The sequence below is a fragment of the Phaethon aethereus genome (genome assembly GCF_964289735.1).
Source record: "Phaethon aethereus genome assembly, chromosome: 19".
Classification (NCBI taxonomy): domain Eukaryota; kingdom Metazoa; phylum Chordata; class Aves; order Phaethontiformes; family Phaethontidae; genus Phaethon; species Phaethon aethereus.
In genome coordinates this window covers 4,997,355-5,109,957 of record NC_138595.1, presented here as the reverse complement: position 1 = coordinate 5,109,957, position 112,603 = coordinate 4,997,355, and the positions used below count along the sequence as shown (strand labels likewise).

Genomic DNA, 112,603 nt, shown 5'->3' with positions numbered 1-112,603 from the left:
CCCACTGCTGGGACAGCTGTGTGCACGGGCTGTGGGTCTGCAGAGGTCACAAGTGAAGCACTCTGCTATGAGGAAAACAGCGTGTGAAATTGCCTGCTTCTACTTCAGCAGGATGACGGTGACGTGGTTGCAAGTGATGGGGACCTAGCAGCTTCCAGAACGTCTTCTCACCGCTGTCAGTGTCGCCGCAGGCGCAGGGCACGTCGCTCGTCAGGAACTGGCTCAGCAGAGCCATAAAGTGCATTTCACGAGCAGCAGGAGGAGCCTGGGACACGTCCTCAAGATTTTCTTTGCCTCTAGACACAGTGGCCCAGCTGAGCGGCGCAGAGGTGGGCAGTGAGGGCTGGCTGTACGCAGAGAGCACACGAGCATACAGCACTGTTTATTTGTGGGGCTGTTGCAAACATGGGTCACCTTTGAGTGTTTCTTAATATAACTTTTTCTGTGTTTATTGGTTTACCCTTAAAATTAACAGGGAATCTTTTTCTGTTAAAAAGTATATGTGTACAAAAGTACCTTAAAGAGACAGTACTCAGCCTGTCTTCTAGAAAACTACTGTTTTACAAAATTAGTGTCCAGCCTTTAATTCACTTTTTACCTTCAAACTCAATTTAAGAAATTTTAAGAAATAAATTTAGGTTCTTTCACCATTTCTAGGAAGTTATATGTCCCGTCCTTGTAGCATTCGACTAAATCTTGGCTTATAGTCCAGTACAAAGTTCAATCAAAATGCTCTTCCTAAGAGTAAAGTGATCTTTGTGGTTTGGTATTAAGCTGAGTTGAAATAGAGAGGGAGGCAAAGGAACGGGCTGGGAAATGGCTCATGTGCTCCTGCCAAGACATGAGCCAAAGGCATGAGAGTACGGGGAGGTCTGTGCTCCCTCTGGTCACTGCGTTGCAATGATAATCCAGGAGAAGAAGGAGGTGTTCAGAGTAAGTGAGGATGTAAAGAATGAAAGTATAGAGTTTTGGGGTTTTTTTTAGCCTAGAAATGAGAGTGAGGGAAACGTCTGTCGGATAATACCTGTTCTGTGGTGGGTTTGTCGTGATGCAAGGTGCAGCATCAAGCGGGACCTGGGAAAAATTCTGTCCCAGGTTTGTGGCAGGTCTATGTGAGGGACAGCAAGGTAAGGTCAGGTTCATCTGGTTTACTTTTTTAAATGAAGGTAATGTCAGCGTCCTGTTTTGCAATGTGCTTTGAGTTCTGCTGAAGGAAGAGAGACTAGAAAAGCAAGGTGTTACTTGGCCAGAGGCACTGAAAGGCAGCGTTTTTAAACTGATACGAACTACTTTTGCAATGACTTTTTACACTTCTCTTTTTTACCAGGGTGTAATTATCTTGTGGGTGTCTAATTACCGAGGTCTAGAGTTTTGTGGCTTGCGTTATCCACCTTTCCATTACGTTTAGGAGGGATGTAAACCTCATGTTCCAGAATGTAAAACAGCCACTAATGACCTAGGCTGGGAGGAACCTCTCCAGGGAGGCAGATACTTCATAAGTCTTCAGGGCAAAGGATCCATCCCTCTCATTTGAGGTATTTGGATCAGGCACTGTCAAGGCTGGATTAGACAGACCATGGGCTAGAGCCAGAGTAATCCACCACACCGGTTCCTGCTTGTCATCCTTATGGCAACAGTGGACCAACATACCCAGGATAAGACTGTTGTTAAATATGACTCTGAACAGCCCCAAAGGGAATCAATTAATAAACACCAGTCTATTCCTAGGTGTAATCCAAGCCTTAGAAACCTGAGAAGAGAAGATTTAGAACACGATAGAGATTGGGCAAAGTTTATTTTCTGCTGTGTCTCTTAACCTCCGACTCCAAACTTCACAGCAGTTTGGGTTCCACTTGGTTATCCTCAGTGCCTGCAGTCGTAGGGGACACAACTCGTAATCCCCTGCATTTTCACTGGCAGACAAGAACTGGGTTTGTATTCAGCAGCGTTGTGAGCGCTGAAGGTTGCTTCTGGAGTCTGGGGCATAGCAGGATCTGCACAGATGTGTGGAAGCTGGGGATCATATCTATGGGTTGGTTTGCCAGGCAAACAATGCCTGTAACATGGCTGTAATCCTGCTCCAGAAAACGTGTTTCTGCAACAGAGCCTGAGGCTCTCCTCACAGGCTGCTCCTGTCTTCCTACTCATTGTGGTTCCCCACTCCTAATCCCTTTTTAATATGTGCTGCTACATATTTTGCAACACTTCCATTGTTAGAGAATGACTGTAACACCCAAACCCACTGCCTCCGCTTGCCAGATACCTGGGCTGGAAAGCGAGGCTGTCAGGGAATGCTACTTGAACTTGCTCAGCACTCCTGTTCCCTCCCACAAAGCCTAATCTTCCCCAAGTGTAAAGATTAAGGAGATGTGATGTGCCCTGATTTCTCAGACTCTCAGCCTATACCCCACATATTTTCCACTGTTGAGATGGACAGATATCATGTATTTTTTTCATAATTTTGTTAATAATTCTGTTTTCTGATGGTCCTTCTGTAACAGGTCCCACACTATGCCATTGAGCACAGAAGAATGATAGGTGATTTTTATTCTTGTGAAGGAACAGGAATAGCAAAAAGAGCACTAAACCAGTGAATATTTTGAACTTTTAAAACAAATTGATTAGAGGGTATTAAACATTCCAGTGAAAAGTAGTCATTAATGAAGAAACAGATCCTGAGAGAAATAAAGCATAAGAGAAGCCTTAGAAAGTGAAGCTGCAGCAGAAGTGCTGGAGGCGGATGCCATCTACTGGATACCCACCCACAGGACTGTCCGGGAGGGAGGAAAGTCGTCTTCTGGGAGCCCTGGAAACAGGATGAGATCCCCGTGATCACCATGGCAGAAGCTCAGAGACAGTAAACCCTGTAGAAGGCTAAAGCAATGCCACACATGTCTGCTGAAACCTTTGGGCTCAGAGGAGGAGGAGGATGAATTTCTGAGATGGTAATTCCCCCTGTGTTTTTCATCTGTGCTGTGGGAAGTCCCCTGCAGAGTCTGTGCTCCTGGTGATGCAACAAGGAACCATATCCTGGGCTTTTACTGATATTGCGACACTCATATTGCTCTTTCAGAAGTGTGATAAATTAGGCTTAGAGAAGCCCAGTCATCGCTTTAAACAATTGCTCCTGCATCTTTTAAACTGTCCCGCTTTGAAGTGAGTGCAAGAATTGGAACCACATTACAGGAGGGCAAGTCTAACCTTTAATCAAGATCACTGAGGCACTTGCCAATGTTTCCTGTGCGGTGAAGAAAGTATCCAAGGACTGTAGAAAATCTTAGGACTGTGCATGAAAGCCCCACCAAAATTGCTGCAGTGCAGCATGTACGTCTGTCTGTTACCAGCAGTCAGCACTGGTCCCCCTCTTTCCTAGCCGCTCTGGGTTACATCCAGCACTGGTGGGTGCCTACAGTCACCAATCTTGGCTTAGAAGACTGAAGATAGTACACTAGTGTGGCTGTTGCTATCTTACTCTGAGAAATATGGTCCCAAATAAAAGGAAATGTAAAAAGATCTTGATGTTAAATTAGCACTATAGGTCCCCTGCAGGAGATAAAAGTGAGTTATTTGCATTAAATTCCACTTGAATATTGGCCCTTGTAGTTTCTCCTCTAGGGAGTCCTACTTAGTAGCTTTCAGCTTTCACACCTAGTAGTGCTCAGGGAAATGAATACTATTGGTCTGCTTTGCATCATCCACTCATGAAACTCCATTTTCTACCTGATTGTACCAATTTCCAAGGCGGTCTCCTGCCTCAGTCATGGGCTAAGACTGTATCGTAGCAGAGATCTGCGAGGTTCCCATGACTTTGTTCATTTTCTGGACAGAAAACATGCCTCTGCCACTGATGGGCTGGACTTCAAGGGGCATTTGTTTCCCGAGGATGGTGCTAAGCTGGGTGCCTGTTTCTTGCCTGAATTTAGATGCTCTCTGATGGCCAATATGGGACATTCCCTAGCAGTATTCCCAGATCTGCCTCTCTTTCAAGACTGTATTCTCCTATGGCTGCTCTACAGCCTGAACCTCAGATATTTTTGTCTACCTAGGAACTTTCATCACCAGTGGGATTTCTTGGAAGTGCTCTGCTGGAAAACCAAGTGCTGATTTGATCTTGTGAAGTGCTGCCAAACAATATTAGCAGTTTTAACTTCCCTGCTGTGGTGTCATCCCTCATTTCCTCTTTGAGGAATCTGCAAAGACTGAGCTGCTCCATCTTTCCAGTTCATGGGGAACCATTTGCTGCCAATCTTCAGGAGGAAACCTCACTCCTCTGTGGCTAGAACCACTGCAGAGAGTTTTGTAAGGCAAAAGCCACAGGCCCTGAGTAACGACCTTCTCAGAGCACCAGGGCTCCAGCTCAGCAACCGCGAGCACAGGGCAGAGCTGAGGAGGAGGAATCTTGCAGGTTAGTCCCTCACCTACAGACTTGCTCACCCAGGGATCCGGAAGGCAGAGCTCTCTTAGGTTGGCCCAAGGAAATGAGAAGCTTTTGTTATTACTGGCTGCTGAGAAAATGAGTGGATGACTCATCAGTCTTCTGCCACATGCTGCTTTTACAATTGGTTTGTTGAAATTCCAGACAACTGGGCTTTTATCAGCTAAAAAGGGAAATGAGTTCAGTTACTCTGTGTAAATCCAGAGCAATTTATTTGTAGACTGAGGACTTAAACCTATATAACGGTGATCACTTTTGAGACAGCCAAATTCCCTCGTGACGTTCCTTTTCCCTTTTGGTTTAAGAACATCCTGATGACCAAGGTCTTCCGGCTTTTCCAGTTTAATTAGATCTGGGGCATCTTTCTGATGGATAATCCCTGTTCCCTACTTGTCCCTCTCCTAATGACTGCATGGTACAGACGAGCCCCAAGAAAGAGAAGCCAATTTACGCTCCTTTTCCTCGGGGCCCTTTTGATGCTGTACCACACTTGGCTTATACAAAAGTGTGCATCATCTGATTTCTTATGCAAAGGATCCCAGAATGCAGTGAGGTGAAAGAGTCATACCACTGACGGTTCCCCTGAAAATCAGTTTTATGTGTTAGACGCAGAGCTAGCGTCTCCAACAGGAAATGCCAGAGCTGGGAGGCAGATGTGTACATGAGATACTATGGAAAAGTTAAACAGGAATTGACAAGAATCTGGTGTCGGAGATGGCTACTTTCAATGTTTTATGGACTGCAACGCAATTTTTGCAGAGTAAGCTATTCTGCGTGTTATTCCTTATCATCTCACCTGCCTCAAAAAAGGAATTAGCAGAGATCTGAATGGAGGAAACCCCAAAGTACTATTTATGTATGTTCTTGGGCACACAGTTCTGCTGTAGCAGCAGCGCAATACAGAACATCAAACAGTGTTAAAATGTCTTTAATCCCTTGGAGGTCCGGTCGGAGCTGGCAGTGCACTCAGGGCAGGCCACGTGCGCATCCCTCCAGTGACATAGGCACCGAGAGCGGCACCTTGGCCCCTGTGAAACACAGCTTGTCGCCAAGCCGAGGCAAGAGGCCACCCCGCTCCCTCCACCTCCAGCCACATTTGTGTTTTGTGTTTAGGCTTTATCTTTTGGAAGGGATTCTGCTGCAACAGCATGTCGTGACACTCCTCCAGGGTACGGGGAGCATCGCCATGCGCTGATCATTTCCCCCCCGTATGCAATAACTCGGTTTGTGGATTATTATTCATATCTGCTGCACCGGTGAGAGACGTGGACGGCCCCGTGGGCGCCTGCCCTGCTCCTGCGGGGGCTTTCGGGAGGGGAAATACTGAGCGCGGAAAGCCAAAGGCCGCTTTCTCCCGAGGGAGGAAGAAAAATCAGCACTTCGGGGAGCGCCAGTCGGTTCTCGCCGCCTCCTCCCGCTCCCTGCTCAGCCACCGAGCCGGGCCCTGCGCGGCCCTCCCCGCGGCGGCGGGGCCGGGGCCGGGGCCGGCCCGTGGGCAACGCGCGCCACAGCAGCCGCGGGGCGCGGCCCGCAGGGGGCGCCGCGGTGCTCCCCGATGCCCCACCCCATCGTGACACAGCGCTCCCTACCGCCTCTCATTGGTCCCTCGCCGCCTCGCCCTAGCGGCTCCTCCCCTCCCGGCCGTCGCTCATTTGCGGGCGCCGGAAGGAGCGCCCGCCCACGGGCGGGGCGAGTGCCACCGCCTCCTCCCGCTGCCCGGCGGCTCCGCTGAGCGGCGAGGCCGGGTGTGCGGTGGGGCCATGGCGAGCGCGGCGTGGGGGCTCGGGCGGCGGCTGCTGCCGTTCCTCTGCGCGCTGCTGCTGGGCCTAGCCCGCGCCGTCCACATCAAGAAGGCGGAGGCGGCGGCGGCGGCGCCCGGCGAGGCGCTGCGGTACCTGCACTCGGCCGAGCTGGGCGAGGCACTGCGGGCGCTGGCGGCCGCGGCCCCCCCGGGCCTGGCACGACTCTTCAGCATCGGCGAGTCGGTGGAGGGGCGGCCGCTGTGGGTGCTGCGTCTGACGGCGGGGTTGGGGCCGGAGCGGGCCGGCGAGGAGCCCGGCGGCGCGGCCCTGCCCGGCCGGCCGCAGGTGAAGCTGGTGGGGAACATGCACGGGGACGAGCCGCTGGCGCGGCCGCTGCTGCTCCGCCTGGCCCAGGAGCTGGTGCGGGGCTGGGCCGGTGGCGAGGAACGCATCGGCCGCCTGCTCAACACCACCGACCTCTACCTGCTGCCCAGCCTTAACCCCGACGGCTTCGAGCGCGCCCACGAGGGCGACTGCGGCGGCGGCGGCGCGGGGGGCGCCCGGGAGAACAGCCGCGGCCGCGACCTCAACCGCAGCTTCCCCGACCAGTTCGGGGCCGCCGAGCCCGACCTGGGGCCCGTGCCCGAGGTGCGAGCCCTCATCGACTGGATGCGCCGCAACAAGTGAGTGCGGCCCGACCCCCCCCGCCCCGCCCGGTTCCCCTGGCCCGGCCCCGCGCTCCTGGCACCCCTCTCCAGGGAAAGGGAGACCCTCTGCTCTGCTCCCTGGGAGCTCGCTTTCAGCCTTTCCCAGTGCTTCTTAGCAGGGCTTGGGGGGGAAAACCCGCCATTTCGCACCAGCTTCTCCCCAGCCTGCCTCCCATGCTGGGTTGGCCCGTTTTCGCAGCCAGGGACAGTCCTGCGCCCAGTGACCGGGCTGACCCTCGTGCTGGGCAGCGTGTGCGGGAGAGCGGTTCAGTGGCTGCAGTTTGCTGTGCACCTGCCAAGGAGCCCTGCTGGCCCCATGGGGCACAGCCCATGGCCTGTACGCACCCGGGCACTCCCGGCCTCCGTGGCCATCTGTGTGTCTCCCTTCTCCAGGAGCCCACAGCTGGAAACTTCTCCATGTCCTGTTTGTCTTGAGCTTGTCTGTGGGTCTTGCTCTTGGGGCCGATAATGCTTTCACCATGAGCTGTAGGATGCTTAAAATATTCAGAGTTAAGTGTATAGCTGGTCTGTGTACAAACATGTTAAGAGAGTTGTATTGAACAGGGCTTCTCCCCATCGTCTTGTTTCATGGAAAATTCCCTGGATTTAGCAATAACACTCTGTGCAGCAGTGTTTCCAAATACAGGCCCTGTTCCTGCAGCCCTCTTCCCGGTCTGTCCTCCTGTTGAAGTGTGCAGGGTTGGGCTTTATGCGCCCGTGCTGACCCCTTCCGCTCTCACTTTCCAAGGGGGTTAATGGCAGGAAGCTGCTGTGCCCGGAGTGGGGCAGCCTGGGAGAGGAGACGGTGCCTGTGAAGCCCAGCTCTGGTTTGGGGCACGGGGCAGCCCCAGCAAGTGCAGCGGCCAGGCTGGGCACCGTCTCTTCATTTGCTGTGGGCTCTTCTTTAGAGAGCTATGGAAGGTCCAGTCCCCTAAGGTCAGCGCAACCAGCTGTGTGACGTTGCGCAGAGAAAGCCGGAATGCGAAGTCTGATCAGATACGAGCGAGAGACTGAAACAAACTGCGGCCCGCATATCAAAATGGGGATAGAGAACTGGATGGGGCATGGCTGATGGACGCAGTGTGCTGTAGGGCTCTTGGTTGGATCCAATAAACACACGACAATCGGCATCATATAATGTTTGCTCAGTTTTAGGGAACAAAATTTTCTTGAACAAACTGTATTAAAACTTTGGTGGATGGTGGTGGCCACAGGGCTTATTGCTTTAGAGGAATTTCATGAAGTGCACCAATTACTTGTCCTAAGGATCCTTTAGGACAGCTCGGTTGTAGCAGTTTGCACCAAAATCCCTCCAGACTTGGTTCAACTCAAAATTAGTTACTAGGGAAACTCATGCATGTTTTTAACATAATTTTGAAAATACCTTATGCTTTTTATTTTAATTTTTTGCACGTGTTAGAAGTGGGATTTGCATGTAAGCCAAGGGTGAAACAGAATGCTTTGTGCATCCCTCTGCCTGGCAGCACCAGTTAATGGTGGTACAATTGGTAACGCTGCTGTAATTGTTAGACTAACATAACTGCTGATAGAAAAATGAATGGGTAAACAGAACTGTTTGATTAAAAAGAGAGATAGTGGGTGTAATGCAATTCGTGTGCGCTATTTTAAGCAAGGCAAAGGTATTGGTCATGTTACCTCTTCTCAGAAACTAAATCCCATTTGACCGAATGAGGAGGAGAATGCTTTTTCCCCCTCAATGCTGTATTTAGTGGAAAGAGGAAAACCAGAGACAATTAGCTTTAGGATTCCTTGAAATGTTTATGCAGCCTGTGATCAAATTAAGTGTGATATAAGGCATGCCATGCTATATTTTCTGACTTGGGATTTTAACAGCTCTGTCACACATCTAGATTTTATTTATGCAAGTCAGTTCTGTTTTACATCATCAAGCTTTGAGCAACGCTTGGTAAAGAGCTGTGTACGTCGCTTTATGCACAGGGCTCTGCTTCTCTGTCTCCAAGTTTGAGGACTCTTTCTTAGGCTCAAGCAAGAAACTTTTTTCATCTCCAGTAATGCCAGTTGTCAGTTTGGGGAGTGAATAAACCAGTCCTGACAGTTGGTTTATTGCAAAAACCTGATGACTTCCCCATCATGCTCCCACTTGGATGCTGTTCAGACCCTCTGACAATCCTGCTTGCTGTGTTGGAGGCTGGCATTAACAGGAGGGGATATGTCTCCCAGAGCAGTGTATCTTTTTGTCCAACAGTAGCCGCCTTGGTGTCAGACGAGTGTGTATCCGTTAATGTAGCCTTGGTGTAGCTGCAGCTCCACAGGCGTTCGGCTGATGGAGAGGGTCTGATCGCTTCCTCTTCCAAAGCAGCGTTACTTTGGACGAGCTGGGCAGCTCGTCCACTGGGTGCGTTTTGCCTTGTTGACTCCAAATAGAGTTTGTAGGCTCCTGAGAACATGTTTTGGGTGGGAAGGCAGCAGAATAACTGGTTGGGCAGCTGTAGCCAGCTTCCTGTTGAAATTGTTCCAGTATGACTCCTTCTTCTTTTTCTCCTTCTCCTTCCCAACCCCAGGTTTCTGCTCTCTGGCAATCTTCATGGTGGCTCAGTGGTTGCAAGCTATCCCTATGATGACTCTCCTACACATAAGCCCACAGGAGTCTACAGTAAATCAGCTGATGACGAAGTGTTCAAATATTTGGCAAAAGCTTACGCGTCACATCACCCCATAATGAGAACTGGCAAACCTAATTGCCCCGGCGAGGAGGGAGAGACCTTCCAAGATGGTATCACAAATGGTGCCCAGTGGTATGATGTAGAAGGTAAGCTGTGCTGGTGAATCACTAACTGCTAATTTGGATCACCTAACAGACTGTCTTAGAAATAATTTCTTGCTCCCACTGAGAAGTGACATCCAAACCAGTGGTGTTTATCACAGAGGAAAGGATGGTGGGTGAACTGATATTTTAACTTTGAATGTGTTCTAGCAGCTTGAAATGAAGGGAAGTGGCATCACGGGCACACCAGTAAGTGCTTGATGTATCACAACTTGGGAGATGCTCACAGGGAAGAGATCAAAGCAAACTGGAGGATTCTTCCTGACACTGTTAGATACTGGAGAATTATCCTGCATGTGGGAGGCTTCATTTGCCAAATGAACTGTCATTAGGTCTCCAGATGGTTACTAAATTTTGGTACAGGAAGGAGGAAACTATTGTTAAAGGTATTAAACCAATGCTAATATTCTGTGAGGGTTTTTTAACATCCAAACTTGTAATTTTGTAAATGATTATAGAATAGCCTGCTATAAAACCATGTAAAATGGTTTCAATGCGGGGTCTGAGCTAACCTATCTGCTCTTGCTGGAAGTAGGGTGGGGAGCTTTTCTATGAACTGCTCTGCCGTTAGACCTGTGCAGGTGGCAACAACCAGCACAGCCAGTTCTCATCCACCAGTGCAGTGGGGTCTGAAATTCAGTCTGCTGGGGCTTCTAGGAGAGCTCCTGTTCCCTCCATTAGGCAGATGTTTTAGAGGTGATCTGAATATAAGCAAATTACCTCGTGCTACCACCACTCTGTGTGTGTGGAGGTGGTTGGCCTGGCTCAGACATGCAGTGGGCTGGTCTGTGTGCATTTGTTTTGCTGAAAATGGCATTTAAGCAGCAGTTTTTGTGACAAGATGCTCTTGTGGAAAAGGCTCTGTGGGCTGGCGGGAAGAGAAATCTTGGCCGTGTCATTAGAAGTTACACCATTGCCATGCCCCCTCAGCGGATGTTGTACAACCACGGCCTTGCCAGATGGTGCAGAAACTTCTGTGGTGAGGACTCAACAAAATCTTTGCATAAATGATCTGAAGAAGTTGCATTGCTTTGCTGTGTTCGGACTGCTCTGCTTGCTTTCATGCTGGGGCTGAGCGATGATGGCAGGAGTGCTGAGCAAGCAGTGAAATTGAGTGTTGTTTATCCTTCAGAGCTTACAGCTTAACAAATTCTAGGCTTTCAAGATAGGCCCTATCTTGAAATAGGGCCTATTCAAAACATTGGCTTTCAAGCTGAGCCCTATCCTAACCTGGCATCCACCTTGCTGGGGAAGGAGGGAGAGGAATCCAGTATTGGGCCTGAACACATACCACTTTCTGTGCTAGAAGAGGAAGTCTTGATTTCAGTGGTGGCTGAATCATTCCCCAGGGTTTCACTGGTCAGATAAGATGTGTTCAAATAAGATGTGGTTTTACCTCTTTCTCTAGCAGCTGTCTCCTTCCCTCCACCCTGGCGAGCACGCCAGCCTCGGTGTTTGCTGTCTCAAGGTTCACTCTGCTGCTGTGAAAAGTCCAGCAGGAGGAAGGTTTTTGTAATCTGGCGAATTTGCTTACGAAGGAACAGGATATCCTGGATGATCTATGCTGCCTTGTTCTGGTGACAGTCGTTATCAGTAAACATATCAGTTGGGAGGTTTGTTAGCTGCAGCTCTAAGACTTTCTGCCGTTGTAATGAAGCGGGATGGGTGTGCTCTGAAGGGATGATGGTTCCAGAGCTTTGGGCATGTGTTCCCCTGCCTCCAGTGAGCAGCACTTTTCGCTGCAGCATTAACATCTTCATCCTCCTGCTAGGATGTGAGATGCCTGGCTAGTGCCTGTGGCAGTGGTGCGCAAGCCTTTCAGGCTGCCTTTGCCTTGTCAGCAAGCAGAGCAGAGGTTTCACCTACTTTCCTTTCAGAGGAAATGGCAAGGTGTGAACTGAAGGCTTCAGTGTGAACTGAAGCTCCGTGCTGCCATCACTGTGGTTTATACTCTGTGTAATAGCCTCCGGCTTCCAGCCTCTGCGGAAACAAAGCCTTTCGCTGCGACAAGCCACAATCTCAGGCTCAGCACTGATGGCTGTAGGCGATTCGCAGGCAGAGATTATAGGGAGGGTGCACCAACAGTAACTCAGAATGGAGCATTGCTGAGGTTGGCAGACCTGTGTGGTTTCTCCCCTAAGTGGTAATTTACGTTTCGTTGCTGTTGAAGGTGCACATGTGGAGGGTGATGGCAGCCTTGGAGCCCCTCCCCTGCTGCGGAGTTCACGTACAGGGTAACCCACGGGAGCTGAGGTCCTGTGGAGAGCACAGGGGAACGAACAGATATCGCAGAGGCCAGTGCACATGTATTTCAGGTGTTAATATTTATTTTTAGTGGTGGATGAAGAGCAGGCAAAGGGGAGTCAGTTGTATGCAGTGTGTGACAGAAGCGGCAAAACCACCACAGTGGCTGTATTGAGTCATCTGCCTCGCTCAGCTCTGTGCCAAGGACTGCTGAGGCTCGTACTCAGACCAGGAGGCCTTTCCCAGTGATTACAGAATTTAAATGGTGGTAAATGGTAAAATGAGGCTGGGGAAGTCCCAGTACCCTGCAGGAGCTCCCTGGGCTGGGCTGAGCTCTAGAGATAACCAGAGCATACAGTTCTGTGGACGGTGTGGGGCACGTGCTTGTGGCCTGCAGATCAGGTTGTGCCAGGAGAGACTGCAGGCTCCAAGTGAACTAAAGCCAGGAAAAACAAAGAAATGAGAACATAATGTCTCAACAGGTGGAAATTTTCCTGCCATGTTTTATCATGTGAAATCAAACATGCTGGAAGGCCAACTGCTATGGGATTCATTGTCTCGGAGTTACCAGTTCAAGTTTATGCTGGTGCCAGACCCCATTAACTTTCATTTGAGTTTGCAAACATCCTCTTATGTGTGTCAAACTGAGGTGGCAAGTACAAACCATTGGAGTAATTATTAAGGTCAAGTATGCACAGAGAAAGATGGCTGTCTGCCAGACAGTTGAATTTGGCTTCTGCATTCCAGCTGCTATAGATAAGCACGTCTGTGACTGGGATGCATTTTAGAGGCTATCTTTGTTGAGCATGCTCTTATCCTTCCTTCCTTTTAACCGCTGGGGGTTTTAACTACCAAATGGCTGGTTCAGATCAAGAATGCAAGTCTGGGCTGGTGAATAGTCCAGGTGATGCTTGGAAAGCGGTTAAGAAACGACTTAAGTCTTATCTGTGGGAAGGACATGCTTGCCTTTATTTTGTAAAGAGCCCGGTTCAGAAATTTAATTCAACGGAACATTCAGTAGGATATTTTGTGGGCAGCCTTCCAAGGTCTTGTCGTTATTTGCAGTTCCTTTCTAAAAGTTATTTTCCTGGCTCGTTTGACTCTCTGCTGTCCAAGTGTTTGAGGTGTTTCTGGTGTCTACCGGCAGGCACTTCTCAGGTTGAAAGTGGATTTAGGTTATGTGTGTGTGCTTACTAGGTTGTTTTGACTGTGGTTATTAGCCGCACTGAGCTTCATGAACAGCTTTTAGTGGCATCAAATTCAGAGCAATTAAAATGAGTGTTGAAACAGTGGGTGCTCATGGCATCACTGTGGTGGCCTCTGTTTCTTGGGCATGGCAGAAGGCGGTTGCACAGTGTGAACTCTGGTAGAAGTTTTCAGCCATGTCTTTCTGGGATATGTACAATTAGCTGCCCTTATGTGTTTGTATTTTCACAAAATTCTTATTGCAAAGCTTTTCTTTCTTCCTGAGAAAAGTATCATTTTGATGGTTTGAGGGTCTGCTGCCTCTTTTCACATCTAACGTGAACTGCTGGGCAGTGCCGTGGTGGTGCAGCTCTTGGGAGGACTCTGTTCTCCTCTTTGAGAGCTGCTCTGGGCTGTGTGATGCAGCTGCTGGAGTTGGAGACTCAAACCTCACCTCCTCTGAGTTTTAATGACTGCAGACTAATGGACCAAAACGTTCCTCTGCCTGTTTGGTGCTGCTGCTGGTGCTCACCCGGTTTCATGCTATGAGACAGTCAGTTCTGTATGCAGACTAAGCAACTTGTGCCACGTATTTAAGCACGTTTCTAGCTTGCTTTGTGCCACCTGCTCTCTGAGCAGACAGGACCATTTCTCTGCTTTGACTTAGCTGCAGGTCTGTCATCTCCTAATGTCTGCTCCAGTCAGAGCTTGAATTGGAGAGCTTTCTGCATAGTGCAGTTTGAAAATAGAGTCCTTACTGGCTGGCCTGGAAGGCTTTTCCTCACATGTCGTGTATTTATGGTATCTGGATCCCTGGGCTTGACTCTGGAGAGCTGCATTCTCCTGCTTGCCTGCCTGGTGTGGGGCTTGGCATGAAGCAGAGGCATGCTTATCAGAGTGAACTCTGCAGCGCTTGTGCTGTAAGAGGTCTGGGATCCTTGCCTGAAGTGCAGTCCTGATGCTCAAGGAGTGGGACAGAGCAGGGGAGAGGTTTTTCTGAGCGTTTTTGTGACCAACTGCCAGTCAGGGACTGACTTGCTGTAACTGTAAGCTGCTCACTTTGCTTGCTTTCCTCACTGGTAAAATAGGTATGATGCTTCACTGGGAGGCTGAAGCTTTACGCAGTGTGGACTAGAAGACACCCTGTTATTAAAAAGTGCTGGAATAAACCCAGCAAGTTATCTCAGATATTACCCAAACAGACAGGTAGAGTAGAAGCAGTGTAATCTGACAGTCTACTGCCTTGGGTGTGCTTTTTCTGCTCTGCTCCTTGAGTGCAGTGCTCTGCTAATGGTAGGCTGTGCACAGGTCTCTCTTTACGCCTCCAGGTCTTATGCGTAGCCAGGAGAGGCTTTGTAGGTGGTATATAGAAAAAAATATGTAATTCCATATGCTGTAAAAATAACTGTCCTGCTCTGCAACGGGGCCATGTGAAGGCCAAATATGTGCAGCAGATACAAACCAAGTTTTCAAGCATGCAATGGACTACTTCTTGAAGAGGCAGTTTTACTGAAATTGATGTAGCAAGCTCTAATTTAGTCTGTTGCTGCTCTATTATGGGTGAGCATCTGTCCTAAATTTGTTTGGATGGCAGATGAAGCACTAAATATGCTTCATAATGGCTCTGGTTTATGTATGGATGTTTTCAAGTGCATTAGCATCCTGCTATGAACAGATGGTTATAGACTGGCAAATTGTTTCACTCTGCATGGTGTTTACTGGTGAGAGAGCAGCCGTTGCGGATTACTTTTCTGAGCCTGGTAACAGGAGCTGTATAAAACTTGAGTACGTATCAGATTTGCAGGCCTCGTTCCTCTAACCTCTTGAACTGAGTTTGAGAGTTTTAAAGTCCTCAAACACTTTTTGGCCCCTTGTGTGGGAAGAAAAGTTTCTTTCCTGTTTTGATCTTAGCCCGTGCACAAGCTGCAATGCTCTCCTTCTGGCAGTAAGCGACATTTGATTTGTTACAATAAAAGCTTCGTGTTCCCTTAGCAGCAGGCTCCCAGAAGAATTGAGAGGAACTGGGGCGTCTTCGATCTGGTACCATCCCGCACATCTTCCCAGGGGTCTGTTCTAAATCCTACTTTATGCTGTCAGTCCATCTCTGCGTTACCCGAGTGTGGTGAGCTATTGAATTCAGAGCAGCGGTCCCTGACCTTTTGGAACAGTGAATGCCCACAGCAGTCACATTTATTACAAGACTCCTCTGCTTGGTAAAGTGCTGCTGATAGCTTTTCCTGGCCATGCATTAACGCAGCCTCTGCAAATGCCAGGTAGTGCATTTGCATCGTGGTATTGATCCATTCTGGCAAGTTAATTGGCCAGCACCACGGAGGGTCCCTCGCTCGTGAATGGTTAGGAAACTGCTCAGACATAGCAAGCGAAGTTTATTAGCATAGCACTAATGTAGCACTTTGGTGGGCAAAGCAAAGGATGGGAGTACAAAGCATATGTTTCTTACAGGCTTGCCTGCTGGGGTCCTGCAGGCTGGTGCCATGATGTGCCACAGGCTGTCCTCTTGCTTTCCTTCCTCCTGAAGTTTGCATCTGCCTCCTGCAGGGAAAACGTATAGTTGTTTCATGAGAGGTGGGCTTCTGAGAGCCAGTTTGACGACTTCAACTGATTCGGAAGAGACCCATTGTCTGGGCCCCTGTGTCCAGCTGGCACCCGTGGGACTCGTTCAGCTGGGGTGTGGAGGTCGCTGGGCTGAGTGGTCCCAAGCGCTGCTGTGCAGGTTGGGATGGAGCCGTCTGGGCAGTGGTGGCTAAGGCTGTGGCATGCCAGTCTGTCTGGATTGTAACTAAATAAGGTTGTGTAACCCAGAAGGTATCATCAGTATGCATGAAACTTAGTGTGGTGTGTTTTCCATCCAGACACAACTGCCTGTTCTGCTGCTGTTGGTGGTGGGAACAATCCTCTCATGTGGCTGTGACATCTGGCTACAGTCATGTGGTGGGATTTGTCAGGGTGACTCTGAAACCTGTTTCACAGACTTGTGGTAGTTTTGGAATGTCCTTTTTGCTATTGAAGACTCTCGTGAATGTTTAGAGCGCTGAACGTTTGCAGTCTTCAGCAGCATGCTGAAGTCTGAGCTCCAGATCATGAGTGTTGATACCCGTGGACCTGAAGTCTTGCTGGTACGTGATTCATTCCTGTTTGAGAAAGAGGTTTGCTTGCTGAGGGTTGAATGTAAACTTCAGCAAATGGGGTCAGGACACTTGCTGGAACAAGGTGACCTTGATTTGTAGCAGTGCCTGTGGTTTCTCTGAAGAGCAAGAATAGCAAGATGAGCTTAATACTGGGGAGCAATTCTGTGTATTCGTGCTCATGGAGGCTTGGCTGGTTTAACACTAAGTTAGGAAGCTGTCCCCAGGTGCTGCAACATCCTTAAATTGATTGAGACTGCTACCTTAAGGAGGAATGTGGGAGGAGGCTGGTGACATGGCTGCAGGGCTCAGGGAAAAGAGCGAGCTTCCCAGGTGGACCAGTCTGTGTCCTGTCCTCCTCTTGCAGGACCTGGCCATTGTAGGCTCACAGGAATCCTCAGCAGTGAGGGAGGCATCACTGCCCTCCCAAGTCAAGAAGAGAGTTTCCTGAAGGTGACTTGCTGCAGTTCACTGCCTGCTGTCACCATGTCAGACATTGTCAGACTTTCTGCTAGGGCTGCTCTAAATATCAAATAAATGGAGACCTTCAGATAAGGAGTTGGAGGGAAAGAGCAGCCTGAGGAACTAGAGAAGGGGGAAGCATTGCCCTTGTCTTGACTAGAGTGTTGCTAAGATTTTTTTTTTTTTGAGAACATCTGTGTGGTCCTTGAAACTTTTGAAATGCAAATTTGAGCTGCCACCTCCCAGGTTGATAGTCTGGTATGTTCTTTTGTATCAGAGACCTGAAGCTCATTTTTGGTAGAGTAATGTCTCTTGCAGGAAAGTCTCGCAAATCTAAAGGTGGCTTGGAGCGCATAGGACTCTGCAACGGTAATGTTCAAACTCCGGTGTGCCTGCCCTGGCATCCAGGATTTGTAGTGTCTCGAAAATGTCTTCACAGTGAAATGAACCCATATGAATTTCCACGTGCTGTGCTGCTAAGTTTAGCTGACAGAGCCTTGAGACCGAAGGGACTGTCATCTCTGAACTGTCTGTGGCTGATTTGAATGGCCCAGTGTGCTGGTTGCTGGGAGAAACAGAGCTCAGTCTCCCCCAGCACAGACTTTCACTGTGATCTGATCTGACTTTTCTCCTTAGGTTGTTCACTCCGGATTTAGGGTGGCATCATGGTGAGATGCCGTGGGGGGCTGGAGGACAGGGAAAGCTCTGCATCCTGTGGAGAGATGTCTGTACCTTGCTCTTAGGATGTGTCTCTGCCTCATTTTCTCAGGTGGGATGCAGGATTACAACTATGTGTGGGCCAACTGCTTTGAGATCACGTTGGAGCTGTCCTGCTGCAAATACCCCCCAACCTCTGAGCTTCAGCAGGAGTGGGAGAACAACCGGGACTCTCTCCTTGCTTTCATTGAGAAGGTAGTGCGGGCTGGGATGGGGCATGGGGGCAGCAGCTGTGAAACCCGTGTGTCCGTAGTGGGCCGAGAGCACCATGTTCAGTTGCTTTTGTGGCTTTGTTTGCTGTGTGTGGTAACACAACTGCTTCAGTTGCTGTGCAGAGGTTGGTGGCTACAAAGCTGCTGTGTATCTCTGTGGTTCTGCCACAGTTCCCACATCCTCCATGACAGCAGACCTCTGTTGAGAGGGGGCCTCGTGGGGTGCAGTGTTAGAGGGACTGATCAGTGCAGATCTCACTAAGTAATGCAGAGTACCTGTATGGCCTCAGTGCCTTGGATCTCCAATGATGTTCAAAAGCACCAACACTGCTGAGACTGGCTTGCAGAGTCCTCTGCCGGGCCGTCTCCAGATGCCCATGTATGAGTTGAGTAGGTGACAGTTTAGGCTGGGAAGGGAGGCGGCTGCATTTTGTCCCTCGGTATGGCCTATAACCCTGCTATGTTCGTATGGTTGTGTGCCCATGTCCATGAATTAGAGAATTTGTTAGGGAGGATCAATTCTGAGACCTTGCTGCCTTCCCAGTGCATGCTGGAATTGCTGTCCTTGCTATCTGGCTACACACTGTCTGAATCATGGGCCCTTGGGTGTCTTTGCCTGGCAGCTGTCCTGCTCTGCTGCATTTGGGAAAGGGCAGGCGGATATTGCTGGCTGAGGACGCGGTTCCCCTGGTGTTGCCTGTCTTCAGCCAGGATCTTGCATTGTTTTCCTCAGGTCCATATCGGTGTGAAAGGCTTTGTCAGGGATGCAGTCACTGGAGCTGGCCTGGAGAACGCAACCATTGTTGTTGCTGGTATTGCTCATAACATCACAGCGGGCAAATTCGGCGATTACCATCGACTGCTTGTGCCAGGGACCTACAATGTGACTGCAGTTGTAATGGGGTAATGTCTCTGTGGCAGCCCGTATCCACACTGCCAACTGCTCATGTTCCCTCACTTGATTCTTCCCCCAAAGCACCTTGTTGTGTATTCAAGAGACTTGGCTGGAAGCTGCAGCAGTAAAGGACTCCAGCTTAGAGCTGCAGCTGTGTTTGTTCACCCCATGCCCTGCTGCAGCGGGGTGCTGTTGGGTGCACAATTTCTGTTGCCTTTATTTGATTGCTTGTATCAACCTGCATCTTTTTGGGCAAAGAGGGGAAGTGGAGTAGGATTGCCCCAGTAGGAGTTTGTGTTGTGTCAAGTCTGGGTGTGAACACATAGCTCGCCCCTAGGCTAGCCCTGTGATACACCTGTGGCTCCTTCCTCAGTGAGACTGTAAACAGGAACTCATGCCTGTGTGACACAGCAAGGACAGTAGCGTAGTTGGGTCCGGTGGCAGTGGGACAAGTCCCATCAGCTTGTTCGCTGGTGAATCTCTCACATAGTTGTTAACATCCCAGTGCGTTCAGGCTGGGAGGAGTAGGCTGGTGTGGTGAAGAGGCTGCAGGGGGTTTTGGCCTCTTCTGCAGAGCCTCCTTGCTGAAGCCAGCTGGGTTTTTTTCCACAGTTACACAGCAGTGACCAGAGAGAACATAGAGGTGAAGGAAGGAGTTGCAACAGAAGTGGATTTCTCCTTGCAGCCAACTGTAATGCCACCAGCTCTTAATGTCACGCAGTTCACAGCAACGCCTGCTCCTGTCTCTACCATCACCCCCACACCTGTGCAGGCAGAGGCCCCAAGCCCAACCTCTCTCCATCAACCCATCCAACCTGTGGATTTCCGCCACCATCACTTCTCAGACATGGAGATCTTTCTGCGGCGGTATGCGAACGAGTACCCCAACATAACCCGACTCTACTCCGTGGGCAAGTCGGTGGAGCTGCGGGAGCTCTATGTAATGGAGATCTCGGACAACCCTGGCATCCATGAAGCAGGTAACATAGGAGATCCTTTTTAGCGAGACGGAAATGCAAATGACAGACCCTTTACATCGGGAGATTGTGGGCAGAGCAAAAAGGAGCATAGGGCTGGCACCCGTCTGAAGAGAGACTGAGCTGCTTCTTACAGTATCCTTTTTAGAAAAAAGACCAGGTGCAGTGGGTGGCACTAGTGGGTTAAAGAGCGTTGCTGGGGACATCTACACTGGTCGTGGAGCTCTGGGGACAGAAGGACCAAGGGGCTCCCCTGAAACAGTGTTTGTCCTTTCTGGTGTTATGGGAGCAGAAGGGTAAATTTTAGGTTAAATGCCCTCTAGCCCTCCAAAAAGGCCTGAGAACGCAATGCTCAGGGTGGTGAGATGTCTTCAAGCTTTAATGTAGTTAGTGGCTATAATTGTCTCTTTGTGGCCATGTGTCTGCAGGTGAGCCAGAGTTCAAGTACATCGGTAATATGCATGGGAATGAAGTTGTGGGGCGAGAGCTTCTCCTGAACCTCATCGAGTACCTCTGCAAGAACTTCGGCACAGACCCTGAAGTGACTGACTTGGTCCAGAGCACACGGATCCACATCATGCCATCTATGAACCCTGATGGCTATGAGAAGTCCCAGGAAGGTATTGCTGTCTGTGCTGAAACATCTGTGGGGTTTCTAGCTCTGAGAACAAGCTTTTAGGTTCATGGTAGCTCTCTTGGAAATCTGGAAGCCTTGCTGGAGCAGAAGCGTTCTTCGCACAGGGAGGCTGGGAAGGGACTTGGTGTGTGCTGGGGGATGAGTGGGCAGACCCCGCACTGCAGGATGTGGGTGGTCAACTGATGCTTGAAGCTGTTGGGAAGAGAGAGCTCTTATGCTTCACCAGTGCTATATGCTGCCCCTGTTTGGGTCCCCTTATGGTTTGTGGCTATCCCAAGGCTTATTTTAAAAAAAGACATTGCTTTGACACAGTTCATACTTGCTGTGCTTTAGTCCATGCTCTTAGTAACATGTGATGTGTGAGCCAGGCTGTCTGCAGAGCATTTGTCCAAGGATAATATAGACTTTTATCGTGATGTTGATGTTGGCAAAAACATCCTTCATGGAAGTCCTTAAAACTGCGTGGCTCTTGCAGATTGGTAGAACAAAGTCTGTCCAGAATGATTTTCTGGAAGCAGAGTTCTGCTTGGGTTTAACAAAGAACTTGTCCAGCTGGTTTGAGCAGGGGAGCTCTGAGGTTTCTGCGGTCGTGACATCCGACTGCTGGGATTGTTCATGGTTTGCTGCCTTTCTGCTTGTTGTGATGTGACTGGCACTGAGAACCTGTGCAAGCACCTGCTGAAAGGAGCCTCAGACACCTCTGCACAGAGCAGGCCTGTCACTGGAGCAGAGTATGGGGCTCCCATCACTCTGGGGTTTAGGAAGCCAGCACTGTTGTGCTCTCTGCTGTTTTCCATTAATTGATAGTTGTAAACTCTGTAGTTAAGAGGATGAAGTCTCTGCACTGAAGTGTGAACTTGCATAGGACACAAGCTTGAACATGTGTTTAATTTTCAGGAGACAGAGGAGGTACTGTTGGCAGAAACAACAGCAACAACTACGACCTGAACCGGAACTTCCCAGATCAGTTCTTCCATGTGGCAGACCCCCCACAGCCAGAAACTCTCTCTGTCATGACCTGGTTAAAGACTTACCCATTTGTGCTCTCAGCAAACCTGCATGGAGGTACGTCGGCCAAACCAAGCTCCTTCCTCTGCACTGAGGTTTGAGGGATGGGAGTTTGCAGGGGTGTCTCCACTGTGTTGTAGGCCTGAACTGAGGAGCTGTAGCAGAGAGCTCTCTGCCCTTGGCATTGCTGTGAAATGGCAGGACTGACGGCAGCCAGGTTCCTGTAGCAGGGGTAAGGCCAAAGGGCCTACACAAAAACGAGTAAACCAAACCTTTTGTCTGTGCTGCTGGAACATGGATCGGAAGCTGGAAACGGAGGGTGAAAACTGTATCCCTATTTGTAGGGAATTGAAGAGGCTGCTGGGAAGATCTCAGCCACTTCTCCAAAGGCGAGCATATGCATCAGGGAGTAGCCAGCTCATTGCCTCTTGGGAGATGGGGATGGACTCTTGTCAGCGGCTGCTCAGCAGCTGGATCTGGGAAAGTGACATAGTGCTGTGGCTGTTGGAGGCTTCATAGTGTTTATGAAACGAAGGGAATGAGATGTAATCCTGAGGGTTCTCTGTCTTGAATTGCATGGTGGAACTATAAAATTTGCTGTAATTTAATTATCTTTTTGGAGTGATCTCTAAATTAAGTCTCAGTATTACAGCTTATTCCCTAGACAGTTTGTCTGCTGGCTTGTAGCTGTGGCAACTTGCAGGTGGTTGCTTTGTGCTAGCATGTTTTGTTTTGTAGTGCAGAAGTACCGTGTGTGGGTACGAGGGAGCTGGCAGGTCTGCAGCAGCGGTGGTGTCTGGGGTTCCACGGTGCTATTAGTACAACTTGCTTAGGGAAGGCTTCAGTGAGCCAAAGATGTTATAATCTGACAGTGCTTGCAATAAACTCTGCAAGGCTGAAAAACTACAGCAGTTGGGCCAAGGGCACCATGTGTGTTCTAGGAAATTCCTCCCCTTGCTTTCTCTCCCCTGTGAAAGTGATTATTGTGAGGTTGTGCTGATCCCTTCTGCATGTAAGAGCCAAGCCTTTGATGTGTTGGGTTCACCTTCCCAGCTGGGTGTGGTTTTATCTTGTTGTGCTTTTGTTGTCTCTTATCCACTGGGCTTAATGCTTTGCTTAATGCCAAGTCTTGAGAAACAGGACTTGGCACTCTTTTTGGAGAAAAAGAAAAACTACCCCTATTAATCTGAGGGATCACTTGGAAAGAGTGAAAGTACGAGTCAAAGCTTGTTTCCCCTGCAGGTTCTCTGGTGGTTAATTACCCCTTTGATGATGATGAACAAGGAATAGCCACATACAGTAAATCCCCAGACGATGCTGTGTTTCAGCAGCTGGCGCTTTCCTACTCCAAGGTAAAGCTCTAATGGGAAAACAGGCACACCCTGCTGGGTTAACTCCTGATGCTGTCGGGAACCTCCTGAGTGGCTGGTAGAGGAAGGCGCAGGTACTATGAGTGTCTGGTGTTGCAGGCACAGCAGAAGGGTCCTGCAGGAGGCCCTCGTTCCATGAGGGGATGTCCAGCATGTTCTGTCTGCAGGCACTGTAGGAGGAGCACTCTGTGCAGGCACGGGGGCCATACACACTGAAGGGTGGTAGAAAATGCTGAAAACACAGGCTGGGAGGAGAGCAAGGACGTCCGTGGTTGGGGTTGGGTGTGGGTGCAGTCTGTTTGTGCTGCAGCCGTACAAATGCACACCTGCATGAACCTCTGTGTTTGGTAACGCCAAGTGTGCGACTAATGTTAGAACAAAAGTGCCAGTGGCTGTAGAGTGCAGAGAGTCAGCTTCACGTCTTGCTTTTCAGGAAAATAGAAAGATGTATCAGGGAAGCCCTTGTAAGGATATGTACCCCACTGAGTACTTCCCGCATGGCATCACTAATGGGGCTGAGTGGTACAACGTGCCAGGTAAAGTAGACCTTAAATCTCTTACACTGTCTCTAAGTTAATGTATGTGCAGCTTAAGGAATGTAGTGTGATCGGTCGCAAACTCTGCATTAGTCAGCCCAGATTACTGGGACTCAGGTTTCTTTTATAACGTCTTAAATAATGTACGCAGATAAAGTTATTCCCGGGGGAAGGAATTTATAGTGTAGTTTTTCTGGCTATTAGCAAAATGGTTTCATAAAATTTTACAGGAGTATATTAGCATGAAAGGTATTTACAAGAAGGATGGTTATTTGTCTGCTATTTTGGCACGCCTTTGAAGCTTGAATCTTGCCCTGTGTAAAAGCTTTCTCTCTTCAACTACAAAATGTGAGCTGTAGTTCGTACTTCATCTTTCTCTACTATCTGATTTTTTTTTTTTGAGCTGTGGCACAATTGCCTTCAGGAGACCTTGTCAAAACTTTTTTTACATTCCTGTTTTAGGTGGGATGCAAGACTGGAATTACTTACATACGAATTGCTTTGAAGTGACCATTGAGTTGGGCTGTGTGAAGTATCCAAAAGCTGAGGAGCTGCCAAAGTACTGGGAGCAGAACCGCCGATCTCTCCTCCAGTTCATGAAACAGGTGAGACACTTTGAACCCAAGCGATTGTGTGAGCTGCCTCTGGGGATTACATTAGATGTGCCAGAATGAACAGTGTAATCTGTGGGCTGAAGCAAGCACTGCTTCCTGGCCAGACTGGGTACCTGCTCCACAGAAATCATCCCCATTAGAACATGTCTTGAGGACTCCTCTCCCCTCCTTCTCAACATACCAAAAATCTGTATGGAAAGAGCAACCAGGTGATGCAGGTGTGGGCTTTTTATTTACCACTACTTTCGTTTTTGCTAGGCTGGAGCGGCCCTTATGTGCTGTTCCTGTCTGAGTCAGGGCTGGTGGTAGTGCTGCACACCTGGGGCACGCAAACAAAGGTGTGGAGCAGAGAGTGCTGCAGTAGCACCCTGAGCAAAACAATTGCTCATTGTACTCATCAGGTGATCTTTGTCCGTGCCAGCTGCTGGCGAGTCTAACCTGCAGCCTTTGGGAACATGTTGCTTCCCTGGGAATGCTGAACCTCCTGGGCTGGAAGCTGGTGGGATGTGGGTGTCAGCAATCCCATAGTGATGTGTGGGGTGGGAGGCAGAGCGAGGCCTGACACTCAGCAGGGCTCCGGGTCTGTGCGCAGGTTCACCGCGGCGTCTGTGGGTTTGTGCTGGATGCTATGGATGGAAGGGGCATTCTCAACGCCACCATCAGCATTGCCGACATCAACCACCCAGTGACCACCTACAAGGATGGAGACTACTGGCGCCTCCTTGTCCAGGGGACATACAAAATCACAGCATCTGCCCGAGGGTGAGCGAGCCATGGCACAAGGAGCAAGCAGCTGCATGACTGACTTCCCAGTCAGGAGTAGTGCCATTGCCTCTGTCTACAGCAGATGAGTGTTTCTCCTGCCCTCTGGCCTGTGCAGACTTAGCAATGTGATGCTACCCCGATGTCAAAGACTGCCTGCCTGGCGCAGGTGTACAATCCAAATACTCCCTTGTTTGGAGGTGGTGTAGGGAAGGAGTTGATAACTTAGTGTCTTTAGGGGAAATTCTCTTGCAGGCAGTTGCCCACAGAAATGACTTCATCACTTCAACTGCTGCCAAAACCTTTGCGTTAAAGCAGCCTGACTTGTAGTCCTGCCAGTCTGCCACGTAACCCTGCAACACCTGAGCCAAAAGCAGCTCAGTGCCATGTTGGGCCCTGAGCTGCTCCCTGTCCTCCTGCTATTTCCATGTCCCTTTGAAGTGTTCTTGATCTTCATTTTTATGCTATATATATATCTTCTCACTTTTATATATATATTATATATATAATATATAATATATAATATAATATATTATATTATATATAATATATTATATATATTATATATATTATATATTGTAATATTTTATATATATAATATTTATATATTATATCTTCTCACTTTTGGCTGGGGAGCAGTAGCAATCCCATATGAGTGTCTGGTCAGGAAGGGGGATGGCTTGTTGTGTGATGTCTCAGATGCCTGATGTTTCCTTGTGCCTTCTCTTCCCTGGGTAGGTATGATCCAGTCACTAAGACGGTGGGAGTTGGCAGCAAAGGTGGGGTGCAGGTCAACTTCACTCTTTCACGGACAGACATCAAAGTGGAGGAGGGGAAGGTGCCAGTCTTGAACACCCCAGACACCAGCGACCCGAACGAGAAGGAATTTGAGGCCCTGATCAAAGATCTCTCTGCTGAGAATGGCCTGGAGCGCCTCCTGCTTACCTCCTCGGGGGATGTCTCTCCTTATCGATACCGCCCTTACAAGGACCTCTCTGAGTTCCTCCGAGGCCTCTATCTGAACTACCCGCACATCACAAATCTCACCAGGTGAAAACTCAAAGCAGCAGTGCTCAGCTCCTCCCTGAGCAGCAGCCTGTGGTGGGGAAGTAGTGAAATGATGAGCCATGAACGCAGTGCAGAGATGGGGAACTCATCTCTCCCCTTCCCTGTGATCCCGGAGTTTGAGGGAGCCCCACATGTAAGAGCATAGTGGCAGAGCATTGGCTGCAGGGACTTGCAAATGCATCCATGTGCTTTTTTCTGAGACATCAGACTTAAACCTGAGGTGCTGTCGGTTCCCCAGGGCTGGCTGGGACTAATGATATTCCCAGCATTGATATCCCAGGCTTTGCAAATGTTCTGTTCCATGCTCTCTATTTCCTCCATTTTCCAAATCCTTTCTGACATCCACTCTGCTAAAGAGTCCTCAGCAAAAGTGATCAAATTTGACTTACAAATCTCAAATGGTCTTTTTTGATTGTCTGCCTTCAGTTTTTAATTCAATAGCACGAGACATGTTTGAGTCAGCTTGCCCTGAGCCAAGGTCTCTGCCGTCCTGCAGGAGACCAGCTGCTGCAGTCCTCTGCTTTCCTTTGTGACCTGTAGCGCTTACCCTCTGTCAGCTTTAGAAAGCACAAATCTCTGTCCCAGGACCTCATTTGCTTGTTGTCACCAGGCACAATGTGCTCATGTGCTGTCCCTGCTGGTGCCAAGGCTGCTTTTCTGATCTGTAGCCTCTATTGTCCTTCCAGTTGCATCAGCCCTGGTTGTGTTCTCCGCTTTGCTTGCGTTCAGTTTGCTAACTTAATGGCATGACTGTAGCAACAACTTCTGCATTACTGGAAATAGGCCTGCTTTTGTTCTCTAAACAGGGTGTTTTATGAATTAGTTTGCTGTCCAGCTGTATCCTGCTCTGAAGGAAAATAAAACAACCACAAAAAACAACAAACCAACATTGGAAGTACAGAGGCATTTAGTTATGGTGGTGTTACAGGCTATATAGAGATATATGGAGCATTTGGCATCCTGTACATCTGGACCTGGATACATTCTTACACAGATGCTTGTGTTCAAACTGCTGTTCATAGTGAATTTGGTTCGGTGCTGCTGCAAAACTCTGATGTGGTTGTGTTTAGCATGTCACATGTCTTTGCAGCCTCCCCATGGAGGTAGTGCCCAGTTCCTTTCCACACCAGGATTTCTACATAAGGCCAGGCTCTGTTCCTGAGCTGACACTCTGGTTTCTCATCTTTTGGCAGTTTGGGTCAGAGTGTTGAGTTCCGTCAGATCTGGTGCCTTGAAATCTCCAACAAGCCCAACCAGTCAGAGCCTGAGGAGCCAAAGATCCGCTTTGTTGCTGGTATTCACGGAAATGCTCCTGTTGGTACAGAGCTGCTCCTGGCACTGGCAGAATTTCTTTGCATGAACTACAAGAAAAACGCTGCTGTTACAAAGGTGAGAAGCCAATAGGAGGGATCATCTTGGAGCCCTCCAGTTGGATCTTGAGAAGACAGTGCTCACTGGGAGAGCCTTGTCTTGTTAACAGTGGCTGGTGGGTTGCAGAGATCTGGCACATAGTGGGGAGGTGGTGTGAGATCTGTGGGGCGGTGGGAAACTCTGACTGCTGAAATCAATCTAAGCAGCAGTTCCTAAGATGAGACGAAGTGTACAGCGAATGAACCCTACTAATTGCACCTTATGTACTGTTTCTCCTCCTCTTCTTCAGCTGATTGACCGAACACGGATTGTGATTGTGCCTTCCCTGAATCCAGACGGACGTGAGATAGCACAGGAGAGAGGCTGCACATCGAAGATAGGCCAGACTAATGCCCATGGCAGAGATCTGGACACAGACTTCACAAGTAAAGCAAACTAAAGCAAAGTGATGTGTAGTGTCCCTGTAGAAATGCAGGCTGCTGTAGAAGTCTCCTGCTACCTGCTCTAGGGTTGGGTGTAGTTGTTTGGTTACAGGGTCTACCTGTAAAGAGAACTGCACTCCTGCCCTGGAGTCCTGCCCTGGAGCCCAGGCAGCACAGCTGCTGGGAAGCCTCCAAAGCTTGGATCCCCCTTACAGAAGTAATTTGCAGTCCCTTATTTGCAAGGAAAAGATGAAGCAGAGTTCTTTAGGAATAGTCTAGAGGTCGGGTAACACTGAATGTATTTTTCCTGTTAATTGATTTCTTTCAACCCCCATTTCTGAAAAATGCCCTCTGTTCATGCTCCCTGGAAACAGTCTCCTTTTTTCACGCTTTTCTGGTTTCTGTGTAACTGCCTGCTGTATCCGTAGCAGAGTATTAGTGCTATGCCCACCCTTCCTAGGGACAAAATGTTCTGTTTGGCCAGGTTTGTCTGGGATCATCCCCAAATGCTTTCTTAAGAAATTGTCAGTTCAGTGACATTGAGGAGAGCAAACACACACGAAATAACCCTCTGCATCACAAAAGTAAATAGCTTGGGGAAATAGTGATGGGTCACATTTGTTTAGCTTTGCTTGATCTGTCAGGTGCATCTGCTGAGATCTGACAGTACTTTTTAATACATGCAGCAGACTTAATTTCTGACATAAACAAAGAATGTACTTCTGCTGGCCTTTCAAATAGCAGAGGAAAATGTTGTCAATTCCCTTTCTCCTATTTGCTGTTCTTATTTACAGGCAATTATTCCCGGTACTCGGGGACACGAGAGCCTGAGACCAAAGCCATCATAGAGAACCTGATATTGAAGCAGGATTTCAGCCTCTCTGTTGCGCTAGATGGAGGATCTCTGCTTGTCACTTACCCGTACGATAAGCCAGTGCAGGCAGGTATGATTAACTCCTCCAGGGCCTTGCATGCACAGTTACCCTCGGGCTGTCTCTGCAGGAGTTCATGTGACCTCACGGTGTAAGAGCTTTTTGCACTGGTGGTGTTCTGTAGCCTCTGTTTGTGTTCAGCCCTTTGTATCTGGAGTTGACAGGCTGTTAAGTAAAGCTGTTAAACCTCACAGGGTTCAGCTAAGGATCAGAACACTTATCATTTCTGTTCCTACAACAGTATTTCAACTTTTCCTCTACCATCCCTCAGAGGAAATCTAGAATGCCCCTGAAACAATGTGAGTCACTGATACAGGATCATGGGGTTAGAATGCGAATCTGCTTCCCCCAGCCCCAGTGAATAGGAGTTGCACTCTCAAAGTCAGTCTCACTTTTCTTTTTGTAGTGGAGAACAAAGAAACACTGAAGCATTTGGCATCTCTCTATGCAAACAACCATCCGCTGATGCATTTGGGCCAGCCAGGCTGTCCAAATAAGTCAGGTATGTTTGGCTGAATCCTTTAACCCTGTGTTGGCTTGTGCTGGGCTCTGTTAGGAGCAGATCTGTCTGACAGTTATGTTCTTGCTCTCACAGATGAGAATATTCCTGGGGGTGTGATCCGTGGCTCTGAATGGCACAGTCACTTGGGAAGTATGAAGGTACTTCATCATGGCACAAGCCTTTCCACCTCTGCTAAACACACATTAAAAAACTGTATTTGTTCTGATGTCTGGGCAAAACTTCCCCACCTCCAGCTGTACTTTACAAAGCTTTTGCAATACCACTTCTTTTGTTGTAACTGTGTTTTTGGTTTTTGCAGGATTTCAGCGTTATGTTTGGTCATTGTCCTGAGATCACTGTTTATACCAGCTGCTGTTACTTCCCAAGTGCAGGGCAGCTTCCCAGCCTCTGGGCAGACCACAGGAAATCTCTCCTTAGCATGCTTGTGGAGGTGAGCTGCAGTCTGCGGGAGGAAATTCTGTCAAGGAGTGACTGGGTGGGGAGGGGGAGTGGAAGAGAGCTATATGGAGAGTCTTTGTATTTTTATTGGTGCTATGTAATTACAGAGGGTCAAAATTTAGACTGCATGAGGAATGGATTGAACAGAGACAGCAAGTGACCAGGAAATGTATTGATATGAGAGTTAAACTTCTGTGCTGTTTTGCCTCATGATGGGCCGAGCAGTCCTTGCAGTATTGTGCACTCTTATCTAACATGGGGGTCAGGGATGGAGAACAGGCTGTATTTTGAGATTGTATTTGATTAGATCCTGTTTTAGTTACAAATGTGTCATATGCTTGGATCTGAACATGAAGTGTTTGAAATGCTATATTTCAGGTTCATAAGGGAGTCCATGGATTTGTCCAAGACAAGAGTGGCAAGGCAATTTCTAAAGCTACCATTGTTCTTAATGAAGGTTTGAAGGTCTATACTAAAGAAGGTGGCTATTTCCATGTGCTGTTGGCTCCAGGTTTGCATAACATCAATGCGATAGCTGATGGATACCAGCAGAAGCATGTCAAGGTACGTGAATGTCTATATCAGAGATATTTCTTCTGCTCTTTCTCATATAAAGGCATCCCTATTCCAGGCTCTGCCTCGTTGACTGTGTTTAGCTGCTGATTATATGCCCAGGGTAGCTGTATTCTGCCTTGATAAAACGGATGGAGAAGAATTTCCCAGCACAGCAGTGTTGGTTTTGGCAGTAGCTTTTCCTTCCATTGTATTTGTCTCTGGCATCCACCTGGTCCTGCCCTGGTCAGCCGGTACTGCTCTTGTCTAACAGAGGTGCAAGCTTTGAGACAGCTCTCGTGTCTTTCTGCAGGTCTTTGTACGTCATGATGCACCCAGCTCTGTGTTCATTGTCTTTGACACGGAAAACAGGATATTTGGTCTGCCAAGGGAGCTGGTTGTAACTGTGGCAGGTAAAGTGACACTTTTGATCAAAGCTTTGAGCTTTGCTTTCTGTACCAGTTCATGCTGACAATGACCCTTCTTTTCACTGAACTGGAGAAATAGCCTGTGAACTTAAGCCATCTCTGCTTTTCCTTCTGAACACGTGCTTGTCCTTGCAAACTGGTCCAACAACCCTTGGATCTGATGTGCTGGGCTGGCACATGGGAGGGGGGAAGCAGAGAGTGTTGCAGGGGTCTGAAGGGTCCAGAATGGACTTTGAGATGCCTGGAATGGGGAGAGCGTGTTTGTGCATAGAGCTGGGCTAGGAGATCCTGCTTTTTCCCCCAGGGTTTCTTTGGGTGGTGTGGCACCAGGTAAGCGTAAAGATATTTTTTTTTGTCGAGGTGGCATCTGTTGGGGAGGCTAGAGTTTATACCCAGTAGTCTGCAGAGGAGTTCAGTGATGCCATCTTAGATTACAAACACAGAAAGTAAAGCTAGGGCAGTCCTGCTCTGGAAGCACCTCTCTTGCATGGTATGTCTTCTGTGGCCTGGGAGGAAGGAGCAGGGTCACAGCAAAGTGAAGGAAGTGGCTGTGACTTTAGAAGGGAAGAGAGATGGTGGCAAGCCTAGGAGCCTCTGGGGCAGGGGAACATGGAATTAACTTTAATGTCTTCTGTCTGGCAGGTGCAAGTATGTCTGCTCTGGTCCTCACTGCCTGTATCATCTGGTGTGTCTGCTCGATTAAGTCCAACAGACACAAGGATGGCTTCCACCGCCTCCGACAGCACCACGATGATTATGAGGACGAAATCCGCATGATGTCCACTGGCTCAAAGAAGTCCCTCCTGAGCCATGAATTCCAGGACGAAACAGACACTGAAGAAGAAACACTGTACTCCAGCAAACACTGACACCTCCTGGGCAGGAAAGGAAGTTCCCCATGGACCAGAGCTGGTGGTGGGGGGGCGATCCCTGTGGTTCAGTTTTGAAACATTAGCTTGCAGGATGTGTCCTCCAGAGGTGTGGGTGGCAGCTCCCAACTTCCCTCTACTGTTTGCTCTGTTCCTATGTACGTGCAAATCAGTGGGTGTTAGAGGCTGTGTTTGGGCTAAGGACATGACATGTTACATTTTTGGGTCAAGATCTGGAGGTTCACATGATGATGTTTGAAAGGCAACTTAACAGGGTGGCCAGCAGAGTTCCTAGCACTTCCCCAGCATCTCAACACAGTGAGCAGATGGGGGGGAAGTGCCCCAAGACCTGCATGGGATTGTAGTTACAACACTCCAAAGCAGTTTCTCTACCTGTTTTGATTTCATCTTTTTCACTCTGTACTTGGGGGAAGCCAGATCCTTCACTTGACTCCACATTCTGCAGAGCAGCCCTTGGAAAAAAGACTGTACTTGGTTCTCAGCTGCTCCGTTAGAGCTCTTCCCCACCGTGAGATGCTGTGGCCTGCTATGATCTGCAGTGGTTGTGGAGCACCTCTAACGTATTGCTAGTTCCAGGCAGTGACTTGGCATCCTGAAAGCTGGGGGAGATGACATCCATTCTTGATGTGAGCTGGAGAAAGGAGCAAATGTCAGAGCTTCAGTGAACTCTGACAGAGTTCAGTTGCTTGCCAGCTCTGTGGTGCTGCTGTTTGTGACTTCTGGGGAAGACAGAAATTTTATCCCCATCAGCCTGGGTTGCTTCTTGTTTGTGTAGTAGAGTTGGCCTTAACAGCACCGTGTCTGAGAGAGCAACTGAAGATGGTTCTAAGCAAATGGATAAACTGATTGTGGTGGATACTGTAGAAAAGCAATCATTTACTGACTCCACCTGATCAGTTTTGGTCAAATCCACCACTATTTGGGAAGAAACACTGAAATCTGACCACTGCTTTGTATTTGAGCATTATCAGAGCAGCAGGGAGAGGTCGTGGGAGTATCCATGTCCCAACTTCACTCTTAAATTTTGAAGAAAAGCTGCACCATTTACCATGGTCCACCTAATACCATTTATTGACCAGAGCACTTTGGAAATACCCTTTCATCAAGCTCTGGTGATGGTAGGCATCAAATTAGCCTGCTCGCTTGCCTCTGTTCTGCTACTACAGTGCTCCTGAAGTATGTAGCAAGAGCTCCACCTGCTTGTGTGTCTGCAGTACTGTCTGCTGTGGCAGGGGCCTGCCTGCACCACCTGAGGAAGGGCTGAACGGCTGTGCTGAAAGACAAGGGAAAAACAGCCACATTTGGTTTTGTAGCACTTGGCAGGAAGCTGGAAAGAGGAGGCGCAGAGTGCATCCCCAAGACACAGGAGATTTGTGGGGAATAGAAAGGATGTCCAGAAGGGAAGAATGGCTGATATGTTTGATTTCCAAAGCCTTTGTGCATCTCTGAAGTTCCTGTGCTTTCTGGGCAGAAGGCTGGGGTTAGAATAGGCACTTATTCTTTTGCTGCTCATTTTCTGTTTTTAATTCTTGCCCTGCTGATCCAAGCTCCAGTGTGCAGGAGCCTGGTGCAGCAATGTCTTAGGCATCTCATTTGCCCTGAGCTGATCTGTTCTCCAGGAGCCTGGGGAGGTCCACTAGTGAAACCTCCCCATGGTGGGAGGGGGGGGGAGTTGCACCCAAATGTATGATGGGCTCTGCTCTGCAGGGCTCTGACCTAGTCTCCAACGGGGAACCTACTGCACGGTTCCCTGAGAGAAGGCTGTTGGGCCATGTCACCTGGGCAAGGAGCTGTTCCTCACCTCTGCCTGCAGTAGATGCTGTTCAGAACCATGTGGCTGTGCTGCCATGCTCATCATCTCTGCTGATTTTGTGCAGCTAGCTGGAGAGACAAAGATAACCCTTAGACACCAGCATGCCTTTTTCCCTGTTCCATGGGGAATTACATTGCAAGAAGCATGTGATAAGATCTGACTGGGGAAGAGTGCTGGGAACAGGGACATGAGGCTGAGCCTTCCCTGTGCTCCTGTCCTGTACTGCTCTGGTATTAAAGAGCTGCTCTCATTGCCTCTGTTCTACAGGAGCCATAAACATGGTGGTACCTGCTCCCAGCTCATTGTGCTGACCAGGGGATGGATGGGGTTTGGTCCTGGGCTGCAACCTTTTTCTGTGTGTAATGGGCTACAGCACACCAGCACACAATAGTGTTAAATCCTGCTTCTGAGGGCTTTAACAAGAGACACAGCTAGGGTTTTATATTGAAGTTGGGTTTGCAAATGGCTCGTTGGGCTTTGTTTCCTCTGGCAGCAGGTAACGGACTGAGCTGGCTTTGCTTTGTCCCACTAGCAATAAGTCTCATTGGGAATTGGCCCTTTCCCTCTGAGAGTGCATTGTGCAATTAGCTTGGAGTAGGTAGATACTTCTAAGGTGAGTGGATTTGAGGTGTTTTGCGAACATGTGAGACTTTTCTACACAGCAGGACCAGGTGGGGTGTCTGGCTCTTGCTCCATGCTCAGAGCCACAGCAAGTAAGCGCTAGGGCTGCCTGTTGCCAGTTTTCAGAAGGCAGGAGCAGCCTCCCCTCACCATCAGTCTGTCTGTCCATCCGTCCACCCGCGGGAGTGCCTGTGCTGCTTCTGGTGAGGAGCCAGTCCCTCACAGGTGCTTGTCTGGGGCGTGTGTCGGTCTGTGCACTGTGCCTTCAAATGTACATTTTTAAAAGGGACTTGAATCGCCTTTTCCTGGAAGTGGGACGGGGCGGCACTAGTGTGAGGCAAGGCTTGGCTCTGCCCTCAGCTGGGCCCTCTGTTTTTTACCTGTATACTGAGATCCAATAATCTGTATAAAACTATTTTGATGTCCATTTGCGTTGTCTCGTTCTTCTGACAAGGGGCAGCTGGGGCTTGGGGCCGCAGGGAGGACGCTGGGCGGCCAGAGTGGACCGGGGCCTGGGGCGGAGGTTGAGGGCCGGGACCGCCGCTTCCCGCCCGGTGCTCGGCGCTCTGCAGGGCTTTGGGGAGGCACCGCCCAGCCGCTGGGGGGCGCTGCGGCGAGAGGACCGCTCGTCCCGTCATGCGCCGCGCTTCCAGGAAGACGTTCTGGTCGTCCCTTCTCGGCGGCGCGGTCTCGCCGGGCCGCGGCTGACGTTGGACAACAAAGATGGCGGCGGGGAGCAGCAACTACTGGGAAGGCGAGTGGGGCCTGAGGGCTGCGGGGACCGGGCGGCTGTGCTCCGCGGGGCACTCCCCGGGGCCTGGGCACGGTGGAACTGCCACCGGGTCCCCTCTGCCCGCCTCCGGGGGGAGCGACGCCGCCCGCGCCCGGAGGCTTCGGTAGCCTCGTCGGCCCCTCAGACGTGAGGTGTCGGTGCCCGGCTGAGCCCCGCGGTGGGGAGGCCCCGGGGCCCGCGGTGAGGGGGGCGGCAGCCCGCGCCGGACCCTCCCGGTCGTGTGGGACAGGGCCTGTGTGTGTTTAGCTGTGCCCCTCCCGTTTCAGCGTGGGGTTCTCCCCCTTCTGTGAGGGCGCCCGTTTTCGGTCCCCCCCTTTCTCTGTGGGGTTCCCCTCTCTGGGTCTCCCGAGCGGTCTGCGCCAGCTCTGCTTGAAAACACCTCGTGAAAACGCGTCCCCCAAAGGCGTGGGGTCGCTTGCCGTTTTGTGACTTCTCCCCCACCCTCGGCTGCTCTGTGCAGATCTCAGGAAGCAGGCGAGGCAGCTGGAGAACGAGCTGGACCTGAAGCTGGTCTCCTTCAGCAAACTCTGCACCAGCTACAGCAGCACCCGAGACGGAAGGCGCGACAGGTATAGGTACTAGCCCATTTCTTTATGTTTTAAATCCTGCTTGTGGTGCTTGTTTCATTTTTATAATTTGCTTAATGCTAGTCCTGCCTGTGGCTTTTATGCTTAGCTTTTTAAGAAGCTCATTTCAGCACTTCTTGATGCTGCGATGCTGGTGTTCGTCTTGATGCAATGTTGAGCGATATTGGCATGTGAGTCAGAAAGGTCCATGAGCTGCTGTGGTGCATTGTGAGAGCATATATGTCACTGGGGGAAGCTGAATTTAAACTTCAGTTTGTAACTGTGGGGTTAGTGTGTGAACTAACGATAGGACTTTTTAATGCATGCTACATTGGCTTATTTTCTAGTTTTTCTTGTATTAAACTAAGAGGGGGTTTTCAGGGATTTAAGCATTAGGGGAATTTAGCCTTGCACCTTCCAGGTGGGCCGGTGTAGTATTTGTAATCCCTATTTCAATGATAAGGGAACCGGAGCACTGAGCAGCTGTGACTGGTCCAGGGTTGTGCAGAGGGACAGCCCTCCCTTCAGGAGGGGTAGCTACTTCTTTCTGGCTTTCTCCTAAGATGAGTAGTAATAGAGCTTTATAATTGCGTTTATATATATGAACTAGTTGTATGTACATGCGTATGTATGTATTAGCTTAATTTTTCTTTGCTTTAGGCAGATTGATGTTTGACTGAAGAATTAGTATGACAAAACCTTTCAAGTTTTTCTAGCTTACAGACCAGAGTTGAGGTCATTCCTGCAGTTCCACAGCACTAATTATCAACTTCTCTGCCCCTGTGTGCAACCTTTGAAAACTGCCATTCTTTGCTTATTAGCTGTGGGTCCCAACACTGTGTGTCAGTTGTGAGTGTGACTGCTGTGTGTATGTGTGCTGATATTTCCCCTGGCCCCCCCTTTTTTTTTAAACGTGATGATTGAATCATTTTCTGAACTTTTCTATGAATTTCTGGTTCTGGAAGCCTGAGAGCGCCTCAGGAATGATCACGATACTCTTGAATCAGTGTCCTAGTCTCTCTCTTGTTTCTAGCTCTGTACTCTATTACCTGCTGTGTAATCTAATGGCTTTAGTTTGTCCTGTGCAAAACTCATACTCTAGGTATGGTAGCTTACTAAAGCGAATAGTAGTCTCTGAAAGGTGTTATCTGTCATACTTCTGCAGGTTGGCATACCCTGTGTTTTGCTTCTATTCTGTTGCTTAGGTTTAAGTTTCTCTTAAAAAGCATATAGAGAAGGTGTATGGTATGAAACTGTAATTGTGATAAATTGCGTGGTTTGGCTTGCTTTGTAGAACATTGACTGCTTAATAGGTCAGTGGGTTGTCCTAGCACTGTGTTATTAATGTGTAATTATATAGCTGGTGTAACATGCTACTTATTCAATGCTCCCTCCTGCCACTAAATAAATAAATCAAGCTTAAAAGTTGGGGAGAGAAGGGTATTGGTGCTAGAACTGTGCTGGTAGTAGACATGTGTTTGGTGTGAGGCATATCTTTCAAGGAAAGGTTATATTTTTCCCAAGTGGTATCGTGTCATTAGTTCAGATACGAGTTAAAGGCATGTATGGTAAGAAAATGTAGTTTTTCTGAGCTTAATTAATCCCTCTAAGGAAAACTGGGTAGTGGAGCTTGCCAACACCCAACACTACTGTTTCCATATTTCTTGCATTCATGAAAAGATGATGTAGTTTTCAGTAACTGCTCCTTCCCTTTTTCCTTAGCTCTGACACAACTCCTCTCTTAAATGGATCAAGCCAGGACAGAATGTTTGAGACCATGGCTGTGGAGATTGAACAACTTCTGGGAAAGGTAACTCAAGTTACTGTGATTTTAGTTCAGCATCTAGGAAATACTGCACTACAGTTTTCTGTGATAAACATTAAGAAATATTAGTGTGGGTGATAGAAGTGTTTCTGAAGGTATGTATCTGTCGTTAGATCTAGCTCCTTCAACTTAGACATTGTAACTTTCTTACAAGAATAAGCCATTTCATGTTTTTGTGGTGTTTTTTTTTTTTCTTCCTCTAGCTTACTGGAATAAATGACAAAATGTCAGAATACACAAATAGTGCAGGAGTGCCATCCCTGAATGCTGCACTGATGCATACGTTACAGCGTCATAGAGACATACTGCAGGTAACAAATGCATGTCCTTCTTGCTTTTGTTTGTTTGTTTGCAAGAATTATTAACAGTGCTGATATCACAGCATGCTTGAATGTGTTACCAGAAGCTTTAAATGCCACCGATCCCGTCTCACTTTTCTTCTCTCCAGGCACCCCAGTCAGTGAACTCTGAGTTGAAAAATAGCATTTTTTTTATGTCATATTGGTGACTAACACCTAGCTAAGAAAGAAGAGTAAAGCATGTGATCTTATGTAGGTGTTTTTTATATAGCAAAGGGGGAGAGATACTGTAATGAATTATGTTGTCTGTGTGGTCTGTCACATAGCAACATGAGAGGGAACATCACTTTTAAGATAAGAAAATATGATGATAAAACCAGCTAAACTGCTGAAGGGAGTTGAAGGAAATTGATAGCTAAAGCTACTAATTAGTGTTATAAATCAACCATGTTTCAAACCGATGATGTTTTCATGGCATAGTAATGTTAAAAATGCATGTTTTATTTGGCTGGTCATACACAGTTTGATTTCTGTTTCGTATCTGCGTAATGCACAATGTAGAAAGGTTAATGTTTTGTAAAAGCCATAGCATTTATATGGAAAATAGTGCCAAATGTTTACAATGATTTTTGGTGGACTCCAGTTGCCAGTTAAATTGGTTTTCAAGCAATATCAGCTGCCTGAAATTTTTAAAATATAAAATTGCAACTTGGAAGATTTTAAAAAAAAAAGATAAAAGAAAAAAATGTCATCTGCATCATTCAGAAAAGATTTCTTTTTCATCTGGTGTAACTTAACGAAATAAACTTCTTCACCACACCAAGTAAGAAGGTTTTACTAGTGCTTCAGATTCAACCAGTAATGGGAAATTCCAACACAAAATGATAATTCATCAGAAAGGTGAAGATATATGGAACTGGGAGAAGGAATTAGTGTGTTTCCCTCTATGACATTAGCTGTAGCTATCTGTCCTGGTTTCAGGACAGATCAATCAAAAGTTGGCAACTACTGTAAAAGCAGTAAGTTTTAAAAATACTTTGCATTAACTTCCACGCATTTTTTATGTTAATTTCCTAAGTTGGTCTTGCACTTTGTATTGGAGAAAAGTGAACATTTTAATAGATGGTTGGATCTTCCTGGAGTATGTTGTGGTGTTAAATTGATCTCAGGATTCGAACTTTGAAATAATTGTTTTATTACAGGATTATACACATGAATTCCACAAAACCAAAGCAAACTTTTTGGCAATACGAGAAAGGGAGAATCTGTTGGGATCAGTACGAAAAGATATCGAGTAAGTTGTATTGTGTGTTATAGCAATGGTATGGGACTGTCCTCGAAGGGAGAAGGTGGAAACCCTCCTGCAGGAGAATACTTGGCGTAGCTCATTTGTCTGCACTCTGAATAATGCAAAAAAAGTTACTTGAATTCATAACTCTTATTAAGGTTGTGGTAAGATTCTGTTTTGTTTTTGTTGGGCGCTTGAAAAGGAACTGATGTTTTTAAAATAAAACTACTAAGCTATGCTAAATCTCTTTAAGACTGTCTTAACATGACTGGAACTTTTCTGTTTGGTCACTTCAAAGTAACAAAGCTTGATATCTGTGTAAATCAGTTAGTTGTCTACTGAAAAGCCTCTGGAAAAAATATTTTTCAAATTTTTGTTTTTCAAATTTTTTTAAATACATTTTAGATCATATAAAAGTGGGTCTGGCGTGAATAACAGAAGAACAGAACTATTCCTGAAGGAACACGAACACCTTCGAAAGTAGGTGTTATTTGTTACTTACTTACATTGGAGGTGCCTAACTTTTCTGGTGGATTAAACAGGCTTAATTTCAAGCATGCATGAAAGCTTTGCCCATTTGTAGGTATCTGCGTCCGCAATGAATGCCTTGCACTATGTATTCTGCGACAATGCTGCTACTTATGCAGCTGGATAAACATTTATTTTTATTGCTTATGCTGACTAGTCACGGTAGTTTTCAGTGATTTTGACTTTAGGATCTTGTCAATAGTAAGTGACATCTATTTGTTGTCATCAGTGGGCTTTCACAAGTCACTTGTGACTCAGACTCCATGCTTGGCCTCCTCTCTTGAGGAAATAGATGCCTTTATAGTATAGTAACTGGGATAAGGGTTAAAAACCAGAAAGTCCAAATGATTTCGCTGTTTTTCCCTTTCTTCTTTATTTGTCAGAATAGAACCTTTTTTTCCTTTTGTCGCTACTGAATGTGTACAAAAGATGGAAGTGAATAATTCCAAAATTATCTGTGCAGTTAAATATTTGCAAATTGACTTTAGTTTATTGGCCAAGATAACAACCAAATACAAAGCACTTTCTTTTTATTCTTGTTGTAGAGAGGGCATTAGATTATGAGTAGTTGCTCTGTGTTCCCCATTCAGCAAAAGCAGCACACTCTGAAGAACACTGGAAGGTTCATGTTTTATAGATAGTCAAGAAGCAGCACTGATCTTGATCCTCTGTGTTCCTGACAGTAGTCGTGCTAAACTTCAATCTTACACAAGAGGGCAGACTTTCATTAAAAAAAAAAAAAAATTACCTGTGGCTTTCTTAAATGTGCTTTCTTAAAAATAACTTAAACTTCTAACCAGAACTGCACAAAAAACTTTTACAGGAAATTAAAACCAAATTTTTCAGCTTTGGTTTATCACCACTTCATTTTCAATTTTTTTAATATCTTTAAAACTTAGAAATTAATTGGTTTAAACTTACGACTTTTGTTAGGTTGAATTTATTTTTACACATGCATGATCAGGAAATTTAAGGTTTCCATTTAAAAAAAAAACAGTTTTAATATTGTGGAGGTGAATGATTCTTCAAAGTACAAATTTTCAGGTAACAATGCCAGTTAATCTGAGTAAATCTGATTCTTACTACATGTTGTGTTTGGGTTTTTTTGGTTTGCTTTGTTTTTTTAATTGGAGGAGGAGTAAATACTTGTATACATTTGGCATTTTGTTAAAGCTACAAATAAAATATTTCTGGAGTTGTAAAATATACTTCCAAGAAACTGGTGCTCCTCTGAGTGTACTGTTTTGAAAAGTTTGAAACAATGAAGAGTAGAAAACTTAAAATATTTTGTAAACATTATCTGGCAGATATCTTCAGAATTTGAGCCTAGCATTCACTGAGGCGTCGATACTTTGATCTCTTTAAACATACTAAATTCTCCAGTATGTTTTTAGGATAAAAATGTGTGGAAAAATATGATTAAATAAGGCAGTTTCAGAAAGAGTTCAACCATCTTCTAGATGATGACTTGAAAATGTCAAAACTTAAAAAAACCCCAAAACACAACATTGGGGGGGTGGGGGGAGAGGGAGAAGTGTGAGTTGGAGATCTTTAGGAAAACAATTGCAAGGTGGAGATAACCATAAGGTGTATGAAGAAATCTGATGTAGAAGCATAAGACAACCTTGGCAAGAAATCAAAGCTTGCAAGATGTTCAAAACTTTTGAACTGAGAATCAGTAAGCTCAGAAATAGATACTGACAGAGGAAATTATTACAGAGTTTCAACATATTTGTCTTCAGAGAAAGCAGTTAATGAGCTGCTAATGCCAAAAAGCTGTAAAAGCTAGCAGAAGGTCCCAAGAAGTCACCAGGAGCTGGCAGGTTATACCAAACATTCTCCTAGGAGAAGCTGACAAGCTTTGTGTGAGTCTTGATGCTGAATATTTGCAGTGCAGTAAATCGTGGTGCTAGACTAATTGGTAGAACTACAGGATGAATATATGTACATTGTCACAAAGACACAACAGTAAAAATTCAAATGTGTTTTTAGTAAAGTTGTGAAAGCCATAAAAAGATTGAAGAATAGAAATGGGAACGTAAACCTTGCAAGTGTATTATTGTATGCTGCAAAGTAATGAAATAATACCACAGGAATGATATATTTGTATTGAATATTGGAGTGTTCACTTGGTCTTGACCCTGCTTAATTTATGATATTAAGTACTTTAACCTATTGCATATTTTTCCATGATCTGATAATCGAGAATGTATGAGCTATTACCCTACTGCAGAGTACGAGACTTGTCTGACAGCCTTTTTCTTTATGCACTAACATGTAAGACAGGATAAGCGGAAACTTGAGTTTACTCTTGGCGGCGTTTTCGTGGATGCTCTTTAAAAATCATGCTGGCAGCTCAAGGCAGTGTTGTTTGTGGTGGTATCTCACTTGGGAGTAAGAGGAGGAGACCCAGAAAGCTCTTCTCTGGGAGGGACTTTGGAGAGAAGCTGGACCTCTGCTTTTTGTCTGAATCTGGATTTTGATTTTTCTGTCATACTTTGAACATCATCTCTTCTGAAAGGACTAAGAGTGAAGGAGAATCTGTCTGTCTTAGTTTTATATATGTAAGTAATCGTAAAAAAGGAGGGGAAATAAAAAAAATCTGTGAGTACAAAGTTTTGATGAATAAAAGGATCCAACGTGTATTAAGCAGCAAGGGAATTACAACAGCTGAAGTGCCATGCCAACCCTTGGTGTGCCTGTAATACGTGAAACTGCTGTGCATTAAGCCGTGAGGATCATGCATCCATTCGGATTCACTTTCCCTGGGTGGGGCTGGCTGCTGCGCCAGTGCCGCTGGCACAAGGGTGTTGTGCGCTTTTGCGTTAGGGTCGCGGTGCTGCTGGGGCAGCCCTCGGGCTGAGGGCATGTGGGGCTCTGCACTGCCGCACCCTGGTTCTGGAAGGGTTAGAGAAAACAGAGTGTTCTCTCCTTGACTGAAAGCGTCGCTGCTGGTTCAGTTCATTTTATAAACCAGCTGATGCTGAATTTTACTGGGAAAGGGGATTTGTCTAGAGATTTTATTGACTGTGGATAGGAGGCATAAAGTTTCTAACTCAGTTTTCTGCTTCATTTCTATCCAGATAATTAGAAGATAGTTTTATGTACCTTTGGAAAGAAAAACAATAATGCCTAACCTTTTTAATAAAAATTTTTAATACCTGTTAATTAAAATGAGGCTGGAAGACAGGTCTTGTTGGATATTGATTCCTTGTTAGTATTTTTACCTAATACCTCAGATCTTTTTGCGTGTCAGATGCTTAAGGAAATACCAAATCTAGCGTGGTTATGTTGGCGGTTGATTTTTGAATGCTTGTTTTCTCAGGTCTGTGCCATTCAGTAAAGCTATTTGTCTCATCTTTTCTGTTTGTATGCTTTTTGCCAGGGAGGTAAGCAAGTAATCTTTTTTCTTGTAATACTGGTTTCCACCTAAAGAAAACAATTTTTATGAATAGATCTAGCTTAGCATTTTAAAAAACAGCTCTGAAATGTGCTGCCTCAGAGGAAATAGTCCTGTCAACTTAGTGTTTGCCCTGCGAAATTCTGCAGTTATTGATGAGTTACAGTCTAAGTCAGCAAAGAAGGAACTAATGTGTTTGATTACATTTGCAATATTGCGTGTGTATGCGAGTGAAAATTTCCCTTGTGTTAGTACTTGCATTGTATGTGACTACTATCATACCAGGTGATACTGATGAACTTGTGTAAAAATTGATGAAGGCTTCCAAGATTTAGATAGAAATTACAGATTTTATTATCTATGATGAATTACTTGTAAAACTAGATGAAGACTAGATCACGATTTGCTGTAGTAGATTTGTTCTGTCATTGTAGGACCACTATATGACTATTGCTTTATTGCTCAGCTCCAGTGCTTAAAAATTAGACATTTGTCCTTTTCCAGAAGAAGTGGCTGGTGGTGAAGCAGGTGCCTGTGCTGGTGCAGATACCATGAGCTGTGTTTTTCATTGTTGTCAGATGACTGCATGTTTCTGGTGGGTGTTGCTATACAGGTTCTCAGTCTATCCAGCAAAAAAATTTACAGCTTGGAGTATCAGGTGTAAGTGATACAGGTAAATGGGATGAACCTGCTCAAATTGTTCAGGCTACCTAAGGGCATAAAACACCCCTGTCTGCCTTAAAATGGTTACCACTGGAAACAGAGGGTAGGGATGCCAGAGCAGGTGGGTGAGGAGAAAAGGAGGAATGCAAACGAATCAGAGGGATGTGCTCTGCATGTGAAAGAGAAAAAAGGAATGAGAGAAGTGAGCAGAAGAAGTAACGGGAATCTGCAGCAGTTGCATAATGGTGCTATTAATAATACATACCTGATTCATGGAGCTGATTAGGAAAAATTAATGTTTGTGGAGTACATCATATATGTGAAGTACTCCAAAGTAATAAGTATTGTTATTACTATTGCATTTCATTTTTCAGCAGAACTATTTCAAATTTCCTGTTGTTGTTTGGGCAGAAATGACCACATTCAGTAGAGAATAATCACCAGGAAACTGCTTTCAAACTTTGTTCGTAATACAGTCCAGATCTTAATAGGGGGAGTGACTTGTTGACCATTTTTTCCTCTAAATATTCAAGTTTCTTACAAATTTTCACTTCAGTACTGATTTGCATGGAGAAGTCAGCTTAATGAGATGCGGAGACACCTTACAGGGTTTTTTATTATAGGTATAGTGATCTTTTGGGGAAAAGCTACCAGTTTTCTACTTTAATTTAATTTCCTTTTCTTTCTTTTCCCTGTTCTCTGCCCTGCACGCCCTGATTTCCATTCACTATACTGTTGCTGCTCAGGTTCCTGTGGATTTCAGTGGACCTTCAGTATTGGATTAAAACCAGAGAACTGCTGTTGTCTCCCCTTCCATCCCCTCCCTCCCTTTCCCTCGCCCCCAGTTGCCAGGGGACGCACAGATGCCTGGGCAGTTACTGTTCCAGCTGACACATAGTTCACCACTCCATCTTCTTCATCTTCTCTTGGAAAGAAAGAGACTGTAGGAAAAACAGCTAATTCACCAATTCCTTTTTCCTTCCCAAGGTGGTTGGGGAAGCAGCAGGGAGGGAAGAGTGTGATGAGCCTCTTCCTGGGGTGCCTGATCTGCAGCCTCAGAACTGCTGAGCTCCACTTTAGTCAGGCCCAAAAAGGGTGGGGTTTTTTTAACTGCAAAACTTGCCTCTAAATTAAACTTATTTTTTGTTCATGTCAAAGCAGAATGTGGTGTTCTTGTTGCTCCATTCTCTTAATTTTGATACAGATTTTAACTGAAGCAGCCCTTGATAATGAATAATTTTCTTTGCTTTATAGCAGTTACAAAAAAACAGAACAGATCTGCTATCAAAGGACAATCCATGCTATCCATGGCCTTGGTTTGGACTGTTTGCCAAGAAGCACTGAACACGGTGTAATTTGGCTGCAGACTTGCTGTGCGGTAGTAATGGAAGGCTGCAGCACTTTGTCTATTGAACTGGAAGGAAGATACAGTGCAGGAGAGATTGAGGAATCTGGGTTAAAGTGTTTCTCTGCTGGCCGTTAATTGCAAGAGCTCTGGCAATGGTGTGTCACTGTTTTTCCAAATACCATTGACTTGTTTTCATTGTTTCTAGAATAAGGTAATTACCTTACTGACTGACTTGAATATCCATAATATAGACTTTTTGGGTAGGGCTATATGCTCTGTCTGGGCGGCTGCACAAATAAAATGGTTTTCAAGGAAGGGATTTGAGTAAAGGAGGATTTTCGGTATTGCAAAAGCTTACTTAAAGATGCACAATGACTTGTACTGTAATCCTGTTTCAGAATACGATTCTCCTTTTTTTCTTTTTGCTCTGTCTCCTATTGCTGCAGAGTTTTCTCGACTGCTGTTAACACATCAGTGATTCCTCCCTTTAGCCTTATATCTGCATGGAACTGAATGGGTTTTATTTCCAAGCCTGCTGGCAGAACCTCTGTCTCTTGAAGATTCATGGCAGAATGACACAAGGCCGCTTCATAAGTGGCTGGATTGGCTTCCCCTGTAACAGTCCTAGACTGAACATGAGACTTGGGCATATCATATATTTAACTACAATACCAGACTGAGCACAACTTACCTATTTCCTATTTTAATAGTAAATATTCCTCAATGAGGGATATGGTTCATGTCTTCTGGAAAAATGAAACTTCACTGCTTACTATGTGACTGTAATTATATGGCTGTATGAGCAAGTTATTGAAGTAGTTTAATGAGAATTTGGGGAGGTTCAAAGCTTGCAGGCAATGAAGGAAGATGCTCTCCTGGGTATCGTTATTATTTATAAATAACTGAATAAAAGAACATAAAAATCAGCCAAGCACTTCAGGATTTAAAAGAGGTTTTCCCTCTGAAAAGAGCTTGAGCTTCATTAGAATAAAATCAGCTAGTGCTTTTCATCTTCCTGTGCTGTATTTAGGACTTAAAAATACCCCACAAACCTACCCCAAAACACTAAACCAAAGATTAGATTTGTCTCACAAGGTTTATTTGCATGCTTTCCTTATAGTTGGATTGCTTTATAGAACTACTGTAAACAATAATTTCCCTGATGTGATATTTTTGTACTTCAATGAAGGGGGCAGGCAACCAACAAACCCAGTACAGACATGCACAGAACCCAGTTTGGGGACTTCCTTTGTAACTTCCACTACAGAATTGAATTCTGCAGGTGACAAAGGGTGCAGTCATGCAGGTGTTGGCATTAAGAACCTCAAACTCACTGCTTTTCATCTGTATAAAATGTGAAGGCTTATGCATGCACTTTCATGTGCCCCCAGCAAAGGGGCTACAGAAACTATCCTAGGTCTGTTTGAATGTCTGCAGAAACTAAAGAACAAACCCTCATAACACAGTGTGAAAGATTATCCGAATATATGGTGGGAAAAGGGTGCTTGGGACTAAAACTCTGCTCTGGTTCTCGGTTCTGGGCTTTACCTTAGAAACAACGCTATGCCCTTGATTTGTGGAGAGGGAGGGACATAAAACCACACTTCAAACTTCAGAGCTCTGTTTGCTTCTGAAGTTTCTTGCTCGTTTCAGAAATAAACAAGTCAGTGATGCATGTTTTATTTGTTTTTAGCTTTCCTTTCAACACTGTCTCTTAACTAGGACAGCTTCCCCCTCCCCCCCAAGGTCTGTATTGAAATTAGGGCTTTGACAAGTACTGCAATCCTTCTTACATGGGTTGGTCTGAAAAGTAGGTGCATCTTTTGAACAGAATCAACAATTTTTGAACCTTATAGAATTTCTCTTGTGGAATCTGAGAATCGCTTATTATTCTAATGTGGCATGTTATTTTTTTGTCAGCGTGGCTGTGTATTTCTTTTTTCTTTAAGGCCAAAAGTGCCTGCTCATTATTTGCTATTGAAACCTCCAGTAAAAACAAGCTGTTAAATTTCATTTGATGTGTATGGATATGTTAAATAGTGATTATTTCAATTTTTTTTCAAATAGAGTGTAACTCTGGAAAGTTATCATATTACTGTATAAATGTCATTCTTGAGTTTTTAATTTGAACCTCTGTACCAATGCGTCAGAATGAGGTTCTCCTCGTTCTTGGCTGCTGTATGGTAACCTACGCAGGTCTCTCCATGTGCTGCTTTAGCAGTGGTTTGCTGAAAGGCTTTGACTCCCATCTGCTGAGGATACTTTCTATCCAATCCATGCTGGTAAGCAGAACTAGGTCCAAATTCCCCCTAAAACATGCCTATTTTAGCCTGATAATACAGTTTTGCTTAGAACCTTTCAAGGACCTTAGTTTTGTTGTGGAGTAAAAGATGCGGAGTGCTTTCCTCTCGCTTGAGAGACTTGTTTATATTGGGTATAGTTGCACTTCTGGAAGAATGCAGCTTGTTCAGTCCTAGATAAAAAGACAAGCCTAAGAACACAATGAAATTGGGTCAGAAGAAAAATGTTGAGATCTTCATCCATTAATGAATTGCATCCTGAATTTGGGTTGCAGATGGTGTAAATGTAGTGTGCACTTTAAATTTTGAACCACAGGTGTTCATTATATTGCATAGTTAACTATGCAATTTTAAGAATCACTTTCTGAAACTTAATAAACAGGCAGGTGGATGGTTGTAACATTAGGTACTTCAGCCAAGTCCTGGACGAAAGCCATATAGCTTTCTGCATCTACCAAACAAACCCTCAAAACCACAGCAGGTGAAAATGCAGCTAGGAAGCAGGGTACATTTCTATCAATGTGTATTTTAGGGTTTTGTACTAAATTAAAATTGGGTTGTCATCCTAGGGGTAACTTTCACTTTATTTCTGTGTTAGCTTCACTGGAAATTAAAGAGAGATTAATTACAAAGTTGTTTATATGATGGGGCTGTTCTGGAAGACTTTCCCCCTTGGAATTCCTTTTTTCTTGGTTACTTAGGAATGTGTGAGTAGTAGAACAAATTTTTTAGCTTTGCCTAGCTTTAGTAAAAAACCACTGAGCTAGAAAAGTGGCACGGTCTTTTTTGTTACAGTACAGATTATAAACAGCTTGTGTTTCTTGCAATTTGTGCATCTAGCCTGTGTGTGCCCAACAAATAAGTAATGACAGGTTATCCCGGTAGAGCTCATTTTTTGGTAGATCAGTGTTGGATACTGAAGGCTGTTCCTGCTTATATACACTTATAAGTGTTGATTGGTTTTGAGGGTTTTTTCCTTTTAGTTAAAGGTATAATTAAATTATATGTTTTAAACTAGAGGAAATCATGAAAACAGCGCTCCCACTGAATGCTAGTTCTGCATGCAGCATGTAAAATTTGAGGAAATGCCGATATAGTCCATTAGTAAGTTACTGGAATTGTTCTGACAGTTGTGGTTACTGATAATGACTTACAGTAAGGCCTGCCCCTCTCAGTTCATTTAACTTTGTTCCTATGGGTAATATGGAGCAATTATATGGGAGGGTCAATCTCTCCAGGAAGGTTCACAACTGTGAATAGAGAGCCTCTAGAAACCTCATGATGTGGCTGGTGGTGCCGTCCTGGCATTGGTTTTGTGCTTACTAATAGGCAACCAGCTGCTGCGCTTCATTTAGACGATAGGAGCTGTTTTCATTTTAAGTTTTTAACTGTGTTCTTTGGGTAAACTGTATACTGCGGACTATTGAGAAGGCTCTTATTTCCATATAGATTTGCTTTAAAGGAAGAAGTATTGCTGTTGCTCACTCTCTTGGGATTCTCAGACATCAGGCACTCTCCTCAGTAGTCTATGTGCCAAAGAGCTTTCTTGGCTAACTCCTCTTTTTGCAGAAACATGTCTTTCACTCTGTTGATAATTCCCAGACAAGTCCATGGGGTTCAGCAGAGGTGCAGACTGTACCCTTTGGAAATCCAGGAGAAACAACCTGTTGGTGTCCTCGGACCTGTGAAGGTCAATCGCTGGGTTTCCCTGCAAAGAGAGAGCGTCCCTTGATATTTGCTTGCATCCATTAAATTGTTCTTTAAATGGAATTAGAACAACTAATCTTTGTATTGGTTATGGTGCATGTGTAGATGTTTACAGATGTTAGACGGCTACAAAAAAAGTACTTATGTTAGCTTATCCTAAGTGCAAATTGCTGGAATTGATAACCTGTGGAGGTATTTACTTAGTGATGTAGCTAGGAGTCCAATTTTCAGTGAATTTTTCATCATAGAATTGCAAGTTGGAGGGAGTAGGTTTCACCACCACCGGTTTATTTTCCTGGAAATCCTTTGACAGATTCTTCCCGACGGTGAAAAGCGTGCCTCTTGCATGTTTTTTCTCCTATACAACATACATGTGAACCATCTGGAAAGAAATTCAACACCAAATAACGTTGGTTAACTCCTGCCTAGAGCAATGGATTATGTTCCAGTGCCTTTCAATTCTAGATGTAACAAATCGCTTGCATTGAATAAAAGCAATGTGATATTGTGATTTTTTTTTTCTTCTCCAATTTTGCAACTATTCCTCATTCTTATTGAAAGTGATTACCGAGTGTCAGACTCCCCAGTACAATGATCTGCAGAAACAAGTTTACTGACATGTTTAGAGTTCATAGGTGTGATGTTAATGTATTGCTCCTTTGGAGTGAATCTATACATTGACTTAACGCTCATGTTTGCGTTGTTTTTACGTTTGATTGTTGTAGGGTTTTATTTCATTTTGCCTGCTGCAGCAGAAAGTATGAAAACATTGTATCTCCTTAGTATCTAGATTTACACTTTAATGAACTTGTAAAGGGAACCCACAAAAGTTAGCAGTTTGTGTCGGTATTTGAACCTTTCTGTGCTCTCAGAATGGTTTCCGTGGGCAAACTTCATCCCTGAAAATGCCCATTTTACCTCACATCTTTGGTTTTGGCCAGCTAACTTTTCTTATGCTGGAAATGTAAGATGTATGCTTCATAGTCAAATATATTCCTTTTCCTCCCTGTGCTGTTGCATGCTGTGCATTCACAGCAGATGCTACTTCTCTTCCCCAAAAACACCTCCTTATAAATTATCTCTCTTTGGGTGTTGTATACCCTCGGTATGTTTGTCTAACCATGCTCTTGTATTGGGTCTCAGTCAATGAGAAGGCTTCTACACCAATTTTTTTCTTCATTAGCAACTGTGGGAGACTGTCCAAACTAGCTAAGCAGCACCAGTGCAATTCAAATTCACTCTTTCTTTGACACTAATTGAACCAAGCATGAGATGAGTCTTATAAATTCTGTAGTATCTTGTTTGTTATCATAGGAGGAAAATGTGTTCTGCTTTACATTTTTCTAGTTAAGTGCTTTTTTTTAAAGAGCTTAATGATCTTTGGAATTTTTTAGATTATGAGTTGGAGCTAGGAGTTTTTGGGGGTTTGTGTGCACAGTGCTTCTTTCACTTGTGAGTTAGGAATGATTATTATGTTGGAAATAACTGACTGTATAAGTTGCTTCATCATAATCTGTATAATTGTATTAGAATATGAAGTATGTTTTGCAATGTTTCCATTACTGGAAGCTCCACATTGCCTGGTGACCCAGGACTGTGGAAATATGAAAGATTTAGTGCGGGCATTTTGAGAGAGCTGAGACTAGTGATTAATCTTGCAGTTAGAGAAAGAACAAAGTAAAATTATTATTTCTGTAATTATTCTTTATGAAAGTAAGAAAAGAGTTATCAAGTGCTATATTAGTTTATTCTACAGGGGCTTTCCCTAACCCTTTTAAATTATTCTTCATTATAATATCACCCTTAATTTTATCTGAAGGGTTTAAAGTGCACTGTGAAATGAGAAGTGCTTGTAGTGGGTATCTAGCTAGTAAGTCAGCAGCAAAATCTATGGATATGGCAGAAACCCAGTCCTCAGCTAAGTGATCATCTGTATTACTGAATTTTAGCTACTGGTGTAGAGATTTGCTTAAAAAACCCAAAGAACAAAAAATGCATTCCTTAGTTGTAAAAACTTCATGTGATGGTAAGGCTTCTTTTCTATCCTAGAGGCATACCTAATTTAATTTTTCCTTTGGATGAATTTACCTGTCTGCATATTTAAATTCCAAACTGCACAATCTTTTCTGAAGACAGCAGTGGCACAGAGGCCCGATTATTTCATGTGCATGACTGCTACTGTTGGACTTGTGCCATTTATTACGGTAGGTGATTGCCTCAGCATCTTTAAGCGTTTCTTTCGTATAGTAAATACAGCCATTTTTAAATGCCTTTGTCAAAGTGCCATCTGTCTCGACAGGTGAAAATGTGTAGCTTATTGAAGCTGATGGCAAATCAGATTAATATTGCCCAGAACCATCATTTGCTTGCTTGGATGTTCATAAGGTAATGTCCACTGGATTTGTCATCTTTGCTTGGAAAGCAGAACAAAGTCGAGAGATTTGTTTAAGAGCCTCTTTTTGTAGTGTTTTGAATGTGTAATTTAAGCAAACTTACCTCTTTCAATTTTGTTGGATTTTATTCTGTCAAACAGTTGAAACGAATATTTTTCGTAATTGTGAGAACAACTTCTATTTGTGTAAAACAGGTTGTTAATAGTCAGAGATCTGCAAACTTCTCTTGGGTCTCTGGGCCCCGTTGCACTGTGTGTTCCTGATCTGCCTAAGATCTGACTGTTACTATCTATGGTTATGAACTGTAAATGATGAAACAACTGCTTGCTTCTGTGGGTATCGCTGTAAGTGAACGTTACAATCTCTATTTGCCAAGAACTTTGAAAGACTTTAAGAGATGCTGTATGAGCACGTTATTGCCTTCAGAAAAGCCTCTAGCACTTGCTTAAACTGAACTTTTGCAGGAGGTACTAAACTTAACGCCACTCTGATGGACTCTGATATGCAGATTTTTACCGTAAAATGTCCCGGTGTACACTGCCCTTACAAAAATTTCAGTGACTGTCATTGCCATTTTCTGCTGAAGTTTGTTCTGGAGGCTTACAGAGACGTTTTTGGAAATCCTCTCGGGGCCATTAAAAGATGATGCTCCTTGGGGTGGGAAGAATATACTGGAAGTTGTGTTTAGTAAACCTGTATGCTTCCCAGATATTTATTTAAAGACTATAAGAGTTAGTTCAGTCTGCTCTTACCTATACATCAGTCGTTCTGAAGAAAATTCATATGCATCTCATCCTTTTAAATAGTTGGGATGACCTCCCCGTAAGTTGAGAAACATTGATCTTGTGATTTCAGCTGCCCGTTAAATGCCTTGTGTTGGCATTTGCATCCAATGTCTGTGTTTGTTGGTATTGAGAACTGTTTATTACTGGGTTTATACATTTTTAACTTCCGCCTGTCATCATTTCACAGGTAGCTACATTTCTAGGGTTTATTTTTTTAATGTGTGTATATATACATATATAAAAAATAATGCAATATAATATAATTCAATATGAAGCTTTTAAATACTTTTTGTATTTAATCTCTGATTAAGTAATAAAACTGCCTAACTACAGCTTTCTCTAACATAAAAAGCAGTGAGTGAATCTGCTGCAAATGGGCAAGCCTAATTTTTTGTGCTCTGAAAAACTTGGAGAACATCCTAGTTCACTTAAGGTCTCCAAATGTGCTCAACTTCCCTGTCATCTCAAGTTCATCAACATGAAAATACTATAATTTCATCAATTAAATGGACAGACAGCTGATAATGCTGGTGATGATTTTTCCAGGGTAGGGTTTTTTTTTTTAATAGGACTGTTCTAGCAACGTTTTGTTCCACAGAATTTTTATAAGTCTGACATATTTCCAGCTAGGCATCTAATACCTTTTTGTTGTTAATAAATTTTATAAATTTAAAAAAAATTTTTTTTAATTGTGCATTCTTCTGCACCATTCTTACTTTTCAGACTGTTTTCTGATGTTTTTGCAGTTTATTCTTATTATGCACTGCCCACATAATACACTTGTGTGTTAGAGACTACCTATGTGTGAAAGACACATTCGCAGTTGAATTTTGCATCTTTAAGAATCAGCGATTACAGAAATCTTCAATGCACCGCTTTTCTGCTTGCCTTGGGGACATTATCAGATGCTGTGAGACTTGAGGCTGCTTACATTACTTTGTGTACATAACTATGGTGTTTTACTTCTCTGTGCCAGTGGTAATAAATACCACACAGTGGATGCAAATGGTTTTATTTGATTAAGCTGATGTACTTGCAACTGATGCCAGTCTTTGGAGTGTGGCTTTGTTTTGGGAGCAGAAAGAGGTGTTCCAGTTGCGGTGTTTTCAGTGTTTGCTGCCCCAGTTGAGTCCCCTCTCAACTTAAAATCGGGCAAAATAGTTTTAGTGCTCTGTGTGCTGTCTCCATATTTCAAGGCCTGGACTAGACTGAAATAGCAACCTTCATATTTTCACTCCTCTTCACAGACAAATAAGGACATTCTGTTAGCATCTCCCCCCTCTGAGCAGTTTACACGCGCGCACGCTGCCCAGCGTGCTCCTTCGCCGTGCCTCCAGCTGGAGGTGTGGGGGGATCTCCAGAATTTCTGTGGGTAGAAGAAAAGTTCCAAATCAGGCAGCTCCGGCTGAGTCAGAGGCAGAGCTGTGCTGCGCCGGAGGCTGTTGATACCTTCCCATCCTGAGGTGGCAAAACGCTTGGAAGAAGGAGGATGGAAGGTGAAGACGGTCATGCCCTTTCAGTGTCTTTTCATCCTTTTAGTTTGGCAGCAATAAATTCTGCTTTAATACTGGAAGGAATTTCCAGTACAACATAAAACTTCTTTCAGTCAGATTGATTTCTTTCTTAAACTGCAAGCTCACGTTTTTTCTGGTTATTCTACAAGAGTTAGCGTAAATCTGTGGGGTAAATGGAGCAATTGTAGGGATGCATCATTGTTTCTGCAATATGGGGAGTGGGGATGCGGTCACCTATTCTATGTCAGTGTAACGTTTGAGATATAGATTGCTGTAACAAGGTATGTTTTTCTTGGCCATAAAACAGTGGTTAAAGACCTGTCTATAACAAGTTGAGTACAGAAAAAGAAAAATTGCTCAAGTCTTCTGAGGATCTTGTTTGTCATCTTAATCTCATACATCCTTTTAAAAAAAGGAAATGTTCTCTCTGCTGTATTTTAGGCTGGCCCTTTCCCAGAGATGCTACATAGGAACTTGGTTAATGTGTGGCAGTGAGGGGGAAGGGGAATGTGTTATCAAGGTCTTTCTCTTGCAGATGGTGTGTATTCTGGTTCCCATAAGCATCACTCATCCAACTGGTATTACTATAGAAAGAACCTGCCTCGTTAACCACCATTAAACAGTGTTTGGTAAACTATCTCTGAAGGGTGTTTTGAGGTGTTGTTACCTGGAACTGAGCCTCAACTTTTATTTTTAATTGCTTTTTTTGAGGTGTGGGCAGGAATGACCAGGATTAACGAGAAAAAAAGTTAGGTATTTCCTTCTCTAATATTACTTTCTGAACTGTCCTGGGCACCTGGTACACATCAGGCTGAGTTAACATTAGTTAGCTGTGAATCACAGAGCCCATTCCACTTTTTCTGTCTTCTTGGTACTTCATGTGTTCTCTTGAGCATCTGCTCTTCCATACAGTTAGGAAATGCTGCTCTGGGGAGCACTGCATGCATCTTCTCCAAAGACTTTCGTTATATCTACCAAGTCTGTGTAGTAGCAAAAAGTAACAGCATCCTGAAATAAGACATTCTAAGGGCAAATTTGTTAAGGTTTGTATTATGGCAATCATTGATTTAATAATCTAAAATAATACTTAGAACTTGTTACTTTTTTTAACTTCATATTTTTTCTTTTGGCTTTCAGCTCAGATCGACTGATAGAAGAAACAATAAGGTAGGAATGAACTTACTAATTTCATTATTTTCTGTACAATCAGTGTTTATATTGAATTGTGTCCAAAGATATCGGTCATTTTATTTATACAATAACTGCATTGTTTACAACTCATAGGCAGCATTACAATGAAATGGTGCTGGCTTGTTTTTTATTTCCCCTATTCAATATTGACATAATAGTGTTGCTTAACTATTTTATTAATTCTAATTTAGAAAATTTGGGTTTCTGTTGAAAGGTGAATAGCCCGTACAATAACAAAGGGAATGATAGAGCAGAGTGAATCTTAGGTGGAGCTGTTGAGGGCTATTCCAGTAGTCAAGCTGTTTCTTCTCATAGTGACGCTCTTCTACAACATGATTTTCTGTAATCATTCAATGTATTCAGCACCCTAGTGTGCAGCTGATACAGATAAGGGCTTTTACCACAAGGGTTTGAGAGGTTATTGCTGTTGTATAGTTATTTATCTTTTGGGTTTTTATGTGGTTCAAATACTTGAGTGATACCTTCTCAAACTGATCTAGAAATTTTAGAACTGTAGCATGATAAATTACTTTTATCATTTGTGCCCTTCCCAATCTTCCATTGAACTCTGGGATTTTGCAAACCAATAATTCAGAGTGCCTGACTTAATGGTTTTAAATTTTAGATTATTGCTTTTAAAAAAAAAAAAAAGGAAGAAAGCAAGCAAGATAGGCTTTCAGATAATGCATGTACTGGCATAAGTGATCAAGAAGAGTAATTAGAGGTGCAGGAAGGCTCTATGTCCATTAAGGGCTGGCTAGCTTAAGTACATACACTGGGCTCAGTATAATTAACATGGTGGAAGAATGTGTTAAACCACATTAATGTGCAGTGATGAACCAGAATTGGTCAGTATAATGATGTCTGAAAATGTGGGTATAATCTCACCACAGCCTCATAAAGATATTTGTCAAACTTAGCACAGTTACTGTTAATTTGTTTTACTTTGGGTTCTAGTCCTTTCCTGATTAAAAGTCCTCTCCTTTATTGCCATGCTTGTAGACCTACTTTTCTGTCTCATAAAAATGCTCATCATTTGTTGAATCTCTTACTTGCTGCCACTCCAGTAACTAGAGCACTAAACAGCATATGGTGATTTATTAAGCTTAATATCCTGCAAAATGACTTGTATTTTATCATTTGAGCTCTTTGCCTAGCCTCTTGATTATGTGTCATCAGCGAAGCTGAGAGTATGTCTGTGTGTGATAAGTGAAGCTCTGTGTCGATGTGCCTGTGCAAGGGAACATAACCGTGGCAGACCGGAGCTCAGAACTGGGCAACTACTTGAATATTCACCCAGGTTCCTCCATGGGTTTTGAGCACACTCAGAGGCTCCATGGTGTCATCAGTAGGTGCCCTGGCTGGTTTAAAACTGCTTTGAGTTTCATTTGCATGAGCTGCAGTCCTGTGGTTGACTACAAATGGGCTATCTCCACAGTGACCGCTTCTTATGCAATAATCCCTGCCACAGGGCTTGGTTCAGAGCTCTTTGGTGCTGTTTACTGAAACCATTCCTTCTGCTAATAAATTAACTTTGATTTTTTTTTAAGAGGCTGGATTTCAGTAGTCTGTGTTGCACCATTTATTATCTGTAGTAAATGAACTTCTTGTGGTAGTTGTTGCCAAAAATGTTCTACATTTCTTTTTGTAGAAAAAGAGGTTGGCTAGTAACTACATTGACCAGGAAATGTAATTTCATTTATATCAATTCAATTCTGACTCTGTTGAAACCAGGGTGAATTTTTTGTTTTACTCTTTTTTCTTGTCATCCCCAGTAATTGCAAGTATTCAGGTATGATATTGATTTGTGGTAAGCCCTGCTGCATTTTAAGTGATTTTACCAGATAGAAGTTTACCCAACTTCTGACTATCAATTGCTTTATCTATTGTAAACCAAGTAAAAGAGGGAATTGTGCAGGGGAGGATGTTTGAGTGCAGATCATTGAGTGAAATGTGATATAATTAGCTTAGTCTGGCTACTAATACTGCTCTGTCTTCAAGGTTTACATCTGCTGTAGTTCATTACTCATTATTTGGGTGTAATTCAGGAAGTTAAGAAATCACATTTTATTTTTTTAGGAGTTGTTATTAAGCCATGATTCTAAACACTGGACAGCATTTTTCTGTGCGTGCAGAGGGTTTTGTTGACAAGCTGCATACACCCCATTCCCAGGGACTCTGCAGTTAGCACTAATTGGGAAACCCTTGCTCCAACTTTGTGTAGAGAAGAGACCAAAGAAGTGCGGAGCCTGACTCTTCCTGCGTGTGGTTCCTCCACGGGAGCTGACATATGTGCAAAAAAATTTCTGGGTACCTAAGCTGAAATGATTCAGTAACTGAAGTGATGAGCAGGGCTGTCATTCCAGATGTTTTGTTAGTATTAAACTTTTAATAAGTTTTAAAATTAATTACGTGATGTGAGTTCTTACTGGAACATATTTCTTTCCAGAAAGGAGTGGGATGTGATACTTTGTACCGCAGTTCTTTTGGAACAGTGCTCACTGCTCTTGGCCGTATTTAAATACAAGCATAGATTTTGCTTAATAAGTTTGGTGTTCTCAGGTTTTAATTTTCAAACATTATCACTTCTCCAAAAAATCAACGATTTATTTCTTGTTTTCCAACAATTTATATTTTTGGGTTGGCTCAGTTTGAATTTTTTTTATAGTTTTGCACATACAGTGTGACAAGTTCTTAGGATTTTATTGTAATACTGTTTCTGAGGCCTTATTCAAGCTGATTTGGCAGTGTTTGTGTACTAACAGATTGTACTACTCCACTTCCACTCTGAAGCCATACCAAAGCCATAGATCTCATTAAAAAAGAAAAATAATCTCCTTATATATTAGGGGTATTTCTTTAGGTAATAATTAGGATGTAATAAAAGGGAAAAATTCACTTGCGTTGAATCTTGACTTTACAAAATGGAAAGGCATGAATTAGATTTTGAGTCTTAGCTCGTTTCAGAAGAGCCTTGACGGAGTGTCTAGACAAAATCACTTGCATTTCGGGGGAAACATTCCTTTTGTTTTCATCTTGGGCTTCATCAAAAGATACAATAATCTTTAAAGTAACTTGAAATACTGTGTGTGTCTACATATGCATATATATACACGTGTATATTTATAGATATGAATATATATGTATATGGTGATACAATAAGAATTTTTACCAATTTAAAACTAGAGCTTCCATTTCTATGCAGAGTCACAGAGGCCATTCCCTTAATCACAGACACTGTCATGAATTTAAATGCACAAGTATGATTCATGGAGTACAAAATGAAGCAGAAGTTCCAGTAATACATTAATTATTTGGGTTTTTTTTAAAAATGTGTCCCTTTAGAGCTTTTTTTTAGTTCTTCATCAGTGTAGATTTGACTGAGCTGTCTCAATGGATGAAGCAAGGAGTTGACTTTTTGGTACGTTTCACTTGATAATACACTGTATGTATATGGCTGCTTATGTGAGGTGAAAATACCCGACAGCTTAAAGATTTGTCTAAGTAAAAACATTTTGCTTCCAAGTCAAGCAGCATTAAAAGTATATTTCTGCATGTTAGACTAGTTTGACTGTGATAATGGCTGGAAGTGTTTATTACTCTGTACTTTTTCATGACAGTGAAAACTGCAAACTCTGTACAAATATCAATTGTTTCACATTTGAAGACAAATTTGGTTGCTCGCGTACCCACAGCACTACTGAACATTCAAGGATAAACGTGAAATGTAAATGAAATTTTGAGGAAATACGGCTGCCGGCACAGGAATTTGAGATACTCTTGCTGATTTGTGGAAGAGATGGGTGGGCTCTTTGTGACTGACCTTGGGCTACCTAGAAGAGATTTCTGCAGTAGTGCAGCAGTCTTTAATGTTGTACTTCAGCAGTGCTTTAATATTAAATATAGAGACCAAAATACCATCTGGTTTTAGAAACTTGGTTTACGCCCAACTGTAGTAGTTCGAGCCAGTGCAGCACTGAGAATAGTTCCTGCTAGTTTCCAAATGAAACATTAAATCGGGGTCATCTTGATTCCAGTAAGAAGCATTTAATCTGTTATTGTAAGTGTCGTGTAGAAGTTTCAAAACATAGGAAAGAGGTATTTTTGATCTGAGGACATAAATGGGGCCGATATTGTGAATGGGAAGAATATGATTAATTTTTTTTTAAAATGCATTTGTCAGTGGAGAAATGGCAACCGTATGTCAGTGAGCATATGTTAGGGGTGGGAAGGAAACCAAAACTGTCTAATGAAGGATATGAGGAAGCTGCAATACTTAGGACTGTACAAGACTAATCAGTGGACTAGTCCCCAGGAGCTGTGTGTTTTCTGGTAGTGCTTAATTTAATAGTCTCATTTACAGATAAAAAAGCTTAAGTAAACCAGCTCATGTTTTGAATGATCAAATTCTACATGAAGAACAGTGCTTTTTACCTGAATTTTGGCTTGTTAATGGTAGCTAGGATCCCGTTAAACTCTTGTTCATGGATAATTACATTTAGATGGACAATTACATTTCATTACTAGACGATATCATATTAAAAATAGTAATCACTAAAATTATATTTTTCTTCAGAGCTCTTCAGTAAAACCTAGCCCATTGAGCGAATTTTTTCAAAATAATGGGTAAAAGAAATTAAGAAGGTTCCAATCTTGTAATATGTAAACTTAAACAGTTACATCCTGCCTTTTTGTAAGAAATGGACAGTTTCACTCCTCAGATGTTAAAGCAGGAACCTTGTGCTCCATGATAATCTATAATAATTATTTCCAAAGGCATTTTGGAAATGTCTCAGGGATACTTTATATCCTGGCAATCATCTTGTACTTTCACTTCTGTAAATTAATGGATGCCTCAATGAGTCATTGGATGCATCTTATGAAAACATGTGGCTTAATTCAGGAGTGCTTTGAGAAATGCTGTATTAAAACTTCATCTGGACAAGTATCAAGTCAGTGCGGGGGTGTAAGGTGAGAAGCTGTAGATTACTGAGCTTTCCTGTGTACAGCTAAGAAATCTTTTTTTCCAACTTGGTTCCTAGTAATTCAAAATTTCCTGAGTGCTCTTCTCATTAGCAAATGTATGTTTTTGCGAGCTTGTGGCTCTTTACTTTAGCAAACTAAAATACCTCTCTATGCTGAGTTGTAAATGTATATAATCTGTCAAATGTCATATCTTCTCATGTATGATACAATATTTATATTTACTGTTCTGATTTTGTAGTCCCTTTTTCAGCCCTTGATGGTAACTTCTTTTTCTGTATTGATACACAGCTGTTTATTCTCTGTTCAGAATTTCTGTTAACACCTTCTTTTAGACGCTTTTCTTTGTAGACTCATGCACTATTGGGGTAGGCAGTGATGCTATTATTTTTCTTCTTCTCCTCCAATCTAATTTTCACTTTATTTTCTTGTAGTTTTAGTCCTGAGAAGAGTCTCCCATGTAATCCACTAAATCGGATGCGTTTATGAGTTAGATGAGTTAGTATGTCCGCAGAACCAAGCACACACAATGTGCTGAGTGGCAGTACTACACAGCCAAAGAGGAGAAGCTTTGTAGACTTTCTTTTGCTCTTTTTGCAGAAACAAAGAGCATTGGTTAATGGATTCTGGCAAACCCTTTATAAACACCAAGGAGGTGACTGCAAGCCATGTTTCTTCCAGTTAACCATGATTTTCATTTATACTTTGTGCTCATTTGGCGCTTCAAAAGTATAGAAGAAAAATTGCCAAATAGCTTACTGCAAATAAAAAATGCTTGAAGTTTTTTCTTAGTTCTGCCCTGAAACTTGCATTTTTTTAATTTTTTATTTAAAATCTAATACTTCAAAATTTAGGATTAAAGTGTTAAATCTGTTCTAACAGAGCTGTTAGTTGCAAATGTCAGGGTTTTGCCAACATGTTATCAAACTGTTTATATTCTCTTTATGACTGATAAACTCCCAATTTCCTTACGTATGTCCAAGTTTAGAGAATGCTAATATAACCTTAAAATAATATATCGATCTGTCTTGTCAATGCATATTGTTCTATTTTTAAAAATTTGCTGTATAGAGCTTTTGGAAGAGTCTTTTCTGTGACCTGAAAGCTACGAGATCCATAGGCTGGCCCTTCTGTCACCTATGTCTGACATGTCTGTGTGATGACCTTGTCTTGCTTTTCAAGGTATTCTGCTACTGTTAGAAACAAAGTCATACCTCTTACAGCACTTGGGCTTTGGCTTGGTGGGCTCACAGTTTTTATGAGCAAAATCAGAGCTGGAAAAGGCAGCCTCCACCTGAAGAGTTGGTATCGGATTTTTTTCCTTTTTTTTTTTCTTTTTTTTTTTTTCCTTTTTTTTTTCCTTGAAGTTCACCTGGCATGTTATAGGAAGGCTAAGATACTGTGTCAAGGGCTACTTGAGATGGAGTAGGCAGATAGAATGGAAGGGAGCCCAAAGGAACTCACTGCTCCAGAAATACTTTAGAGATCATTGATCTAGGCTGTTTTCTTCTTTAAGATGTTTGTGAACTGTGATACTGACCTTTCGTTGTAAGTCTTGAAGGACCATTGTTAGGCTTGTTTTTGCCAGCGTTTGTGTGATACTGGCTGTAGTGTCCTAGTAGGGAAGCCAGTGGTACATCAGATGATCCAGAGCTGCTCATTCCAAATGTTGTTTTGTTCAGAGGGAAACTTGGAACAGAAGTTATCGAATGGTCTTTGTTATAAAAATGTCAGGAATGCCAGTTGTTTTTAATAAGTGTACAAATATAATTTGTGTCTGTGACTTTTCCTGCCAGATTTACCTGGAAAGATACACTAAGGTGGATAAAGGTCCTTTTTTTTTTTTTTTTTTTTAATCACCTTCAAGTACTGAAATGCCAGGTCAACCTAAGTACTCCAGTATTAATATCTGGACAAATGATGTTTCAACACTTCAACTCTTACAGAAAGATAAGGCCAAAGCCCTGAAACCCAGATGAATTCAGTACAAAACAGTGCTTGAGAACCAGATGTATTGAGCAAGTGCATTCAGAGAGTTCAGCGGTAAATATTAAGGCTGTATGTAAAATGCAATGTCCAGCTCATGTTGCAGAACTTGAGAATAATGTTAGGCTTGCGCTGTGTGTTGCAGTGCTTTGTACCTGCCCCTCCTTAGAAACAATGCTCACGTTAGCTGTGGTTTTTGTATTGTGTTTGTATACAGACGCTGAGTGCGAGCAAGCATAAAATGCTCTTGAAAATTTGCGTATTTGTATTGTGTAAAAGAAGCATTTTGTATTTTCCGATCTATTTGCTCTCCTCTGAAATTACAGCTTCAGTTCCCTTTTCTCATATTTATATCTGTCGTATTGTGTTGTTCCACTTAACTTTTATTCTTCCAGAACACTTTCCCTCCATATTTAAGGCTCACAAACTTGTCCAAGAATTTGTTTTAATCGTTGTTATTCATGTAGATATAGTCAACAGCAATATAGGTGTCATTTTCTGAGTTATTTTCCAGCCATATTGTATTTATGTCCTACTTTGTTTATTTTTGCAACGCATGCCAGCCAAGGAGAGCAGTATTTATCATACTGCTCCTTCTTAAGCATCATATCTCCAGAGCCTAAACTTTTATATACTGTGTCTCCAGATGTAAATGACTCTGTGCAGTTTGTCTCGACAAAGCTATTGCATTTGAAGTAGCTCCATGAAATACTACCTGGGCCTCCAAGTATTAGCCCACCCTTTCATTTTCCATCCTATAACTCTGTTTTATGAGATGAAGAGATGTCAGCTGAGTAGTTCTTTAAAATCTTCATTTAAATGTCTTATTTTTAAGAGCGCAGTTGCTTTTTTCCAACTTCCAGAATGGATTAAATTTGAAATGGGAAATTCTGTTTTGTATTCACCTGTATTTTGTCTTTATATTTGGATAGAGTACCTACAGCTGGACCGTGTATTAGTAAAGAAACAGAGTATGAAAACTTAGTGTCCATGGATGATATTCTTAAATAGGACTAAAGCTCAAAAACATATTTTATCTGTGCTGTGATGGAAGCAGCATTTGATATGATTGCATTACACACCAGCTCCCTCAACTCCCGCTTATGTACAACAGTCGGGTGGGGCTTGCTGGGAAGGGACGTTAATGCAGGAGAAGCCAAGCTTTGCCCACTTATCTGGAGTCAGAGGGCAGTGTTAATCCTGAGTCAAAGTAGATCTCAACACTTTGTTGTGTTTAAATGTCTTCAAAGACTTGGTGACTGTATGTCCCAGCTTGATTGTCCAGAAACCTTCTGTGTAAAGCTCCGTGAGTTGTGTTGGGTCTCAAACACCACTTCCATCTCCTCTCAACCAGCATATTTGCTTTGCAAATTGATTTTTAATTGTGAGTCAGCTCTTACTTGCTTGATATTTCTGTAGCCATCATATTCTGATGGCAGACAAGAAATTTCATACGGTCTCTAGAGTGAAAGTAAGTATGGGGCTTCTCTTTAAACAAACTTCTAAATTTAAAACTTAATGCCAGAAGAGTACCTTTAGGTTTGATTATAATGTAGTACCATTTTTTGTTGGGACTGGCAGAGATATGCCAAAACTTTGCCTGTTTCAAGAAATCACAGTATTTTCAATTGTTAATGGCTTATATAAAAAGAGAAATCCTTTAAGTGTAAAGGATCGAGATTAATGGAAAAAATGTGGTTTCATTCATATTGCTTCACCTCATTCATTGTTCTCTAAAGAAGTGTTGCCTGCTTGCCTTCCTCTTGTTTTAGCTGTAGATTATTCTTAGCACCATCAACTTGATCCACTCTTTTCTTCTTTCTCCAGCATTGCCATGGCAACTAAAGAAAATATGACTTCGCAGAGAGGAATGTTGAAGTCAATACAAAGCAAGATGAATACCTTGGCTAGTATCCTTTCCTAAAACTATGTTCCCAGTGGATAAGAAGAGGTATTAGTACAATTTTTTACTCTGTCATTTGGAGATCAAAATGCTTTGCAATGTCAATGGCTGTATAACCTGTAGTAGTATTGTCATTAGTGACAAACAGACCTTTTTTTTAACCAGTCTCACTTGATAATCTGACTGAAGCATCTTAATGGTGAATGTGGTGAATAAGGTGTTTTTACTCAAATTTGAATACTGCATATAAACCAACGTAGCTTAATTTTCAGGTAGAGATCTGCGGCGGCATTTTATGGCCTTCCCTGTTACATGTTTTCATAAAAGTATAATTTCGTTTTACTACTTGCTTTTTGCTTTCAAGACTGTCCAGAGCTGAAGCTTGGCATACATTGCTTCTTGTTATGGTTTACAGCTAAGAGTATTCATGACCTGAGTATCCTATTGTCTGTCACAGTCTTGTAGATGTTAAGATTTTGGTTTGTTGGTTTCTCCTCATATTCTGTGCTTATGGCTAAAGAATGTGACTGTGAAGTCATGCATGTTTGTTGTTTTCCCACTTATTCCTTCCTTTCTGTCATAAGGGCCCAAAGAACAGCATTAGCATCATTTGATTAGACAGATTACATCCTGAAGAGATGTATCTTGGTAGCCCATAAATTTCATTAGCGTTCTTAGCAACTGGCAAGAACAAAAAAAAATTCAATAAGCTTTGGCCTTAAAAGATTCTTGGTTCCAAAGACATGAAGCTCTGAAACTTATTATCTTGTTGGCAATTGTATTTTGTACATTAAAAGATAGATTTACATCTTTATTATTTTACAGTAGGAGGAGTTCTTCCTTATGTGCTATACTTGAACAGTGTGTAGTCATGCAACGTGTGTCATTTTCTCAGTCAAACGCCTTTAGTTGTTCCCTTCACCAGTAACAGAATTCCATTAAATAAACTCTACAGGTGTTTTATATAACTGTCCCATTTATTTTTTTCATTCTCATTTAAACACAATTATTAAATGTAACTAAGCCTCACATATTGGAGAATAAAATATATCAAATGCTGTTAATTTAGGTGATCAGGTGATTAATTCTGTGTAAATGTGAACTCTGAGCTGTTCTGTTCTCTCTTTTCTCTGATTGTCTGTTATTAGTAAAGTACAGTTGTAATCTTGCTAACTATCCATCAGGTTTTTAACTGCACCTGCTTTTTCCAACCTTTTTTGGGGGAGTAGTTCTGCATTTCTTGCAGTATTGGGATTTCCACATAGAGAATTTGGGGCTTGTTATTGAAGATACTGTTTGCTAATATGACCTTGACTCCGACTCCTTAAAGATCGGTTTCCAGCAGTGAACAGCCTGATTCAAAGGATCAACCTTCGGAAACGACGAGATTCTTTCATCTTGGGTGGCGTTATCGGCATCTGTACCATCTTACTGCTGCTGTATGCTTTTCATTGATGGATGTTCCCCCATGGACTCTGCTAAACTCATCGCCACCATCCCTCCCCCCCAGCCAAGGAAAAGTGAGTGGGGGATGCGACAGACTTCGAACAGCCTGCTCCTTAGGGCTGCGAGTATCAGCATGATGTCCAGAGCTTATGACGGTAGACTGCGACACTGGGTTTGGGTTGAAGCTGCAGTGTTTCTCCTCCCCTGCCATACATCTTCCTTTGGTTAAATTTGGTGGGATTTGTTTGTCTTTAATTCCCTTTCTCACTGCGAGGTAAGTAAATACAGGACGCTTACCAGAACCTGTAGAACAGTTTCTGTGCTCAGCGGCGCTGGGGAGATCTGTTGTTGGCTGGTGAGTGGAAAAAGATTGTTAGGCTTGCCTTGGGTGGAAGCTCTGCAGGAAGCCAGTTTCCCCTGTAGGCTAAGCGCAGTACTGAACACTTCTGCCCTGTGAGAAGACTATTGCAGCTTTAAGCCGTCAGGTTGCTTTACTACTAAATACGTGTTCTGTAATTCTTTTTAACTCATGGTTGAGATACTAGTTATTTCTGCATAATTTGTGCTGTGAAAACTGTGCTTCACACGAGTTCCTTAAGTTAAAAAAGGATTGTTCAGTTCACTTTTTGCACAGAATATGAATGAACTGCCCTCTGAGGAAGATTTGCAAGGTTTCTTGTGGCTTTAAAGGGACTAGCGAGTCCCCCTTTGTAAAAAGGGAGCACGGTGTCCTAGCAGCTGTTTACTATAGTGTTCAGTCATCTGAAAAGTGACCAAACATGAGTTCACCTAAAAGTAGTCTTTTGGGTGTAAATACTTTGATTTTGGCTGGCATCATAAAGGTCTTTTTATAAAGACATGATAAGCAGTTTGAAAAGTCTATATTGTAATTTAGATAAAGTTATTCTGATAGCGTTAATATTTTTACACTGTAAGTAGGATATAATCTAAACTGTCAATTGGAAATGAAAATTATGATGGTTATACCTGAGGCAAAAGTATCTGCGTGCAAAATTTTTGGACATAGCTCCTCATAGTAAAGAGTTGAATGTATGAATAGTGAAACAAGTATTATTTACCATTATCTGGGGGGAAGGAATTTCTTTGGTTCAGACACGCAACAGGAATCCTGTTCTTCGCATCTCTAAACAAAGCTGACGTCAGGAATGGCTTTGATATTGCAGATTCACAAATTACAGATTTTTCTGCCCTTTCAACACCTCTCTTCCATCTGTCCTATCATAACCCAATAAATTCAAACTGAGACACTGAAGTATCTTTTTAAGAACTTGATTAACTCTTTTCACAATCAATTTACACTGCTCCTAACAGATTTCATGTATGCCATTATCCACAAATGTCAAGTGGTCTCCAGGTACTTTTCCGGAACAGAGTCTAGCGGGACAGACGCAATTTTTTTACTGCTTTTTGTAGTGTCTGTGAAGTATCTGTTGGAGGGAGTAGAGACTTGTGCCTGTGTAGTGTGCAAAACCACACTGTTGCGCCTAAACTGTTTGTATGGATCTGAAGGCTTATTTGCAGACTAGTAACTTTGTGCTAAAAGGTCGATGGAGATTTCTAATCAGTCATCTTGTCGTTGGGATTAGAAAGCATTTGGTATTAATAAGTTTAAAACTGTGGGGCTTGTATTTTAAATAAAGGGTGATTATTTGGTTGATTTGGGACTGTTCCTGGTTTGAAATGAAGTGTTCATTAAAAGGGTTTATGAAAAAACTTGATGGATAAAGGAGGCTTATTAATGAATCTGTGCGTTGGGAGATCAAACCTCTTCTCCCCAATGCTTTTTCTTTGATTCCACCACCACCCTAAGGGACCCTGATCAGCAGTTAGGCTTCTGTTTAGGATTTGTAGGATATGGTTGCTATATAGTTGGCAATATAAGACCTGCAGTACCGTAAATAAATTCATTTATTTAATCTTACAACCAGTCGTCTTACTGAACTTAATTGATTATTTGGTGCATATATTTAATCTTGTGTGAAAAGCTGCTATGGAAAATATGTAGATTATAATAAATATGTAAACATAATTGATTTTTCATTTTATGAAAATGTTATGGAGGAACTGATATATTTTAGTATAAAATAATGGAAATATGCTAAATTATGTCTGATAAAGCTTTACTGGAAATGGTTTCAGTGTTGGCAACCCTTCCATGGTTTTTATTTGTGTTGGCTTTGAGACAGAGTTTTGTGTTGAAAAATACATTTCATTAACCTTGTATCCTCCCCTTCATCATCATCTTGTAGTCCTCTAGCAAGGCGAGCAGGCGTCTGCGTCGCTCTCTGAAGTGGTGTGCCTGCGTATAGCCTAGGGGAAGGACTTGCTCATTCTCCTGACACATCTCTAGTAACATGTGGCTGCAGTAAGGGCAACGGACTGTAAAATGCAAACAGTGGATAGCAGTATTTAATCTCAAACCCCAAAATATAGGTTTGTATGTCTCCTGTTGCTAAATATGTTCTCTAGGTTTTTCATTCTGTGTGGTTTCTCTTGCTCTAAGGAAAAAATTGTGGTTAAAAATTTCTCATTTCAGCAATTCCTGGCAAAGTTGCAGTTTCGTAACTCAACCAAATAGAATTGTGCTAAGAAAATTACTGCTAAGCCACACAAATGAAGTGAGAAAATCCATAATATTTCTGCAGGGCTCATTTCCCACACATGCAGACTCTTTTTAAATTCCTGCTTTATTCTTGCTAGTACACAAGCACCTATTTTAAACGTGTCCAACAACCCCTTAGCTAGGCCTTAGAACGTCAGGGATCGCGTTGCTAGCTTTTGATGCCACGCTTCACACGGACACGAATATTTTTATCCTTGCTTTTTAGACTATTTTTTTCACATGTTTATCTGATCTTCAAGCGCTGGCTGCTAGAGCAGAGGAATGGCATTCGGGCAACACCCAGTACTGCGCATTCAGTCAACGGGGAGCATTGGCATGGTCCTAGCCCAGACACAGCCGTAACTTCTCCCCGGCCCTTCATGGGAGGGTGCCTAAGCAAGGGTGGAGGCAGGGCTTTGCTGCCCATGACTCTGGGACCAAGCAGTGTGATGCTTCTGGCAGTATGAGTTTGACCTTCCAGGGAAGGCACGACACTTTTTATGAACCAATATTGATTTCAGGAGCTTTTTGTTACTGAAGTGTGATATAAATTCCTGCTGGATTCATGACACTAAATGATCAACTGGAATTTTTCACTTGTAGCTTTAGAAATCCTTTCTTTTGGACAGTTTTAAGATTACTGTGAGAAGAAAAGAGTCCGTTCCTCACTGGATGTTGAAAATGAAAGAGCAAAAATAGATTTTGAGGTGATGTGAAGGTTTCACATAGCTTGCCGAGAGCTTGTCCTCCGGGGCTGTGTCCTGTGAGGAGCTATGTTCCTGAAGCTCCCCCAAAACTGCTACACAAGGGGCAACGTCTGGCCCACCACTTCTGATTGTGTCGCTCATTTAGTCAGGACTATTTTAACTCTCTACGCTTAGCAGCTTGTTTCCCAAGTTCTCTTGATGCATAAGCTTTGCCTATTTTTACTTTTTTTTTCCCTCAAAGCTTTCATTTGAAATGGGAAGGAGAGGTAACAGCCGTTACCTCTTCCGTTCGGAAGGAGGAAATAATTCCGAAACTCCTTATAACAGTGTTGGATTATGAAATCTTTCAGAGCAGTGCTTCTGTTGAGCAACGTGCAGTACAGGAGACTACAGTGAGAGACATAGGGAGACAAAACTGAGCCATATTCTAAGTGACATCTGCAAGTCCTCTTGGTGCCCTGTATCTCTCCTGTCGACTGGATAGTTGAAACCAGTGTTGATGCTTTCAGTTCCGAATACATAAGTGGCTCTTTGTCTGTCTACTACTGAGTGAGGAAAGCAGTTTAAATAAACATTCCCTCAAGACAAAAAAAAACACCTTTCTCACAAAATATTGTAGTCCAGACCCTTGTAAATGAGTTTCTGATTGCACTTTCTGATTTTTTGCTTTTCATACAGCTTCTTGAAACTTATTTTATTGCAACTGTAATTATTTTTGTTCTCACCTATTGTGCGTTCTCTGTCTGTATTAAAAACAAAAAGCTTTGATATGTAATTTAATAATAAATTAGAGTTCTAAGCAAGGTGCTTGGTTCTTTTCCCAGGACAATCTTTGCCTACCTAAACTTCAGGGAAGATGCAGAGATGACTCATGTCTCCAGTTTGCGATTTTCACTGGGCATACGAACTAATTTGTTCTCTGTTTTTGTACCAAATATCAGGTGTGGTGGAGCATTTCCTGACCCGAAGCGCTCGGTTTGGCGGGATGTGTTCCGCCTGTGCAGACCTGGACTCCCCTTCTCCTGTTCTGTTTCAGGCACCTGTATTGGAAGGGTCTGAATATAGTCATGACTCTTTTTTTTCTGCTGTTCTTTGACAGATAGAACAAGGATGGGTTTCTTGACAGGTGAGCTTTAAAAAGTTTTCTATATATCCATTGTATAAAGCATTTAATTCCCAAATGCACACCAAAACCGATGTTGATCTGAAGAGCCTTCTCAGCATAAGGTGCCTCCCCCATTTTTTAATACACTTCTCAATAGTTTGGTACCTTTTTTTTCCCCCTCCTTCTGCACCAAGAAACAAAAATAAGCTGATACTTTGAACATGGTACAAGCGATTGTAAAACTCTCGGCAAAGTTCTGTCGCACCCTGTATTTTTCTAGCCATGCTGTGGTCTGGAACGCCTCCATCCTCGGGTGTTCAAACCAGGCAGCGTCATGCCTGAAGAACCCATCTGTATCTGGTGGTTTTGCAACTGGTGCTAAATCTTTCAATGCCACTCAAATTTATTTCCTCAAACAAGAAAATCTGCCTGGCAGTGGGATACCTGTCCGTTCGCATAAGTGAAGAGAGATAGTTCTCCTCGTTTCGGAGCTGTCGTGCTGTATCTCTAATGCTGCTTTAAAGTAGAGGTAGATTTCTGTATCCTTAATGTGCCTACTAAATATTCAGGAATGACCATATGCTTTCTCAAGGGAAGACTTTGACCGTATGTTTCAAGTTAGAGAAGAAATTTCAAAAACTCTTTTGATAATGGAAAGGCAATTCTGATTTCAGATAGTGGGAAGGGCAGTTAGTTTTTCCAGTTTGCGGCGCTGGTAATAAGTGGTGCATAAAATTCCATCTTCGTTTGGATTAGAAAATAAATCATTAATGGCACTGAATCCTTTTTTCCAACTCCCTGTACAGTCAATAATTTATAGTGGCACAGGCGTAAGATACATATTTTTAACCATCCGCCTCCCAGAATACTGTTGTTCGTATTGAAAACTGCTGTCCTTCCCGAGGAGCTCGGGCGCAGTGGGTGTTCGTGCATTATGGATGAGCCGTGCGCTGCTCCTTTAGTCCTGATGCGACTCCACGAGCAGATTTCCTGCTGGAAGGGAGCTGAGCGCTGCGTTAGAAATTCATAGGGAGAGACAGGAGTGGCTTTGTTTTATGCGTTTCACTGGACGTGGGAGATGTACTGCTGTGTGGACTTGTTTGAGTGTTTTCAGAGAAAATCTCAGTGCTTACTAGAGGTATTTACATTTTCTGAATGCCAGCCCTTTATCCAAAAAAGAGGTCTTCAGGCACGAGCACTGTGCTGCCAGCGTCTGTGCCGTAGCGCCTGGGAAGTGCTCATTAAACCCTCGGAGCCTGCGGTTGCCTTCGTCTTCCCCCTTCCCTGCAAGCTGTTTGAGACCGTTAACAAGCACGTGTGCTGCTGCTCATCCCTTGCTTCATCTTTCCCTGTCGCTGCAGCCCTCCTTGCTCCCTCTTCTTAATGGGACCCTGAGGCTTTGCTAACCCAGTTTTGGTAGCGCTGCTAGGGAAGCAGGAGAGGTCTGGGCGTCATGGAAGTCCCTCTGCCTTTGAGGCCGCGTTTGCGGTGTTCTCATTGTGGATTATTTTCTGGTTTTCTTGACTTTCACGCCCTGTGAATCCTCTGTCGGTCAGGGGTGTGATTGTGAGAGGTCTTCCTTGAGCACGTCCGTTCAGGTCTTGCGTCTTGCATTGCTTTACCTTTCTTTGTCCACTCACTGTGCTGCCCGTCAGGTTCTGCTCCCTTGCTTCCTGGGTGTTTGGCTTCAACTAGACATTTCAAACACATGGATTTCTCTTTGGTCTCATAATTTTAATTTCTTCTTAAAAAAAAAAATCTATCCTTACCTTGAAGTCGAGAAAGGCTGTCCCGGGGTGTCTTAGAGCTTATTGATCAAAACCCCAACTAGAGCTCTGCCTGAAAATTCAACGATAACCACTTTGGTGCACGAGCACAGCATCCTCCTTCCCAAATTCTGTAAACAGGTCGGCTTTAGTCCCTTCAGAGCTTATTTTGTTTCTTTTCTTATCCCATCCACGGCATGCAGCGTTCTTGGAAGCGGGGGCAATATTCTTCATCTCTTGTCTTTTTGGAGTGCACTAGAGGCTCCTCACTGCGGGTTGCAAAGTCCCGCTGAGCTGCTGGCTCGATAGTGGAAACATTCTTAAGATGTTTGCTGGTACGTGTGCCCGGGTGTGTCATCTGCTACAGAGGGATCCGACTTCAGACCTGTGCTGAGCTGGCTTCTTTCTGGGTGAAATGCTGCTGAAACGTCAGGTTTTTAAGGGAACCTTTTCTTAGGACTCTGCGGGACGCTCAGGAATACTGCAGGTGCGAAGAGGAATCGTGAGGAGCCGTGAACGTGCTGATCAAGCGTCCCCGGCAGTGTCGTAGAAGATCGTTTATTACACTAAAAAGTAACTGGACCGTGCGAGGACCTTGTCGCCACCAGAGGCTGGTGGGTGCCCGTGGCGCGGTGCTGAAGACGTAGCTTAGAAGAGGCAGAAGGCGGGAGGGCTCTGGGCCGCGGCAGGGGCCTCTCCACAGAAATAGGTCTTTGTATTGGGGGGTAGCGGCTGTACCTCACTGCGGCACCGAGGCAGCTGCCGGCCAGCTCTTCCTGAGTTCCCGTACATTTCAGGAAACGGAAACGGTTTTCAAGCCTACACGCTGTCTTCGATGAAGTTTGTTTTTAAAAAACCCAACAAACATTTGGGGGATGAATAAGTTTATCTGTTCTTGTAATACGTCAGGGATACGTCGGCTCGAGTTGTGCCGTGGTGCCTCTGGGAGGGGAAAGGAGGGATGGGGGGGATGCTGCCGTGGGGATTTTGGGTTTCCAATCTTTTTCATTCACGCGGGTACTCGTATCTGTCTGGCCTTTGAAAATCCGGGGCTCCTGGGGGCGGCCGCGTCTTTGCTGGCAGAGCGTCGCTGTGCGCTTTGCCGTGCTGGACGGGCAGATGTCGGCCGTCCTGCACCGCCACCAGCCTCCTCGGGCCTGACCACAGGCACAGCTACGGCCCAGGGGAACGAACTTCTCCTACGCCTCCCGAGAAAGAGAAGTTCCTTAATTCAGCAGCCCGGTCCCTTCCGCAAGCGTGGTGCTGCTGACGCCCTTCGGCGCGAGCGCTGGCCTGGCCGCGGGCCGGGAGCTCTCGGCGGGAGAGGCTGGGACAAGCCATCGCCTGGGCAGGGGAGGAAGATTCTGTTCCACAGCTGTTAACTCATTTTTTGGGACACTTCAGCTTACACCCACTGTACGTTTTGCAATGTAGAAAACCAAGGTAAAAATAGAGCGGTGCTCTAGGGCTTTAAAGATCCCAGGTCTTACCAAATTCCCTTTAATTTTGTTACGGTTTGCTGTGTACCTGGGCCAGCTCTTCCAGACTGGTAAAGAATTAGTGCAGCGGGTGAGCTGCGCTTCTGTTTTTCTGCCCAGCTGGCATTGATGAAGCGATCCGTTTGCATTGATCGTCGCTGGGAAGGAGTATAAAATATGGGCTTTATGAAATTGGACCTGAGACCAAATAATAGGAAGAAAATGCTTTAGAATCTGCAGCCTATAATTAAACATTTCCAGGAGGCAGCGAGATACAGCGAGCTCAGCAGAAGGAGGCATTTCCCTGGGAAGACTTCCCGTCTTTGCTTTGTTTCACGCTGTGTGCTATTAAAGCAAACAACTTTGCAAGCTTCAGAAGCGTTCGGCAGCTCTTGACCAAGAATAGCATCTAACATTACAGCTAAGCTGGAAACAATGAGGGCCATCGCTTGTCTTTTTTTTTTTTTAGCACATAAACTAGGTAGCTTAGCTCATGGAGAAATCCCCATTACTCTATTTTAGGTATTCTAGGGAGGATGGGAGTTTTCATCTTCTGAAGGATCACGCAGTAACCACCGTAAAGGAAAGGTCCTAATTTAGAGCAGTGCCCTGATCTGCTGGTACAATCCATACCAACCCTTTCTTGCGTTGTATAAATCCTAAGCACTCGTCCTTCTCCCAGGTTTGTTGAATATGTCTTGTCTGATTAAAAAACCGAGCTTGAGCTGTGATAGAAACCTCTACCTTGTGCCATGGAGGACCAGCTAGACTCCCGATTAAACGTCTCGCTGTGTAGACGTGGGAGCCGTGACTGAGCCGCTCTGAGCGCCTTTGCAGGGGAGCGGTGGCAGCTTTGAACCGCAGGCAACGTGCGGAGTTGTGCTGCAAAAAAGTCTGCATTTGTAAAGGGGAAGGCTGGTTCTGGCTAGGAAAATAGAAAGGTGGAGGCTTTCGGCACCCTCACCAAGTCAAATTCCATTCAAGTTCCATTCAAGTTCATTTTCCTCTGCTCTTTTACTGGAACCTACCAGGAGTATGTTTGGTGAACTACTTCAAATTTTGAAGATGTCCACCATACACCCCCTAATTTCATGGGTTTTTTTAATCTCTCCAGCTAAGAACCTGTTCCGTGAGTAGAGAGAAATTTGGGGTGCAACCTGTTCTCTTTTTTTTTTCCGCCCAGCGTTGGGCTACAAGCCCCTCATGCCGCTGCAGAGCAGAGTGAGCTGTACCCGCGCCAGGCGACTTTGTCTGCAGCTCATCGCAAGGTCTCGCCGCTGCGGGGCTGCAGCGGCTGCAGCCACCCGGAGCTCTGGCTCCGTCGCCTCCCAAGCGACTTGCCAAGAGGCTGTGCGGAGGGAAGCCCTCAGCCGCACGCTTGTTTCTTCAACAGTGGCCAGTGTTAGGTACGAGAGAGAAAACGGAAACGTTTTCCCTCTGCTTTTAGTTCATAGCTCCTGTCTGGAGCAAAGTCATGGAAACCAGTTGAAGAACTGGTGACCAACTTTTTGTCCTTTGCTTGAACCCCAAAGCCCATGCAAATTTGTTAGTGAAGGCAAACGTTAGGAGGTGAATGGAGAGCCTATAGCGTTTAGTAGAAAACATATGCAACATGGAAATTGGATGTAAACCTCTTGCTGTTCCTTTGCGTATCTATTATACATGAGCCCATCAGAGCAGCATATTAATAAAACAGGAGGCTAAAGCGCTTGGCACTCCCATCTCTTTAGCAAAACATCAGAGGAGAGGCTGTCAGCTTTGGTCTTTGAAGTCAGGAACTTGCATCTGCCCAGCTGCTTCGGTGACACGGGCAGGATGCTCAGAGGGACGTCTCGCCACTGAAGGGAGACCTCTCCCTGGTGCGGGGGTCTTTCATGGGAGTAAAATTCTCCTCCTCTGGGACAAAGCCATTGTTCTTTCCTGCTCAGCCTTCTTGCCCACTGAATTCTTTAAGCAATAGACAAAGGCGGCCAAAGATGGGTTAAAGCAACCTCATCCATCAAGGGGCTGAGATGCAAATTGCATTTGTTCCTCGAAAGCTCTCCCCACCAGGACCACTCTGTCCCAGTCCTTGGTTACGCAGGGGTGCCACCAACCACAACCACCAGTCCCTTTGCATCGCTGGATACTGGGAAGCAAGTTACGCTGAATTTTCTAAACATCTAAGTTTTGCTTCTCCATCAGGACAAATCGAGGTGGCTCTTTGGACCTGCCCTGTCATTGCACTCGTGTTGCCAAGGGTCCTGGTGCAGGCAGTAAAACCTCTTGCACTTCTGGGTGAGCAGAGGCAGCCAGGGGATGCTGCCGCTGAACAACACGGGCGTCGTACAACGCCTCGCCTCCGTGCAAAGCGGGAGTAGCTGTAGTGTGGTGTAAGTTGGGACCTGCGTGGCTGTAGGTGAGTATTCACGGCTGGTGGCTCTTACGGCGGCTGATGTCCTGGCCCGAGCATGGGAAGCTGAACATGAAGAGCACTGACTGAGCCGGAGCTACGAGGGGGAGCATTTAGGAGTAAGCACCAGCAGATCTAGTTGGATTTGCAGTTTTCAAAGCAACGGGGAGTGGACACACTGAAGAAAGCCAGTTAGGTTGTTAAACATGTATTAACCAAGGGGGTGGGTAGTGGGGGAGAAGGGTATGGGATAAACGGGAAGGCTGAGCTCGGTGCCGGCACGCTGGAGGCTGCAGAGCAGCCCCGTCTCACGGGGGTGGTTTGGGCGGCGATGTTCCGGTGCTGTGCTGCCTGCACCACGGGGAGCCTGAGGGACAGATCCAATACTGAGACAAGCTCCGGCTTACAGGGGCTGGGCTTCGTGTTGTGGGCAGCAGCAGATCTAGAAGAGCTAATTACTGTTCCTTTGATCGTTTTCGGAGATGCACGTGAGGCTAACAGATCTTGTTTTTATGAGTTAGCAAACATTTAATCTGCGTCCTCTCTGGCTTTGGGTACTGGGGGGGGGTTTCCCTATTTATTTATTTTTCACCGCCCAAAAATCCCTACAGCTTGCATCTGTAAGAAGGGGGAAGGGGTGTTTATCGCAGCACTGCCTGTGGAAACGACAGGCAGACCGAAGCTTTACTGTGTCACGTCAGAGCCTGAGGGATTTGGGTTTAGACCGCAGAGGTGGTCTCAAAGGCTCTGTTCGTCCCGCTGCCGCGCCGACACGGGCGTAGCCATTTCCTAAGCGTGACCACAGCAAGTCAAAGAGCTGAATCTGTTCCCTTGCAGCGTTTGCCGCCCGGTCATTACCTGGAGGGCTCTGCGGGGTGAACTGCCCGCGGGGGAGCAGGGCCCCGGACCTCCCGGGCTGCTGCGGCAGTGCTGGTGGCTCCGCGCTCCCCGGTGCCACCGGCCGTTTCGGTGGGGAGGGACCTGCCTCTGCCTCGGAGGGAATCTCGTCGGCGCCCCAGGCAGGGCCATTAAGTACGTTTGTTGCTGAATCACGCTGCGGGCTGCCAACGTTGCAGAGAATTTGCATCTATCTTTTTTCCACCCTAGAGGTGGGTGAAAGTGGAAGTGGTGTGTCTGACACCGGCTCTGGGGCCACAAAGCCTGGGGTCTGACCCCTGCGGCTGGCGGGGGCCCCTGCCTCCGGTGTGCCGGCTTTGTGTGTGCTGCTTTGCTGGGAGAGGGAAGGAGTCGTCCTCGGGAAGCTGCGGGACTGTGTTGCCTCCACTAATTCCTGCCCCGAGCTGGAGTCTGGAGAGCTTGAGTGTGTTACTGCAGAGAGCTGTGTAAGACAGCTAATTCCTCTCGGACTTGGCACGTCTTCCCTCCAAGCTGAGCTGCGTTGGAAGCTGCGTTGCCATTCATTCCCGGCGGATGCCGGAGCAGGGTGGCAGGAGTCAACGGAGCGAGGTGGTTGTGCAACTAATCTTCAGTACGAGTCAGTAGCCTTTACTGACCGGTGCGTCGTTACACAGAAACAAACTCTGGTAGTGACACAAGGCGTGTGTCGTACACAGCCAACAGCTTTCCAGTCTGGTTGGAAAAACTCCCCCCGGGAAAAACCTAAAGCCACCGTTTTTGGTAACGGCGGAATTTTCACGCCTTGGCTTAAGGACCTTTAAAAAGGACTTGTTTCCTGGGGGCTGCTTGTATTTAGGCTTTTGGAGTGGAGGCCAAATACTGCTGTGCATTCTTGAAATCTACGGTTTTGATCAATAATTCTGGGGTTTGGGCAGATTTGGAGCTTATTCTCTCGGACTTGGTTGTGCACCATCCTACTGACCTGCAGTGGCAGGACCGGCAATGAGAAGCAGCTCCCGGTGAAGTGTCCCCACCCCGTCCTTGCGCACTGCACGCGGGAGGGTTCCTCCTGCCTCCCTGGGCAGGCGTGCCCCGCGGCGCGGCCGCGGCAGACCTCCCGCGGTAGCCGTGCCTTCCTGCGGCACGAGCCTGATCCGTCTGCACCTTTCTCTGCTCTGACTTGTGCTGCTGCTTTTCTCTGCCTTTTGCTTATATGCGTTAATTTGCAACCCGCTGCACCCAAAATACCAGCTGATCTACTTGCTCTTGAAATGAGTAGTTTGGATATTTTTTTTCTCATTTAGACAGAAGAAACAAGTTCAGCTTTGACCATGCATGTTACATTTTAATTTTTTTCTCATGCCAAGTAATACAAAGAAAGTATATAAGATATACCATATCATCCTGCAGAAAAAGAAACATCTACCAGCAAAGAGAAGCGCCCAGCTGCGATTCCTGATGTGTTCATGCTGTGTGTGAAACGCGGCTCTTCCAGTTTGGCTCCGCAACCGGAGGAGCCGGTGCATGGACAGCGGTTACGGCAGTGGGGGGGACAGACCCCGCGCTTCCACGCAAAGGATCGTCTCCTGGGCACCATGGAACAAGGGCGCCTGCCCCAAGCGGTATCAGGGTTGCCCTGGTGAATCCTGCACGCGTTCCCTTTCTGATGTTTCTTATCCTGGATGGGTATTTACAGGTTTGAATTTCACTACCTACCGGTGCTAGCAAACGCTTTACAAATATTCCCACTTTGAAAAGGCTGCTTTCCCTCCCCACCCCCTTGGCTTGTGCCCAAGCACGGAAGCCTTCTGTCCAAACCTAACTGTCTCTGCCAAAATTAAAGGATGTATGCTGAAAGAAAATCGACCTTAAATCCGAAATTCTTTCAGCTTGACTGTGCAGCCCTGGCTGTGGTTCTGTGATAAGTAACAAAGTGAGAGAACAAGGTTGCGGGTATCGGGGGAGAAAAAAAGAAAAAGCCGTGGGACCAGCCCCGTGGGTGCGTTTCTGCAGCGTCTCCCTGGACTCAGGCCGAATAGAAACGGAGTTCTGATTTTATATAAAAGGCAGGATCTGCTCCTCTTGTCTACATGGAGAAGCCTGTGTTCGGAAGGTCAGCTGCGGCAGCGGTACGTGCTCGGGTATGCCCGGGGCAGAGCCTTAGAGCCCGTTCCCTCCCCGGCCATAACCCCTTTCAGCGAAGCCCAGCGATGACGGCATCTGGTCGCCCGCGGACCCATCCCGGATTAAAGGGAAGGCAGCGGGCGGGAGGGAAGGGCCTGCGCGACCCGTGCGTTGCTCTAGGGGCGGAAACGCTGAGGGGGAGACGCGTTAAACCGCAGAGGTGGGCAGCGGGGGGTGAGCTGGGACGGGGTGAAATACCGGCCGGAAAAAGCAAACTCCTCGTTAACACAGCGAACTTCGAGATCGGTTGTTCTGTTGCTTTCGTTCCTCCCTTGGCGCTCGAACCCCTTTGGTCTCCCCCGCCGGCACCCGGGCTGGCTGCGGGCACCGGCCGCCATGTTGCTGCCAACTGACCCGTGCGAGACCCTTCCTGACCCTCGGTCGTGGCTCCCTGCGAGGAGCTGGTGTGAAACCAAGCCATCTCATCTGCTCGGCAGCCGCATTGCCGTACCCGGCAAGGGCTCTGCTGAGCCGCCCCACAGAGCCCGACAGCCCCCCAAGCCCTGGGGAGAAGAGCCCAGGGACCCCAAAGCCAGAGAGGTGCCGTCAGCCATGCGCTCTGCTCGCAGACTCCTTCCCGAGCAATGCAACCGCGTATTTATATCCCACCAGGACCTCACACTTGTCGATCGTAACTCCTACTTCAACTTACATTTAGAGACGTTTCCCACCTTCTCCATCTCTCCAGCAAGCCATCCTCCCACAGCTCAGCTTCGCTGTCAGGTGAGGCTGGATCGCCACCGCATCGCTCGGATCTCTCGCCTCGCCTTCACCACGGGGGAGAAGCCGACCAGACCCCGAGGACTTTGTGACTGTTATAGTTGCGAACACCTAGAAAACTCGATTCTGACGTGCTTAGAGGAGGCTGCAGCAGGTGGCAAAGAGCTGGGACATCAGTAATAGGGTTTGTTTGTGGGCATGGAAGAGGGGAAATCTTTTCAGGACATAGGTTTTGTGATCGCCCTCCTCTGTGCTAAAAACGAAGTTAAGGAGAGGAGCGGTCGTGCCTGGGTGTGGAAAAAAAGATGCTTGCGCTTAGGTGGACACTAAAGCAGCCAAAAATCTGCATTCCCCAGATGCAGACCAAAGGAGGAAACTTGCCTGCTGGTGGCCTCAGGATGAAGTTCTGCCATGATTTAGCTCCTCGTAACGCAATCACAGGTGAGGTGTGCATCAAGGTGTGCATCAAGGTGTGCATCAAGGTGTGCATCAGCAATTTCTCCCTTCACAGATAGAAGCTAACGCACCCGCAAGAGCCAATTAGGCAGCTGAACTGGGCAAAACCGTGTGTGATGTGCAGAGCGAGGATCTGGTGGCAAAACCTTTGCAAAATATCAGGTTGCAAAATGTACGGGGAAGCTGGGGGAGAGCAGGGAGAAGAGACTCTCCAGATAACCCTGAGGAGTTTGTTTCTCCAGCACTTGGAGAGACAGGTTATGTGGAGAGAAAATATTTCATCAGGAGTAACCGGAGGGGCTTTCCCCTGGATTTAAGTGCAGGATAAGAACCAAAAAGCCATATTCAAGAGCGCAGAGCAGTGCAATTGTATCTAATCAGGAAGAAGATTAAAAATTAAAGGAATTTAAGTGTCTTCGTTTTTCTTTTTTATTATACTTAATAGTGAGATGAGAAGGAATTGCCTCAGCAGCCTGAAGACGCAGGCTAAGACAGGAGGCACAAACCACGTTTGGGTGCATACACCAAATCATCACTGTGGGGATTTTTTGGGGAAAGCTTCTGCCTTCTCCTGCATCCAGGTGAATTCTGGTACCTCTATGGCTTTGTGCTTCGCCAGCCTGGGACTTCTCCTGGCAAGGACCATTGCAGCTGCCTCGCAAAGCCCCCTCGTTCCTGCGACTCAGGTATCCCGGTTCGTTTCGAAGGGTCGTGTGTGTTTGCCCAGATCCCTTTGGAGAAACCAGAGTCTTAGGAAATGTCTATTCATCTATCTTTCTATAAGGGGGAGAAAGAAAAACGGGTTTCTTTTTGGAGCTGTACAGTGCATGTGATTGAGCAACTTTGCCATCCGTGCAATTAGAGCAGCGTTAACGCTAACCCACCTCGTGGGGCGTGGCAAGGTTTAATCCTTTAAATGTGGTAAAGCACTTTAGATGAAAGGCTTTATATAATGATAAAAGAGCATTTAAATTCTTGCTTAATAAACACTTGGCGCTCTCAAGTACTATAACTCTTTGCGGCAGTTTTCCCTGAACGTCGGCTCTTCCTGCCCAAGGAGGAGCTTGCTCGGTTCTTACCACAAGCTGAATTTCAGCAGCTCAAAGAGCGAAGGGCAGAAGATGCGCAGCCAGGCACCGCTGCCCTTACGCACGTCAGGAAAAATAATGCCTGCTTCCCAGCAAGCTCCTTTCAGGTTCGAGGGTTAAAGAAGGAAACGTTTGGAGGGTTTGGTAGGATTCCATCAACCATAAATTGAGAGTTTGAGTCTCCAAGGGAGGGTTTCTGGTGAGCTCAGGGAGAAGAGATCTGATGCCATGGGGCACCCTGGCAGCGGCTGCGGGTGGGAGCCTGTTTGCTGAAGCTCACAAAAAATGAATTGCAAAAGAAAGTTTGCAAATTTGGTCCATTTTAGAAGCCAATGGTTTGTGATAAAACTCTGGCAAAGGGGTGGACAGGAAGGGAGCCCAAGAAAGTGCTGTAGTGATGTGCTATTGCTGTGAGTCCCTGGAATCCCTTTTAATGTAGAGAAAAATGCTAAGAGTGTGTCCAGGGGATTTGGCTTTCTTATCCCCCGGATTCAAATACCGCCTGGCAAAAGAAAACACCTTAAAGAGCAGCAGTCAAACAGGTGACAAGAGAACTTTCACAGCAATGCCCATGGCGTTGCCCATTAGTTACTGCAGAGCAACTACAGCGTGGATTTACAGTGGACCACTGCCCCGTGCGAGCCCCACGTGCGCACGCGTGCCCACTCACGTACTCCAGAGAAGAAGTTAGTGCCAAGCAGCTACCGTGTTGTCAAGTTTCTTACGCTGTGCAGTAGATTCTCCATGTAGACAAGCCCTTGGAAGCATTAGATTTGGTCTAAGATTTGGGGTGTTTTTTCAGGAGATTCATGGGTGGGAGCAGAGTTGCCCTGAAGCACCGTATTTCTCCGTGCAGTCTGTATTTCTAGGTCCCAGGCTGTCAGCTGGAGACAACAGAAAGGCTGGAGAGTGCAGCTCTTGGCCAGGTACTTGGGCCCGCAAAGTTCTGGTAAGAGAGAGAGGCTCAGCTAATACGGAGCCAACGGATATGGCCGGAGCCAACGGATATGGCCAGAGCCACCTGCACAGCCTGAAGAAAATAACAGGCGATGAAACTTTGCATAGTCTGGGTGGCCGGAGAGAGGACCAAGCCCAGTAACAACCCGCGGCAGGGACAAGGCGAAGGGGGAAAAGAAGGACTAGGGCTGGATGGAGGCTCGAGGGAGCGTGTTGGGATCGGATCCCGCGGGAAACAGCCGAGGAGCCGTGCGGCGTGGAAGACGTGGCAGGGCGCGGGGTACATATAGGCAGATCAGGAAGAGAAAAGTCTGTTTTCTTGTTATGTTAAATATAAAACATTTAAAAAATAGTACTACTTGTGGAACTGACCCCAGCCAGCTCCGGAGATGCTGGAGATTTTCAGTGACGAGGAAGAGCGTGTGAGGGGTGCAGAGACAGGAGCACCTGTCTTAAACTCTTAAACTTAAACTTATCTTAAACTCTGAACTTAAACTCTTATCTTAAAATCTTAAACTCCTCCGTGCCTCTGAAATCTCCTGGAAGGCCCTAAGCTGAAGCCCAAGAGGGTCGGGGAGATGAGCACTGACAGTGGCGGGGGCTGGATCACGCTGAAGCTCTTGTGTGATGGACGTGATGTGACAGAAATGTGTAAGTGGGTAGAACGGGCTCCCCGTGCCTTGGTACTGCTGCTACAGGTTAACCAGGCTCTTTTCTCAGCGCCACGAGTATTAACCTCACTTTGGGTGCACAGAGAGAGAAACGTGTGTCTTCACAGGGAAAGCATTATTTTTCCTTCCATTAAAAAACCCCACCACGGGATTGGGGTGAGGAGGAGCCTGGTGTTCTCATGCAGCAACATCCTGCTCTGCCAGCTCTGAGATCTGCCCAAAGTGATAAAAGAGCTCATAGGGACAGACATGGAGAACATTCCCAAAAGCATGCAAATGGTCATTGTCTTTTTTTTTTTTTTTTTCATCAAAAATACAAAAGCACCCACCACATCCTCCAGCTTTTGCGGCTGCGTTTCGTTTGGAGCAGAGCCGTGGTCCTGCTGCAGCTCTGCTCTCCCTTCTCCTCCGTGGAACAGCTCTCAGCTCCCGATGGCAGTTTGAGCTTTGTGGGTTTTTTTTTTTGTAGAGACAGAGAATTTGACGATTTAAAAACCAACAACCCCCCAAAAATTCAGTGACTTGTGCCAAAATTCTTAGGAGGACTCCTCAAAATGTCCTGTTCTTGCCTTAAATGTTTCTTTTAAAATAAGCTTCATTCTTGAAACTCTCTCCTCCTCTTGCATTTTAGTTGTCTCCCCACTCCGTGAGTTTTGCTGGAGGGGAATGAGGTAGTGGATTTCCCCCTTCTCCTCTCCACTCGGCGTCCGGTGTTCATTCCCATTCCTTCTCGCGACGTTTTTTTATCCCATCACTTGTACAAACTCATTTCCAAGAGGCGGTGAAGTAGAAGCATGCGTTCCCTCAGACGGCGCGCCAGAGCGGGCTGTCCAGGGCCGCCCACCTACACTGTGACAATTTTTTGTTGCAAGGCTGAAAGTAAAAACCCCAAAAGGAAAGTTGTCTTCCTCCTCTTCAAGGTATTCGCATGCTAAAACGTCTTCTAGGAAACTGTAAAATAAAGAGAGTCTTAGGGCAGCTTCCAGCGCTCTTGGTTTGGGCTTTGAGTGTTTCTGAGGCTTCTGCTTGCCCGAGCTGTGCTGTCATCGGTCATGCTGGTTTTGGCAGGTGGATTTGTGTTTGAGAGGCTCCCCAAACATTTTGGGATTGCATTTCTGGGCAGGTTGATTTGTGCCCCGAAACCCTTCAGTTTTTACCCCGCTACACGCTCCTAAACCCACCCCAGCCTTCGCCAGGGCAAGACCTTTCACCAGAGGGACCTTGTATGGTCACCACGGCACTAGGGGACAGCACAGGAGCGTTCTCCATTCTGGCCATCCGAGCAGCGTGTGTTGCTCCCGCAAGGAGCCCGTTCTCTGAGGTGTTTTGCATGTCTGTGTGCGGCTGGCGATGGTCAAACCAGCCCGGACCATGCAGGTGCTCACGCCCTACCAGTGCCGTTGGGGTGGGAAGGGAGCACCGCCTGCCCTAGGGTGGTGGTGGATGGTGGGCAGGTGTGTCCTATACACCGGGCTGGAGACAGGAGCCACGTCAGGCTCCTGCTGTAGCTGGGTTGGGGAAAAAAGAAGGAGACGTTACCTCTGATGCTGAGTGAAACGTAGAGCACGATGATGACGGTCCCCAGGATAATGGAGACAATGCTGAGCAGCCTGGCCATGCGGCCGAGTCGCCGGGCTCCGTCCGTGTCTCCTTGCTGCCCGCTGTTCCTCGACTGCGGGGAAACACAGAAAGAGGCTCTTGAGAACAGCCGTGGCTCTGGGGCGACTCTCTGGCTGTAGTGCCCAAAACAAGAGCTGCTGTGCCACCGGGGCTGGATCTGCTACCCCGGGCGCTCGCAGGATGGCACGCGAGTCCCCTCTGCGAGCCCACGGCTTTGACAGCCTGCGGTCCTGCCAAAGCGATGTCCCTGGAGCAGCCCACCCGGGATGCTGCTCTGCTTGCCCTGGCTAGGAGCCGGGCTGGCTCGAGCCCGTCTTTTGTTGGAATGGCCATGGAATCTCCCCGCCGCGGGACGGGAGGCACAGCGCAGCCCCAGCCAGCAGCAGCCCCCCTCGCTCTTTCATGGAAAACCCTGAAATTCTTGACTTCGGTCCCCAGAGCAGCTCCCCAGGGGTCCCTGCGTCCCCCAGGGGTCCCTGCGTCCCCCAGGGGTGCCGCTGCCCTTCTGCGGCTTACGGACAGGGAAAGCATCCTGCCTCCGTCGCCTGCTGCAGATTTATGTACCGAGAAGCGACGGATATTGCGAGTTCAACTATCACTGACAACCTGGGAGAAAAAAAAAGCAGTGACATTTCCAAAGCAGCGTGTGGCCTCTTTGCTGGCCGTCGGAGCTGCATGTGTGCACAAGAGGAGCGGGCTCGGATGAAGTGGGCAGTAAGTGCTGGCTTTCATCTTGTGGCGGGGTGTGCTTTGGTGCCTCTGCATTACCCTGAATTTCTGCATCGACACAGAGCGGTTGCGTTCGCCATCTCTGTTTTTAAATGCAGCCCTCCTACAGCGAATTCCTGCTCTTGCGTGTGCTGCAGGGAGGGAAGGAACGGTCCGTATAGCCTCTCTAGTCTGCTGCTACTTTCCTTGCGATTTCCCCTGCTGCTCCATGGATTCAGCTTTCCTCTGCTCTGTGACTAAAAGAAAGGGCTCCCTGGCTGTGGCGGGGCTGAGGAATGGGAGGGGGGAAGGCTCTAGCAGGTGCCTGGGAATTGTTGTGCGTGGACTCATTAAGGGATGAAGAGAGAACAGGACTTGCCTGGGGCCGATGCTGGTGGGCACTGGCGTCCTAGCGGGAGGCTCTCGGTGGGGTAAATCGCAGCGGTCCTTGTCTTTGGGAACAGTGGGGTAAATCGCAGCGCAGGGTGGAGGGAGACCACAACTCCTTGGAAACTTTGCTTTTCACTGCTCGGGCAGGGCTGGCCACCCAGGGGCTCGGCAGAGATCCAGCTCCTGGGAGCGTCTCGGGGGGGCTGGTGAAGCTCCCCCAGGGTCTCTGCGGCCACGGCTGCGAGGGGCTGGCTGGGTTGAGCACGATTGGGGCTCACACCCAAAGGGGAAAGCCGTGAGACCGGCTGGGCACGGGCTCAGGGGCACCTCGCCAGGGGCCTGACGGCACCGCGAGGGCGATGCTGGGGCCTGACCCCTCGGAGCTCCAGCGCCGGCTCTCCGACCGGCCCGTGCTCGGCAGCGCTGCTGGCCCGCTGGGCGAGAGAAGCCTGCGCCTACGCCAGCCACACACAGCAACCTGCCGGCCAAGCACGGCTCATCACAAAAATAACAGGCAGATGCATCGTGAACTTTCAGAGTAAGTGATGAAACAAGGAACCATCCTGTTTCTTGCTCCTGTAATTGGCAATCATTTGGTTCCCGAGTGAAAAATACTGAGAGTAAGAGTTCCTGGGGAGGGAGAAGCCCGAGGTGCTCCCCAGCCTGCCGGAGCCGTGTGCTGGGCTTCCTGCGCTTGGCTGAGGGACGACCTAGCACTCAGCAGAAGGGCCGCTGTGCGGTACCGCGGCGAGCTTATCACGGCGAAATCACTCGCCGTGCGTCAGCATCCGCTCCGCGCGCGGCGGAGAGGCTGGAGCCCCCCCATCAGCAAAACAGGAGCTCCCCGCTCGGGCGGCGGCAGACGGTCTGCGACTAGCGCGGCTCCCCGGACCAAAAAGCCTTCCCGAATTCACGCAGAGCCCTTCTGCCTCCCATGAAACCCATGGGGAAGGGGGTTTGGAGGGAGGGAAATTGGACAAGGGGTTTTAAGGTCCATCAGTAACATTTTCACCTGGTTGGGAAGACTTGGAGCGGGGGAAAAGAGAAGCGAGGCAGGCTGGGCGAGGAGGAGGAAGCCCAGCACACGGGTCTGTCACCTGCATCCGGTGGAGGAGTCGGGCAAAACTCCTCTTGACTTCACTGGGGACAGGGTTTTGTGGATCCTTTAGCTGCCTTGAAGCAGTTACTCTTTCCTGAGAGACGCTTTTAAGTATTTAACATTTTTACGTGGCTTAAAGGCTTCTGTCCCTGCCCCGTCCACCTCCAGCCGTGCTGCCTCGGCCGAGCCGGGTCTCAGGAGAAGAGGGAGATCTGGGGCAGGCGGCGGAGCCGGCAGCCCCCCGCAGCCCCATACCGTGTGCCATCTCCTCCCTTTGGAGCGTGGCTGCTAAAGCCGGGGAAACTCCGAGTTAAAAAAATAAATTCACTAGTTAAAAAGAGTTAAAGGTGGAAGTGTATTAAAACAATCCTACTTTCCTTTCAGAAAATGTGTATCTCAGAAATAACAACTGCGCTGGAAAGGGTCCCCTGCCACGTGCTTTTTTTAAAAAAAGAAAACGAAGAGTCAGGAGGCCTAGCACAGCTCCAGCACTAACCGTGAAACGCCACTAAGGATTCAAACACAGAAATACTTGGTGTTACTACCCCGTTTCCCATTCATCCTGCTTTAATACCACTGCCCTCCTGGCAGCACCGCGACCACAAAGGTCCCCAGCCCAGGCTGTGCACTGGCCGCTGCTCCGTAGTGCCCGGGTAGGTAAAACGCAGCTTCGGAGGTTTCCACGTGCCCGTTTTAGTTTTGTATCACCACGTAAATAATGCAGCGGAGCCTCAAACAGGCGGCCGCTTCCACCGCGTCCCTGCAAAGGTCCCACTCCGCCCGCGTGCCACCCTGCGTAGCCACGTCCCCACCGCCGGCACCGAGAGAGCTCAAGACCTTGTTCCTTCTGCTCTCGACAGCACGCTTGACAGACAGTATCTCGAATCGATGGCGTGCGGCCAAGAGCCTATTTCCATTACGGAACAGGAGCTGACAAAATGAAGCCTCATGGGCTGGTGGTGAGAGATGGGGAGGACTCGGTAGCCCCGGGATTGACAGGATCCCTGCCCTGCTCACCGACAGCTTCCGACATTTGGCTTTTTTTTTTTTTAGGCTCAGATTTTCATATAAAGTGTAATATTTTTGCAGAGTGGGAGATTGCAGTGAAACGTGCAGTTTTCTCTGTCTTCTAGGGAAAATAAAAAGGCTAACTAATTTGATTTATTTATCACTACAGCTTCTGGAAGTGTTTGCTGCTCATTTATCCTGAACAATTATGAAAAATACATCAGCATTGGCATGGGGTGTTTAGCGAGTATTTGTTACTGTACATATATTACTCATTCCTATGGAACGGTTGGTTATAGCTCTCTAGTATCACTAATCCTGTGTTTTGCTTTCCACATGAAAACATGAACATCTTGTTTATTAATCGAGACTCGCCGAGGCAGAATATCTCAGAAAGGCTCGAGGGCTACGGGGGAGCGAGTCGCTGTGTGTGTGCCAAGGGACTCGGTATTACAGCGGAGTATTAGAAAATCTGAAGGACCCTGGAAGTGGGGCTGTACCGCGGCACCCATGGGGCCAGGTAAGTCTGGGTGATTCCAAAGAGTGATTAATCTTACCTGTTTTCAGACTGTTATCTGTTCAAGTTACTGTTCAGAAGGGGTTTTTTCCATAATAGATCACCTAAGTTGTCTCGTTGCAAAGGGGAAGGCAATTACTTTTCTGTGCTAGTCCCAGGGATGGAGGAGATGAATCGTCACCTCCTCTTCCCTGCAATCTTTCCAATTTATGAACCGGCTTTGGATGCACTCTGCTGCCTTCCACCAGTTACTCAGAATAAATCATTAATCCTCCACACTTGTGTTTTGTTGAAAAAAACATTCTGAGAGAGGTATAAGTCAACATCAGACTTAGATAGATGACTGTGCCATTTAAAATGAGTAAGGAAAGTTTGACTTCTCCCACATCTTTCAGGAATGACAGTACTTATTTTGGGCACCAAGTGCTGTGCAGAATTGCCTTTGGCATTACTTTATGCTGGCTCTGGCTGGATTTACCTTTCTTTTTCACTTCATTTCGTTTGTTCGGAGTTTTGTACTCTGATAAGTGACCTCTCTGCTTCCTCCCCCATTGTGGCTGCATTTTGGTAGGAAGGGAAAGGCGGGGGGGAGTGTGGGGTGTGTGGTACCCAGCCCTGCCCTGCACTCCTCTGAGACGGGTCCCACGGGTCCCACAAGGCCACACATTGCCCTTGTGCCCGCCAGCCCTGCCCTGCGGGGAGGAACCCGAACCCCTTCGAGCGGCCAGGTCCGCGCTTGGTCAAGAAAACGCATCCAAGGGTCAGTGGAGGAGCCTCCAGGTAACTCATTTCCATGAGACCAGCATTATCAGGAACAGGCTCGGGGCTAGAGCAGATTTTTTTTCCACCTCTGGCCATAGGCCCTGCTGGGATCTGAGAGCAGCTTTTGAAAAATGATTTATGAGACACTAAACCCAAAAGCATTCATTTGCTTTCCTCTGGTTGCTGCTTATTACCTAGAAAAAAGCTTTCATGTGCAAAAAGCATTGACTTAGGAAAGAAAAATACAATTGCAGAGCTAAAGGAACGTCAGCACATTGCGGAAAGGCCCCCTGCCCCCCCCCTTAGGCACCGGGAATTGCAAAAACCCGGTTCTTGCTCAAATTTGTGTGTGATCAGGCACTCCTGGGTTTTATTCTGTGGGGACGCCTAAGCCTGTGGGAGCCTCGGGAGCCACTGGGAACTCAATTCCTCCCTGGTGTAAGCAGGTGAAACATCAGCTGATGCCCCGAGAGCTGTTCCTGCTCGCAGGAGGACACAGTCAGGTGTTTCCTGACTCCCCAGGGTCAGCACGGAGCAAGGATCACTCCTCATCCTGCTCCGCCGGTAGCGGGAGGGGGTCCCTGGCTGGCAGCGGGTGGTGATGGCTCAGGCACGGCCAGGACTAGAAAGAGCAGTAATAAATCGAGTGTCCCATGGGACAGGGAGTGCAGGGGCGACTGTGAAGGGGCCAGAGGACATGCACTGACTACTAATGTGCCGTGTGTGCTAAAAACATTGTCCTGGAGAACAAATTCATCCAAGTGTGCCTTCTGCCTCGGCGGCCCCATGGGGCTGGGCTTGGGCATCCCCTTCCCCAGCTCTGGGTGGGCTCTGGTCAATGCTGTCAAGGGCCCTGGAAGCAGAGGGCAGCCAAATAGTCTTACTGCTTTGTTGGTCCTGCCTCCCTTTGGGTTTGACATGGTAAATACACACCGGTACCTCGCTGTCTAGCAGTATTAACTGGCTCCTGCTCTTTTTTTCACCATTTGCTCTTTCTAATCCATGGGGTATATGTGGCCCAAGGCACATCCCCACCACACTGGAGCCTCTAACGCCTGCAAGGGAGAGGGTGAGAATCTATTTTGCATGAAGGCTAATGTGGCTGGAAAATCCTCATGAGAGACCTTGTTTATTACCATGGATATGCAATACCCGGCTGCTTTCCCTCTCGTTGCAGTGCAAAGCCAAACAAGGCTGGCTGGCTTCCCCGTATGCTGCCTAAACAGGCTCCACCACACAACTGTACTACGCAGATGACAGCTGGCACTGGCAGAAATGATGATTCCTCCTCAAAATGGAAACTGGTCTCTCTAGAGGGCTTTCCATGGCAACTGCCCATGTCTATCTTCAAGTTGGTGGTGGTTTTGGGGGAAGTGCTGGCTGCAGGTGCCTCTCAGTGTATTTCTGTGTAGTAAGCAGGTGATAGCTTTCCCTGAGCTGATTTTCAAAGAAAAGATTTGCAAATCAAGGGCATAAAAGGTGCCCGGGGGGCTGTACAGCAGCGGGGCGTCCTGGTGGGTAAGGGGGTGGCCATACTTGCAGGGCTGTGCTGACTGAGCCACCTGTACCTTGAGATGGGTGGAGGCTGGCTGGCTTTATTCTCCCCTGCTCTGATGTTGGTGTATTTGCTGAGGCATGAGAGATGTTTAAGGGAGAAAATTGCTTCTTCAGGGCAACTAAAAGAGCTGCAGGTACAGCCGTCCCTCTGAAGCGTCCGAGGACGGGACCCAGCCCCCAGCCAGGGTCTCCCCAGTGCTGCAGGGCTGGGCTCGGCTGCTCGGAGGTGCGGAGGGAGATCCCTTGTCCTTGCTTCGCCTCGCAGCTCCTTCCCGGGGAAGCCCGGCGAGCGAACCGCTCTGGACGGCTGCCTGGCGGCAGGGACCGGGCTGCCCGGAGCCACCGGGCTTCCCGGAGCCCTGCCCCGGGCGCGCCCGGATTCCCACCCCCAAATCCCGGGCCGCCCCTCTCCATCCCGTCGCCTCTCCGCGAGCTGTCCCGGGCTCCGCCGGGGGTCCCCGCCGGCTCGGAGAGCCCCCTGCCCGCCTCCACCCGCCTCAGTGCCCCGGAGCCCGGTCGGAGCGTCCTGCGGGAGCCGAGCAGCGGCACGGCCCGGCCGAGCTGCGGGGGCTGTGCGGGCTCCTCCCGCCCGGGGCCGGGCCCGCCGGTGCAGCACCGCGGACAGCTCCGCCGCCGCCCCTTCCCCGGCCCCTCTGCGGCCGCCGGGGCGGCGCGGGGCGCCGGGTGGGTCCGAGCGCACGGCGGGTCCCGCACTCACCATGATGGAGAAGACGAGGGCCACGACGTTGATGGGCCAGACGGGGCAGAAGCAGGAGAAGATGGCGAGCACCAGGTAGTCCCGCGGGCGGCCCTGCTCCGGTGCCGCCGTGCTGGTGGCCGCGGAGGAGGCTCTGCCCAGGCTGAGCCGGGACGGCGAGAGCGGGGCCGCCTCCAGGTGCCCGACCGACACCGACTTGTAGGCGAGCCCGTGCCCGTTGCGCTCCGCCTCGCCGGGCAACGCGGCCGTGAAGGACTTGGAGCCGCGGAGGCCCTTCTCCTCCCGACCCTCGGTCGCCGCCAGCAGCTTCTCGGTCTCCTGGAAGCGGGTGGGCAGCGCCGTGCCCGAGCCCGAGCCCGAGCCCCCGGGCGCGCCGCCGCCGCTCGCCATGGCCCGGCGGAGCGGGCTCCGAGCGCGCCCCGCCGCCGCTCTGCGCTCGGGGCCCGCCGCCCCGCGGGAGGCCGTGCCGGAGGAGGGGCCAGCCCGGCTCAGCCCCCGGGGCAGGATCGGGGCCGCGGACCGCCCCCGGGGTGTCCCCGTTCCCCCCTCCGCCCCCCCGGGCCGCGCTCAGCCCCTCCCCCGCCCCGTGTCCCCGGGGGTGCTGGCAGGGATGCGGCGGGGTGGAGCGGTGGGAAAACCGGGGCGTCCGCCGCCGCCTCCGGCCCGGCCCCGCCCCGCCCGAGGCCCTGTTCCGCCCCACCGACCCCCCCCCGCTCTTCCCGGGGGCTCCCACGGGCTCCCCTCCGCTGCAGCGGTACGTGAGAGCCCAGCCCTTAACGGGCTCGGCTAGTGCCAGCGGGGCTCGGTGGCCACCTCCAGCCCCGGCGGCGCGGGGGGATGCCGAGGGCAGCTGGTGATGGGTGCGGGTACACACAGTCCTGCTGCCTCGGGGTCCCTGCTGGCTGACACCTTTCCCCAGGCAGGTGGGGGACATGCGACACAGGCCAGGCCCTGGGCGGTGTGCGGGTGCCCAGCAGCACCCTGGCTCCAGTGCTCCCCGGGGAGCAGGGCGAGGGGGGCCCTGGGCACGCTGTGCTGAGCTCGCCCTGCCCTCACTGCGCGTGGGTGACCCTGGAGACACGGCAGCCGGGGACAGGGATGCCAGATCAGTGACAGATACTGTGTTCCTACATAGGACCTGCAAAGGAGAAGGTGCAGGGGTGGGTTACGCCCTGCCAACGCAAATAACAGCAGCCTTGGGAGCAGGGGTACTGTGAGGGGCAGGAGGGAGGCCTAAAAAAACTCACAGAGCCTGGAGGCCTGGCAAAGATGAATGTTTTCCACCCATTCTGTATCACGCTTCAGTTCCAAATTTGTCGGGGATTTCCCTACAGCACACACCCTGCACCTTCTGCCTCTCCCGGGGGCCTGTTACCCGATGCCCAGCACTACCCAGAGCCTGCCAGTCTGCTGCCCTCCCACCTGCCCCCACCGGGATTTATCCCATCCCACAGCCTCTGGACAGAATTAGGACCTGCATTTTGTACATGCGAGCCCAAGAGCAGCAGGGTGACCCTGCCTTGGAGGGTCTCATGGCTCTCTGGCCATTTGCTTCCATCTGCCTTGCTTTGACCACCAAAGCTGGAGGTAAACACTAGAGATGGGAATTTGGGTGGAGGGAGAGATCTGTGTCTGGGTTAGGGCTGGGTTTCACTTAAACCTTTGAATCCTGGTATTGCTGGGCTCTCGCTCCCCCTGCGACGGGTGCTGGCGGGGCAGAGCAGGGGCGTGCGCTGCTCCGGGGAGAGCCAGCGCAGGGGAAGGTGCCCGGTGCAGGGATGCTGTCGGGGGAAGCAGGATTCCTTCAGCAGACATCGCTGCAGGCCTTCTCCTGGCAGGGGGAACATCTGTTGGAGATTAAAGCCAAGATGCCTCACACCATCAGCGCTTTAAAGAGGCTCCTTTGCTGAGCAAAGAGCTCTCTCTCCTGGCTGCTGCTAGCTTTCCTCTGCTCGTCGCCCAGCTCCTTGTCCCACCCCGGGGATTTAGGGAGGAGGAGACCCTGGGGAGGGACTGGCACACTGGAGAAGCGGAGGGTTGAGGTCTTTGTTCCAGCATGTTCCCCCCTGGCAGGGAATGAGCTCGGACTGCCCTTGGGGTGTTGTCAGCCAGTGCTGGGGCTCAGTTGGGAGCACTGGGGGTGAGTGGAAGGGCTGGAGGAGCTCGGGGCGGGGCTCAGCACTGCGGGAATCGCGCAGCGTGATTTACCCTGTCCAAAAATCTGCCGGTGGTCACGTGTGCGGCAGTAAAACCCTGCCTAATTCCTGTAGCAATTCCAGTTTGCTGAGCCCTGGGCAGAAGGGAGCCTTCCCAGCTGGTCTGAGCATTCTGAGCTGGAGGGAAGGGGCCAAAGAGGCCTTTCAGGTAAAATTCTCCCTTCCTCCGTGCCGCTGGGACCGGCTGGGAGCACGCTATCAGCCAGTCCCACCAGAGCCACTTTGCCATGATCAGCAGGAAACCGCAAACGGACGGGTGGGTTTTTTGAAAGCCGACATCTGTCTCCCCTCCCAGCCTGGCGTCGCAAATCTGCCGGGCACAAACGTCTGCACCAATGAGCTTAGCATCAAAAGTCCCAGGGCACTAACCTTTCCTGGCTTCTGCTCCCCTCCTTCACCGGCGGGAGCCAGAGCGACCAGTCAGCCAAGGGCTTTAGTGTGATCCCCACGGCCCATCTGTCCACCTCACACGTGTTAACGGCCAGTGCCCCGGTGTTGGGTTTTTAAGTCATGTTTTCTCACAGAGCAAGCAAGAGAGAATAAATAACAGTGACAATCGGCAACAGTGAGACCTCGCAACAAGAAACACAGAGCTGGCACCTCCAGAGGACTTTCCACCTTCCCCAGTTTTCCCACAGAGTGGAGACCCACAGCTGGGCAGCACTCGGGTCCCATACGGCGTGTCAGGGGCTCACGGCTCTCGGCAGCACCGCAGCTGAGCTCTGCGTCCCACAGCACTTCTCTCTCACGCAAAAGTCCCTTCCCGCTCCCCCCGTTTGTCCCACGGATGCGTTACCTTCCCGGTACCCTCTCGCCATCCCAGCCCCGCAGGTCAGTGGATGGGGAGGCACTGCTGGTGTCCCCAGCTCTGGCAATAGCCCAGCTGCCAGGGGACCATCCCGGCCAGGGGGTCTCGCAGGCTTGTGTACCTCTGCTGGCCTCGCAGCACGGGGTGGTGGGTCCCGCTGGAGCAATAGGTAGGGCTGGGCACGCAGCGATCCTCCTTCAGGCTCTCGTAGCACTGGAGCTTCCTCTCGGGGCAAAACCCAGCGTAGCGAGGGGACGGAGGGCAGCACTGCAAGCCGGCAGCGCCTGCGTAAGTGGGCTCCCAGGGGAGCTGGGGGCGGCTGGCCTTGGCCCCTGGCTCCTGTGCAGGGACCCCGGCCCAGCCGTGGCACTCGGAGTGGGTGCAGGGCCAGCAGCGCCCGGCGCCGTGCAGGGACAGGGACAGAGCTGTGATCCTGTTGATGGCTCGCCGGAGGGTGGCGATTTTGGAAAGCCTTTTGCCACCGAGGTCATGTTTGAGAGCCAGCCGCAGGGCGTTGAAGGCTTGGTTGTAGTCCAGGATCCTCTTGCGCTCTCTGACGTTGGCAGCCATCCTCCTGGCCTTGGAGCGCACCGGCCTGCTCCTCTTCCTCACCTTCATCTCTTCGGCATCCCCCAGGCAGGCGGCTGCTTTCCTCCCCTGGGGGACCCACAGACCCTGCCCGTAGCACGCCTGGCGTGTGCCCCCCACTTCCAGCTCCTCTCCCAAGCTGTCGGGCTCTGGAGCTGTGCCTTTCCCCACGGCTGCTCCGGACATGGCTGTGGTGAGGGGGAGCAGGAGAGGTGCTGCTGCAGCCTTGCCTCCTGCGAGGTACGGGAGACACTCCTCCAGGGATACACAGCCGCCTCTAAAAACCCCACTGCGGGGCTCGTCACGTGGCTCCCTCCCCACCCTCCTCACCTGCCTGCAGGTGTGCTGCCTTGCGGAGAGGCACCGGGCGAGCCCTGCCTGGCCTCTGCCCGCGGGGATGCTCCTGAGCACGGTGCCAGGCTGCAGCGTCGGTGCCGGGGTGCCCAGAGCTTGCGGAGGGATGCTCGTGGGCCCCGGGGGGAAGCACCTCTCCCAAGCACACGTTGCAGTGGTTGCTTCAGTTTCTGCTAAGAGTTTGGTTGCTGCAAGAGTTCCCCGAGCTGCTCTGCACTCTCCTACGCTCAGCCTCGGCTGGGTCCTCCCTGGGTTTTATACTGTGCCGTGGGGCAGAGCCCCATGGGGCATTGCCACCCTGGCACGGGGCTCAGGCTCTGCTTCCCCACGCCCACTGGTGCTGCAGCATCGCTGTTATTTCCCAGCTAGGGGAAACTGAGGCATGGAGTGATGAGGTTTCTGAGGAGAGCAGCGAGTTTTGTGCCTGGGCGCAGAAGACAAAACGACTCCTGCCCCAGGAATGGGGCTGGAGCACTGAGCTCCCTTTGAGACAGCGCCTTAGGGCTGCCCCACGCAGCTGCACCCCGGCGGGAGCATCCCTGGGCACGGGGGGAGGTGGATGCCTGGGCAGGAGCAGCCCCCGGGAGCCAGCGCAGGAATGTGTGGGACTTGGCACGCCTCTGCCCTGCGGAGGAGGAAGCAGGAATGTGGCAGGGGGGACTGGGGCAGGTGATAAAAGAGCTAAAGTGCTACCTGCCTCCAGAGCCTTCCTGTCCCTTCCCAGCAGCGGGGAGCCCCGGGGCAGAGCTGCCCGGGCTGGTGCTGCCGGGCCTGCCCAGCACTTCCTCTGGGGAAGGCGATGCTGACAGCAGCTCCTTGCTCCCTGCGTCCCCAAGCCGGGGGGACAGAGGGACTTGCCAGGTGCGGCAGGTCTGGAGGCTGTGGGGAGGGACGGGTCCCTGCCCTCCCGGCAGCATGGGGCCGCCACGTGTGTTTGCCCATCATTTTATTAGCGCGCAGTTGTTAAATGTCTCCCTGTGTGAGGGGTAATGTTTTGAAAAATGGTCCGGGAGTGGGTCTGACAAATTGTTGGGGTGATGGGTGCAACACCATCAATGTTGGAGAGAATGTGTTCCCCTTGATCCATCCCTTCCTAGCTGATTGTCCCAGCTCACATTTGATCAATAGCCACAATTAGCGGGGGGCTGTTTGTCTATTGCCCTTCTCCTCTCGTGGCTCTTTGAAGTCAGAGCTAATTTAGGTGCCTCTGCTCCAGGAACCCAATAAATCAGGAGCCAGGGCCTCAGGGAGAGGGGAGGACCAGGCAGCAGGACTTCAAAGGGAGGTGAAGCTTGCAAATGTTCTCCAGCACTCACCTGTGCTCACCATGGCCCTCTTGTTCTCCCCAGCAGCCTTCTGGCCGCCCACTCTTGCTCTGCCCAGGAGTGGATGCCCCCCTGACCACTGACTTAGGCAGCGAGCTTAGCTCAGGGGTGAGAGGCTCTTCGGGATGCTTGAATGCTGGCAGGACGTGCATGCCAGGCCCACTTAGAGACCTGCCTGCCCGAAACCCAGCTAAGCAGGACGGATCCCTGCCGTGGGGATGGTTTTGCTGGTGTGGGAGGTGCAGAACAGAGCAGATCTGGAGGTGGCTGGGCTGGGCACAAAGCCAGTCCCAGCAGGGCGATGCTTGGGCAGATGCAGGGGCAGAGGGCAGGCGGCAGCCCCGAGGCTGTCCCCATCCTGCCCGCAGCCCTCAGGAGCTTGCTGGGGAGCACTGCTGGGGGTTCCCAGCCTCTCAGCTCCGGGCAGCCCTGGTCCTGCATGGAAGCAGCCCTGGCCCTGCAGGGATCCGGTCCCAGCTTTCGGAAGCGGGCAAGGCCAGACCATAAATCACGGGTCATCGGATGCCACCTGCCGCCTGTAATTAGTGCATCCCGCTGGGCCGTCCCCACCTCGTCCTGGACACTTCCTACCTAGGTGCCCATTACAGGGTGGGAGGCCAGCAGGAACGCCCACCCAGGCCCTGCTCCCTCGGCCCCTGCTGATTTATCGCTGTGCGCTGGAGGGATTTATGGGCTGAGACAGGGAGCCAGAAATGTGTTGTAAGGCTCCGCCAGGCCCATCTGCCTGACAGATGATGAAAGAGCTGTAATTATCCGTCGCCACGCATAAATCAGGCCACTCACGGCACCCCTCTCCCCCTCCCAAGCCTCCATGAAGGGGTTCGACCCCCGGGGATACCCCCCTCTCCAGCATGTGTCACACTGAACCCGGGGCACTGCTGAGCGCTGGGCACCTGCCCATCCGGGGCAGCGTCGTTAACAGCTCTCGCGGGTCCCACAGCCCAGAGGCGCATTTTGGGTGTCCTCACCCCTAACACTGCCGCTGAGCAGGGGCTTCAGCTCCTGCAAAGACCCCTGGGCTGCCTGCCCCTCACCCATATCCATCCAGCACCCCCAAACCACTGCTGCTTCCAGGTGAGAGCTGCTGGGACCATCTGGGAGCACAGCCCCCACCGGAGACGAAACCTTGGTGGGGTGGTGAGGGGGGCAGCTGACATGGGCTGGGGCGGCTGCCCGGTGCTTGGCAGTGTCCCAGCACTACCCGTCCTCCTCAGGAAGGCTGTGCCGGGAGGCACGGCTGCGCCGGAGGGATACCACGGAGAGGGAGCCCACGGAGCATGAGAGCCAGGGACTGGCATGCAGAGAGGTGCCACCCCTGCGCAGCCCCTGCTCTCGGGTGGTGACGGAAGGAGAGGAGGCAGCGATTGTTGCGACACTGCCTGGGCCCCGTGGGTAAATCAATAGGGCGCTTTCTTCCTGCCGGGGAACGGCCAGGTGGCACAAGGGACACGGGCTCGTGAGTCACCCACAGCCAGTCACCACGCGGGCCCCGGGAGGAGGCAGGGGAAGGCAGCTCCCCGCGCCCATGCTGCCTGGAGGTTCTTGCTTCTGCCCCCGGCACCCCATGAGGTCCCGTGTCCCAGCACCTCGTGTGCTGTAAGGGAACCGCTGACCTTCCCCAAAGCATGGGCTTGGAAAGCCCAGTCCTGTGGGGTGGGAGCGAGCTGGGGGGCATGCACTTTCCTGGCAGTTTAAACCCAGTGGGCACACGCACCATGGCACAGAGCGGGCAAAAAGCCTTAAGTGGGCCTTCATTGCCCACCGCGGGAGTTTGTGCCTGCCCCTCCGTGTGGCAGGAACGGCCCATCCATCCTCAGATGGACAGGGCAGGCAGGGCATCGCTGGCCCGAGGATGAGGATGGCCAGGAGACGGGCAGAGCTCCATAGCAAAGGCCGGGACAGGCATGGGCGGTGGGAGGGCAGCTGCGTGGCAAAGGAGCTGCCCCGTGCCTTCGAGGCTCGGTCGCTCCCGGCTCGGGGACCGATTCCTTGCAGCCCGTGGGACTGTCCGCGGCGGGAGCCATGTCTCGCTGAACTGCTCTGATGCCGCCGACGCCCGCCGCTTCCTCGCCGGCACAGCGGCCTCCCGGCCCGGCTCCGGCAGCTCCTCCGGGGGGACCCGGGGGCGGCGACGGAGGGACCGAAGACCGAAACAGCCCGGGAATACAGCCCCCCCCCCGCCGGCGCCCCGCTCGGGCTCCCGGAATCCATCACGTACTGAGCCCGGGGCAGCTTGCGGGGCTCCCCGGGAGGGAGCGGCAGAGGCGGGCGGGCCACCCGCCCGCTCCCTCCACCGGCGCCCAGCCGGGGGGCGGTGGCAGAGCTGCTCCCCGCCCCGGCGGGGCCGTGCCGAGGCGGGGCGGGCCGGGGGCGGGCCCCGGCGTCAGGCCCCGCGGCGGCGGCGGCGGCGGAGGCGGGGGGGGGAAGTCTCAGGCCGGGATGGCGGCGGAGGGCGAGGCGGCGCGGGAGGACTTCGCACGGCACTGGCAGGCGGAGTTCCCGGGGGAACCGGCGCCCCGCATGGAGCTGGGCTCGGTGCGGGCCATGGAGCGGGAGCTGGAGCGCTGCCGCCGCCACCTCCGCCGCCTGCAGCGGGCGCTGGCCGAGGAGCGCTTCAAGGTGGGCTACCTGGAGGCGGCGCTGGCCCGGGCCCCCCCGCCGCCGCCCCCGGCCCTGCCCGCCGCCCCCCGCCCGCCGCCGAGCCCCGCGGGCAGCTCCCCGGAGGGAGGCGGCAGCTCGGACGCGGAGGACGCCTCCTCGGCAGGTGGGTGCGGCGGGGGGGCCCCGGGCCGCGGCGCGGCCGAGGGGGAACCGACCCCACCCGGCGCCCCGGGGCGTCTCGCAGCAGGGACGAGGGCCTCCCCAGCCCCGTCGCACGGTCAAGGGCATCCTCCGCCGCTGCCTCGTGCTGTGCTGCCTGTCCCGGGCTCCCACGCCGTAGCCATGGCACGGTCAAGGGCACTCCGTGCCGCTCCGTCCCCGCATCCCCATGCCACGCTGCTGCGAAGGCCATCCCGAGCCCCTGTGCCGTCCCTGTCACACAGTCGGTGCACCCCGTGCTGTGGCACGGCAGAGGATCCGACAGTCTCCCCAGGCTGTCCCCATCACGCAGCCAGGGGCACCCCATGTTGTCACATGGCTGAGGATGCCCCAAGCCCTTGTGCCATCCCCATCAAATGGCTAATGGCACCCCCAGCCCTTGTGCTGTCCCCATCCCACCGCTAAGGTCACCCCAAGCCCCTGCATCTTCCCTGTCCCACTTCTGAGGGCATCCCATGCCAAGGCCGCGTCCGAGGGCATGCGAGGAGGGAGGGTGGCTGGCCGGTCCCCTGCAGCTGGCTCTTGGTGATGTGCCGCTGGCCCAGGAGCCACCTCTGGGGCTGGGACACTGCAGGAGAGTCACTTCCTCCAGGTGTGACCTGGCTCACGGGGACACCTTCGCTTGGGTGAGACCCTGCGATCTCCTGTGGGGAAGTCCTGGAGCCACTAAAGCAGAAGCGTGCTGGGGCGGCGAGGTGTCCCGGGACGTTTCGCTGCGTGGATTGAGGATGATGTTATTTTGCGAGTGACTGGCTGTTTCGTGGCACTGAAGGCGCAGCCAGCTAGCGCTGTCAGCCGTCACGCTGTCCTACTTCCAGCGGCCTGGAAGTTGTTATTGCATCAGCTTTAATCCCGGTTCAAACACAGCCTTGACAGCTAGGGAATGCCACTTTTTATGTGGCTAATTCTGCAGCTGACTTGAGTTAATTTTGTTGTTGCTCAATTGTTTGGGGTGGTGCTGTATTGTGCTGGTTTAAGATTGCCTGAGTAGCAAGCACTCTGATGTTGAACTGTGCTTAATATTTAGCATAATTTATATTTATTGCATTAGTCTACAGGGCCAGGGAACGGCTCAGTTTCCATTTCACCTTCCTGAGCAGTCTGGAGGTGAAACATCCAAAGTATGTGGCTGCTCTCGGTGTTGTCTCCGTACTGTGCCGGGCTTGCTCACACGTGTGTTTGTGCCTCTTCCCGCTCGATGGGGACCAGCCGTGGGAGCCTGCTCCCAGCCCCACAGCAGGACCAAGGGCATTCGATGTGTCGCCTTCAAAGGGCCACCCCCAGCCCCACCAGTGGGCACCAGTTGTAGTTTTTGAAGAGCTGCTCAGCAGCCGAGGGGCCTCGAGTGCATCGGAGGGACCGGCGCAAATCCTTCTGATTTACACTCGGATCCTGCATTTTATTTATATCTGGGTAATGCTCCTGAATGTTTCCAAACACCCAGGACTGTGCCAAGCTGCTCTCAGGACAGAGGGGAGTTGTTAAGGGGCTTCCCTGGAGCACAGCGTAAGCCCCTGAGGGTCCCGGCTGCGTAACTCGGAGGGGTCCTCCAGGCCCGTGTCGCCCTTCAAGGTGGCTGGACCAAGACCTCTGCAGCCGGTCAGGATGAGTCTTTTGGGCAAGACCTTGAAAATCCAAGATCGCATCTGCTGTGGTTAAATGTGGCCTCCTCCTCCTCTTCCTCCTCCTTCCCCAAATGGGTCTCCATCATGGTCCCCAGCTCCTGCACTTGTCCGAGGAGGCAGCATCCCCTCCGCCGAGCGCCTGGCTCCTCACCCCGCGGCACGGCCGGGCTCCGCGCGGAGGTCGGCTGATGGCGGCGGCGATGAGCTCTCCCCATCCTTGTCCTGAGCCTTTCCCGAGCATCAGCACTTTTCTTTGTTGCACATTATAAGGGCGCCTGTGTGCACCGAGAGCGCTGACATTTAAAAGCAGAATTTGAGAGTACAGTAAAACCGTGTGGCCATTGCCTGGATCCCTCTTTCTCCGGACAGCTGGTTAACTTAGTGCTCCCGTTCTTTTCTTCTCACTTCTCTTTAGTTTTCAGACATAATTAAAAATTCTTGATCGCAGTGCTGTTTGCTTCTGCTGCCAGCGGTCCGGGTGGTGTGTAACTCGGTTAACATTGCTCTGCCTGGGTCCCTCAGTATTTTAATGGGAATTTTAACGGTGCTGCGGCTGTGGCTGAACGCAGTCGGTCCCCCGCCGTTTCCCTGTAACCCACGGCAGCGCTATCTGGACAGCAAGCGAAGGAGCGTTGAATGTTGTCTTTGTGGGAATTACCAGGGAAAGACAGTGGTTTCCTTTAAGCAGCTTGTGATTAATCTGATTTAAAGTGAGGAAATCTGCAAGATGCCCCTGTTTGCGGCTGCTGCATGAGAGCAGCGCGTGTGACAGCCAGATACATGATCCTGGCATCTGAGATAACGCCTGTGCCAGCTCACCCGGGACCAACAAAATCTGAGCGTCAGTGAGCAGATGGCTGAAAACGAAGCGTGGAAAGGACTGAAATTCCCTTCATCTCGGCCATCACCTGTCCCTGCGGCTAAACACGCAGCTGGCCTCACAGCCGAGTATGCGCAGTGCTGCGCGTGGCCGTGCCGGGAGGCGGTCACGGCGTGCCGGGGCGCGGCGGTGCTTCGGCTGGGTGCTGCCTCCATCACCTCCCTTTTGCCGCAGCACGAGTCTGGGGCGAAGGGTCCGGTGCCGCGGGTTGGTACCCGCGAGGGGAGGGTCAGCTGAGCGGGCGGGAGGCGGCTGTGCTGGTGACCGAGAGGAGGGACGTGGTGATGCTCATCGGGTGCTGCTTTGTGCCCGGGAGCTGGGTCGCGCGCACAGAGGTGGAACAAACTTGGCAATGGGTTTCCCTGCTTTGCCTTCGGGAAGCTGAGAAAGAGGCCGGCTCTGTCATGGAGCTGGGATGCTGCGGGAGCTCTTGAAGCTCCTCTGGAAGGCTGCTGGGCTTGGGAGCCCCTGACCTACCCTGTGGAGCATCCTACACCCCAGAAATGCAAGCTCAGGGGTGGGGAGTGCTGGCATAGCTGGAATAGTCCATGATGGGGTTGGCTGGCGGATCTGGTTGCGGCAGGATGCTGCGGCCGCGAGCTGTGCCGTAAATGAAATCCCCAGCCCTCTGTTTAGCTGGAATTACAGTTTCTGTCATGGAAAGATCCTGGAGTCACATGAGCCCTTCTGCTTGCCCCGCCACACTGCCTTCGCTAGTACCTTGGGAAACGGGAAGGGAGGCTGCCGGCAGCCGCGGGGTCCCCGCCGTGAAGGGCGGTGAGCACAGAAAGGCATCGGTGTGTGCACCGAAGGACTGAGACGGGAAAGGGGCCCTGAGGTGTCTGGAGTCCCTTGGGGCATCAGCCGCCTCATCCCTGCGCGCCTGGCTGGGGCCGGATTGCCGCGGGTGTTGTGCTGGGGGCTCCTGGCACGGTTTGGGTAAAGGCAGGGCTTGTTCTTGCTGCTCTGTCCCTGCTTTCAGCTCGTGCTGCTGCTGGCAAACACACGATACTGCAAAAGTGTCCTGCAAATACTGCAAATCTCTGTCCTGGAGAAACTCCTCCGCAGCCGGGGAGGTGATGGAGCAGTGCTGTGGGCAGGGCTCTGTCCTGAGCCACCCTTGGACCCTTCTGGTTCCTCATCCCTTTCTTGGAAAGTCCCCTAAAACCCCAGCAAAAGGAGAACGGAAAATAGTGAGCAAAGCCCAGAATTTATCCCGGTTCATCTCTCTGTCTGGGGTAGGTCGTGGCGTGCAAGAGGCGAAGGAGCCGTGATCCTGCATCGCCCAGGAAGGTGAGGTGTTGCATTGTCTGTGCATCCATTTCCCCTCCTTTAGCACCAGGAGGGGATCTGGGAGTTGGTGCCGAAGCGGGGAGGTGGGTGTGTGGGAGTTGTCCCTCCCCAAGAGCCCATCTACCACCTCTATGTCCTCATGTTTGGTTTTTTTTATTTTTACTTCGTCATATTTTGCCACTGTTGGAAAGCGCTTGTTTGGCTCTGAAGATGCTGGAAGTTCCTCTTCTGGCCAGGCAAGGCCAGGCAGAGTCTCAGTGTTTAATTTTAACTGCTTAGGCGAGGATAAAACCCCAGCGTGTGTGTGTGCATGCCTGCTGGGGACCTTTGAACTGTCTCCATCTGCTCTGGGGCCCGGCGGCATTTCAGGAGGTGGCTTTTCTCCACGAAACCCCCCTGATAACAGCGTGACAGCAACCACTGCGTGACGTGGAGCTGCCTTCCTGGAGAGCGGTGCTGCCCGAGCCAGGCACTGCAGGGTTAACGCTGGGGCAGGTTGGCACTGTTAAAGATAATCCTAAATAAATGCAAAAGTTCACGAGGTTAAAAAGCCTTTGAGTAGAACAGTTGCTGTTTAAAAGCATAGCTTTTAAATGAGAGCAGTAAGTGCTGCTTGTTGGAGTAACTTCCCTGTGACGGGCAAATAGTGGAGAGCTCGGAAAGGAGCTGGAAGAGCAAAGGGAAAACCTGTGACCAGCTCTGCCCGCGGGCACCACCGGGATCTCTGCTCCGGGGCAGAGCCGGCAGCAGCCGCAGCATCTGCTGAGCAGAGAAATGCCTCTTCCAGGAGACCCTGCGAACGCCAAGCCGGACGGACGCGTGGTGGGACGGGGGTCCCTGTCCCTCTCACCGGGCAGGGGGACGGTGGGTGAGGCGGCCCCGGTGGGTGCGTCCGTGCTGCTGGCAAGCTGTCATGGCTGGGTCTGGCTTTCCCCTGCCCCGCTCCCCTCTGCCATCAGCTTTCGCGTCAGCTAAGCGTGGTTGCAGTGGGAATCTGTGCTACCTGCACCTCCTCCCAACCAGATCCACAAAATCGGCGTGAGCGTTCCCGGGGCGGCTTCCTCCTCTCCCCCGGCACGGCTGTGGGACTTGTTCTCATCGGCCCGGAGGTGCCGACATCTCACCTGCAGGAGGTGGGTCTGGCTGCAGCATCCCCCGCGCATCCCTGTGTGCCGTCAGCTGAGCACGGTCCCACTGGCTGGGTATTTGCCCCCCACCCAGTATTTGGGGCAGAGACGGTGCTGAGCTCCCCAGCTCAGCAGCAATCAGGCGGTGGGCAGCGGCGCTGGGCTGCGCCGTCTGCCGCGGTGCCCTGCGGGGGGGAAGGAGGGGACGCGGTTCCCCTCTTGGTGCCGGTGGTGCCACAGGCTGTACCCGCCGCAGGGGCGAGCCCTTCGGCTCGGAGGTGACCCCCTGGCCCCCCAGGCTCGGTGCAGCGGTGGCCTGGTGTGGGGCTATCGGTGGTCCCCAGGTAGGAGCCGCAGCAGGGCACGTACGAAGCCTTCATTAGGCTACAGCCAGAAGTGCCCTGCGGGGCCTGAATACATTTGCATCGTAAGTCTGTTGAAATCTGGTTTGGGTTTTTTTATCCCTGGAAAGACACTTCTGTGCAGCGGGGCTCTTTGTTCGGCTGGTTCCTCCTCCCCAGCGTGGCCAGCGATGCCGCCAGTTGGGATCCCAGCGGATGGCTCTGCTCTGTCTTCTGCTGGATGCTGTCTGCTGCGGCCAACGCTGCAGCAGCGAACGGAGATGCCTTCCCCCGTGCTGGCAGGGGATGAATACTCCCTTGAGCTAGAGAGCGGAGCCTGGTTTAGCCAAGGCAGCTCACTAAAGCACGCATCCACCCCGGGAAAACGGCACCTCTGCCCCTGGCTCACGGCTCTTCTGGGTTTGTCCTCCCATGGAGGTTGGCCGGAGCAGCCAAAGGGAGCACACCGACCTCGCTGCATCCCCAAGAGGCGTCTTCAAGCAGACTTGGCTTTCCCACCCACAGTTACTTTATCAGTGTTTCTAAGCAGGTTGATTTGCATATGTAGATCAGCAGCAGCAATTCTTGGCTCTCTTGGCTGTAGTTGGGGAGTGGAGCCTGGCCAGCCTGAGCAGAATCATCGAGGAGGACGTCCTGCAGATCTGCCCGAGATAAGTTCCAGCTGCAAAGTTCAGGGATTGTTTGAAGATCTGGCAGATAGGGAGACCTTTGTGCTCAGACCAGGGCTTTCTGCCATGGGCGGTTTTTGTTCCGACACTGCAGACCAACACCTCTTCCTTCTCCTCCGCAGCTCCTGTGGCGAGAAGCAAACCTGGCCGAGCCGTGTCGGCAGCGCTGGCACCGGGGCCGGGTGGGAGAGGAGCAGCCTGGGGCTGCAGCGCTGGCAGATACAGCTGCGATCTCCTCCCTCTCAGAAGACAGATGCAATGCGATAGCTGGGCCAGGCCTTCATCTGGTATTAGAGGCTCTTTCCTGCGAGCAGCCACCACCTTTCTTTCCTTCTCTGTCTGGTATTTTGAGAGGCCAAGGGCGCTGCGGCTGCGGGGGGGACCTGCCCTGCCCTGGTGTCCTGCTTGGCTCCCCCACGGCGGGAGGCTGGATCGGCTGCCCTGTGCTCTGGGCTCCTCTCAGCCGTGCCCTGGGGCTGCCAGCGGAGCGCGGGGCCGATGCAGCGCGTATCTTGGGTTTCTGTCCCGTGGGAAAGTGATACTGGGGGAGAAGTTTAATGCTGAGCTGGGCTGAGGAGCAGCATCTTCAGGACACTCAGCGGGAAGGATCTGCTGTGCTCTTTGGTTGGGAGAGTGGAAAGATTTTAATTTATTCTTCTTTTCCCCCTCTGCAACCTCTGGCAAGGGAATAGCTGCTGCTCTGCAGTAGTGAGGGACAGCCCAGACCTCCCGGAGAGCCCAGCAGCGCGGGCACAGGAGGAGCGCGGCCAGCCGGGCTCTCGGCTGGCATCTCCCACCGCAGCCCCGTGCTCTGCGGCCTTGGCTGGGTCCCTGCCATGGCTCCAAGGACACGTAGGCTTCACCTCTCCCAACCAAAGGTCTCTGGCTGCTCTCTTAGTCCTCACCACGCTGCCACTTGTGTGGTGCTCCCCACCCCGCTTCTGCCCTTCCACTCTTCCCCCAGGAAAACACCCCCTTTGCCCCACGCCAGTGTTGGAGGTGCAGGCAGCTCTGGAGCTGCTCTCTGGTTGCCGCCAGCCCCGGGTGCCCGCCGCCAGCCCCAGCTGAGCCCCGGGCAAGCGCCGAGGCTCTTGTGGCCGTGGCTGGAGGAGCCTCTTGCACAAGACTCCAGAAATAGCGATGCGTGGGCTGGCGGGCAGGGGCTGGGCAGATGCCAGGCAGACAGCCAGACACCAGGCAGGCTGCGTGGGGCCAGCTGGTGGCAGGGAGGAACCGCGGGACTCGGCTTTTGGCTCTCGGCGCAGGGATGCTCTCAGCTGGAGCTGTGCTGCAGTCAGAGCTGGGGGCGGTTGGGGGGAGTTGAGAACGTGGTTGGCAGCATCTCCTCACCCAGGGCTGATCTGTGTCACCGCAGGGTGATGGGTGCCTGGATGTGGGTGGGTGCTCCCCGCGGCTCCGGGGATAGGAGGGAGGTTCAGCTGCTTTGCAGGTTTTGGGGTTTTGTTGTTGTTGTTTTTGCAAAGGTGAAAAGAGCATGAAAACCAAAGTAAAAATAAAGCCCCCCGGTTTGGTGGGGCTGTTTTGTCTGGCTTGTGCAAGGGCACCTGCCTGGGTTGCTGCGTGCAGCCAGGTAAGGCCCATCGGATGCGGCATGGGGGCAGGTCCAGTTTGGGCATCTCGGTGCATGGGGAGGCTTTCCGGGACACCCACCTGGACGGGCTGCGGGACCTGGTCCTCCTGGGCTGTGGCACTGCCAGGGCCTGCTGCGTGGTGTCACACGGGGGGTGGCCAGCTGGCGGAGGGCTCCCGGGGGTCTGGTGGCCTGCATCCAGCTCATCCAAGTGCTCAGCTCATGCCGTGTGTTGGATGAAGAGGAAGATGTGCAAAGGTGGGTTTGCATGGTGGCGTAGAGAGGCTGGTGCCGTTGGCAGGAGTGTGTCTGGCTGTGGGAAGCCTGTGGAAAAACGCCTGCGTGCATGCAGAGAGCCGTGCATGGAAAACCAGTCGTCCCGGGGGGCTGCCTGCTGCCCCCATGCCTCTGCAGCCGCCGTGCCGGAGCGGCAGCAGCTGCACCTTGTGTTCCTGGTGCTGCTGGTGCTGCTGGTGCTGTGGTGCTCCCCGAGGCACGAGCAGAGCGCGGTTTCCTGCCGTGAACAGGGTTGATGTGCTCAGCTGAACCGCTGTGGCCTTCCTGGCAGCTCGCTGCACGGGGCAGCAGAGCCTCATGCTGTGGGGCTGCAGGGGCGCGGGGTTTGGCTGTGGAGGATGAGGGGGTCTCTCCGTTGGAACCTTTAAGGGACGGAGTCGGGGCAGGCGGTGGCAGCAAACACATCGTGGCCACCCTTGGGCAGGGCTGGCACCGCCTGCGCTGACGGCTTGGGGACAAAGGGGAGCATCGGAACAGGGCAGTGCAGGGGTGGTGGAGGTGCCCGTGTGCCCCAGCCATGCCGAACCACAGCCCTGGCATTGCTGCACTCCCCCCAAATGTATCGGCTGTGTCCGAGCCTGGTGTGGACATCCCTGGGAAGGGGGATCAGGTGGTGGCAGCGCCTTGGTGGGGTCCTCTCAGGTTTCCCAGCCGGCGCGGTTGCCGATGCCACCCGCGTCCTGGCTCTGGTGGCTCTACCTTCCCTTTGTGCCTGGTGGAGCGTTATCCCTCCTGCCCGGCTCCCATCTGGCCCCGGCGCCTGGTCCAGGGCTGAGCCTGCAGGCAGGATGCGGCCAAGGGCACCGGTGGGGGATGCTGCCTGCTCCGCCGGGACGGGCCAGGGGTGCCGGCGCAGGCTGAAGGAGGGCAGCCTCTGCACTTGAATGCTTGGCTGGCACCCTGACATATTGGGGTTGATGACTCTGGCACTTTATATCTCCTCTGGCTACATGCAGCTGGGGAGGGCAGTTTAACCCCTGCCTGCCCGCGCCCCACTCTGCTGACCGAGGTTGTGTGGGGCAGGGCAGCTCCCCGCTCCTGGAGGTCCTGGTTCCTCCCGCGACCGTGGGAGCCAGGGGCAGCGGGGCCAGGAGCAGCCTTCAGCGGTTTGAGGGGCTGGGGAGGTTTTTCTGGGGAGGGGGCACAGCATCCTGGGGACCATGGGGATGGAGCCGAGCTCCCCCTTTCCCCCCACTCGCCTTGGAGGGTCTTGGGGGGCAGCCGCATGCCCCTGCTCCACCACCGTCCCCTCCTCCCCGGTGCCCAGACCCCCGCGGAGGGTCGGTGTGGCTGCGTGGGGGGGACGCTGAGCTCGGCTCCCCCCGGCAAGGCAGGGGCGGGAGGCGGGACGCGCTGCCATTGCCGGGCGGCACCTCCTTCCCTGGGCACCCCTGGCAGCAGAGCCGCCCTGCGCCCGGGCTGGCGGCCGTGCCCGGCTCCCCCCGCCCCGCAGCCCCCCGCCCGGGCCTGCAGCCCCCCGCCTCCCGCCCTCGCCCGCCGCCTTTGTTGTGCGATGAGGAGAGCCGGCTGGCGGGGCTGAGAGCCGGCGCAGCCCTCCCCAGCATGGAGCCGCTGAGCCACCGCGGCCTGCCGCGGCTCTCCTGGATCGACACCCTCTACAGCAGTACGTGCTCTGGGCTGGGGGGGGGGGCCGGGGTGGCGGGGTCACCCCCCGACCTCTTCTGTAACGCTGCGTCGCGCCGGGGACCCGCGATCCCGTGCCGGGGGGGCTCCGGGCTGAGTCGAGCCCGGGCAGGGCGCAGGCGGTGCTGGCAGGGTGCGGGAGCACCCCGCACGCCCCGGCGGCAGGGCAGCGCTGGCCGGCCTCGAGCCGGCGTCCCCCGGGCTCCGGGGACCGGCTGCCCACGCCGGGAGGTGCTGCGTGGGCAGGGTGGGTGATGGTGGGTGGCCCCGGCGCGGCGAGGCTCACTGGGGCCGGAGCAGCCTGACAGCTGGCGCTGCCCACGGGGGGGTCCTTGGGGACGTGGGTGCTTTCTGCATGCCCGTCCCTGCGTGACCGTGGGAAGGCTCCTCTCCTCCAGCCGTGATTTTCGCAGGGAGCTCCGAGGCGCTGTGCCGGGGATGCTGTGGCAACGCGGTGTTGGTACCCAGGGGCTGGCAGCCGGTGGGGCCGGGGGTGTGAATCCCCCCGGTCCCACGGACGGGCAGTGGGGAGGAAGGAGCCCCGGAGCCATGCCGGTCCCCATCCCGCTGCAGCTGTGGGAGCCAGGGACACGCCTAGGAGATGAGGGGGGCTCTGTCACAGGGTCCCTGGTGTTCATTCTGGGGGAGTGTTGAGCTGCGTGGGCACTCCAAGGATGGATTTTGGGGTGCAGTGTTGAGCTCAGAGCCTGGCATTTGTGGGGCAGCGAGGTTTGGCATGGGTGCGTGGGCAGGTGGGATGCTCCAGAGAAGGGGGCACGGTGCCTCCTGCAGAGACCTGGCATCTGGGGTGCCCTGGAGTGAGTGGGGGCTGTAAGGGACACATTGCAGATGGCTGAGGCCCCCCCAGAGTTCTCCAGCCTGAAGCCTCTGACACCCACAGCCGGAGGCCGCATCCAGCAGCGGCAGTCCCAGGGTCCGGAGCTTGTGCAGGCGGCGGGCCTGGAGCCCGGAGGCCGCATCCAGCCCCAGCCTCTGCGTGCTCCTTCCCAGCTGCAGCGTCTTTGCAAAGTGATGGCTCTGCCGTCCCGAATCCTGCTCCAGCCGCCCTTGCCGTGGAGGGCAGAGGCGTGGGGAAGGCTGCTCTGCGTGTCCGTGTTTTGGGGGGATGCGGGGAAGGGTCCGGCCTTCGTCATTCCAGGGAAGGCGGCGGCGCAGAGGAGATGCTGTTTGTGTTAAGCCACCCTTTGGAGGAGGCCCGCGGAGGCAGGTCCAAGGCCAGCTCACGCATCCGTGTTGTCATGGTGAATTTTCACCCAGGCACAGGGAAACTGCAGTGTTTCCCCAAAACCTCAGTCTCCGAGCAGATGTTGGGCTTCTCCTGGCAGTGGGATAGGACAGGTGAGTGTTGAGGTGTGCCAGTGTGCTCCTGGGGTGCCGGGGAACAGCTTGTGCCTGGCTGGAAAGTGAAGAGAATGCCACCCTGAGCTGCTGTGACTGTGCTGTCACCTGCCTGGGCTGGGAAGGAGCTGGCTGCTGTCCTTGGCCGCGCTCCCTCTTGGGAACCATCGCGCTGGGATTAGCCCAGGTCAGACCTGGGAAGACATGGCAGAGTGGAAACATCACTTACCTGGGGAAAATAATCCCCCATGGGAACATGTTCCTGGCCCTGTCACCCTCCTGGGGCCACCTGTGGGATCCCTGTCCATAGGGCTGGGGTGTCCTTGACCCCCAAAGTGGCTCCCCTGGGCCAGCCTGCCTGCCTCCCCTCAGTCCCCATGCCTGGGGTGGAGCAGGAGGATTTCCACTGCTGCTAAAAAACGGGAGCAAAAATAGTGCTGGGTTTTGGTACGGGCACAGGAACAGGCTGCAGGGGCAATGCCGCTGCAGGAGAAGGAGGGAGGTGCTCGGTTTGGGCTGGTTGGGTGGCAGGAGCACCCCACAGGCAGGGAGATGCAGGGGCCAGCCCCTCTGTCCCCCTCGCCCGTCCTGGCTGCTTGGTGGTGCTTGGTTCCTTCCCTGCAGCGGGTGCTGGGGAGGTCCCTCTGCCTGGCCCCCCCAGGGGAGAGCCCCGTAAATACCGCACAGCCGCGGGTGGCACAGCTGGAGGCACAGCTGGAGCTGTGCAGGGTCCCTCTCCCTGGGTGCCTGTTGAGGCACTGCCTGTAGGTCTCGTCCCCAGCTTGGGCCTGGGACTGGGATGTAGATCTGCTCCAACTGGGAGCAATGGCTGCGTGAGAGCTGGGTCGTTCCTGTGTCCCCACAGGCCAGTCCCTTCCCCCTCCGTGCCATCGATGCTGCCTTTGTCCCCTCTCCACTGCGGATGTCACCTCCCAGGGTCCCCAGCCGCCTCATTAAAGCTGTGTTCCTCGTTACCTTGCCACCAAGCCATCCCAGCCCGCGTTGCCAGGTTTCCCGCAGTGCTGGTGCCCCCGTGGGTGCCCCCGTTGCCCACTCTGCGGTTAAGCCTGGAGCTGCAGACCTTGGCCTTGGTGGAGGGGAGGCAGTGGAGCCTGACAGCCTCCGAGTTGGTGTGCCTGGTGGGGACTGTCAGCTTTGTCCCCTCCCTGCTGCCTTGGCCCCTTAGACCCCGCCTGGTGGGGAAGGGCACTTGGGAGAGAGGTTTGGGTTTCTCTGGGGTATCCCCAGCTCAGGGACAGTGCCTGGTTGGGTGGCCTCAGGGGGGCTCTGTGGGGTGGGTGTCCCAGGGCAGTGGCCATCATGGGGGGGACACCAATGCTAATGTATCTCATGCTGCCTTGCTCCTGCCTGGTGCTGGAGGCATCCCAGCTGGGACCTGTCAAAGGCAGGAGGGATGAGGGACATCCCACCATGAGGAGGCAGGACAGGTTAGAGCCGGGGATCCCCTTTCCCTGGAAGCTGAAGACCAGGGGGAGCTACGGGCTCCCCTGCCTCTGCCCATCCAGCTCACTCATTCCCAGCCAGCTCCTGGGTTGAATGGGGGCTGGTGACCCGGTGGCCTGGTGAGGGTGACACCCCAGCCTCTCAGGGATGGTTATTAGCTGCTAATTGCTAACAAAGCAAGGACTAAGAGGGGTGGTGCTGTCCTGGCAGAACCGGGATGCATCTGGCCTATGTCAGGGCTCTCCTCCATCCCACCCCCGATGCAGGATGGGACCCCCCATCCCTCCCCACCGGCACCAGCAGGGCTCCTGGCCTGAGTGGGCTTCGCAGCGCTCTTTGATTTAAAGATTTATCCACTTTCAATATGAAGCCAAATGCAATATTAATAAGCTGAGTGGTGTTGGTGGCAGTCAGGGGAGTCCTTGGCTGGGATGGCAGGGCCGTGGGGGCACGAAGTGGCAGTGGTGCAGTGTTTGGGCTGGGCTGGCTGCTCCAGCCACTGTGTCCCCCGTTTTGGCCAGGGTCTTGGCCAGGGTCTCCCCGCTGTCTGTGCCTAGAGAGCCTGTGGGGACAGCCATGGGGCTGCTGGGTGGGAGCGAGGGGCTGGCACAGCGTCGGGTTGGGTGAGCCGTGCCCACCGCCTCTTTGGGAGCTGCTGAGGGGGTCTTGGCTGCAGGCCCCGGGTGGGGATGCTGGCTGCACCCCGCAGCCACCCCTGCCGCAGCCGGCTCCCTTCCCCCTCCCCTTTGTCAGCATCTCGGGGCTGCTGCAGCCGCCTCTTCCCGCCGCCACTGAGCCACTGCCGTTTCCATGGGAACAGGTTAGGATGTACCCCGGTCCCCTACCACGCCCCCAGGACCCACCACAGACCCCGGCTCCCCCCCCCCCCCCCGGGGGCTCCGGCTCCCCAAAATGGCTTCCCCTGGGCCATGGGCAACAGAGAGGTTGTGGGACAGCGTGAAGCATCCAAGAATGGGTGCTAGCCTGGTGTGGAGGTGGCCTCGTCCTGCGCTGGGGAAAGCAGACCCCTTCTGCCCTCCCAGCGTGGCCCAAGCCACCCACCCGCTGTGGAGCTGTGCCATCCCCCTTCTTCCAGGGGGCTGCCACTGTCCTCCATGCTGCTCACCCAGGTGTCCTGGCACCCGTTCCCACGCTCCGAGGAGGATGGGCACGGGGAAGCGGGAAGGATGGAGGCTGTGGCTGCCAGCCCGGCTCCATCCCTCCCCCGGGATGGCACAGGGATGGCGGCCGCCGGGCGGGCAGGGCAGAGCTGCTCGTGTGGGGCTGGGGTGTCTGGCAGAGCAGCTGTTCCCTCGCAGACGAGGCCCGAGGCCTCTCGGGTGCCGTTAATTATGCAAATATAGGGAAGTGTGCCGCGCAAGCGGAGGATGCCCTGTGGGGCCGAGGACACTCTGTGTGATGCCCTGCCTGCTCAGCCGGGCAGGCAGAAATCAGGCAGCCAAGGCCAGTGGGACTGGCGTGGGCTGTGGATGCGGCTGTGTGTGCCCGTGTGCGTGGCCCCAGGTATCGGACACGGGGTCAGTCACCCGCAGGTGACCGCAGGCTGGGGCGGTTGCGGTATGCCGTGCGGTGAACCTTGGCCGTGCTGCTGCCTGGATGCTCACCACCAACCTCTCTTCCCCTGGCAGACTTCAACTATGGTGCAGATGAGTATGACGCCGAGGGCAACGAGGAGCCCAAGGTGCTGCCGGAGGGCTCAGAAACCATGCCCTACATCGACGAGTCACCCACCATGTCCCCCCAGCTCAGCGCCCGCGGCCAGGAGAGCAGCGACGGTGTCTCACCCACACCCACCGATGGCCTCAGCACAGGGGTAGGTGCTCAGGATGCGGAGCTCTGCGCCGGGTGCTGTTGAAGCCAGGGCTGCGGGTGCCTGGCTCGGTTGCGTCAGCAGTGTTGGTTGTGCTCTGGTGCTGCTGTGACCTGGGGGACTGTCCCCACGGCATCCCAGACCCTGCTGGCCGTGGCTTTCTGAGCTTTGGGGAGCAGCGCCTTGTTTGGCTGCTGTTTTTGAGGGTGCCACGTCTATGGGACACCCTGTGTCCCTGCCCCGTCGTGCCATGCCGGTGGCAAAGCCAGGATGGCACGGGCAGGTCGGAGAGCGGGTTCCGGGTGCTGGAGCCCGGCCGGCTTGCGGGGAGGTGTGGGGTCCCCGGGTCCCCCAGCATCCCCTGCCCCTGCTCCGGGGAGCCCTTGGGGACAGGGCGCAGCCCTCCGCCGGGCTGCCGGCTCCATCTAGTGGCACTTGGGGACAAGCCGCCAGCTGGGGAGGGACACCTTGTGTCCCCCCAGCTTCTGGGGAACTTAGATTTAACCGCTCCTCTC

General features: G+C 49.7%; 5 protein-coding genes across 6 annotated transcripts in view; 3 read left to right on the top strand and 2 right to left on the bottom strand.

The window, feature by feature from the left end:
- Positions 1–5,926: 5,926 nt before the first annotated feature.
- Positions 5,927–31,058, top strand: CPD (carboxypeptidase D; the record flags this gene model as incomplete). Its single annotated transcript, XM_082008426.1, has 21 exons — positions 5,927–6,860; positions 9,428–9,675; positions 17,497–17,639; positions 18,390–18,559; positions 19,164–19,531; positions 19,957–20,148; positions 21,063–21,230; positions 22,416–22,525; positions 22,977–23,079; positions 23,542–23,684; positions 24,286–24,455; positions 25,194–25,505; positions 26,717–26,912; positions 27,184–27,319; positions 28,111–28,260; positions 28,655–28,750; positions 28,844–28,908; positions 29,070–29,201; positions 29,588–29,773; positions 30,075–30,174; positions 30,832–31,058. The coding sequence occupies exons 1-21, from the start codon at positions 6,196–6,198 to the stop codon at positions 31,056–31,058; spliced, it is 4,080 nt and encodes a 1,359-aa protein (XP_081864552.1). The 5' UTR covers positions 5,927–6,195.
- Positions 31,059–34,236: 3,178 nt separating this feature from the next.
- On the top strand, positions 34,237–64,457 carry GOSR1 (golgi SNAP receptor complex member 1; the record flags this gene model as incomplete). Of its 2 annotated transcripts, none has more annotated exons than XM_082008601.1 (9): positions 34,237–34,267; positions 34,767–34,875; positions 36,595–36,682; positions 36,901–37,008; positions 38,199–38,290; positions 38,690–38,764; positions 54,060–54,089; positions 62,910–62,992; positions 64,316–64,457. In XM_082008601.1, 9 exons carry the CDS (start codon positions 34,237–34,239, stop codon positions 64,438–64,440), a joined length of 741 nt encoding a protein of 246 aa, XP_081864727.1. In that variant the 3' UTR covers positions 64,441–64,457. The 2 variants fall into 2 exon arrangements, with proteins under 2 accessions (XP_081864727.1, XP_081864726.1); XM_082008600.1 differs by having other exon boundaries at positions 34,767–34,881.
- An 18,264-nt stretch (positions 64,458–82,721) lies between these two features.
- TRARG1 (trafficking regulator of GLUT4 (SLC2A4) 1) lies at positions 82,722–90,205 on the bottom strand (the record flags this gene model as incomplete). Its single annotated transcript, XM_082008580.1, has 2 exons — positions 82,722–83,108; positions 89,816–90,205. The coding sequence occupies 2 exons, from the start codon at positions 90,203–90,205 to the stop codon at positions 82,818–82,820; spliced, it is 681 nt and encodes a 226-aa protein (XP_081864706.1). The 3' UTR covers positions 82,722–82,817.
- Positions 90,206–92,863: 2,658 nt separating this feature from the next.
- BHLHA9 (basic helix-loop-helix family member a9) lies at positions 92,864–93,613 on the bottom strand (the record flags this gene model as incomplete). Its single annotated transcript, XM_082008466.1, has 1 exon — positions 92,864–93,613. One exon carries the CDS (start codon positions 93,611–93,613, stop codon positions 92,864–92,866), a length of 750 nt encoding a protein of 249 aa, XP_081864592.1.
- Positions 93,614–107,353: 13,740 nt separating this feature from the next.
- Positions 107,354–112,603, top strand: part of ABR (ABR activator of RhoGEF and GTPase) — a gene marked incomplete at both ends in the record, with an annotated part of 28,855 nt that continues 23,605 nt past the window's right edge. The window contains 2 exons of the mRNA XM_082008778.1: positions 107,354–107,414; positions 111,907–112,095. Coding sequence (XP_081864904.1) covers positions 107,354–107,414; positions 111,907–112,095 — 250 coding nt within the window. The remainder of the gene's footprint in view (positions 107,415–111,906; positions 112,096–112,603) is intronic.